The sequence below is a fragment of the Oncorhynchus tshawytscha genome, linkage group LG31 (assembly GCF_018296145.1).
Source record: "Oncorhynchus tshawytscha isolate Ot180627B linkage group LG31, Otsh_v2.0, whole genome shotgun sequence".
NCBI classification, from domain to species: Eukaryota; Metazoa; Chordata; class Actinopteri; order Salmoniformes; family Salmonidae; genus Oncorhynchus; species Oncorhynchus tshawytscha.
The window spans coordinates 5,977,533-6,121,028 of record NC_056459.1 but is presented as its reverse complement, the minus strand read 5'-3'; the positions used below and the strand labels follow the sequence as shown (position 1 = coordinate 6,121,028).

The following is a 143,496-nucleotide window of genomic DNA, read 5'->3' as shown; positions in this document are numbered from 1 at the left end:
CCTCGTTGCGCGGCAGCGTGACCTCCACACTCTCGCCTGCCGACACCACCAATTCCCGCACTGTCATGGAAACCACAGGATTTGCATGGATTGAAACGGAGGGCGGAAACACTGAAACAGAAGCTCATTCAAAGTGCAAACAGTAGACGTACATCTGCAGTGGGTGCCAGTTTATGAACGGGAGTAGATGTTAAGAGCTACAGGTTTCTTCCTTCCATGAAGACACGCCTCAGCACGTCCATTTTGTTATTAGTACGTTATTAACCAAACAGTTGTCGAGGGTGGCTTTTGAGGGACACTAGGTCAGAGTTCAGCGTCCACTGCCTTACCAGCCTGCGTTGGTGATGTAGTGACTGTAGGAGCAGTAGTGGGGAGCACAGAGCTGCTGTTGGAAGGTGCGTCTCTGGTGTCCTCCGACGTGGAGTTCTGCTGTGAGGGTGATGGAGCTTCTCCACTCCCATTGGTTAACTGACTGGGATTCTTATCAGATGATGTTTGAGGGAGGGCCACACCACTGGCGATGTCGACCGTTGGAGCTGGACGCTCTGCATCCTTGGAAACCCGCTGTCAAGACATGGATGTACTTCATGAACTTCAGATGAGAATGGAGAAATGACTAGCGACATTGGCTACATTGTACCGTCTTCAACAGGCTTCGTGAAGTAAACACTGCAGTTACAGTCGGAAAGTATTTAGACTTTTTCCCACTTTGTTACGTTGCAGCTTTACTCTAAAAAAGGGAATAAATAAGAAAATGTTCCTCATCAATCTACACACAGCACCCCATAATGACAAAGCGAAAACAGTTTATTTTTATTTTTTTAATGTTTGAACGTTTATAAGAAATTTAAAACAGAAATACAATACCGGTCAAAAGTTTTAGAACACCTACACATTCAAGGTTTTTTCTTTATTTGTACTATTTCTACATTGTAGAATAATAGTGACGACATCAAAACTATTAATGAACACATATGGAATCTTGTAGTAATCAAAAATAGGGTTGAACAAATTCTTCAAATAGCCACCCTTTGCTTTGATGAAAGCTTTGCACACTATTGGTATTCTCTCAACCAGCTTCATGAGGTAGTCACCTGGAATGCTTTTCAATTAACAGGTGTGCCTTGTTAAAAGTTAATTTGTGGAATTTCTTTCCTTCTTAATGCATTTGAGCCAATCAGTTGTGTTGTGACAAGGTAGGGGTGGTATACAGAAGGTAGCCTTGGTCTTTTTTTTGGTGAAAGACCAAGTCCATACTATGGCAGAACAGCTCAAATAAGCAAAGAGAAACGACAGTCCATCATTACTTTAAGACATGGTCAGTCAATACGGAAAATGGCAAGAACTTTGAAAGTTTCTTCAAGTGTAGTCGCAAAAACCATCAAGAGCTATGATGAAACTGTCTCTCATGAGGACAACCACAGGAAAGGGCAACCCAGAGTTACCTCTGCTGCAGAGGATAAGGTCATTAGAGTTACCAGCCTCAGAAATTGCAGCCCAAATAAATGCTTCACAGAATTCAAGTAACAGACACATCAACATCAACTGTTCAGAGGAGACTGTGTGAATCAGGCCTTCATGGTCAAATTGCTGCAAAGAAACCACTACGAAAGGGCACCAATAATAAGAAGAGACTCGCTTGGGCCAAGAAACACGAGCAAATGGACATTAGACTGGTTGAAATGTCCGAATTTTAGATTTTTTTGGTACCAACCTCCTTGTTTTTGTGAGACGCAGTGTGGGTGAACGGATGATTTCCGCATGTGTGGTTCCCACCGTGAAGCATGGAGGAGGTGTGATGGAGTGGGGTTGCTTTGCTGGTGACACTATGATTTATCGAGAATTGAAGGCACACTTAACCAGCATGTCTACCACAGCATTCTGCAGCGATACGCCATCCCATCTGGTTTGGGCGTAGTCCCACTATCAGTTGTTTTTCAACAGGACAATGACCCAACACACCTCCAGGCTGTGAAAGGGCTATTTTACCAAGAAGGAGAGTAATGGAGTGCTGCATCAGATGACCTGGCCTCCACAATCCCCCGACCTCAAAACAATTGAGATGGTCCGACTCATCCCAAACCGCAGAGTGAAGGAAAAGCAGCCAGCAAGTGCTCAGCGTACGTGGAAACTCCTGTTGGAGTTTGGAAAAGCATTCCAGGTGAAGCTAGTTGAGAATGCCAAGAGTGTGCAAAGCCGTCATCACAGCAAATCAAATCAAATTTATTTATATAGCCCTTCGTACATCAGCTGATATCTCAAAGTGCTGTACAGAAACCCAGCCTAAAACCCCAAACAGCAAGCAATGCAGGTGTAGAAGCACGGTGGCTAGGAAAAACTCCCTAGAAAGGCCAAAACCTAGGAAGAAACCTAGAGAGGAACCAGGCTATGTGGGGTGGCCAGTCCTCTTCTGGCTGTGCCGGGTGGAGATTATAACAGAACATGGCCAAGGTGTTCAAATGGCCAAGATGGCAAAGGGTGGCTATTTGGCCAAGATGGCAAAGGGTGGCTATTTGAAGAATCTCAAATATAAAATATATTTAGATTTGTTCAACACTTTAATTACTACATGATTCCATATGCGTTATTTCATAGTTTTGATGCCTTCACTATTATTTTACAATGTAGACAATAGTAAAAAAATTAAGAAAAACACTTGAATGAGTAGGTGTCCTAAAACTTTTGACCGGTTGTGTACGTTATTTACACAAGTATTCAGTCTCTTTGCTATGGGACTCGAAATTGAGCTCAGGTGCATCCTGTTTCCATTGATCATCCTTCAGATGTTTTTACAACTTGGAGTCCAACTGTGATAAATTCAATTGATTGGACATGATTTGGAAAGGCAAACACCTGTCTATATAAGGGCCCACAGATCAAAAAACAAGCCATGATGTCGAAGGAATTGTCTGTAGAGCGCCGAGACTGGATTGTGTCGAGGCACAGATCTGGGGAAGGATACCAAAAAACGTATGCAGCATTGAAGGACCCCAAGAACACAGTGGCCTCCATCCTTCTTAAATAGAAGACGTTTGGAACCACCAAGAGACTCTTCCTAGAGCTGGCCGCCCAGCCAAACTGAGCAATCGGGGGAGAAGGGCCTTGGTCAGCAAGGTGACTAAGAACCCGATGTTCACTGACAAAGCTCCAGAGTTCCTCTGTGGAGATGGGAGAGCATTCTAGAACAGGGGTTCTTAAACTTTTTACGCCTGGGACCCAAATGAGAAATCCTGTGTTTTCCTGGGACCCAAGCATATGAAAACATGCAAATAATCATAAATATTGGTACATTTAATTGGCCTTATCCCTAAAACAAATGCAATATAGACAAGTAACAATGAGATACACATAAATAGCTATTCATGTTTCCTTTTCCTCATTATACACACTCTTACAGCCTCCTGAGTGGTGCAGCGGTCTAAGGCACTACATCGCAGTGCTAGCTACGTTACTAAGCATCCGGGTTCAATACCGGGCTGTGTCGCAGCCAGCCGCGCCCGGGAAACCCATGAGGTGACGCACAATTGGCCCAGCGTCGCCCGGGTTAGGGGAGGGTCTGCCTGGCCGGGATGTCCATGTCCCATCGCGCCCTAGCGACTCCTGTTGCGGGCCGGGCGCATGCACGCTGACACGGTCGCCAGGTGTACGGTGTTTCCTCCGACACATTTGTGCGGCTGGCTTCCGGGTTAAGCGAGCATTGTGTCAAGAAGCAGGTTGGGTTTCGGCTAGGTTGGGTTGTGTTTTGGAGGACGCACGGCTCTCGACCTTCGCCTCTTCCGAGTCCGTACAGGAGTTGCAGCGATGGGACAAGACTGTAACTACCAATTGGACCTCCCAAAATTAGGGCGAAAGGGGTAAATTTTTTTATATAGTAACAATAATAAAATGTATTAAATAAAAAACATATCTGTCTAGGTTGGAAATTTCATTCTGAACTGGAACAAACTGATTGGCACAAGATGTTTGAGGCATCACACAAAAACAGTCCTAATGAGAGGTATGTGACTGGTTGAAGTTTTCAACAAGCAGGTCTATTCTGGGCTCAGTTTTGTTCAGTGCAACCCTGAGGTCACGCTCAGCATTGCGACCGTTACTTGCTTTTGAAGTAATCCAGAGTTGAGAACCCTGACTGACAGTTATGTGGTGTCAAACCGGATCAGACTGCTTTCTCAGTCAGTCTGGAAACGGCTTCCTGCAGTAGATGAGCAAACCAGAACTGTGTAAGTGTGTTTGCCTCAAAAAGCATCTGGCATCAATCACTTTTTTGGTTACTACATGATTCCATGTGCTATTTCATAGTTTTAATGAATTCACTATTATTCTCCAATGTAGAAAATAGTAAAAAATTAAGAAAAACCCTTGAATCAGTTGGTGTGTCCAAACTTGACTGGTACTGTATGTAAATGTGATTTTTAATTTGTATAAAATGTGCAAACATTTAAAAAAAACAAAAAAAAAAAACTTTTTTCTTTGTCATTATGGGATATTGTGTGTAGATTGATGAGGGAATTTTTATTTATTTAATCCATTTTAGAATAAGGCTGAAACGTAACAAAATGTGGAAAAAGTCAAGGGTCAAGTCAAGTCAATACTTTCCGAATGCACTGTAAGAGAATGCATAGCTTACATTAACACATCAGTTAGAGAAATGTAGATGTCATCCCTGTATAACTTTATAGGAGGGTATTTAGTCTTTGTTTTTATCTACTCTGTCCCAGTGATCCCAGAAGGAAGGGTAAACAGGAATCTATGACTTAACTACAATACTAGAACTTTCCGTTGACTTACAGTGCTAGAAAGTTGGTCCGACCCACTTCCCTTTCCTGTTGGTGCTCGCCTCTGCCTTCTCCTTCGAGCTGTGGTGGTGCCCTTTGAAAGCTGCTGCAGGAGCCCCAGGGACTCGATGTGGGGCTGGGGTAGAGACGTGACTTGACAGAGCCCGCTGTTGGAGCAGCTCAGTAGGACACAGCGCCCCCCCAGGCTCCACACGGCACTGCAGGCGGGCTCCAGGCAGCATGACTCCCAGCAGCTGGCGCTGTTCCTGCCCACGGCCAGGGGGCGCCAGCCTAAACCGACCACACTGCTCCAGTGGATCCCCAACACTCCCCCGGTCACCCGGCAGATCTCGGCAGATACACCTGGAGAGGGAAAGAGGATGAAAGAGTTGTTATAGAGAGTGTGTATATTTATTTTTTATTTAACTAGGCAAGTCAGTTAAAAACAAATAATTTTTTACAGTCACGGCCTACCATGGCCAAACCCGGACGCCGCTGGGCCAATTGTGCGCCGGTCTATGGGATATAAAGAGGACGTGATCAGTGAATTTGCCATCTGGGACAAGGATTGGCATTTTCTGTGGGTACTTGGGGCCAATGTTCCCTCTAAGCTGGGTGCTTGCAAGCAGTAGCCCAGAGACTGCCGTGTAGAAATATCAGCCCACAGAGAGAAGCACGAGATTGAACTTCACTCAACTTTCTAGAGCAGTGGTCACCAACCGGTCAATCTCCAAGGCATTCCTAGTCAAACATTCTGTAAAAACCAATTATAAAGCCTTGTGTTCCTATTTTGTTTTATTTTTCACAGGCTGTTGGCGGTAGGTGCACCTGATTCACCGGCCCTGCATGCCGGGTAGGTGAACTGTTGCCATTTTGAACCAGTTCATGTGTCTGAAGGTAAAAACTCTGCCTTCCCGGCTGGCCCAGAGAGCAAATCAAGTGCACTGTAGGCCTACCTCTGGCCAATCGTATGGCTCAGATGACCATGTCTGCAGTAACGTAGCAGACATAATAGAAAGCTACAGCAAAGTTGATACTGTGAGATTTCAAAACGTTTAAAACCATGACTAGAGAGAGACTGTCAACGAATACAGCAAAGAGCTGCTGTTATTATGAGTGAGTTCATGTTTAAGTTTAACATAAATTTGTGCGTGAGGCAGTAATAATGCGGTGAGACGCGAGTCGCCCCATCAGTTGGAAGACTGTGTCCCTTTAGGTCAGCGGAGGAAAGGGAGAGCGGAGGGATGTTGAGAGGCGGACCCTCAGTCTGCTGCTCTCTCCCTCCGCCGAGACTGACCCTCAGATGCAGGCACCATCAGCTCAGTAAAATACAAATAAAAAGCTAATTATTTAAACGTGTGCTCACTCAACTGTGCCTCACAAGTAATACAACAGCGGATCTATTACCAGTATGATCATATAGCCTACCCAAATTTTGAAATACAATAAAACAAAAATGGAAAACAATGCATTGACAGGGCAATTCAAGCAAAGCCAATATGCAGAAATACTGTATTGGGCCTATAGCTTACGTCACAAAACTCATTGCTACAGTACTGTTTTTAATTGGTTAATGTTGCATAGGCTTAGGTTTTGTAAGTCACGAAAAAAAATCTAAATCTAAAAAATCTAAAAATCTAATCTAAACTCAGTTTTCCCTGTTAACACTCAACGATTCCCTTTACTGTGGAAAATGTGATCAAATCAACGGAATATTAGTCACTTTCAATGTAACATACTGAAACAAAACCAACTACGCAAGATATTTTGTTGTGGGCATAACACATCTGAGTAGGAGTCTATTGCATTGACACGCACTACTCAGTCCGTACTGTACACAGAGGTGAGGCGTAAACAATCAGAGCTGCAGTAGGCCTATATGCAAATAGACCATTGCCATATATGGATCTGCCATTTACTTTCACCTGGACTGTGTTTACAGCATGAGCGGTTGTGAGTAGATGCACTTGTTTTGAGATCAAAGGGAGAGCTGCATGTAGCCACGTGTGCACATTTTGTTCATATCCTTTACTAGTTGAGTTATTAGCCCAGTTAGATTATCTGTAATCAGAAATAGGGGAGTGATTGCTTCCTACAAGGGCACAAAACATGTACATTTCTAGACATCTTTGAAAAGCGAGTCAGGTAAAGAGCATTTGTTTGTCTTAAAGGGGCAGTGTTGTATTTTGAGACAGGCTTAAATAAGCAAAGTAGCCAATAGGCAGAGACTAGCATAATTTGTATGATTCTCTATAATAACGGTATGGGAATAATAATACATTGTATTTTGTAAAGTGATTCCTTGCATCAAACACATTTTCAGTCACCACCTTGTTTGAAGGACAAGTGGATAAACAGGTTAATGTCAAACCCTGGATGTTATTTTCAAAAAAGTCTCATGGAATGTAGGCCTACACTGAACACAATATATTAGCTGCTGGCTGCTACTGTAGACTTGAATGATTGCTATTTCCATGTTAAAATATTACAGGATGCATTTTCTTCATTGTTTTTGATGGCAGACCACACCGGTAGGTCTCTTTTATGATCAAATAGCCACAGTAACCTACTTGGCCAATGTTAAAACTAACTTAAAGTGGGTACAGCCTCAGGTGTTCACAGTAAACGCATGCTGGAAGTTGCACAGCATTTTCAATGTTAAAGTTTGCGCTCAGCAGACATGAAATTTGCTCAGTGCCAAAAGAAATTAGAGGGAACATTGATTAGGGCCCTGAATGTTTAGATTTTAGATCCTTCTTTCTTAGCTCTGGGAAGCCAGGTGTGTGCAGTCTGAGAGCAATCAGACATTAATGTGCTAGGCAGATGAGAAAAGCAGCCGACACTGGTTTTGCCGCCCCACTGATTTAGGGCACAGATGTTGTGTCATTGACATTAATTACCCTTACTTGTAACAAGCTTTAGCCTTCTATGTCATCTCTCTATAGCCATGTGTACCTCGCAAATGCAATCTCTTAACATACAGTAACGCTCCAGACATGCATGAAGCTCAACTACTCAATCAAGTCACAGCGGTAAAGGGAAACGAGGCCTTTCCCTGACAAGACAGTGATTAGGCCTTATTATCACAAAGGTCAAAGGGCTTAAAGAACATAAACAAAAAGGCAGGCTGAGTGTGTCTCTAGACAAGACACCAACCATCACAGACTCAGACACTCACTGACAGCGCAGCTATTCCCATGGCTATTGTTGCCATAGCTCGGGAGCTGAATATTATGGGATGTGGGTGTAACCTAAACTCTGTGTAACACTGCTTGCAGCGATTGGGCCCCTTTGCTTTCTTTTAGAGAATGGAGCCTTTCGCCTCTGTTTAGTCATTCCCCTCCTACCCGAGCGACACGGACTCACAGAGGACCGATTGTCCGGCCTACATTGTAACTCACCATGCCTTGTGGCTTCCACACTGTAAAAACAGCCATTCGGAGTGAGCCACCACCGAAATATGCATAAACGCATCAGAACCAACAGACAGTATAAATAATTACCAACAACCCAATAAACACAGAAAGGAAAGACAAACACAAAGTAAAGATATGCCAGCATCTATTGTTAAGACAACGGTATTCATGTTTTAATGTCTTAGATTCAATCAAGTGTATGGTGAGTACAACAAAACAATCAAATCAAGGAATACATCTCATTCATTCTTACATCTTTGGACAACCATGAAACCGTGAATATTTCCAGAGAAATGTATCGTTGCATTTTACCTGTGGGAGGAACTAAGTAGCACAAGAAGCCCAGTAAAAGGAAGAGGAGATGCCGCGGTCGTGTCAATCGAGGTCGACTCCAGCTGAACAGGTTCTGATATGCATAGGACATTTTCCACGAGGACCAAAGACCTGGACAGAACAGAAACAGTTGTCGGGGTTGTGTCACATTACTAGCCTGGAAATCCAGACTGAAATCCCGCTCAACAGTGAAACAATAGTAAACGCGTAGCATATGCTTCAGTCTTGATTTCCAGGCTATAACATCACACTACCTTGGTGTAATTCAACACCAGCACAAAGGCGGCGCTATGAAGGGATTGACGTTTAAAGTCTGAACGGCACTTTGCCCATCGGGCAAGTCAGAAGTATTTTTGGGCTGCCCCGAAGATTACGATAATATGCACGAAAATGTAAATTGGCTATTTACACGCAGAAGTGCAATACATTGCTTGCCTTTCACCTAAACATGGCGGAGGAATCGGAAAGATCAGTACTGAAATTCTTTATTTTTGATTGTTTTCAGTTAACAGAATCTCAGAGGAGGCTCCGCTGGCATAAATTGTCTGTCTTTTACTTAAACAATGGGGAGGAACCAGAAAGATGAGTTTAAGCTACTGGAATTCTTGGTTGGTGGTTTTCACATGTATTTTTTCCCCACCTGCTCAAAGGGGCAACCTTAGAGCAGGCTCAACTTGTGACTGCTCAGTTCACTTATCCCAAGCAATACGACAACCCTTAATGTCAATCCTAGCTAAGACTATTGTACACATTGTATCATTTCCGGACATTAAAATGAGTCAGACAGTACAGCAGGTGATCAAATACAATTGGGTGCGTTAAGCTCACAGACATTTTTATAGTACAGTAGATTTACCTTTCTCCGGGCCAAGTGGTGGAAGAGGGTGGCGACAGAGCAGCTGGAGTTAGCTTACGTTGGAAGGGAGGTACAGTGAGGTGAATGGTGAAGACAGGTCAACACCAGCACTTTGTGGAAGAGCAGCTTCAACATGACACTCCCCCTGGCCCCTGGCAGACTAGAGAGCAACCTGGCGGAGGAAGGAGGGGGGGGGTTCACCTGAGATGTTCTAGAATGTCGTAACGAGCGGCTGTTCTATTAAGCACTTGTAACAGGCTTTGGTTTAACAGAAATGATGTTTAAGAGAATAATGAGCATTGTTAAATATTTGAGTGACAGGTGTTGTCTGTTATTTCTATAGGTCAACTATTCACCCACTGGCATAAGCTTTCACTTTCATGCACTCTTCTTCCAAACACTGTTTATTGTAAATGGTGAGGTGGACTGCATTTTACAATGGTAATTAGTACTCAAGCTGAAAACAAAAAATTAACATCCCTTTTCAGGATTCTGTCTTTCAAAGATAATTTGTAAAAATCCAAATAACTTCACAGAGCTTCATTGTAAAGGGTTTTAACGCCGTCTCCCATGCTCGTTAAATGAACCAAAAAATAAAATGAACATGCACCTGTGGAACGGTCGTTAAAACACTAACAGTTTACAGACGGTAGGCAATTAAGGTCACAGTTATGAAAACTTAGGACACTAAAGAGGCCTTTCTGCCGACTCTGAAAAACTCCAAAAGAAAGATGCCCAGGGTCCCTGTTCATCTGCGTGAATGTGCCTTGGGCATGCTGCAAGGAGGCACGAGGACTGCAGATGTGGCCAGGGCAATAAATTGCAATGTCCGTACTGTGAGACGCCTAAGACAGCACTACAGGGAGACCGGACGGACAGCCGATCGTCCTCGCAGTGGCAGACAACGTGTAACAACAAGTTTTTTACAAATTAAATATGTTTGTCACATGCAGTGAATAGAACAGGTGTAGACTTTCCCGTTAAGTGCTAGCTTATGAGCATACGAGCCCTTCCCAACGACGCAGACTTAACATTATTATCTAACACAAGAGGAATAAAATACACAAGAATTAAGCTATATACAGGGAGTACCAGATCAATGTGCAGGGGTACGAACTGTTTGTAAACAAAGTAAATGTATGCAAACACTGACTCAAAACAAGGTTAAAACTATAATTTTGATAACATGGATGGTCAGTCTTTACCTCGGCACCCATACCTCTGTCTATGCATTTGAGAGTGGTTACTGTTGTCCAGCCCCACCCCTCAACTTTTTACAGAAGCAGGGGCGTGGAAAATGCTTTGTTATTGTTTCAACTGCTGATTGCCGCTTTAAAAAAGGTATTAGAAATACATCGAAACACATTAATGTTGAAGTAAAGACCACTATAAAAACATATTTAAAAAACATTTCTCTGTGCCTTGAAATTCCGTTACCAAAAACTGTACTCTACTGCAGGGGTATTCAACCGGGGGTCCATGGCACCCTAGGGGTTTCGCAGAGGTACTGCAGTGGGTCCACAAAAATATATTTCTTGCAATGTTTTTATGAATATCACCAGCAACAGAATAAACAGATATTTAATGACATTGTCGTTGTTAATTCAGTACTGAGAGAGATTGTCATTTCTTCAAACAATCGTCTTTATTTCATTTTGATTCATTATTGCAATAATGAGGCTGGTCGACCCCCCCCCACCCTTGAGTGTTGGACCGAGTAACCTAACCTTTACACAAATGCAGAGTACTATATATAGCTGACACTAACAATGCTCAGTCATGGTTGGTTCAACCCCCGTCGTGCAGACCAAGGAGCATAATAAGCCACTCTGGGTTCATCCTGTCGTTACCTGCACATGGGTATTGTCTTAACTCCTCCCTGGCTTAGTTTCCCAGGTGCAAGGATTATTTAGAGGCAATGAGGAATTGTTCTAAACTCCTCCTGGCTATCTCGGTTACACCCACCACATCTTGCCTATGTAATGCAGTCTAACTCATTTGTCAGCTCAAGCCATCTCTAGTGACCATACGCTCAGATTAGCTGCAGTTAACTTGAGCGGAGACCATAAAAAACAGCATTAGCAGGACAGAAATATGCTACTGTTGGTTAAGTAAATAATCGTTTACTACTAATAGAAAAATGACATGCCTGATTTGTTTGATATCACAACATACCTACAGTAGAAGAGTAAAATCTTATCTACAATGATGTCAACTTGATTTCTCAACTCCTAATGTTGAGGAAATTACACTCACTGGAGTATCTGACACAGGTTTTGAAAAAGCACCCAGTGTGGCAAGTTCTACTGGCTGCCGATACGTGTCCTTGACTTAAACATTCATTTTTGACAACACATGGCTAACCAAAACAGCTGTTCTTGAATGTGAAAATGTGTTTGCAGTAACCTTCTAGCTAATAGGGTCTCTTCCAATCCTAATGTGGGGAGGTCAAAATAATGAAAAATGATCTACCAAAAAGGATTGTTTTTAATTGTTGATTACTTCTCATTGCCATTATCATTCACCTGCTAAACATTTATTTTCTAACATATGATGGGGGTCCCTGGGTTGCCTGGGAAAAAAGGTTTAAGACCCCTGCTCTATACTCTACCGAGCTGTACTTTGATGTCCAAACTTGAAAAACACAGTCATCTATGATCATTCAAATAATAGCCAGTGATAGAATAATACACTAAAATGCAAAGGAGGATATTTCATATTTATACCTTTGTGTACCTATTCAGGATACATCACCATGAAGAGAATGATATTCACACCCATAATTATGCATTTCTGTGTAGCCCAGATCTGGGACCCATGATGAAATGCCATTGTAGTAGTCACATAAAAAACAGAGGAAGATTTGATTGAAATTCGGTTCCCAAACTTTGCATCTGCACAGTTCTTCCAGAATGTGTTTTGGTAAAATGTTCAGTGTAAATTGATAAGTTGTCCTTGTGCATAGAGTTGTAAGGTTTGTTAAAACTTCAAAATCAATGGTTTTGATTTGGCATACATTTTAAGTGAAAAATCTTAGTCTCAGTGAAATTCCATTAACGTGGAATTGCCCAACGACAGTAGGAAGTCTTTCTGGAGTCCACAGAATTTCAATTGAGCCGACAGGAAATTGCATTTCAGATAAGTTAAGATAGACAGCGACTTACCGGTAGTGGACACAAAAGTACGAGCATCCTCAAAACGTTCAGCGGCAGATTTAAGACGGCGCTGACTTTTCTTACCAAAATAACACCGCATTTTCATACCCATCTTTTGCTTTGGAAGTGATTTCCAGCACTTATTGTGGCCTTCTCCTAGTAAGTACAAAGCTTAGCTTGAGACACAATAACAAGTGTGTCAGAATAACATGGCAGCAACAGTTGGTCCCACAGGTTTGCCTGGTGGGACTGAAAACGTTTGCCTTATGAGAATGGATTCATTCCAGCAACTCAAAGCGGTGTCGAATTCTATCTAATACTCGAATTACAGAAGGCGGAATGCTTGCCACATGCTGAAAATCTACCCCAAGGAGAATAGCAGTAGACTACTATTTTTTACTTCACAATTCCTCAGAAAGTTCTTGCAGGAGGTCCAGGGGGAAAAAAACTAAACAGATCAGCATGAGAACATTTAGTTCTGGTTGGAGTAGAGTGCATTGCCATGGCATTGGACATAGGCTCTCTCACATTCACAGCATTTTCTGACTAATTATCTAAGTGAGACTATGCGCAACTGCTGAGCTATTAAGTCATTTAATATTAAGCGTCCACTTACTAAGCATGACTAACAAACCTGCATGATAGAGGTCAATTCCTAGTCGGATCCGCATTCCAGCACGCAGATCATGCCACACTTCCATCCGCCTCAGTCTTATCAACTGCTGTAACGTTATCCTGATAAAGAAGCCGACTGCAATGACGGATGTCACAAAAGCCTGGCTTTTAGAAGTTGTTTACGGCGTTTAGAAACCCAATTGGCTTTGTTTCCAGTTAATTTAAGTTCCTTTCATATAAGACAAACAGGGGAAAGTTTTTTTTTTAAACAAACACTTGGCTGTCAGTTATTCTAAATTATAACCGCAATTTGCATTTTGGCAGCGCAGTGGCTTGAGACCAGTCGTGTGACGTGGTGCCCGCACAACTGCGCTCGCTCTGCCATGTGACTCCGTCACTGGGATGCCACCACCGTCACCGTTTTTTAGAAGCAAGTTCCAATGAGAAAAAACGCATACAAGGATCTCTGCGATGGTAAACTTCAGATCCGAGAAAAGTTTACCCGGATTTTTCTTCCACCTCCCCTTCTCTCAGCAAGGCTAATCAAAAACACACCAGTAAATCCTCTGTTGGCTGCTGTCGACAGACAGTTCAAAGGAGCACTTTCTCGGATTACTGAATGCCCCCCATGTCTTTGGCACTGCCTCGTTTCAAATGAAGACACATTCAGATATTTAATCGACATTTCCATTTCAAACCCTGCAAACGAAAAACAAATAATAAATCATGAAAATGCATGAGTAGTCTAGAATTATGACCTATAAGAAAAGGTAGCCAAGTTTGTTTTTTTAACAAGCTGAACATAGCCATTGGCTAAACAAGCAAATCATCTCTAAAAACCGTCCTCAGTCGACATCAGTAGGCAAGATTGCGCAGTGGAAACACCGATAATGATTTATGCCATTCTTCCATTATAATCATGCTTAAATACATATGTTATTGATATTAAACATGACAGGTGTAAAATGTCATATATCTCGTTATAATCCTGGAATGACCACCCCGTCCAGGCACCAGCTGTTTATACTGGTGTGGCTTTGGAACCTGGTATCATTAGCCCACTCACTGATCGAATGCATGCAGTTTATGTATGACAGCTGAAAATTATACACTCACCAGTCGTCGTATTAAATGTTTCGCTTTCTGTGTTTGAGCTAGGATACGTCGTCGTTGCTCGCTGTTCACTGTTTGGGTCAGCGCTTCCTTACACCACTGTCACAACAGGCAAGAATAACTAAGTACTTCCGGGTCACGGATTTTTGAAATCCTTCAGAATAAGATATCATTCCTTAGTAAATTAATAGTTAGGGCGAAAATAATAGAACATTGGTTATTGTGGAAAATCCTCTTAAGTCCAATATTTTTTTCATATTGGACATACATATCGCACTTTAGGCTACAATTGTGTAGCCTATGTTGTGTCGCAATAAAAGGGGGGTCCATTCTACTCAAGAGCACTTCTAGTTTCCAAATCTACAGTTACACCCAGAGGAGCATCTCTGCTCATTTTGCAGCCAGGTCACCCGTGATACAAGTCAGTATTAGACATCCATCATCCATGTCTGAGGATATCAGAGATGACGTGAAATCTGGCCAATAGGAGCAACATTGAGCGCTAGCCATAGAACGTTGTTTTGATATTTTTGTATTTTAAGCCTATTACAAACTTGAACCTTTACCGTATTCTTTTCACACATGAATTCCAAACATATCGAACGGTTGCCCCAGCATTAGTTTTTTAATGCATGTGATGTGAGAATGCAATTACTGTTCCAAAATGTGATTGTTATGCAACAGGACAGTTAACCTGTGCTGCCCTCAAACCAAACTTGTCAAGTTTTATTTTCTAACAGTTTATTTTAACAGTTTGAATTGAGCTGTGTCCAGCCTCATTAATTCACATAAGGAGCCAATTTCACTGTTGTGGTCAATTTATTTTTGAGGCTTAACTGAACCAGACCAACTTCCCTATTTGACAAGAGCCCAAGCACTTCCCCAGTGTTTCCCAGTTTCTAATATGCAGACATTTGCACATCTCTTGGCAGAACAGGCCTTGTACTTACTTTTTCCCCGTGGCATATTTTCTGGCTGGTGACTGCATTGCCTTCATTGTTGTTTTCCTTATGTAACAGCATAGCTTCTGTCCCTCTCCTCGCCCCTACCTGGGCTCGAACCAGGGACCCTCTGCACACATCTACAAATGCCTCCCACGAAGCATCGTTACCCATCGGCCCAAATGCCACAGCCCTTGCAGAGCAAGGGAAACAACTACTTCAAGGTCTGAGCGAGTGACGTCACCGATTGAAACGCTATTTGCGCGCACCACTCGAACTAGCTAGCCATTTCACATCGGTTACACTTACAAATAATAAGTGCCTTATTTCCTGTATATCGTGTTGTCGTTTCTACTGTAGCATACTGTATATATGTTTGTATATATGTATGTACAGTACAAGTCAAAAGTCTGGACACACCTACTCATTCAACGGTTTTTCTTTATTTTTTCTATTTTCTACATTGTAAAAACTATGAAACCAACAAAGCACCGCCACACCATCACACCTCCTTCTCCATGCTTCACGATGGGAACCACACATGCGGAGATCATCCATTCACCTACTCTGCGTCTCACAAAGACCCAGCGGTTGCAACCAAAAATCTCAAATTTGGATCAAATGACTGATTTCCACCGGTCTATTGTCCATTGCTCGTGTTTCTTGGCCCAAGCAAGTCTCTTCTTTTTGGTGTCCTTTAGTAGTGGTTTCTTTGCAGCAATTCGACCATGAAGGCATGATTCACGGAGTCTCTTCTGAACAGTTGATGTTGAGATGTGTCTCTTACTTGAACTCTGTGAAGCATTTATTTGGGCTGCAATCTGAGGTGCAGTTAACTCTATTGAACTTATCCTCTCACTCGACTGACTTACGGTGTGACATTAATGCTAGTATGAACTCTGACCCAGGCGAAGAGAAACACAGCAGACAGAGGTAAGGGTAAATCCAGAATATTTACTTAAGCTCTTCATAGCAAAACAACAAAGCAAGGGAACACTGAACAAAACATGAGACCTGAGCAACTGGCACACTCCACAGAGGAACCTAAATAGTCATCCAGCAGGTGAACCCAATAAGCCCAATCAGGGTCACCTGGATACTGGAAGTACACTCAAGGGAGAAAACCTGACCTGTGACATGGTACTTAAGACAACTAGGAACTCAGAAAAATAGGTAAAATCAAGAAGTCAGCTATCTTGTTGGAATTCCGAGTTGGATGACCGTTCAAAACCATTTTTCCCAGTCAGACCTCGTTTTTTTCAGAGTTCCCAGTTGTTTTGAACGCAGCATCAGATTGTAACTATGGTACCTCAGGGTTGCTAGCTCAGACCCCTCCTTTCAGGGGTTTTATTTTTAATTAACTTGTAAACTTCTCCTGTGTTTGCCCCCCATTTATTAATAAATCCCCCATCATAGTAATATTTCCTGCATCATATCCCCCATGATACCTTCCCCCATTTTTACTCAACCATGGACTTGAAAACCCCCCAAAATTAAATGAACCCCCTCACAAACTCCCCTAAAATGGCTTCATCCAATCCTGGCAACGTTGTTTAGCTTTCGCGCGGTTAGGCTAGGCAGTAGGATTGTATTTGGGGTGATGATATGTGAGGTGATAACATTTTATTTGCTTTGTGATTGGTCAAAAACTGTAAACGACTTGTCAATTCATGTGCTCCGGTTCTTGTAAAAAGTAAAGTGCTTTCAGAAAGTATTCAGACCTCTTTTTCCACATGTTGTTACATTACAGACAACGCAGGAGTGGCTTCGGGACAAGTCTCTGAATGTCCTTGAGTGACCCAGCCAGAGCCTGGACTTGAACCTGATCTACCATCTCTGGAGAGACCTGAAAATAGCTGTGCAGGGGCCTCCCAGGTGGCACAGTGGTCTAGGGCACTGCATCACAGTGCTAGCTGTGCCACCAGAGACTCTGGGTTCACGCCCAGGCTCTGTCGCAGCTGGCCGTGACCGGGAGGTCCATGGGGCGATGCACAATTGGCCTAGCGTAGTCCGGGTTAGGGAGGGTTTGGCCAGTTGGGATATCCTTGCCTCATTGCGTACTAGCGACTCCTGTGGCGGGCCGGGCGCAGTGCGCGCTAACCAGGTCGCCAGGTGCACGGTGTTTCCTCCGACACATTGGTGCGGCTGGCTTCTGGGTTGGATGCGTGCTGTGTTAAGAAGCATTGCGGCTTGGTTGGGTTGTGTATCGGAGGACGCATGGCTTTCGACCTTCGTCTCTCCCGAGCCCGTATGGGAGTTGTAGCGATGAGACAAGATAGTAACTACTAACAATTGGATACCGCGAAATTGGGGGAAAAAAACACCCCCCCCAAAAAAAGAAAGAAAAGAAAAGAGCTGTGCTGTGACGCTCCCCATCCAACTTGACAGAGCTTGAGAGGATCTGCAGAGAAGAATGGGAGAAACTCCCCAAATACAAGTGTGCCAAGCTTGTAGTGTCATACTGTGCTTCACCTTTGGCAGCGATTACAGCCTCGAGTCTTCTTGGGTATGACGCTACAAGCTTGGCACACTTGTATTGCACTGAGTAAAGGGTCTGAATAATGTTATATAATATATATAATGTTAATGTGATATTTCAGTCTTTTATTGTTTATAAATTGTCCCCCAAAAATGGTTAAACTGTTTTTCCACTGGATACGCAACAAATATGGTACATATATAGCACTGTATAGGAAAAACTATAGATTCTGTCCATAAAACCAGGGTCCAGTCTACACTTTTGTACTGTCATTTAGCGCTATTCATCATTCTTTCAATTCTTACCAGTTTCCCAGATCCTGCCGATGAAAAACATCCCCACAGCATGATGCTGCCAACACCATGCTTCACTGTGGGGATGGTGTTCTCGGGGTGATGAGAGGTGTTGGGTTTGAGCCAGACATAGGGTTTTCCTTGATGGCCAAAAAGCTACATTTTAGTCACATCTGACCAGGGTACATTCTTCCATATGTTTGGGGAGTCTCCCACATGCCTTTTGGCAAACACCAAATGTGTTTGCTCATTTTTTTTCTTTTAGCAATGGCATTTTTCTGGCCACTCTTCCATAAAGCCCAGCTCTGTGGAGTGTACGTCTTAAAGTGGTCCTATGGACAGATACTCCAATCTCCGCTGTGGAGCTTTGCAGCTCCTTCAGGGTTCTCTTTGATCTCTTTGTTGCCTCTGATTAATGCCCTCCTTTCCTGGTCTGTGTGTTTTGGTGGGCAGCCCTCTCTTGGCAGGTTTGTTGAGGTACCATATTCTTTCCATTTTTTAATAATGGATTTAATGGTGCTCTGTGGGATGTTCAAAGTTTTGGATATTTTTTTATAACTCAACCCTGATCTGTACTTCTCCACAACTTTGTCCCTGAACTGTTTGGAGAGCTCCTTGGTCTTCATGGTCCCGCTTGCTAGTGGAGCCCCTTGCTTGGTGGTGTTGCAGACTCTGGGGCCTTTCAGAACAGGTGCATATATACTGTGATCATGTGACAGACCATGTGACACTTAGATGGTACACAGGTGGACTTTATTTTAACTAATCATGTGACTTCTGAATGTATTTGGCTGCACCAGATCTTATTTAGGGGCTTCATAGCAAAGGGGTGAATACATATGCACACACCACTTTTCTGTTTTTTATTTTGTCGATTTTTTTTAACAAGTTCATTTTTAAATTTCACTTCACCAATTTGGACTATTTTGTGTATGTCCATTACATGAAATCCAAATAAAACTCTAATTAAATTACAGGTTGTAATGCAACAAAATAGGAAAAAACGCCAAGGGGGATGAGTACTTGTGCAAGGCACTGTATACTGGACCCTGGTTTTATGGGCACACAATCAATAGTTTTTCCTGTACGTTACTTTATCAAATCAAATTGTATTGGTCACATTATCAATGCACAAGGCGAGACCAAAATGCAGACACAGGAGGCAGATGGTTGGAATCTTACAATGTTTATTAATCCAAAGGGGTAGGCAAGAGAATGGTCGTGGACAGACAAAAAGATCAAAACCAGATCAGAGTCCAGGAGTTACAGAGTGACAGACAGGCTCGTGGTCAAGGCAGGCAGAATGTTCAGGCAGGCGGGTACAAAGTCCAGAAACAGGCCAGGCTCAAAACTGGGAGGACTAGATAAATGAGAATGCAAAAAGCAGGAGAACGGGAAAAACCCTGGTTGACTTGGAAACATCCAAGACGAACTGGCACAGAGAGACAGGAAACACAGGGATAAATACACTGGGGAAAACAAGCAACACCTGGGGGGGGTGGAGACAATATCGAGGACAGGTGAAACTGATCAGGGTGTGACAAGCATACTCATTTTGCAGATGTTATCGTGGGTGTAGAGAAATGTTTATGTTCCTAGCTATAATAGTGCAGTAATACCAGCAATGTCAGAGTCTGAAATATAAATATACAGTGCATTCAGAAAGTATTCACATTTTGTTGTGTTACAGCCTGATTTCAAAATGGATTAAATGGATTTTGTTCCTCACCCATCAACATACAGAGGGGCAAAAAAGTATTTAGTCAGCCACCAACTGTGCAAATTCTCCCACTTAAAAAGATGAGAGAGGCCTGTAATTTTCATCATAGGTACACTTCAACTATGACAGACAAAATGAGAAGAAAATCATATTGTAGGATTTTTAATGAATTTATTTGCAAATTATGGTGGAAAATAAGTATTTGGTCAATAACAAAAGTTTATCTCAATACTTTGTCATTGCCAACAAAGGGTATATAACAGAGGTCAAACGTTTTCTGTAAGTCTTCACAAGGTTTTCACACACTGTTGCTGGTATTTTGGCCCATTCCTCCATGCAGATCTCCTCTAGAGCAGTGATATTTTGGGGCTGTTGCTGGGCAACACGGACTTTCAACTCCCTCCAAAGATTTTCTATGAGGTTGAGATCTGGAGACTGGCTAGGCCACTCCAGGACCTTGAAATGCTTCTTACGAAGCCACTCCTTTGTTGCCTGGGCAGTGTGTTTGGGATCATTGTCATACTGAAAGACCCAGCCACGTTTCATCTTCAATGCCCTTGCTGATGGAAGGAGGTTTTCACTCAAAATCTCACGATACATGGCCCCATTCATTCTTTCCTTTACACGGATCAGTCGTCCTGGTCCCTTTGCAGAAAAACAGCCCCAAAGCATGATGTTTCCATCCCCATGCTTCACAGTAGGTATGGCGTTCTTTGGATGCAACTCAGCATTCTTTGTCCTCCAAACACGACGAGTTGAGTTTTTATCAAAAAGTTATATTTTGGTAGGCCGGCAACGCCGGGGAGCCACCTTCGTGTCAAATATGTAGACCTATGTCCAATATGAAAACTATAAGTGCTGCTCACTGCAACACAATGTACAGGCAATTATGTAAGGTGCAATATGCATGTCCAATATGAAAAAACATACTGAACCATCGTCCAATTGAATGGGTTAAATAGCAACGTAACAAATACAAGTAACAAATAATTAAAGAGCAGGTGTAAAATAACAATAGCGAGGCTATATACAGGGTTACCGCTTAGTTGAGGTAATTGAGGTAATATGTACATGTAGGTAGAGTTACTAAAGTCCCTATGCATTGATAATAACAGAGAGTAGCAGCATGGAAGGGGGGGCAATGAAAATAGTCTGGGTAGGGTACTACGTGTCGGTAGTCATTTAGGCAGGTTACCTTAGTGTTCTTGGGCACAGGGACTATGGTGGTCTGCTTGAAACATATTGGTATTACAGACTCAGACAGGGAGAGGTTGAAAATATCAGTGAAGACACTTGCCAGTTGGTCAACACATGCTTGGAGTACACGTCCTGGTAATCCGTCTGGCCCTTCGGCCTTGTGAATGTTGACCTGTTTAAAGGTCTTACTCACATCGGCTGGGGAGAACGTGATCACACAGTCGTCCGGAACAGCTAATGCTCGTCTGGTAGGCTCGAGTCACTGGGCAGCTCTCGACTGTGCTTCCCTTTGTAGTCTGTAATAGTTTGCAAGCCCTGCCACATCCGACACATGTCAGAGCCGGTGGAGTACGATTTGATCTTAGTCCTGTATTGATGCTTTGCCTGTTTGATTCTTCATCAGAGGGCATAGAGGGATTTCTTATAAGCTTCCAGGTTAGAGTCCCGCTCCTTGAAATTGGCACCTCTACCCTTTCGCTCAGGGCGGATGTTGCCAGTAATCCATGGCATCTGGTTGGGGTATGTACGTACAGTCACTGTTGGGCCGACGTCTTCGTTGCACTTATTGATGAAGCCAGTGACTTTTTATCTTACATTTCTTTTCACCTTTATTTAACCAGTTAGGCAAGTTGAGAACAAGTTCTCATTTACAATTGCGACCTAGCCAAGATAAAGCAAAGCAGTTCGACACATACAACAACACAGAGTTACACATGGAGTAAAACAAACATACAGTCAATAATACAGTCGAAACAAGTCTGTATACAATGTGAGCAAATGAGGGGAGATAAGGGAGGTAAAGGCAAAAAAAGGCCATGGTGGCAAAGTAAATACAATATAGCAAGTAAAACACTGGAATGGTAGATTTGCAGTGGAAGAATGTGCAAAGTAGAAATAAAAATAATGGGGTGCAAAGGAGCAAAATAAATAAATAAAATAAATACAGTAGGGAAAGAGGTAGTTGTTTGGGCTAAATTATAGATGGGCTATGTACAGGTGCAGTAATCTGTGAGCTGCTCTGACAGCTGGTGCTTAAAGCTAGTGAGGGAGGGACTTGATGAGGGACTGATGTGTACTCCTCAATGCCATCGGAAGAATCCTGGAAGGTATTTCAGTCTGTGTTAGCAAAACAGTCCTGTAGTTTAGCATCTGCTTCATCTGACCACTTTTTATTGACCGAGTCACTGTTGCTTCCTGCTTAAATTTTAGCTTGTAAATAGGAATCAGGAGGATAGAATAATGGACAGATTTGCCAAATGGAGGGCGAAGGAGACCTTTGTACGTGTCTCTGTGTGTGGAGTAAAGGTGGTCTAGAGTTTTTTTTCCTCTGGTTGCACATTAAATATGCTGGTAGAAATGAGGTAAAACTGATTTTATGGCTGTATGTTTATTTATGGCCGTATACAGCTCATTGAGTGCGGTCTTAGTGTCAGCATCGGTCTGTGTTGGTATGTAGACAGCTACGAAAAATACAGATGAAAACTCTCTAGATAGATAGTGTGGTCTACAGCTTATCAAGAGATACTCTACCTCAGGAGAGCAAAACCTTGAGACTTCCTTAGATATCGTGCACCAGCTGTTTTTTTACAAATATACATAGACCGCCACCCCTTGTCTTACCAGAGGCTGCTGTTCTATCCTGCCGAAAGAGTGTATAACCAGCCAGCTGTATGTTATTAATGTCATCGTTCAGCCACGATTCGGTGAAACATAAGACATTCCAGTTTTTAATGTCCCATTGGTAGGATGTACGTGCTTTTAGTTTGTCCCATTTATTTTCCTGCAATTATACGTTGGCCAACAGTACAGATGGCAAAGGCAGATTAGCCACTTGTCGCCTGATCCTCACAAGGCACCCCGATCTCCTTCTGCAAAATCTCTGTCTCTTTCTCCTGCAAATGATGGGGATGAGGGACTGTTCGGGTGTCTGGAGTAAATTCCTCTCCTCCGACTCATTAAAGAAAAATGATTTATCCAATTCAAGGTGAGTAATCGCTCTTCTGTTGTTCAGAAGCTCTTTTCGGTCATAAGAGACATTTTTACTGAAGTGTATTATTATGATAATATTAATATTATTATTAACATTGTTTTTACATTAAAATGATTTTAATGACCTTAAGCCTACTATATTATTATTAACAGTAGTATTATAAATAATGTTTTATTTGTATTACTTTTGTTACCGTAGAAACCTTAATCATTACTTTTAATGCTAGTTACAATATTGTCAATGCTATAATATAATTTGTTCCTTTTTTGATATTGGTTAAAATCTAACTCTGCTAACATTTGCCAATTTTAGGAATTTCGACAATGTCTGTAATTTTTTACCGTCTTTCATTGCGGGAGTTTTATTGTGAAGGGTAATCGCCGAGGTCACATCCTTATTTTTACTGCTTGGTATTGCTTATTCTTGCTGGCTTCTCAGAGGTAATTTATTTATAAATGTTTATTGTTTATTTATTCAACAATAGTAACATACAAAACACAAAAGACAGAACAGCCAGAGGGATTACATAAAGAAGAAATTACAGAGGAAAAATAAATCAAAACAAATATATAAAATATATACAAATAAATAAAAACAAAACATTAAATCCAATACAGACATGTTGCGAATACATTTCAGACATTTTGTTTTGCATTCGTTTTAATGACTCTAAATAATTTTCCAAATCAGTTGAAAATATTAAATGGGGCATTTTCTTCATAAATTTTGATTTGTGTATGAAAAAATGTTCCAAATAAAATAAAGAGATTAATGAAATACTGACATTCAATTGTAGAATCAGTGTAGTAAAATAATGTCAAACTTTCTATTTCTATGGTTGTATAAATTTTCTTGCCAATTTATAACTTCACATCAGTCCAGAACACCTCACTATGCAAACAATTAAAGAATAAGTGTTCAATAGATAGTTTTGATACTAAAATATAAATGCAACATGTAAAGTGTCGGTCCCCTGTTTCATGAGCTGAAATAAAAGATCCCAGAAATGTTCCATACACACAAAAAGCTTATTTCTCTCAAATTTTGTGCACACATTTGTTTACATCCCTGTTAATGGGCATTTCTTCTTTGCCCAGATAATCCATCCACCTGACAGGATTTAGGTGGTGACAGTGTTTCCTAGCTTCAGCGCAGTGTGCAGCTGGGAGGAGGTGCTCTTATTCTCCATGGAGTTTACAGTGTCCCATAACTTTTTGGAGTTTGTGCTACAGGATGCACATTTCTGCTTCAAAAAGCTAGCCTTTGCTTTCCTAACTGCCTGTGTATATTGGCTCCTAACTTGCCTGAAAAGTTGCATATCGCGGGGGCTATTCGATGCTAATGCAGAACGCCACAGGATGTTTTTGTGCTGGTCAAGGGCAGTCAGGTCTGGAGTGAACCAAGGGGTATATCTGTTCCTGGTTCTACATTTTTGGAATGGGGCATGCTTATTTAAGATTGTGAGGAAAGCCCTTTTAAAGAATAACCAGGCATCCTCTACAGACTGAATGAGGTCAATATCCTTCCAGGATACCCGGCCAGGTCGATTAGAAAGGCCTGCTCACTGAAGTGTTTTAAAGGGAGCGTTTGACAGCAATGAGGGGTGGTCGTTTAACCGCGGACCCATTACGGACGCAGATAATGAGGCAGTGATCGCTGAGATCCTGGTTGAAGACAGCAGAGGTGTATTTAGAGGGCAGGTTGGTCAGGATGATATCTATGAGGGTGCCCCCGTGTTTACGGATTTGGCGTTGTACCTGGTAGGTTCCATGATAATTTGGGTGAGATTGAGGGCATCTAGTTTAGATTGTAGGACGGCTGGGGTGTTAAGCATATTCCAGTTTAGGTCACCTAACAGTACAAACTCTGAAGATAAATGGGGGGCAATTAATTAACATATGGTGTCCAGGGCACAGCTGGGGGCTGAGGGGGGTCTGTAGCAAGTGGCAACAATGAGAAACTTATTTCTGGAAAGATGGATTTTTAAAAGTAGAAGCTCAAACTGTTTGGGCACAGACCTGGATAGCATGACAAAACTCTGCAGGCTGTCTCTGCAGTAGATTGCAACTCCACCCCCTTGGGCAGTTATATCTTGACGGAAAATGTTGTCATCGGGGATGGAAATTTCAGAATTTTTGGTGGCCTTCCGAAGCCAGGATTCAGGCCCCGCTAGGACATCAGGGTTGGTGGAGTGTGCTAAAGCAGTGGAAAAACAAACTTAGGGAGGAGGCTTCTGATGTTAACATGCATGAAACCAAGGCTTTTATGCTAACAGAAGTCAACAAATGATAGCGCCTGGGGAATAGGAGTGGAACTGGGGGCTACAGGGGTTAACCTCTACATCACCAGAGGAATAGAGAAGGAGTAGGATAAGGGTACGGCTAAAGGCTATAATAACTGGTCATCTAGTGCATTGGGACAGAGAATATAAGGAACAGATTTCTGCACGTGGTAGAATAGATTCAAGGCATAAGGTACAGACAAGGGTATGGTAGGATGGGAGTACAGTGGAGGTAAACCTATGCGTTGCGTGACGATAAGAGAGGTTTTGTCTCTGGAGGCATCAATTAACCTAAGTGAGATTTTGGCATGTGTGTGGGGTGGTGACGAAAGAGCTAAGGCATTTTGAGCGGGACTGAGGGCTCTACAGTGAAATAAAACAAAAACTATCCAAGGGATGTAAACAAGGCATATGTAGACAAGGCATATTTCCATAAGAGAGAGGCATAAAGCAATCACAGGTGTTGATCAGGAGAGCTAAGACAATGGGTAAATGGCGATGAATGGGCAGAGTTGGTAAGTTAGGTACATACAGGACCTGAGTTCGAGGCTGGGGCCAACAGGTAAACAAAATGAGATACCTTGTTATTGAAACAGTCCAGGGGGCATCCGCTGTTTAGCCAAGTGATCATAGGGTCAAAAGAGCAGCAGTAGGTGAGTCAGAGTGCTGTTCGGTAGTCACTACTACGCTGGGCAATCAGGGGACATAGCGTTCAGAAAAGCTAGCAGGCCGGGGCTAGTAGATGGTTCTGCGGCGATATCGTAATAGAGACCACATCGGGCGATCACGTCGGCAGTCCAGTCGCGATAGATCGCGGGGCTCCGTGTCGACAATAAAGGATCCAGGCCAATTGGCAAAGGAGGTATTGTAGCCCTAGAATTAGCATGGGCCTAGCTTGAGGCTAGCTGGTGCTAGCTTCGGGACAGAGGCGTTAGCTAACAGTAGCCACTGTTTGCAGCTAGCTAGCTGCCATGACCTGGATTACTGATCCGGTGTAATGATCCAGATCGGCAGAAATCCTCCGATATGCTCTGAGTTGCTTCGATATGCTCTGGGTTGCTCCGATATGCTGATGGTCAGTCTCAGCAAGGGAGAGAGCAGCAGACTGAGGATCCGCCTCTTAACATCACTCAGCTCTCCCTTCCCTCCACTGACACTGACCAAAATGGGACACAGTGTTCCAACTGATGGCGAAACTCGAGTCACACCGCATTATTTCTGCCTCATGCACAAATTCATGTTGTTACTCCTATGAACAGCGAAAGTGAAATATTCTTTGATATTAAATAAAAACTTGCCACTAATAATAACAGAAGCCTATAGATACACTTTAATACTCATTCAATACTACTGCAATACTTGTTGTAATGCTGTATAAATAGGAATAATGCGTGTTTTATGGATTGTAAAAGCGATGAATACAAAGTGTTGACAGTGCTGAGTAAGAACTTAAAAACAACGTATCTTTGCGGTATTCATTGACAGTCTCTCTCTAGTCATGGTTTTAAAAGTTTTGAAATCTCACAGTATCAACTTTGCTGTAGCTTTCTATTATGTCTGCTACGTTACTGCAGACATGGTCATCTGAGCCATACGATTGGCCTGCGGTAGGCCTACAGTGAACTTGATTTGCTCACTGCGCCAGCCGGGAAGGCAGAGTTTCGCCTACCAGGTGCACAGGGCAGCTGAATTGGGTGCACCTACCGCCAACAGCCTGTGACATAAAAAAGGAGTACAAGGCTTTATCGTTGAGGTTTTTACTAGGAATATTGACTAGGAATACCTTGGAGATCGACCGGTTGGTGACCACTGCTCTAGAAAGTTGAGTGAAGTTCAATCTCGTGCTTCTCTCTGTGGCAGTCCTGGGGAGCTGCATGGCTGTCTTGGGCGTGCAGCTTAGAGGAAACACTGCTTGTAACCATGGCAGCCCAGGACCTCCACATTTGGCCTCTTCACCTTCTAAGGAGTATTTGTAGGGAAAAACTCATTCTGATTGGCTGGGCCTGGCTCCCCAGTGGGTGGGCCTATGCCCTCCCAGCCACACTCATGGCTGCACCCCTGCCCAGTCATGTGAAATCCATAGATTAGAGCCTAATTTATTTATTTCAATTGACAGATTTTCATATATGAACTGTAACAATGTAAAATATTTGAAATTGTTGCATTGTATTTTTGTTCAATATAGTTCACAAAAACTGGCTTCTGAGAGGTCTTGCTTAAGTTTGCGACTTAATATTGTAATGACCTGACTAGATCATAAAGGAACAATTGTCCAGACAGAGGGTTGAGTTTAAGAATTGACGGTTTATTAACCCAACTTTACACAGGCTACTGTTTGGCCGTAGCCCACGCCAAAGAGAGAACAAAGGCTAAACCTGGTCTTAACTTCCAATGCTCCATCCCCCTGCACAACCCCCCTCCACACCACTCCGCCAACCGCCAGAATGCCCGGCATCAGAACATTCCAGGCATTCCCGTGATTGGCAGATAGCAGGTTGATTGGCATGTCGGACTCCGCGAACACTGGGTACTGGTAAGTACAACACAACCACCTACTAGCCTAACACATAACACAAAACTGTCTGTGCGGGTCGCTACAATATAAACCTAAACACGATTAATCCAATCACGTCCGTCTCACGCAGCCAAGTAATTGCAATCTTTTGGAGTAACTTTTATTGCTATGACTAAACACAACATTATCAAAGGGCATTGAAATAATGTGCCAAAATTTTGCTTTGCCAACCAAAAATATAAACGTTCCCAGAACGGGCCACCAACCAAAATGGCGTCCTTACATGTCAAAGAACCTCCTCATGATTGGCCGATTATAATTTGTTGATCACGTTGATTGGTTGTTCTAACCATCTCTTGTTTTGACAGCTTGCTTTCGTGGATCTCATTCTCTTGTGCAGCGCTGAAAGTTGAATGAACAAATAAAGAACGCAGCTAGCCTAAATGTGAGTATGTTTGTAGCTACTTCCACTAATTATTTTATCACAGTAGTTTTCAATGTATGCCAAAGAAAATGCAAAAATATATGTACGCGGGAACGTGAACGATATGAGTTCATTAGCCACAACACTTTGGAAAGCTTACTAATTTGAGTTAGCCTAGCCCTTGAGCATGACTCTCAGTTCCACAAGAGCCCCGACGCTCGGTCTGAACATTAACATTAATCGCATACATTACGGTTTAGGAAGTAATAAGGACCTTATCTTTCATAGCAGCGATACATATTTTCCTAAAAATACAAGGTTAAATTGGCGCTCACCTTTTTTATAGGATTAGGCCAGGTTCGTGTTCCCACATGGCCATATTTCTATGTTACAGCGGCACCGAACACCTGTGTAGAAGGTCGCCAGAAACGTGTTGTCACTGAAAAATACTGTCAGCTGCAACTGATAACTGGTGAAAAGTGTGTATTTTGCTTTTGTGAAATTGTATTTGTGTGATATGAAAAGGGCTTTGTTTTTGGAAGCGTATCGTAATTGAGAATCGATTCATGTTTAGATGGAGTATTTGGCTGTTAGAGCCAGTTTACCTCGGCAAATAACAAGGCTCCTTAAAAGAGTAGGGCTGTCAAACTTCCAGGCTGCTGCACAGACACTGGAGGCTTTAGTCTAGAGCAGTGTTTCCCAAACTTGGTCCTGGGGCACCCCCTGGGCGCATGTTTTGGTTTTCGCCCTAGCACTACACAGCTGATTCCACGACCAAGTTTGGGAAACACTGGTCTAGAGCGCGGAGCTAAGTTGTTTGAGAGCTTTAAAAAATTCTTAATTGGTTCATTGAGTTTAATGTCATTGTTGCAATAGTTTGATTGGGCAACACACTTAAAGTGACATGTAGAATTATTTTTGCCATATTCTATATTGCGCTAATTTTCCTAATGTGGACAGTTTGTGTTACTACTTTACACAAGCTTGCATTTTTCACCCTGTAAAATTTGAGTGGAATTACACATCCTTTATACCTCATATTGGTGATATTAGTATAAAAGTGTATAGCCATCGTGATGACATGAGATTGATTGTTTAAAACCGATACATATCTTTGGTTTTGTACTGTTGATTTTTGTCACGCGCTGGGATGCGCAGGACTTTGAACGTTAAGGAAATGGCACAGACAATTTGGGGCAGTTTTTATAAAAGTCGCATGCCGCACACCAATACATGAATTCGACTGTCAAGCTATCACTTAAATAGTAGCCAACCGTTGTCACTTCTATCCTATGTTGCGTCGTTATGTTTAATTTAACTAACAGAAAAAGTGGTCTGTTCCTTTTCTGTGATGGCAGCCTCCCGAAATCAATATCCGACATTCCAAAATATAGATAAGCCTTCTACAAGTTCTCATCTAACCAAACGTGTATAGGTTGTTCCAAGTTTCCATGTGGCCTTTGAATAGTGTTAGTGTAAACAGTGCTACATCCGAAGTGTTTTCCCTCTGTTCTATTGATTTCAGCGTGATATCGAAGTGATTAGCAAAAAAAGTGTTGCATTATACTTACCGCGTTGGCAACCGACTTGATTCAAAATGGCGGTGTTCTACAAATTGTCCTCTAACCAAAGATGTACACATTATTCCCAGATTCTGTGGGTTTTGAACTGTTAGTTTTATCAGGACGTGCGACCTCGTTTCCCCCCTCTCAAGCAATCGATATCAACGTGAAATCGATATGAGTACTTGACAAAAAAAAAGTGTTGCGTTTCTGTTTTGGCGACCTCATCAAAAATCTAAATTCAATAATCCAAAATGTTGCTGACTGTCTTCTGCAGGTTGTTCTCTAACCAGTAATGTAAAAAAAAAAATCACGTTTCCATGGGTTTTTGACTCAACAAAGAATGTACTGCATCCTCTAGTTTTATCTGGTCTTGATTATTGTCCAGTCACATGGTCAAGTGCTGCAAAGAAGTACCTAGTTAAGCTGCAGCTGTCCCAGAACAGAGCAGCACGTTTTGCTCTTCACTGTAATCAGAGTATTAATATTAATCATGTGCATGCCAGGCTCTCTTGGCTAAGAGTTGAGGAAAGACTGACTGGGTTCTTGTTTGATAAGAAAAATGGTGTTGGAAATTCCAAGTTGTTTGCATAGTCAACTTACACACAACACTAACACATACTTACTCCACCAGACATGCCACCAGGGGTCTTTTCACAGTCCCAGGCACAGAACAAATTCAAGGTAACGCACAGATGATTGCATGGAACTCTCTTCCATCTCATATAGTGCAAGTGAACAGCAAGCCTGGTTTATTAAAAAAATAAACTAATAAAGCAACACCTCTCCTCCGTTTGAGCTACTTTTTGTGTGTATGTACTGACATGTATGTGTAGCTGATCAATGCAAACACACTACATGTGTAAGACTAGTTGTAGGCTAACGGGGATCCTAATAAAGAATAATGTGGCAGGTTTTTTAGGTGTTAGTTTCATCAGCGCGTACAACCTGATTTCCCCCTAATCGCTAAGTGGTTTATTGCCACAGTGTTTTTTGGTGCATGTGCAGTTCATAAAAACTACAAGTAGTATGATTACTATTGTTGCACATGAATGTGCAGATAGTACATTTTATGTTTAGGTCTTCAATATTTCACAAACTGTTGGTTATTGATTTGGACACTGGGCTATTTCTCAAAATGTCTTGTCAACAGGAAGCAGTGACAGCATCCTTTTCAACTTACGTTTTAGGAATATAAATTGAACTTTTTAAACATGATTTTCCATTGGTATTGTACTTAATCAGGTAAAAACTTTTGAATGAGTCCAAAAATGTATTGATTTATTTTGATGAAATACCAGAAATCACCAAAACTGGTTTGGTCTACCTATTAAGAGTACATCTTGGGATAGTTAGTCTAGCTAGCTACACAGCTAACATGAACATAATACAATGCACAACAAGACTTATTTCATAATATAAGAGTCCAGGTGGGCCTTTGCACTTCAGAAAACAAAGTGAAGGAGTGGTGCTCCACAACAATGACACAAATTATGAGAATGGCTTATCAAGAAAAACTTCCAAAAGGACTAATTTGAGGTAAGCTCTTGACAAAAAAAGGCAGTGGTTTATTTTTGCTCACTAATCCAATGTACAGGATGCAGTTGAGGTTGATGTCTTACTACCTCAATTTTGAAGATGGGGCATTGTCTGGATCTGTCTCATTCATTTTCACCACTGATATGTATATTGTGTTTACAGGATGGCATTAGCAATGGCTGAGGGTACATTTATTGTGAGTTCTGAGAGTGATTCCAGTGGCGAACACACAGGCAGTGAGGAAGGAGAGGGAGCGCCACTGGCGATAGATGGCTTGTCTGCTGCCCAGCGCGAGGTTCTGGAGCGCTGTCTACACACACTCACCCACGCCAAAAACGACAGCCACACACTCGCTGCACTCCTCCTGGTAAGAGTGTCACCAGTCTACCTTATCTCTGACCCTTAGTAATTCTATTTAATCTGGTATGGTGGGTAACAAAAAAATATTTCACCCTTATATTCTCCATTCCTCACTTTCTGTTCTGTAGATTACACGATTGTGTCCAGCAGGCCAGCTTGACAGTGCGACACTGCGGCGCATCTTTGAGGCGGTGGGGCTGAGTCTTCCTGCTCGCCTGCTGGTGACTGCGGTCCGGGGGAGTGATGCCTCCGGCTTGCCCCCAGAGGAGCTTCTGTCTCTGGGCACAGCTCTGCTGGCTGCCCTCAGCACAGACCCAGACATGGCCGCCCACCCACAGCTCCTTACCACCATCCCTCTACTGCTAGGGCTGCTGGCCGATGGGCCCAAATGGAGCCCGCAGAAACAAGCCCAGCACCAGGCTAGACAAGGGATGGAACCAGACCAGCCAAGCCAGGCTGAAGATGAACAGTCATCACAGAGCACGAACACTACCAAGGAGCCTGTCCAGGACACTGCAGGATTCAAAGCACCGTCTCAAGATGCGACGAGCCCTACAGGCTCTGAGGAAGGTACTGCAGAAAATGGAGCTCCAAATTCCCATTCAACAGTCAAACTGGATGAGGCCTTGGCTACAGACTGTTACCAGGTTTTGAATACAGTGTGTGCTTTACCCCGGGGCCCAGATCAGCTCCTGGCCAGGGGTGCCGTCCCAGCTCTTTGTCGGGCCTTGGGGCAGAAACAGACACTGAGCCATGAAAAAGGACTACCCCTTCTTGGTGCCCTGCTCTCAGGCAAAACTAAAGAGAGAGCCTGGAGTAAGCACCCAGCCGAACTCCTCTCTCTCCTGGCCAGAGTCTCCCAAGACTTCTGCCAAGCCACTGGCCTCACCCAGCTCGATATGTGTGCCCTGGTGCCGCAGTTCCTCCCCTCGCCAGGTGGAACACCAAAGGACACTGACCTAACGCCAACTATGGTCAGTCTGTGGGCAGCCCTGAGGCCCATGCTGCAGGCTAAGCTGACCCCAGGTCAAATAGGCCCTGTGTTAGTCCTCTCCGCCTGCCTGTTGGACCTGTGCGGCTGGGAGCCTGTGGGGCCACCTAAGTTCTGTTGCCTGCTGGTGAACCGGGCCTGTGTGGAGGTGAGGATGGGCCTGGAGGAGCCCCCCGATACAGAGCTGAGTCCCCAGCTGCAACAGACACTCACCGCCTGCTACCGCGTCATGGAAGCGGCCATGGAGCAGGCCTGCAGCAGCCAGGGAGTCGCCCAGCAGAGCGATGCCCAGCCACAGACTGCCATCACTGGACTCAGTCTGCAGCAGAGCAGGCAGGTTCTCCGGGTTCTGGAGGAGGCCTTCTCGGCAGTCATCTATCACCTGCAGCAGGTAAGAGAACGAGGCAAAGAAGCTGCATTCATACTCATTTTTCACATCAGCCAGAGTGTCTGTAAGAAAGTGTAGGTGGAGTAAAATTCAAATCATGTTTCCCACAAGATAACTGTCGTGGACAGTACAAAGCACAGACACACAAAATTCACAATGGGGTATATCCATTTGATTTCAAGTGCTTTTTGATAACATCCCTTTTGATTTAAACAACTTTCAATACATTTTTGCCTATGGAAGAAGTGGTTAGGAAGTGACTTTTTTGGACCTGAATGCCGAAACTTTCAGAAGATAGATGTGCTCGAAGTTGAGCCATTTTGCATACCCACCCTACCATTACACATCTTTATTACTGGAAAAGCTGGTTTGGTATCATTTAAAAGCTCACAAAAAAGGTTGTCAAACTATTCTAAAATATCTTGAAAAATGTTTTTTTAAATTAATGTTTTTATTTAAAATAAAATAAATGTTAACCTTTTTTTAATGTTAATTATCAAAATATGGGTGAACTCTAATATTGGTGAACTCTGATTTAATTGAAAAAAAAAAAATGTAATACTCACGTAGCTTAGACCCTGCTTTACAGAATTGTAGGATTTGTGCCTCAACTGATGGCGGGCACAAAACAAGAACCTCAGATAATGTAAAATAGGGTCTATGCGAATATATATTTAGGGATAATTTACGTTTTTAAGGTAACTTTAAAAAAAAAATTGTATTTGATTTTAATTTGTATTTAAATGTTTTTTTACCTGTTCCACTATATGGATAGGGCTAAATTGAAATGTTTCTTACAGAAGAAATATGGAAAGCATATTCATACCCATGGTAGCAATTAAAAGGAAACAGTTTGGAGATTATGGGAAAATTATTAGATAAAAGGTGAGGACACAACAGTTCACCTGACACGAGTGAATCCAAACATTACACTGTTGATTTTATGTGCATGTTACTGTCCTTTACCTAATTTCTTTAACGAAATCTGGAAATGCATTCAGTAACATGATAAGAATATTCTTGGAAAATTTGGGATAGGTGCAACCTAAGACATGACAAAGGTTTTGAGTGAGCGGTCTAACTGGTGTTTCCAAGTGGCCACACACCTAAGTGTGCACAGTTCCTAAGTAATTTCATTGCGTTTATATGACTCGAAGAGTCTTCAGCTATAAAGTGTTTCTTTTTAGCTCTCCTAGCTGTGCCGTTGAGGAACTAGAGCAAGTACACTTGTAGTTGTTTTTAACACAGCATTGCATCCCCCCGCCTTTACACAAATACTGTTTGCGCAATCCAAAAAGCGGTCCATAATAAATCTCATTCTGGGTCAGGTGGGCATAATTTGAAAGCTTGTTCAATTTCCAACGTGACTAGCTAAATTGGATTTTATAATCTTACAGTATTAGGCTTTCGTGAGTTTGTTCAGATGTGTGGTCCGCGGGAAATTGTCTTCACAATACAACAAACAGGCTCATTCTGTACAGGACAACCCATGTCATCTTGTAACTGTACATCAAACTTAGTGATCATAAACATTGACACTGTATATTACATGAGTTTTATGAGATGGAGATGTGAAGTGCACATTTGGACTCGCAGGCGTTTGGCTTGCTTGTATGACATCAAAGAAATATTTGTTTGAATCCTCAATGTCTCGCTTTTCACAATACATCGACTCCTCGTAATTTGCAGCATTTCCTTCACTCGGACAACAAAAAATGTGCAAAAGTTGCCAAATTAGCGGGAGGGATGTGGCCAACTTCTTGTTGCACGCAGTGGTCAAGTTCAGAACGAGTGTCAGTCAAAACCCATACAGAGCTGTGGAGCAGAGACCCTGAGCTCTGATACTCATGTATAGCATTTAACTGTACAGCCACTACGTTCCAATTTAGGTGCTTATCAGTCTCAAGATTTTCAAACTGTTTACGGGTAGAAGTGCAAAGGGCTATATTTTCCAGTGATGAAGACATGGATGTCTCATGGTATGGTGGGGTGTGCAAAATGGGTTCACTTTGAACACGTTTACATTTTGACATTCAGGGCCAAAAAGTCACTTTCTGAGCCTTCCTACAATGGGGAAAATATATTGAAGGCTTCGTTCAAATCAAAAGGGGTGCTGTCAAAAAGGGATTGAATTCAAATGGATTTACCCAATACGGTAGTGTTTACCTTACATCACACTTTCAGCTTTGCTCAAAGAGTACTCCTGTAAGACAAGGCTAACTCTGATTCTGAAACTGACTTAAGTATTTTTCTCCAGGTTGATCCGAGTCGTTACGGCGACCCCTTCATTTTCGCCACGTTCCGTTCCCTCTGCGCCTGGCTCGCCGAAGAGACTTCATGTCTCAAGGAGGAAGTTATTGCCCTCTTGCCCTTTCTGATGGGCTACGCCAGAAGCCATCTACAGGGAGAGAGTCACGACCAGGGTCTTTCCAATTGGATGTCGGAGATGTCTGTAGGCGACTGCTCACAGGGAGGGGCTTGGACAGGCAAAGATGCTGTAAGGTAGGTTGACTCTGATTCCAGTCCCAATTGATTTCTTTAAAAAACTGCTCCTGGTAACTGCATACTGGGTTTAGTGCAGGTAGTGCTGACAGTCCCAAGCTGTGTGCATTTCTCAGGAGTTGACCGCATTTGAGAAACAGGATTTTAAGCCACAGCCTCTCCTGCTCCCCCCCCTCTAGGTATCTCCTCCCAGCTCTGTGCCACCTCTCTGCAGAGGACGCCCCAAGAAAGGTGTTGCTCACCCTGGACACCCCAGGTCTCCTGGTGACCTTCCTAACCCAGGGATGGGGTGACCTGCGGGGGAAGGGAGGGGCAGCGTTAGCCCGGGACCCCAGTATGGAGACAGCCTGCTCGGCCCTGCTCAACTTCACTGTCACGGAGCCGGAGCGAGTCAGGTACAAAATAAACACTACACACAGCTGCACTTGCAAAGACCCAAATACACATGTATGTGTTGTATAACTAATGTTTTGTAGAGACTGAAATGCACACACGTACGCTATAAAACACACATAGCATAGTTTAATTTACAGATACTGGTGACTAGTTGGGATGGATTTTTATACAGCAAAATGGGGACGTTTTGTGTTGTTGATTATAAAATAAATTAAATTGAATCTCCCCCTCAACGGTAAATATTTCACTAACTGCAAGTTCACATTGGGGATACATAACATTACAATATAACCTGTGTGACAAAATCTGTTATTTATGCACAATCTTGTCTCTCAGAAAGGACCCTTGTTTCAGAAGCCTTGAGTCACTGTTGAGTGAAGCACTTCCTGTTCTCCTGCACAAACCCCGCCTCTTGGTCCTGGCTGCCAATCTTTGTACTCTGGGGCTCATGATTGGCAGGCTTAAACCAGCTCCTAAAGGTGAGTTAACATGGCTTTGTTTTTCGATGAGTGAACGGGCCAATTTCTGTCTTAATAGAATAGTTTATTTTTGCAATTGTATGAATGTATGCCTAATACATTCCCTCTAAATTCATTGAAGCCTGTCTTTGTATTTGTTCTACCATGTTCCAGCTCCGGTTGAAGCAAGCCAGAGGCGGTTCTTCTCCGCAGCCCTGCGGTTCCTCCGTGGTGCCCTGGACTCCAGCTCGGGCCCGGGCCCAGTTAGGGTGAGCCCTGCCTGGGAGGAGTGGTGGGAGGAGGCTGGGGAGCTGTGGAGGCTGGGTCTGCAGGCCCTGGGAGGTTGTGTGAAGGCCCAGCCTTGGATCATCACCCTGGTCAGGGAGGAGGGTTGGCTCAACCACACCCTCGCCATGCTGGGCTCCTGTAGCACCCTGCCTGACCCCCACACCCAGGGGGCACTAGAGGAGGCCCTCTGCGCAGTGGCACTCCAGTGCCCGTTCTGTCGACAGGAGATCAGTGTCCTCCTGAAGAGCAGTGCCAAGGGAGCCTTGGGTAGCATGGACAGTCTGAGGAAATCCCTTACCACAAACTGAAGCACTTGTGTATTGATCATGAAGATGAGGGCCAGGAGTTTTTCCTGAGCAGACACGTAACATGATTAGGAAAAACTTCAGCCTCGAGACTAAGACAAAATGGCTGAATATATCATTGTTTAGTAACAGGCTATACTTGCTTTGTCATACGCTTCCTGATAAATATTTCACTTGTTTGTAAGATGGTATGACTGTATATAAGCAGTCTGTTACATGTATGAAAGTTAAGAATAAAATAAATAATTATTTTGTTAAAGATTTCATCTTAAGTGTTTTCATTTTGAAGCAGAATGTTCCTTCAACAGAGAAGAGATGGTATCCACACTCAAAGCTGTCCTGCTTACTACTGAAATCCAAAACACTTACAGGACATATGCATTAAAACCAATGTTCCTGTTTTCTGAAAGGAGTGATGCAGTTTATGAACATACACTTTAGACTAATATAATTGGTATAGTAACTATGTGGTATTGTAGTTAAAGTGAACCAATATCTTTCCATGTCTATGCATGTTGCTTTTTCTACCGCTAGATGGCATTCTGACAGCAGTGTGGCATTTTGGGTCATGGTACATCCCAGAATGATGCATTGATTACGCGTTGGAAGTTATTTTGAAAACCCTAATATATCAGGGAAACTAATAACTAATTATTTGTTTGGCAGATATTCTCAATCCATAAAACTGAAATGTTTTAACTTTACATTTCAGAGAAAATAAGTCTTTAGATTTCAACGCTGCATTTTACTTAATTTCTTTCTTACAAAAAGAGAGTGACGATGTTAATTGACGATGTTAATTTTCCGATACATTTTTGATAAAACCTGCAGGGTCTCAAGTCTGGACATAGTTTTCAAATGATACAGTAGCAAGTAGAGACACCAGTAGCCTGAAGTATGGTGTACGGTTATAATTCCGTTTAAAATGATATATCTATGGAAACGCTTAAATATAATTATTTGCCTGTAATTGATAAAAATCTAGTCTATACAGTTTGCTTAAAATGTCTTGGTCATGCGTAATAATATAATTGCACATTACAGTCCAACTTAACGCATTCGATTTAATAAACGGGATTGTGTTATCTATTCAAATGTTTCCTTTTGGCATAAAACTCTAACCCTCTTTTTGCCCTTATTTAGCAGCCCTCTTGATTCCGCTCACCTCCCGCCCTCACACCCCTCCTCAAACTTCCGTCCATGTCTCTGTGTGACTCATACAAAACTCCTGCGTCGCTACTCCAACTAACTCACTCATCAGTCTACCTTCAGCTCGTCTTTATCCATCCTCCTGTTGCCCGCTATAACCCCCGGTCCAAACGTAACTCCAATCTCTGCAACCCGGACACCCTTTACAGCAAGGTCATCATGCTTTGGAAATCTCGAACGAAGACTGAGCCCTACTGTCAGGTAACAAATAATTAGGCTATGCTTGAATTGATAAAAGTTTATAAAATGGCTAATGAATTTTGAAAACTGTTTTCTCTCATGCTATTACTGATCGGGCTAGATAGAGCTTACAATGAATATATATATATTTTTAAATCGTTTTTGTAAAGTGGCAAGAACTAGTGACAGAACTTGTTTGACGGTTATAATGGTTTTACGGATCGATATTGCAAATGTTAACAGTTTTCCAATTTGGGTGAATGAAATGGTGTAGATAACATTCACTCATTGTCATGGTGAGCACAATCAAATTATTCAAAATTACGTAAATATATTTCAAAAACACTTTAAAAGTTGTTTTGAGTTATCTGTATCTCACAAAGTTGAGCGAGGTGGATAGCGTGCGTAATGCTTTGATTACGCGGAAGTTTAAACAGAAGGCTGGATATTGATTCATATAGACTAATTTGATATTTGATGCATACTCTGTGCCAAAATCATTTTGACTTGTCTGGGGACGAGACCTCTCATTTGGCGTTTAAAACAGGAGGCAAATAATATGGGATGTCTGGTTAGTTTAATAACTTCGAATCTAAAAAGAAAGTAAAGGTAGGAAAATGATCAAACATACATGTGGGGAAATGTATGATTGTCTGAATGAATATCTCTTTAAGAAAACTGGACCCCCAACCCCCACCCCCACCCCTCCCCTCTTCTGTGGAGCGCGTTCGGAAAACCTATAAGTAGCGCATGCATGGAGAAAATTTAGGACACTTTCTGACAGAAGCATCCGTAACAGCACGTGGTTGAGGATTGAGTCATTTCTAAAAGCAAGAAGAAGAAAAGCTTTAGCTATTTCCTGTATGGATCTTGTTGACACATGAAAGTATCTTGGATTCTAACTATTTGGTGACACGGACAAGACATCCATATCCTAGACCGTGAATTTGGGTAACCAGAAGAGATGCTAGTCCACACATATTCGGCTATGGTGAGTCCTTGTAAATTCAATACTACGCGCTAGTCTGCAGACCAGATTAGGTCCGATATGGTCTTGTCATTTTCCATTTCTACAACTTTGTCTTGACTCGAGTGGGCACAGATATGTGACGTTAACTTCGCACTAGCGGCGCAGCTTTTGTCATTGCCAGCTGTCCGGATAGATCGGCTGTATGCGGAATGTCGGACCGCATCAAAGTGTCCGTCGAAATATGAATTTAAAGAGAGCCGAGTAAAACCAGAATGGCACTTTGAGATGGTAGTAATACTTTTGTAAAAGTACCATTGCGTGTTGCTGTGGTGAGCATAGTGAAAATTGAAACTACTAAAGGGGTGTGACATGTATAAGGCATACATATTCAGATGGTAACCTATATATTAGTCTAGTGGTTATTGGTTTTATGTTGGCATGTATTATTTTGTACATATTTTAAATGAACTTTTTAATTTGCTTTTAAATCCCCCATTGTTAGTTTCTAATAATGGACATTGTTCCAACAAAACAAAATCGATCGGAGGGACCCAGCTTTAGAAAAATCGATTTTAACCAGGAAGTGCACGCATATGTGAAGACTACAGGACAGTTGGAGAATATTGTAAAATGATTGCATTGATGATAGTATGTTATTACAATATTACATGATGACTCCCAAATTAATTCAGACAAAATGGCTAAAGTTATGTTTAGACTATATTGCTTTACCTTTAACTTGAACATATTTGCAATATTTTATAAGTTCCTGTAGTCATAAATGTGTTCACATATTTTATAATATTGAGTATTGTATTTCCTGGGGCAACATGATGCTATTGCGCATTAGATACCTGTCCTTTGTTCTGTTGGGGTTCTCAGTGGCCATGACCTTTGACACTGTCATGCAGCGATGCCAGAGGCACCTGCTGCCTGTGTGGCATGCAAATCAAACACCTTGAGTTATTTTGACATTTTATAATTAAATAGTTGAATTTTAAGCTACATTTGTATTTTATTTGTTTGGTCAAGACAGACTAAGTTTTGTACAGATCTATATGCTCTATCGAACTGATTTAAAATAATTGTATTTGTATGATTTCAATTTCATTGCAGTTCAGTTAATCACAATCAATAACGAATTGTAATGTGCTTATGATAACGCTTAGGCTACTATTTATAGTTTTGCAAAGATTATTTGAATAAAAAAAATACATTTAATTATAGGTCTGACATTTGGTGCAGTAAATCGATGCATTTGCATGTAATCAAAAAATAGTTTGATTTAGAAGCCTAAGTTACTTTTTTTGTATTTAATGCACAGGACCGCGCGGACGGACTGACCGGTTCCTCGCCCAGCGGGCGACTGTCCCAACTCTCCTCGCTGAACCAGGCAGCTTACTCCTCGGCTCCACCGCTCTGCCACACACCGGCCTCTGACTTCCAACCTCCGTACTTCCCCCCTCCATACCCACAGTCTTCGCTCTCATACTCACAGAGCCAGGACTCTGCATACTCTCACTTATCGGACCCCTACACCTCCATCAACTCCATCCATCAGCATCAGCAAGCGGCATGGCACTCGCAGAGGTCGCGAGCGGACGAGGGGGGGCTATTGTCACAGTCACACCGGGCTTTAAGCCTCGACCACCGTCGGGAGTACCCCGGTGTACCCCGGCTTCTCCACGGACTTGGGGAGGGTGCCGCAGCGCTAGGGGACGGGCCTCTTGGAATGCATATTGGACATCACGGACTGGAGGACATGCAGGTGGGTTTATTTGTGCGTGGACCTTTTTATTATTCCTTCTCCCGTTCACAAACACTATATTGGTCGTGCGTAAAAGTCACCTTCCAGCGCATAGCCTAACCCATGCACCCATTATGTAGATATTGCTGCATTAGTTTACAATTTATTTTGTGGAAGAATCTATAAGAACTAGTGAATAATTGTGTGTATGGCAAGGATTCTCTTTTCTTTTGTTACTGTGACAGTCTTCTTTTGATGCGTATTTTGCACACTCGCTTTTTTCTCCCAAAAGCTCCTCCACCTTCGAAAAATACCTAATTGTAAATGCAGTTCATATAAGATTTGGTGAAAAATTGCATATTTACCAACTGTTACACTAATACTTGTCTCGAAGTGGCCACCTGTCAAATGAAATGAACTTGCTCTTCGCCCTGATCTTATTGTGAGTGTATACGCACAGTTTAAACACATTATTTAGAGACCAATGGCATCTTTTTCCCCGTGGCAGTGTAAATAGGCTAGAGACTTGTCTAAGTGGTGATGATTGCGTTGATGGATACATGTAGGCCTAATCATGTTAAATGGAATTGGTCCACTAATTGCAGAGGCTCGCTTGTCTCGTTAGCTTAAAAATTATATTAGTTCAACCTAATCCCCAAAGTGTTGTTATGTTAAATATAGCGGGCAGAGATCAAACAAATATATCTGAAAGCAACTATCATTTACATTCTTAGACCTTGAAAATATTTTAGTGATATGTTTAACTATATTAGCCTATTTTGTGGACGCAGTTCTTAAATAGATTATTTGGAAAATCAATTTCTTTCAGGTAAATTGAAATAGACATGGATATTGGAAATATCAACAAAATAGTACGATATCAATAAATTAATAGGCACATTTATACTATTACCTCATATATAACGAATTTGTTTCTGATTTCAATGACATTGACAATGTATTAATTGCAGCGGGAAAATTAACAAAATTGATGCTAAATCTCCTGAAAAATGTACATAATAATATGAAATATTATAAGTTGTAATTATTTCCTTCCTGAATAGTTTTGTTGTTCTTTGTGTGTCTAAATTCAAGCCTGACTTATTAGGCCTATAGGCTATCCTCTAACACACGAAGCAAGTCAACATTTCGTTGGTGCCTTTAGCCGGTATCCATTGAAGTCATGGGGAGAAGTGTTGAACATAGTATGGTATGCATGCAATTTTAGCAAGAAGAATAGTTTAAACGTTGCTATGGATTTATTGAGTAGTCAACCACACACAAGCAGGTGCAGATTCAGACGCATTTGTTCAAAGCATCCTGCATCTCTGACACAATTCGGCGCAACCAATTTGATTCCCGTGGTCATTAATACAAAGAAACACTTACTCAAGCGGAAGGCATGGAGTCATCCAGAGCATGTTTGTGTTAAACGCTCTCTCTTGACGGAACCTTCTATTTGATTAATGGATTAAATTCGCAAGTTTGAGCCCCATATAAATCCGAGACGAAGAGCATCTCTCTCTGCAGATGTTTTTTCTAACACTCCTCATTGACGCATGTAGATTAACATAGAAATACCCCACAAATGGCAAACACTTCAACGTTTAAAATGTTGAAATGTTTGTTGAATTTGTTATAGCGAATTAAATTGGTCACTTTATTTTTGCAGTTCAATGATTACCCCCCAAAAAAAATGTTTCAATAAAGTGTATTTGCTGAAAAGACAAGTAGGCCTGATCCATCCATATGAAAATATGTAGGCTTAAGATAGATAATTACATGAAGATTTAGTAACTTGAAAATTGGGCACAATGATTACATTTTTGAAAATGTCCGACGTCCATGAATTCACATCGGAAAAGGAGTGCGGTCGCAGGGTTCATCTCATGAAGGCTAATCGATTAGCCCCTTTTGTCATTTAAGTGAAAAACATACCCTACTTAGGCTATAGTTTTTTATTTGCAACATTTAATGTAAAAAAAAAATACACACAACATAAAATGTGTAAAAGAGACATGGAATTGACAAAGTGATGATCATGCCAATAGCCCGCTCTCAACTCACAAAACACAAAATGTCAGTTCTTTGTCTAGGTTTTCATAGAGTGAAGACCATGTTAAGCAGGGCCAACTTTTGTCTTCTTCTTTGTTCTCTGACCACACAACATTGTGTATTTGCACAGCCAATTTCAAGAAATAGTGAATTCTGTTTACTGCTTTTTCTTCCACCCCGTTCATAGAGATCACAGACACTGTAAGTGTATTAACTTGGCCTTGAATAAAAGCGTCTGCTAAGTCTCATACACTGCATTATGATAAGGGCCCCACAATAACCACCTCAACATAGAATTAACCCCGGCTTCTCGGCCCTCTTCTGAGTCTAGTTTCCAACACGGATGCCCTAACAAACCACAATACTCTAGCAAATCTGCCAATCAACTGTTATAATTTTCTTACACTGTGACAAGAGCTAAATTATAGATTGCACTTGGCCCAGACTGGTTTTGAATTGGCTGGTGGGGGTAGTGAATAAATGATCCTGACTGGCCACTGTATCTACCCAACACAGGGAATGGAGGAGGGATCAGCCTTGGGCATCCTGGACCACTCCGTCATTAAGAAAGGTAAGGGAGGCAGAGCTCTGTGTGTGCGCACCCTTCCCTATAAACACCAACCACCCCTCCAGCATATACACACACACACACACACACACACACACACACACACACACACACACACACACACACACACACACACACACACACACACACACACACACACACACACACACTATAAATAATTCTGTTTTGCTATTTCATTTGAAGTCAAAAAGTTCTCTAATACTCGGCTGCAGACTTCACCCTAAAGGCAGTCATTCTTAATGAACTGTTCATGGTCATATGAGAGGAAGAGGGAGAGAGAGAGAGGGGGATTAGAGCAAGGAGGAGAGAAGAGAAGTGGGGCAAGGAAAAGGGAGGGGAAAGAAGTGATAAAAGAGGAGTTCTGCCGTGTGATCACTCTAATATTACCAATAGTAAGAACTAGGATTTTTCACAAGACACAGGGGCACGATTAACCAATTCAAGTTGAATTCCAAACAGCTTGAAATACTTAAATTCCAAATCCGCTTTAGTGACTACACCGGAGACATGACATCTATGCATGAGCGATGCTTAACATTTTGCAAACAACACTCATTTTCAAGAGGAATGACTATCATTCCAGTGATTTGCCAAGGTTGAGAGTGTATCAATTACAGTGCGTACTCATGGCCACGGATTTAAGAGCATAGAACAAACTCAAAGCCTACATGAATAAGCGGATCTGAGAGAGCGAGCGAAACAGAACACAGAGAGAGACACACACACACACAGAGACCTTAAAGACCTCTACACTGCTCCGCGGCCGGGCCTGGCTGGCTCTGAATGGGGGATAGAGAGAGCTCCCTTCTGTCCGGGAATCTGTGCCGCACAGTGGGGCGTCGCAAAGAGACGCACGCCGCCCACGGAGAGAGAGTGGAGAGAAAACATCACAGCGGCAGCTCTAGCACAGCTGACAGTAGGCACAGAGATAACTCCGCAACAGTATAGCTAGTCACTGGGAGGATGCACTGAGCCAAAGGGATAAGGGGGGAAGAGATGCAGAAACACACACACACACACACACACACACACACGGGGGCAGGAGAGGATACTAAGATACCATAGACACACAGTAATGCACACTCATACATAATAACACACACACACACGCTCACCTAGGGAAAGGGTTAATTCAATCCTCTCAGTTCAGCCTATAGGAGCCACACACTCTTTAGATCCCAGCCCACAGTCCTGGCATGAAAAGACGTGTGATTAGTGGGCTACATCAGCTAATTTCAAGAAAACAAATTAACGGTTTAAAAGATGATGTAACTTTATTTATTTTTTTACGTCGAGATAAATCATTATTAGGAACTGAATGGCCGTTTAAATTGTAATAATTTTTCTGAATAATCCTCTCAAGTAACTGCAAATATTACCACGATGCCTAGATTTTAACGGTTCAAATGCGTTCTCAGCCACAATTCTATGATCGGTATTCATATGGTAGTACTGCTTTGTCCCCAGTTACTCCCAGTTTTTAAACCTGCAAAGAGGCAACTTAAATTCTAGCAACATTCAATACTTGAGAATGAAGGTCTTTAAGCTTAGCAGTCAGAGAAAAGTGACTGTGAAAGTAGTGAGGCGTGAATAAGATCTAAATGAGATGTGTTACTTAAAGAAACAGGGAACCCACCTGCTGTGACCAAAACAACAACAGCAATAGTGGTGCCAGAATTAGAGCTGGCAACACATGGGAAAACGTGCCACTGGATGTATTATCCATGTAATAAACACGTTAGTTACATTACTTGTATATTAGAAAGGATTGTGGAAATATGATTTTTATTCACCTAAACTCTTTTTCTCCCTTCCTCAATACCCATCTTTCTCTATCATCTCTCTTCCTATCTTGCCACCCCACCCTCTTTTCCACCCTCTCTCTCACCTTTACACACTTTCTCTCTCTCTCTCTCTGTATCTCTCTCGCTTCTCTCTCTCTGTCTCTCTTTCGCTCCTCTCTCTCTCTCTCTCTCTCTCTCTCTGTCTCCCTCTCGCTCCTCTCTCTCTCTCTCCACAGTTCCCATCCCCTCCAAGCTGAACGGCTCGTCCCTGTCGGCTCTCCACCTCAGTAAGGATGGTCTAGGGATGGGTTCCGTGTCCAACCCGGGGGAGGTGTTCTGCTCCGTCCCCGGCCGCCTCTCCCTCCTCAGCTCCACCTCCAAGTACAAGGTCACCGTGGGGGAGGTGCAGCGACGGCTGGCCCCGCCCGAGTGCCTCAACGCTTCCCTGTTGGGCGGAGTCCTGCGCAGGTGAGAGGGTCGGAGTTTGGAGTAAGGGGTGGGGAGAGAGAAACAGTGGAGAGAGACACGGCTTCAAGGCTTCACACATGATTGTAAATCAAATAAGACAATTCTGAACAACAGCTGTATTCATGTATTCTGGACAATAGAACACAATATTTGTCACCCCTTGATTGCTTAATGTATCCAGTGGCAAATGTTCCGCTCCTCCACAGAGAATGTAATAATGCATATATTTTAAGACATTTTCAATTCCTCCCCAAAAAATATGCAATGAACCACATTTCCTGCTCAGTGTTCATACATTAGATTACAATAGTGCATATTTCAAATCATTGTCCTTCTATGAAGTGCTTTGGCACCCATATCTAACAAAAAATGGAACGCAAAAGCAAAGGACCAAATGAAACCATCAAGTGGCAGCAGTACTAGACTATGGCCATGGGGAGTTCTGTGTGAAAGCAGCCCAGACAGACAAACAGACCTAGGAGTGGGCAGCCACAGCCAAGGACAAGGCTCAGCAGTTTGTTACGTGGCCACACAGACAGGTCTTAAGCTGGTCTCTCTGGCTCCTCTCTCCTCCCTCAGGGCAAAGTCAAAGAATGGTGGGCGCTGTCTGAGAGAGCGTCTGGAGAAGATTGGGCTCAATCTCCCCGCTGGGCGGCGCAAGGCAGCCAACGTCACCCTCCTGACGGCTCTAGTGGAGGGTAAGAGGTCCACAGTAACTTGTACACATACTGACAGACACTCCTGGGTGAACACAACTCTCTAGGTAGAGGGCATATTCCCCAGTTATCGCTTAGTCAAATCTCGATTCAAATCTACTGCCACTGTAATTAACTGTTCAACCAAAATGTACTTGCACAATTCAATTGAATGAAAATTGGTAATAAATAATAACATAAAAGACCATGCAGTACCATAAACCAACGGTAAATCCAAACAAGAGCACCACGTAAAAAAACAGAGCTTTGCCTTATTTCCTGCCGAACCTCCACATTGACATCCGGCCATTCACTAGTCTTCTCTATCTCTTCCAGGTGAGGCAGTCCACCTGGCCCGTGACTTTGGGTATGTGTGCGAGACGGAGTTCCCTGCCAGAGCGACAGCAGAGTATCTGTGTCGGCAGAGTGACCCCGAGCAGCTTCCCACACGACGCAGTATGCTGCTGGCCACCAAGTGAGTGTCTCGTGATCCATGTCTGGGCCTAATACAATCTTACAGTAGATACAGTCTCACTAATACTGAACCATCTCAAGTGTTGCATATACATACAGATATACAGTGGGGCAAAAAAGTATTTAGTCAGCCACCAATTGTGCAAGTTCTCCCACTTAAAAAGATGAGAGAGGCCTGTAATTTTCATCATAGGTACACTTCAACTATGACAGACAAAATGAGAGAAAAAATATCCAGAAAATCACATTGTAGGATTTTTAATGAATTTATTTGCAAACTATGGTGGAAAATAAGTATTTGGTCACCTACAACCAAGCAAGATTTCTGGCTCTCACAGACCTGTAACTTATTCTTTAAGAGGCTCCTCTGTCCTCCACTCATTACCTGTATTAATGGCACCTGCTTGAACTTGTTATCAGTATAAAAGACACCTGTCCACAACCTCAAACAGTCACACTCCAAACTCCACTATGGCCAAGACCAAAGAGCTGTCAAAGGACACCAGAAACAAAATTGTAGACCTGCACCAGGCTGGGAAGACTGAATCTGCAATAGGCAAACAGCTTGGTTTGAAGAAATCAACTGTGGGAGCAATTATTAGGAAATGGAAGACATACAAGACCACTGATAATCTCCCTCGATCTGGGGCTCCACACAAGATCTCACCCCGTGGGGTCAAAATGATCACAAGACATCACAACCACACGGGGGGACCTAGTGAATGACCTGCAGAGAGCTGGGACCAAAGTAACAAAGCCTACCATCAGTAACATACTACGCCGCCAGGGACTCAAATCCTGCAGTGCCAGACGTGTCCCCCTGCTTAAGCCAGTACATGTCCAGGCCCGTCTGAAGTTTGCTAGAGAGCATTTGGATGATCCAGAAGAAGATTGGGAGAATGTCAGATGAAACCAAAATAGAACGTTTTGGTAAAAACTCAACTCGTCTTGTTTGGAGGACAAAGAATGCTGAGTTGCTTCCAAAGAACACCATACCTACTGTGAAGCATGGGGATGGAAACATCATGCTTTGGGGCTGTTTTTCTGCAAAGGGACCAGGACGACTGATCCGTGTAAAGGAAAGAATGAATGGGGCCATGTATCGTGAGATTTTGAGTGAAAACCTCCTTCCATCAGCAAGGGCATTGAAGATGAAACGTGGCTGGGTCTTTCAGCATGACAATGATCCCTAACACACTGCCCGGGCAACGAAGGAGTGGCTTCGTAAGAAGCATTTCAAGGTCCTGGAGTGGCCTAGCCAGTCTCCAGATCTCAACCCCATAGAAAATCTTTGGAGGGAGTTGAAAGTCCGTGTTGCCCAGCAACAGCCCCAAAACATCACTGCTCTAGAGGAGATCTGCATGGAGGAATGGGCCAAAATACCAGCAACATTGTATGAAAACTTGTGAAGACTTACAGAAAACATTTGACCTCTGTCATTGGCAACAAAGGGTATATAACAAAGTATTGAGATAAACTTTTGTTATTGACCAAATACTTATTTTCCACCATAATTTGTAAATTAATTAATAAAAAATCCTACAATGTGATTTTCTGGATTTTTTTTCTCATTTTGTCTGTCATAGTTGAAGTGTACCTATGATGAAAAGTACAGGCCTCTCATCTTTTTAAGTGGGAGAACTTGCACAATTGGTGGCTGACTAAATACTTTTTTGCCCCACTGTACATAGTGTGCGTGAAGGGCAGACGCCAACTAAAAAATATTTTTGGCTTAAGTGAAGCAGACGAAGCTATTTCGGAAATATGTGTATAGTTTTAATGAGTGTGATGATCGTCCCATTACATTGTTAAACGTTGACCTGAAAATGTTGACGTTGGCATTGAAAAATTCTAACCCTTCTCTAACTTTTTCTCCTCAGGGAGATCTGCAAGGAGTTTGTGGACCTGATGTCCCAGGACCGCTCTCCTCTGGGGGCGAGCCGTCCCAACCCCTGTCTGGAGCACGGGGTCCAGAGCAACCTCACCCACTTCAGCCTACTCACCCACGGCTTCGGCACCCCTGCTATCTGCGCCGCCCTCTCCGCCTTCCAGAGCTACCTGGTGGAGGCCATCAAAATGCTGGACAAGGACCAGGGGGGTGGCAAGGGGCACCACGAGAAGGAGATGAAGCACCGCAAATAGGTGGGACGCCTTCTGACGAGATCGGAGATTTGACGGACTGACTGATTTCCATATTCCATCCTTTCTTAGCCTCCTTTAAGAGGACAAAGACATATTTCTTCCCCAAATTCTTACTGCGGCCCAATCCCTCACAGGGAAGGGCATGGTGATGTTTGTGCTGTATATGTGTCGGCCACTTCACTCAAAGACGCATGGACTTCTTCTGGGCTGCTGGTTTTCTAGGCAGTGTCCATTCCTAACTGCCAATGACATTTTCTGAATGAGTTCTGACTTCATGTCCCTGTATGTCTGTCTGACTGTCAAGATGATACCCCAACCGGCATTCATTGGAATGCCCTCTACTTCCCGTAGAGATACGACTATTTATCTCTATGCTTACTTCCCTTCAAAGTCTGTTTGACTCTCTGGACTTGGACCCACTTTGAAAACATCTCGTCACAAGAGATGAGCCATATCCAGGACAGCCAACTTTCTTAGTTTTGCTCATTCCTCATCTGGACATTGGATACCGTCCAACTCCACCCCATAGGATGGGCAGTTTGTGTACTACGATTCTATGTGGGTGCTGCTGGGTAATTGAGTTCTTTGGGGGTGGGGGCATGGTGTCACAGGCAGCTATGGGATTTTTTTTGGGTGAAAGGGAGGGTAGGTGTGGGTAAATTAAGAAAAAAAACACATCATTTTGTACTTACTGTGTATGTTTAATATTAATGTTATTACTGTTATTATTGTATTACGGCATAAATGTAATATATTATTAAAGAATAACTGATGCGGACTGTCTGGGTATCATGTTTTATCATTCACTGTCGATAATGGTGGAAGGATGCTTTTCAAGGTTAATTGTAATACCTACAAACCACTGGCCATGAATTAGATCCTTCAAAATATGAATGGTTTAAGTACAATTTCAGGTGAATTTTTAAAATGTTTTTATCTCAAAAATAATTTCTTAAGATGTACAATTAAAAATATTTACTAAAACGTTTTTGATAGAGAAAATATGTTGCTAATTTTAAAAAAATAAGCAATTCACCACTTATGATTAACCATAGACACACTACCCACCTCCCTTTCTCACATACACAAATTAATAATTACTGATGCGAACGTGCACCCCAGGGGCCACAAAAAATTCAGAGAGCCCATTTACGGCAGAGCGATGAAGTGAAAACGATCCCTCACCATCACAGCGGTAACTGTCACCGTGCCAGGCAGTCGCCAGCCCCACCGTTACCTGGGAGACCACCGCGACACCAGTGCACAACACCGCACCTCAGCTTCCGTCCCTCTCCCCCATCTGTTAAACTACCTCTTATCTGCTTGTTCTCTACACCTCCTTACCTGCCCCCTCCCTCCACATTACCCCAAGTATCAATTCCCCCATCCTATCTCCCTGTGACCTACCCCTCCCCCTCCTTTCCTATATCTGACACTCAGCAGGGTTGTTCTCCATCTCTCTGTGCCTCCAGGCAAACATATGCTGCTCTTCCCATCAGATTCCGGTGTGTTTGGGAGAGGGATTGTTTAATGTTTATTAATCACCTGTCTGCGGTATAGGAAGAGAGAGGAGTTGGAGACACACTGGCTTGGTATTCACTATTCCAGCTGTAGAGAGGTTACATTTTTCCTGAATGTAGAGGTAAATTAGGATTGTAAGTGTTGTGACAGCCAGGTAAATGAGTTTATATGCTATGTATTTAACACAACGCTTAAATATACTGTGCGCGCAATACAAGCATAATATTTGGTACTTAACTGGTGTTCCAAGTCTTTTGAAATGACCCACATGCTACTGAGGTACAACACTTAAAATAGTAATAAACAAAAACCCATATTATATGGCTTTTCACTTTCACTCATGGTTGACTATATGCAGGTACACAACACACACAGAGGCACACAGAAGACAAGACAGACTGCAGAGTACACAGCCAGAAGGCTGTTCTCTTTATAGGGGACACAGAGGAACGCACCACGAGGACAAAGATATCTCAACGGTGTGTCACGTTTTATTGGAACAAAAAGAGCAAAGGTCTAGGGTACAGAAGGAAAAATATGTGGGCATTAGGGGTAAGCAAGTGAGCTCAGGAACTTGGCGCCGGAGCAAGGAGCTTGGCGCCCACGGGCATAAGCTTCTCCAAGTCATGGATGCCTTCCGTGTCAATCAAACGGACGGTGAAGGAGGGCAGGTTGAGGATGAAGCGCTTGTTCAGCTGGAGGAGACAGAGAGAGGAGAGTTAGATCACGAGTCTTTTCATGCCAATGCACAGAGCAGCACTAGAATATAGGAGAAAACAAAGCTATGTTCCTGTTATAGGTGATATCAGTTCATTGAACAGTTCTCGCTAAATGTAGTTTTCCTAAATTAGAGACGTCTCAATTTGATCAATTCAAGTAACTTGCACCCAACTGCTGTGTGGGAAATGATTCAACTACAAAGTGCATCACAACAATATCTCCAAACGTGATGAACTTTAAACCAACTAATGAGGTGGTGATGAAGCACACCGCGTGTCATTCAGTTCGCTCTAAAAGAACTCACCTCCTCAACGCACTTCTTCAGTAGGTCCACGGCTTCATCGCGAGTCAGATCTGAAGCACGAGAGAGATTCGAGAGCGGGAGACAGGAATAAAAAAGAGAGCAATATGACTCACTGCACATCCCGATCAAGTTTAACTTCAATACAAGAACTCTTCAATCATTTGCTATTTCAATTCTGTTAAGTGTTGAGAGAGTGAGAAGAACACAGCCAAAGGAACAGGGGAAACAGACAACAGGTTAAGAACAGGAGGAGGCAGAAAGAGGAGATGGAGGGCAATAAAATAGAGGAATAGTAAAAAGACGGGATGGAGAACGAGGGATCCCACCTGGTCTGTAGTAGCGGTCGAGGATAGACAGGGTGAGGTAGGCTCCGTAGCCGTGGGCAGCGAAGGGGGCCTTGGCCAGAGCAGACAGGTGATCCATGTAGTAGAGCCCTGGGCCGTCCGTCTCATCAAACCCAGCCAGCAATAGGTTCACATGGTACGGAGTCTGGCGAGAGAGGCATTGGTCAGCGAAGGTGTGGAAAGCAATTGTGATTATTATCGCGACATTATGGTATTATCGCGATATGAAGACATTATTGTGTGATGACAATGTTCTCATGATGGAGATGTAAGGAAGGACGATGAACTAAATGATCACACACGATACAGCTCTTCGCCCACATCCGAACAACAAGGTCCAGTTTTCCATTCCTTCGTTATGACCGTCCAAGGCTGATGCTCCGACAGCGACCAATAGTCAGTACCATAGAGACTAATCGATTTAATATCGCACGCCAACGATTTCTCTCTATGGTCAGCACATTAAACTATCATTGCAATAAGCTGGGTGAAAGACACTGAAGCGGCAGCTTATGATTAAGACCGCAACAGAAGGCAAATAAAATGTAGTTTCTTTTCAGCTCGCTCAAACGTCGCCGCTCCCAAGTTAACAAAATAGGAGATTAAACAACAACAGCGGCGCAAAAGTGTGGGGAGGGGTGTGAAACTGCCGTGACATGGAGGGGGGTTAGGTGGTTTGGGTGTTGGAGAGGACGGGGGGGTCATGGTGTCACCAGCAGTATGACATCTGCTGGGAGGTGGCACCCCCGCTGCTCCCTCCATCACCCCCCCCCCACACACACCCCCCCCCCCTCCACTCCCGCCTTCACCCTGGAGTAACGCCAAGGCTCATTAAAAACTTCTGTAGTCTCTCTCTCCTTCCCTCTCCCTTAAATTACTTATTTTATCCTTCTAGCCACTCTGTTTCAATGAGCTCTTTTACACGCTCGCGATACTCCTCTTTCGCCATCCTCCCTCCTTGCTATAATCCCTCTAAATCAGGACAAATTGAAGTTTCAGAAACCAGTCATGGTGTGAAACTAGTCATTCGACAATTGTAGAGTTTCCGTTTAAAAGGAGTCAAACCTACCGATGCTATGAAGTGAATGCTAAAAATCAGCAGCTAAGCGTTGCACATGAACCCAGTCCTAGAATAGAGAGAGAGACAGTGGATGTCTAATGTGACATCTCCTGAGCTGCAGTAACCTGCTGTAATCTGAACACCTGCCCCAAGTATCAATGTGTGTTAGACACTTCTACCAGGGGAAAGAAAGGCCGACTTGCCATGCTCCCTGTGGAGAGGGGTTGTGTGTGTGTGTGTGTCTCGCCAGGCCATGCCTGAACCCATTGGTGTACCACGGAACACCCCAGTGGCATCACCCCCACCCACCCGAGCGACACCGGTCTCACAGGTTACAATGTAACAATACAGCGCAGGAGATGGCATCAAAATAACCCTTCCTCCCCGTGTCACCTCAGAGGGCACCAACAACCAGGCAGCAGGCTCCTTAAATCCTGCACCAGACCTCACGCCAAGTCACAAACACACACATACATGTTCAAAAGAACCTCATAAAACACACAGAGAGATGGTCTGTCTAATATTCATTCAACTAAAAGGATGTACGGTTAGTTCTGGTGATGAAAGAAGTGAACCGTAGTAAATCAACCCAACCCCGCTCACTCTCACTCTCCCTCTCCTCTTCCACGTGCCAGCCCTCCCCCTCTCCGTGCACCGCACCGCATTTTGCCCTCCCTGTGCACTCCCTCTCTGTGCACCACGCCCTCCCTCCCTGTGCACCCCCTCCCTGTGCTCCCCCCTCCTCTCCGTGCAACGCGCCCCCTCCCTCCCTGTGCACTCCCTCCCTCTCCGTGCACCTTGCCTGCCCTCCCTCTCCGTGCACCTTGCCTGCCCTCCCTCCCTCTCCGTGCACCTTGCCCTCCCTCCCTCCCTGTGCCCCTCCCTCCCTCTCCGTGCCCTCCCTCTCCGTGCACCACCCCCCCCTCCCTCCCTCCCTCTCCGTGCACCACGCCCTCCCCACCCCCCTCCTCTCTGTGCAACGCGCCCTCCGTCCCTGTGCACTGCGCCCTCCCTGCCTCTCCGTGCACCTTGCCTGCCCTCCCTCCCTGTGCACCTTGCCCTCCCTCCCTCCCTCTCCGTGCCCTCCCTCCCTCTCCTCCGTGCCCTCCCTCCCTCCCTCTCCGTGCCCTCCCTCCCTCTCCGTGCACCACCCCCCCCTGCCCCTCCCTCCCTCTCCGTGCACCACCCCCCTCCCCACCTCCCTCCCTCCCTCTCCGTGCCCTCCCTCCCTGTGCCCTCTCCGTGCACCACCCCCCTCCGCCCCCTCCCTCCCTCCCTCCCTCCTCCGTGCACCACCCCCCCCTCTCTGCCCGCCCTCCCTCTCCGTGCACCACCCCCCCCTCCCTCCCTCCCTCCCCTCCCTCCCTGTGCACCACGCCCTCCCTCCCTCTCTCTCCCCTGTGCAACGCGCCCCTCCGTCCCTGTGCACCGCGCCCTCCCTCTCCGTGCACCGCGCCCCCTCCCTCTCCGTGCACCGCGCCCTCCCTCTCCGTGCACCGCGCCCACCCCCCCTCCTCCCGTGCCTCTCCGTGCACCGCGCCCACCCACTCTCCGTGCACTCGCGCCCCCCCCTCTCCCCCCCTGTGCCTCTCCGTGCACCGCGCCCACCCCTCTCCGTGCACCGCGCCCACCCTCCGCTCCCCTCCGTGCACCGCGCCCCCCCTCCCGTGCACCGCGCCCACCCGCTCCCGTGCCTCTCCGTGCACCGCGCCCACCCCTCTCCGTGCACCGCGCCTCTCCCCCTCTCCGTGCACCGCGCCCTCCGTGCCCTCCGTCTCCGCGCACTGCTCCCTCCCTCTCCGTGCCCACCCCTCTCCACGCACCATGCCCACCCCTCTCCGTGCTCTCCGCGCCCACCCCTCTCCGCGCCCACCCCTCTCCCCGCACTACGCCCACCCCTCTCCGTGCCCACCACTCTCCGCGCCCACCACTCTCCCCGCACCTCCCTCCATCTCTGTGCACCGTGCCCTCCCTCCCCCTCCCTCCCCCTCTCTGTGCACCGTGCCCTCCCTCCCCCCCCCCCCCTCTCTGTGCACCGTGCCCTCCCTCCCCCCTCTCTTCCTCCCCGTGCTCCAGGACATGTTCTCTTTATTGGCATTTCTCCTCAATGTGCTGTATTAATTGTTCATCTGTGCTGGAACAGGGGAGTCGTGTGCAATATGGCACTAGTAATTATTTGTGCCCGTGCTGTACTAAAAAAAAGAAAACCCCATATGTGACGCTAGCACCACAAACTGTTGCTGTGGACTTCTTGCTAAATCTTTAAATAAGCAAGAAAACTTACTTGATCTTTTGGATACAACCCAAGAGGCCACATCTGACTGAGGTAATGACTTACAAACCCTGTAAAAGACCACTGCCACTGAAATTTGCAGTCCATTTTTACAAATACAGTTTTGAAATACATAATGCAGCTAGTTGATTTCAGGTTTCTTCACAGTTGCTTGCCAGTGTTCTCCATCTTCCCTTCTCTCACACCATCTCTCTGAAGCTTGGCGCTTACTCCTGGGGTTATCAAGAGGCCCAGTTGTTGTTCTGGATCCCTGGTAGGTACCCAGTGCAAGATCACCCCCCACCCCAAGCTCCAACGCTACCACTTATCCCCCGAGGTTTCGAACCACAAGAGACATCCTCTTCGTTTAACAGTGTAGCTCACCTCAATTCAGGTAGACAAGAGAGAAAAAACATGAAATGCTCAGGAAGGAGTGGAAAACATGTTTATGTAACATATTTGCATGTCCATATATTCTGGGGTGGGTGTGAATTGGGGAGCATAGCTAAAGGAAGGTGTGGGATGTCGACGAGAAATTGCTTTAACCAAAATAAAATCTCAATACTTTTGGGAACCCTGCGAGAACTGCGTACGAAAATATAATATACATAAACAAGGATATTTTCACCACAGGATAAAAATATATATATATAGTATTACTGCCTTTGGGCAAGCATGTATTTCTGAATATTTTGTAATGTTATCCAATATCTAAAGCACATATTGAACCAGCAGCAGCCTAACTAACACAGACGCTCGCACTCTCTTCTGTGCCGTGCTGACTTCTGGGTCTAGCTCAAAGCCCTCGGGACTGGCCCCCTCTCCCCCCTCCATATCCCACTCCCTCGGCACCCACCTCCTTGTGTCCCACATTCCCTTCTCAGCCTCACTAATTGTTTTTTGTAATTATTTTCATCCTTCTGCTATTGTGACAGGCAGCGGCTGCACTCTTCTTAACATATTAACCTCGTCACAACCAGATGAGATTTAGAGGGACGGATACGAGGAGACTTGACTCCTGTGTTCCACACACACACACACTTCACTCCAAGGAGTGGTAGGACAGGGACCCAGTGGGTTGCATTACGTTTCTGCCGCAGGTGTTGCGTACCGTTGAGACAAGAGCGACACTTATGCCAATTCACAACATATTGACAAATGTCTCTGGATCAGTCAAAATAGACTCGCTGCCCACATCTCAAACTGAAATAGTAGAGGAACACAGAGACAAAACAGGTGGAACATGTGTGCTACACTAGCACGTCACGAAAGCAGTAGTTTTTTTTATTTTTAAAGTTGCTACACTGGAAGCGGGCCGACATGCCTGTGCCCAATGTTCATCTAAAAACAATGGGAATGACTCATGCTCTGCAAAGGTTAAGTGTCCAGTGTAGGAGGCTCAGACAGAATTCCCACCTGAATGTGTGACAAAGGCTAAGCGGCAAAAGCACAGAGCAACTTAGTGGTAACATAGTAGGCTACACTGGAGAAAATACAAGCATGGGTCCACATTAAATAATGACATTGTCCCACGGTGTCCCTGCTGTAGCTTTACAGCCATGCACAATTACATAGGGGGAAATAGGGTAAGAGTACTTATTAAACCCGCTCCCATCTTTGGACTTATTTTTTTTTTTTTAAACATTTTTTCTCTCACATTTAATGCTTCAACCAGTTCATCTGGTTATATCCATAACACTTTTTGCTCTAAACCAATCAGAGGTTTTATTATTAAGTTATTGACAGTTGTGCAAGTTCCCGATTTCAAAGCTCCAAAGCAAACTTTGGTGTTGAGGGGACCCTCAGATAACATCTTCAGATATTTTTTTGTACTTTCTCAGATAAGTGATCATACTTTATGGACAATTCATATGCAGATGATGCACATGGTAGCCTATTTCATGGGCATTAATACATTTCTTGCCAATTTAAAACATGGGTTTTTCATGCTAGCAGTCGTGACTGTGTGTCACAGTAGCAACATAACTTGAGCTAAAAAATGAAACATTTCAGCGTACATTATTAAAATGCATTGTCTTATGTGTCTGTTAAACGAACCTTGCATTGTTATTCCCAGATGCCATTTTTGTAAATTTGAGATTGATCTTAGCTGGACTTAAAGAGTAAAGGACATAAAATGCATTCCCTCTATAATGGAAATAAAGAAATATTGTAGGGTGTCTAATCAAAAAGGCATATTTTGATCAATGGGGAAATAATATGTTAATTGTGTAGATACTCCTCTAAGAACACCAATGGTGCAAACTAGGGATGCACGATATATCGGTGAACATATCGGAATCGGACGATATTAGCTAAAAATGCAAACGTCGGTATCGGCCCGATGTCTAGTTTAACGGCGATGTTAAAAACCGATGTCAAAACTACCGTGCATATCTATATAATGTACGTAATGACGCCACGTCAAATTTTGCGCTACAGGTGCAACATAGCATTCCTAACCTAGCCCACGATGTCTGCTGTGTGGATCAAGCAGTCAACAAGTTGAGCAGTCATTTGAAAGATTAAAACAATTTCAGAGAGACAACTCAAAGGGGAAATCCCTTGACAGTCAACCGTTCTCTGTCGTCGGTGATGTTGGCTTTCGCTGACTGGTCGAGCACCAGTACACACTTCCAAGTGTGCTATTTTTCAGATGTAGCCCTACTGGGGTTACACAGAAATAGCGTCACTGCTATTAGCTTCACGACATACATACATATTATGGAAAGCCGTTTGGGTCTTTGCATGTCAAAAAAAGATACAGTAACACTGTCAAAGCTGTACAAAAAAAGTCAGCAAACAAGCAAACACTGGCCACGAACGAAGTGTTAACAATACCGCGTTGGTAATAAATCATCATTTGTTCGACCGCAACTTCTGGGGCAGCTAGCTTTAGCTTGGTACTTAGCTAGCACCAATACAACCAGCCTGAAAACAATGACCAGTAGAACCTGCAGTCATTTTCATTAGTCTTAGCAATGATTTAGGAATCCTTGTGAATAAGTATTAGCTAGGTTGCCACTTGTTGTTCGCCTATTGAAATTGAACTTCATATTTCAAGAAAATAAATAGCTAGCCAGCTACTTAACACTGTTGCCCAAAGCTACCGTTATAAGCAACCAGCAAGCTTCATTTGGCTAGTGAAGCGCGACCTGACGGGGGTATGTGTTGTGAAGCTTGCCACACTAAGGATTAGGCACAATAGTGGAATTTGCGGTTTTCCTTCAGAATAAAAGTATGTCATTGACAATTATGCAAAGGAATACAAGTAGTAGAATTGAACCATACTGTTATTTTGAAGGCTAACCGCAAAGTCCACTGTTGTGGTTAATCCTTACTGTGACTAGCTTCACATAGATGGGTCCGACCACCATTAATCAAATAAGAACTGTCTTATAAATCAGGGTTATTTTAGATGACACCTGAGTTTGAAGGTACGCCTTGAAATACATCCACAGGTACACCTCTAATGGACTCAAATGATGTCAATTAGCCTATCAGAAGCTTCTAAAGCCAGGACACCATTTTCTGGACTTTTCCAAGCTGTTTAAAGGCACAGTCAACTTAGTGTATGTAAACTTCTGACCCACTGGAATTGTGATAGTGAATTATAAGTGAAATAATCTGTCTGCAAATAATTGTTGGGAAAATTACTTGTGTCATGCAAAGTAGATGTCCTAACAGACTTTGTTGGTTAACAAAGACATTTGTGGAGTGGTTGAAAAGCAAGTTTTAATGACTCCAACCTAAGTGTATGTAAACTTCTAACTTCAACTGTTTGTTGTGTGGACCTCCCACTTTGACTCGGGATAGCATGCAGTCTATTAGGGTGAAATTCACAGCGTGGTGAAAGTGCATGATAATGAGCTTGATGCTCCTTACTAATAAATATCAAGGGTCTTATTCTGGTGACATGATGATCAATGCTTGGCTGTTTGACAAATTAAAATAATCTTGCTTTTATCTTAAATAACCTTATGTAGGCTATCCTACACGCACTGTATCTGCGAGCTGTTGACTACAGCACACATGTCAAAACCAGAGTGGGCACATTTGCTATATAGCACAACAGTTTGTGACAAAACCATCGGAAGAATTGAAAATGCGATGGCAACACATTTAAAAAGTTGGAAAGTAAATCCCAAAAGTATTTTTTTTGTGCACCAAGTCATCACGCACAGCCTGTTATCCACAACAAGTCTGTTTTATGGAAACATCTCTGGTGGGAAAACGTGCATATCGATTTATGCAGACTTTAGAATATTTGCATAGAAACCTGTTGCCAATTGGATGGAATCTTCGCTAGTGTCTGATTTGTTAGGCAAATAATTACCCTGCTTCGAAGGTAGTCTGCAAGGTTCTTGCGTGTGAAGTTGGCTGCCGCTTTTGGACTGAGTTCATAACCTGAAAGACAAGAGAGTCAAAAGAAAGGAATGTCCATTACAAGTCACACGTAACCATGGAAACACCGTAATTCAAATCTAACATCTATATTTTAAATCAAGATTAGAAGCGTAGAGGTGCCATGAATAATAGGGCTACTAGGTCATCTTTAATTTGACACCAGAGAAACACAAAAGAACTTACCGTTTCTCATTTTGTAGAGCTGAATATTCTTCTGGATGTACTCTGCAAACTGCACTGTGTCACCTGCCTCTCCCACACAAAGCAATAGAATCTTGTCACTCAGCTTGAACATCTTGTCTTGGTCTGAGGGCATAGACAAGGTGTTAGTTATTCAAATCACACACACCAGTGATATGTTCAACATGATGCATGGAAATACTAAAGAAAAATAATACACAATTTCCCTAAAAATGTGTTTGATTACAAATAGCTTTCAGATTTTTTGACAGAGGAAAATATTGCAAGTCATTTTGATAGTAATCTGGGCCTACTTGTGTGTGCACTCCTTGCCGAATTCCACTTTCACAATTCGAATAATCAAACTACCTAGTTGGCTGGCTAACACACTAGCTAGCCTTTTTACCTATCTAACAAGTCTGTAACCCACCGTTTTGAGTTTGTGAACATGCAAGTTAACAAGCTAGGTACAGTCCAACGCGATTGTTCCCAACACATTTAGTCGCGTGAACAGTTAAAATCGTGCAAGATAGACAGATAGCTAGCGTTAGGTGAGAACTGAAAGCAGAGATACTGTTCTAACATTTATGCTGGAAGCCACATCAGTTAGCTAAGAGCGTGTACTTTTCCGATCTCGACTCATTAGCCAATGAGAAAGGAAGCTCGCTAGTTAGCTAACTAACTATTTCGCTCAAACAGCAGATGTTAGCTAGTTAGGCTAGAATGCTTAATTAACACAACCATTCTAAATAGTAAGTTAACATATGACTCAAAACGGAAATGTATGAGACAAATATGTTGGACCTTTTACTAACTTTAAACATTTTATGAATTAGCTCATGGCCAACAAAAGCCGGTTAAATAGCTAGTTGGCTAACTGCAAACGAGCGATGTCATAGTCATAACGTTACCCTGTTTCATCTGAATGATGCTGTTGGCGGCAATATTATCAGCAGCAACCAGGACAAAGTCTTGTCCCTGAATCCCGATCAAATATTCCATACTGTAATTTATGGGTAACAATTTTAAAGAAGTTTGGCCTGAGCAACAACTCAAACTCGTTCGTACACTCAGATTACGCAGCAAAACTGTAATAATTGGCGCAAGATGTTGACGTCATGATATATGAAGCTTTTCCCCTTCTCATGTGACCCAGGTCTGGTGCCACTGAAAGCCAACTGCAAATCAGAGCCCTCTGCTGAAAATTATTAATGTACCACGGTCTATCTCTGGAATATACAGACTCCTTTATGTTAATTGAAGTGGGGTGTTTAATAGCCTAAAGCAACATAAAAAAAACAAAGACATATAAAAAAAAAATTGAACACATTTTAGTCATTTATTAGAGGCTTTTATCCAGAGTGATTTACAGGAGCCTTTATGGTTAAGTGCCTTTACTCAAGGGCACACCGACAAATGTTCCACCTAGTCAGCCAGGGATTTGAACCAGAGACCTTTCGATTACTGGCCCAACGCTCTTAACCTGTAGGATGCTGCTAGGCTTAACACACACACACACACACACACACACACACACACACACACACACACACACACACACACACACACACACACACACACACACACACACACACACACACACACACACACACACACACACACACTAAAAGCATTTTTGGATAATGCAACTCATCTTTTTTTATCACATGCTTTATCTTTTTATTGAGTTTGAAATCAGTTTGCTCTGTTTTTCTGTTCTCTGTTGATTGCTCTTTCAGTTTGTTCTTTCCAACCCTCCAAACCTCCCAACTCTGTAGCTTGTTGAAGGCAGGTTCGAAAATTATCAACAGTCAGGTTAGAAAGCCATAAACACACAATTTGCAAATGGATTTAAACTGTGTGCAGAAATCTCAGCATTACTCATCATTAGTTTTCTGTCTCTCTGGGCTCTGTCAACCTCCAGTTTGAGCTCTCTGAAATGCACCTTTTGTAACATTAGAAATTGCTATGCAGTTGCTCGAGCTCCGACTGTCAGGCACCCTTTGTAGGCTTGTGTATTTTTAACAAGTTATTCATATCTACTTGTCACAATGAGTGAGAGTTATAGATGTAGAGATGTGAGGAGTTTTTTTGTGCACAAGCTACACTCAAACTGGGTGCTAGAGTTATTGATTTACAATTCTGATGTGTTTTGGCAGGCTGACTTTGGAAGCTGGATACTTTATACTCATTTTCATATTTCTCTCTCTCCTCTCCTATTTCACTCTCGGCAGTTGTCGCTGGTTCAGCTTGACTGCTTCGTTAGGGCTCATCATTTGCATTCAGATTAATTATCTAATTACCGACAAATGTCCGGCGGCCACCCCACACTCCGGCTCGTCAGCTCTGAGCCTGTAATTATTTTAATCATTTACTTTCATCTGGAGCGTTCCTGCTATACTCCTGTGTTTAGAGGCCATTCTTAATTACCCTGCCCAGACACTCTTCTCCTCTTTTCGTGAAAAAGAGGGGGAAGGAGGGAGAGAAGGAGAGAGAGAGAGAGAGAGAGAGAGAGAGAGAGAGAGCCCAGTGGGGACATGATCCAGGAGCACTGACAGCACAGAGGAAGCTCTCTCAGCTCTTCTGGTTGTTCATCCCCTTCTTCATACTCTCTCTTTCTTTATATCTCTACCCCCCTTTCTCTCTGCACATCTCCCCTTCCCAACTTCCTCCTCTCTTTCTTTCCTCTCCACATCCCCCCGCCCCCCACCACACACACACACACACACACACACACACACACACACACACACACACACACACTATTGCACCCCTTCCCCCTATACTTCCTCCCTTTTCCCTTTATCGCAAGCACACACAGGAATCGCCCCTGGGCTTCAGTGCTCTGACTGCTAATACACTGACACACTCACAGAAAGCGAGAGGAGAGAGAGAGAGAGAGAGAGAGAGAGAGAGAGAGAGAGAGAGAGAGCGAGCGAGAGCGACTAGATCAGAGTGGGGCGCACACGCACACTGTTTATGGCACACATCACAATGCACACATCTTTCCACTATCTGCCCGGAAAATCTATACACCTCTCTGTCTCTCTATACTTTATTTAGACAGCCATCAGCCAGCCTGTTCCATCTCTCAGTCTGGTTCCTGCCCAACACATGAGAGATGGGTCAACTCCCCCGTGGCCACTCAGTAATGATGCTCTCACTGAACCCTTAAGCGAGATACACTCACCCTGACTGCTCTTGTTAAAGAAAAAAAGATACAAGCTGTGTAATTGGGCTCTTGAATATTTAAGTTAGCCCGGGATGAAAGTTTAATGAAAAGATGATTATCTACCAGTTTATCACACTATTTCATCTTTCATTTTATTCACTGGCTGTTGCAGCACTCACTGTCCGTTTTTGGCAGCGGTGGATACAGCAGAGGCTCACGGGTTGAAGCCGCACGAGCCAGCAAGTAGAATATTAAGAATTATATTAGTGAACAGAGCAGATGTATTAAAAAAAAAATATGTATCTTCACAAACCACTAAATCGAACCTTCTAACACACAGACACAAACACACACACTTGTGTTTGATCATACATGTTGCTGTCATTTAGTCTTATTGTTTGTATCTATAGGGGGAATTAATCATTTTTTGTTGCCAGAAATGGTGTGAAAAGCAGACAATGTTGTGCTTTGACAGACATAGCATTTTAGCCAAACCCCAGTGGGATACGCGACGGAGTTAGGGAGGATTATGTATGGACCCAACTTGCCCTAAGGGGAGAGCTGCTGGAATGGGACATGGTTTGAACGACAGAGATTAGCAATCAATGTGTATGGTGCAAACAATTTGAGGGAATATCCTACACGGGCTAAAGCCCCCCGTTTCAATTTACCAAAAAAATATGCTTGTCTTTTTCTTAACACTAAAAATATTAAAAAACAGCCTGGAAAATGAGGTTGTGGCTGTGCAGGCTGTGAGGCTCAAGCATTTTGACATGGTTCAATGTACAGAGATAAGATTCTTGACCTTCACACACAGACTTTCCTTTGTGAATGTAGACAACATCAGCATAGATTTGTGCGCTATCCTAATTGACTGAGTAGGCAAGACTGTAACCTGTTTTATTTGATAAGTTACTGCAAAATTGCATGACCAATTTCACACTAACCAACAGACTGGCCTATGGTGTGGTGGATCATGATTTAGAAATATGGGGCTTGAATAGAAGTGTCGAGGGAATAGAGAGTTATTGTGTTAAGACTTTGTTTAACCTTGCCTTCTTAGATTTTGGCATTCAATTATACGTCCTGAAGAAATGCGAGGTCGATATCAGTGGCACCGTTTATCGGTTTAATCCACAATTTCACGGTGCTGAGGCGGGATGGGATGTCACCGTTTAGCGGTCCCTTTCGTCTGCAAACCGGGAGAGGGACGTCGAGGGAAACTGGGCACGAGAGACCACTTCATCTCAAGGGGGTGAAAAAGAGCAAGTTAAATGGAAGTGACAATCTCTGAAAAAATTCCTGCTGGCAGCTGCGCGCATTCGACATAGTCAGCTCCCCTATATGGTCGCCGACCGCACGACCCCCGTGTCTGGCACACGCACCTGCCGCTCCCAGAAGCGCTTTCACCAACAGCCACATAATCCATGGGCGTGTCACGGAGGGGCTTCTCTCAATGTGCTCTTGTGAAACCCCCTTATGCGTGAAAAAGCTCCCTTTCTCTCTCTATTGTCCGACACAGTTTTATGGGACAACATTGGGCATTATGAGGTTTCAGGATTTACATGGGACTCTATAGAAGGGTATAATCCTTTCAAGCAGAGAACGAATACAAGTTTTAACCCGCTGTTTTCATATTTATTAGCTGGTTAAAGCAACCGAGGCAGCTGAACCTTATACCCCAGACCCCACCAACAGGCTCTCAAGACCCCCACATTCAGAAAGTCCCGGCGAACCCCCAGAGGACCCCTCAGACTTGGACAAGCAGGCAGGCAAATGATCAGTGATACAGGTCTTCAGAAGGCCTACTATTCCCACAACCATGATAGCAAATTGAAATATAGGCCTATAGACGCACTGTATCGGCATAGGCTAACTTGGTGTGGTCATATTCAGGGATCATCATTTTATGTCAGCCAACAGGTTTCTTAAATCTCATCAATTAAGATGACCTGCATTAACAAGATGATGACGCATTAGTCAGGATAAATGATGACTTCATTGAATTAGTCCATTTTATGTCCAAAATAAAACAAAAACAAATACAGGCCTCTATGAATCCATGAGGATATATCTCAATAAGCCCTCTGGATTGTGGTTTACTTTATGGAGAATAGTATCATTATTAGGCCTAACCTACATTTCAATAATAACTTTATATTGCGTATGATACGTTGGACCTCGAAACATTTTCAACATCATATTAAAATGACATGAAAAAAAATATGTGGATGAATGAATTGTCATGTGACGCAAAGAGCACTTCCCATTTTTTATATAAGGACATATCTTGCCCATCCCTGACTCTCCTTGGCATTTATAAAGCACTCCATCAACACTTTTGTTAAGGCTCTGTGCACAATTTCTATCCTCACAGCACTGTAAAGGTTATGATGATATAGCCTACTTGTGCTTTCTGTTGTAACGCTACAGCCCTCCAGTTGTACCGAAGGTAGTTTGAGCATTTGCTAACCATTTCCAATTCAGGCAATTCAGGAAGTGGTTTGAAATTCCGTTCATGAATTAAAATGTGCCTGGTATTTCTATGAGGATATTTTCCATTCATTCATTTAATTCTAATTCACTGCTGTGCATACTGATATAAAAAATTAAATGATTCAAAGCCTGGCTGGAAATGATCCAATAAAATAAATACTTTTTTTTATTTTCAAAAAAAGTACATAACTCACAAAAAACCCACACAATTTCATACTCAAGAAGGACATATATACTGTCTGAGTGGCTCATGGCAAATATTAGTTCATTTTCAATTTGTTATGTAGATCATTGGTAAAAAGTGAAGAGATACTTAACTACATCTATCTATCTATCCTGCTGTATGTTTGCTCTTTCTCTTTTGGCGACAGGTCTTTCTATCCAGTTCATCATACACAGGCCGCAGGCCGCAGGCCGCAGCCCCCCTGCCCTCCTTTCCCCCCCAGTCCCCCACCACCCCCTTTCTGTCAAAGCTGATTGTTTCCACGCCAACAGAGTGCTGGGGGCAAGCACACTGTCACACTACATCAGGCAGAGGGAAGACAGTGAGAGAAAGAAGAGAGGGGAGAGAGAGAGTCTGCTCTATGGACTCATCAGACAACACTGGGTAGTACGGGCCTATATGTCCAACTCATAAAACACGGGCTGAACTGAAGCTACTTCATTGGATCATGCAGAAGATAGCCCCCTTGTGTTCTTAACACGCAATTGGATTTAAAAAAATGTAAGTGACAAAAGGAGCTATGTGATGAAGAGTCGCCCTCTGCTGGACTAAAATATAGTTCTTATTTCACTCCGCTTTATAGGCCAACTGCAGGATACTGTGTCATGGTGGGTTCAGCTTGTTGTCATTGTCATGTGAAAAAGACATGACCGAGTGATGGGAAAGAAAACACGTCAACAATAGGCAAATCATTGAAAATGACCATCATTTGTTATGGCACCATTACGCATGGGATGGACCAGCCTGACCTGGACTATGATGATCAATTCACGATTTTCAGAAATACAGGGGTTAGGCTAAATGAAGACAATATCATTGATATAAAATATAGCCTAATACATGAGAATAGTTGGCGTTTTAGGCAGAACACCACTGCTATCGAAATCAAAATTTATGCCCGAATGCGCGCAAAGTTGCCAGATAGAATGTCTCTACACAATGGACACAACAGTCTGAAACGTCAATTCCATACAATTCAATTGTTGGAGTGTATGTAATGAGTAGGTGGATCGTTATTTCGCGAATATCGCAGGGTCACACATACTTGGAAACACTTGACACCGACTTGGATGATACCAGGCACAGCTGTGTGCACCTCTCTCTCCTCCGCAATAATTTGGGAGAAAACGTTAGCAACGCAGTTTGAGGCGTTATCTTCGCTCGTTTTTAGCAGTTCTGCTCAAGGAGAGAGACGGTGGCGCTTCCCGCAGCTCTCCCGTGCGTGTGCTTCTCCCCGGGCGGGGTGCTCTTTCGCCTGTGCCGCTGTTCGCGCACAGCAGGACCTCCATCACACATGCCTCGTGTCCCGCCGTGTGGCGAACCTATTATACAGTGTCGCTGAGACGAAGAGATGTGTTCAGGGTGAGGTCACAGTGTTTAACGTTAGACACAGCGCAGAATCCTAAATTGAGATACAATGTGCATCCAAGAACACTTTTTTTTCCTGACAGAAACAAAGGAGACATTTGCTTGAATTAGCCCTTTGTGGAGTTGAGGCCAATAGCTAACAAGACATAGTAACAACTCCATCCCATCTAATTGTATAGGCTACAGGCCTATAGGTAAAATGTCCCTTTGCATTTTAACTTCACTGCCTGCCTAACTACATCATGGGGATTTTATGTTCTCAATATGTTTTGTTTCTCTGCGATTTTTGGAAACGGTATTTGTTCACAAGCAGGTCAATGACAGAACAAACGTGTTATCCCAGCCGCTTCCCTTTTTGCTGCCCTAAATACACACATCTTAAAAACCAATAAACAACAGATAAATATGTTAATTCTCTCACATGTTCACTGTCATGCCTGCGTCCAGAAGAGGCGATAAGCTTTAGAACATAAGCCTGAGCGCCCGGAGTTCGGAGGTATAACCGAGGATTATCCCAAACTTGCCCCGGGGTTTGGCTCATATTGCGGGACTGGACCGGCGGCTGCTCACCCGGCCGGATAGGACCGCCTGGCCCCGGGGCGCAAACTGACAGATTCCCCGGGGGACCGTAACCTGCAGAACCAGCTCAACTCAGACCGCAGATTAGTTGGCGAAGGCTGGTATCTCTGGAAGCACTCACACAGACACACACATCACTGCTAGACGTCCCCTGCCCGCAGCGACGAGAGACGAAGTAACCATGCCTATAAAGAGTGATGCTTGGTCTTCACAGGGCTATCACACCACCAACAGAACACAGTCATGATGAGGCGATACAAACGAACTTTGTGCTGCTGATAAATAGAAGATTGTACTGAAAGGTCATGGACCAGTCAGTGGCTGCAATGTATATATTTCAACAATGAATACAAAGAGGCTTTAACTGTTCTATTAGTGCTTTATGTATAAAATAGAGCACACAGCCATGCACTCTCCATAGACAAACATTAGCAGTAGAATGGTTTTACTGAAGAGCTCAGTGACTTTCAACGTGGCACCGTCATAGGATGCCAACTTTCCAACCTTTCCTCAAATTTCTGCCCTGCTAGAGCTACCCCAGTCAACTTCAAGTGATGTTATTGTGAATTGGAAATGTGTAGGAGCAACAACGGCTCAGCCGTGAAGTGGTAGGCCACACAAGCTCACTGAACGGGATTAACGAATGCTGGAGCATGTAGCCTAAAAATCGTCTGTCCTCGGTTGCAACACACACTACCGAGTTCTAAACTGCCTCTGGAAGCCACACCAGCACAATAACTGTTCGTCGGGAGCTTAATGAAATAGGTTTCCATGGCCGAGCAGCTGCACACAAGCCTAAGATCGACTTGTGCAATGCCAAGCGTCGGCTGGAGTGGTGTAAAGTGCACCGCCATTGGACTCTGGAGCAGAGGAAATGTGTTCTCTAGAGTGATAAATCACACTTTACCACCTGGCAGTCCGATGGAAAAATCATAGTTTGGCAGATGCCAGGAGAATGCTACCTGCCCCAATGCATAGTGCCAACTGTAAAGTTTGGTGGATGAGGAATAATGGTCTGTGGCTGTTTATCATGGTTCAGACTAGGCCCCTTAGTTCCGGTGAAGGGAAATCTTAACACTACAGCATATGACATTTTAGAAAATCCTCTGTTTCCAACTTTGTGGCAACAGTTTGGGGAAGGCCTGTTTCTGCATGACAATGCCCCCATGCACAAAGCGAGGTCCATACAGAAATGGTTTGTCGAGATCGGTGTGGAAGAACTTGACTGGCCTTGCAACAGAGCCCTGACCTCAACCCAATCGAACACCTTTGGGATGAAATAGAACGGCGACTGCGAGCCAGGCCCAACATCAGTGCACGATCTCACTGATGCTCTTGTGGCTGAATGGACACCCTGCAACATCTTCCCAGAAGAATGGAGGCTGTTATAGCAGCAAAGGGGGGACCAGTCCAGATCCTTTTGTGATGTAGTGCATGTTAAATAAACAGCCTATAGCTTAGGTTTAGCATGTGTTCAATATAAGCTCTCTGACATAGCCTACTTGTTCTCATATGCTGCTAATCCACACATTTCTTTGTATGCTGACCTAACATTGATGTGGGGTTTATACTGTGCAAAGAGTGCAAATAGACTAGTAAAATCCCAACAACATCCTAAACTTATAAATGATCAACTATCGATACACAAATAACTCTAAAACAATTGTATTATGCCACTGGAGAAGAAACATTTCACCTCCATATGTTGTACTTTGAATTTTTTTTGGCATGGATTATATCACAGTTATAGAAACAAATAAAATAGCACAGTCTACAACGTATATAGAACATTTTAAGATACAACCATTTATTAAACTCTTAAACTCTCATATAATATTTTATATAGTTCAATAGATTGGCGGAATTAGGGTGAAAAAAGATATCCTGGCTCTCAAGAAGAAAGGTGACATGGATATGTTTGGAAAGTGACACAGGGTAGGACGCCAATAAATAAAAAACAAACTGCATTATCCACTTATTAAAACACCACAACAGAGTAAAATATCAGAGGAGGCTTGGAGATTGTCTAGTTCAGGGAAAGTTAAGCATGGGACAAAATAAGCTAAATTAACCATCGCCAATGGCAACAATGCCTTTGTATTCCCCTTCAAAGATTGTCCTGTCTCTGCTAGTGACCACTTCCTGTTATGGCCTCCGCTCTTCCTTCTTGCTCTACGATTGGCTGGCGGTGGCAGTTGCAGTGGTGCCAGCACCCATGCGCAGCAGCTCCTTCCTGTGGTCGAGGATGACGTCAAAGCTGGACTGGAGGCGGTTCTGCTGCTCCTGGACGCGGCCCTGCAGGGTGCGAACCCAGCGGATCAGAGCCAGCCTGCGGTACATGGTGAGCTGGACCTGGTGCTTCTCCATCTCCTGGGCCTTGAAGCGCTCCCGGTCCCTCAGGGTCCACACGGCGTCCTCCAGCTCAGGAAGCTCACCGCAGTCCGTGTCAGATTCGGACAATGTTCCCCCGTCAAGCAGGCTGTTCCCCAGTCTGCCCCACCCCCCCATCCCAGCCCCCTCGCCTCCACTCTCCATATTGAGAGAGGACAGGCTGCCGCTGGACCTGAACTCAAACTCTGAGTCGCTGTTGCCCCATTCCTCTGAATCCTCCACTTCCACCTCCTCCTCTTCCACCACCACTCCCTGTTTCATGCTGCCTCCCCTCAGCTCTTGTTTCTCCTTCTCGTCATTGCTCATCCTCCCCATCTCCTCCTGCATCTTGCCCTCCTCTGCGCCGTCGGGGGGGACTCTTCTGTACCCATTGTCTCCACTCTCAATCTCAGGCAGGGGATCCAGGGGGATCCAGCAGGGAAGGCGGGAGAGTGGAGACAGGGGCCCCGGACCGTAGTGGTTGGAAGAGGATGAGGAGGAGGGAGGGTGGGGCTGGTCGCGGCCCAACAAGCCCAAGTTACAAGGACGTACCTGGTTGCGGTTCTCGTCCCCTCCCATCATGATGTCATCGTCTTGACCCAGGAAGTTGAAGTTGCCGTCCTTCTTGCCTTGCTTCCTGTTGCCCTCCTGAGGCTGGCTGTTGTTGCTGAGTATCCGCAGTGAAGAGGAGCCGCCTCCCTGGCCTCCGTACTGGGGATTCACGGGTCGGTTCTGGTGAAGCATTTTCCTTTGCTGAAACTCACTTCTTCTTGACCGAGAATCAATTCTTCTTGACCTTGACTGAGATTCACTGTTGAGAAAAGGAGAGACAGAAAATATAATATTTTATTGGTCACATGTTACAAGCCATTAACCAACAAAGAATAGTTAATAAAATGTAAATAAAATGTAAAAAATGTAATAAAATAACGATGGGGTACCGGTACCGAGTCAATGTGCGGGGTACGGATTAGTTGAGATAATTCGTACATGTAGGTAGGGGTAATGTGACTATGCATAGATAATAAACAGCGAGTAGCAGCAGTGTAAAAACAAAGGGTGGTGGTGGTGGGGAGGGGGGTCAATAAAAATAGTCCGGGTGGCCATTTGATTAATTGTTCAGCAGACTTATGGCTTGGGGGTAGAAGCTGTTAAGGAGCTCTTTGGACCTAGACTTGGCGCTCCGGTACCGCTTGCCGTGTGGTTGCAGAGAGAACATTCTATGACTTGGGTGACTGGAGTCTTTGACAATTTTTTGGGCCTTCCTCTCACACCGCCTAGTATATAGGTCCTGGATGGCAGGAAACTTGGCCCAGTGATGTACACACTACCCTCTGCAGCGCCTTGCGGTCAGATGCCGAGCAGTTGCCATACCAGGCGGTGATGCAACAGGTCAGAGTGCTCTCGATGGTGCGGCTGTAGAACTTTTTGATGATCTGGGGACCCATGCCAAATCTTTTTATTCTCCTGAGGCGGAAAAGGTGTTGTCATGCACTCTTCCAGACTGTCTTGATATGTTTGGACCATGATAGTTTGTTGATGATGTGGACACAAAGGAACTTCAAACTCCCGACCCGCTCCACTACACCCCCGTCAATGTTAATTGGGGCCTGTTCGGCCCTCCTTTTCCTGTAGTCCACAATCATCTCCTTTGTCTTGCTCACATTGAGGGAGAGGTTGTTGTCCTGTCACCACACTGCCAGTTCTCTGACCTCCTCCCTATAGGCTGTCTCATCAGTGTCGGTGATCAGGCCTACCAAATCAAATCAAATCAAATTTTATTTGTCACATACACATGGTTAGCAGATGTTAATGCGAGTGTAGCGAAATGCTTGTGCTTCTAGTTCCGACAATGCAGTAATAACGAACAAGTAATCTAACTAACAATTCCAAAAAAACTACTGTCTTATACACAGTGTAAGGGGATAAAGAATATGTACATAAGGATATATGAATGAGTGATGGTACAGAGCAGCATAGGCAAGATACAGTAGATGATATCGAGTACAGTATATACATATGAGATAAGTATGTAAACCAAGTGGCATAGTTAAAGTGGCTAGTGATACATGTATTACATAAGGATGCAGTCGATGATATAGAGTACAGTATCAACGTATGCATATGAGATGAATAATGTAGGGTAAGTAACATTATATAAGGTAGCATTGTTTAAAGTGGCTAGTGATATATTTACATCATTTCCCATCAATTCCCATGATTAAAGTGGCTGGAGTAGAGTCAGTGTCATTGACAGTGTGTTGGCAGTAGCCACTCAATGTTAGTGGTGGCTGTTTAACAGTCTGATGGCCTTGAGATAGAAGCTGTTTTTCAGTCTCTCGGTCCCAGCTTTGATGCACCTGTACTGACCTCGCCTTCTGGATGACAGCGGGGTGAACAGGCAGTGGCTCGGGTGGTTGATGTCCTTGATGATCTTTATGGCCTTCCTGTAGCATCGGGTGGTGTAGGTGTCCTGGAGGGCAGGTAGTTTGCCCCCGGTGATGCGTTGTGCAGACCTCACTACCCTCTGGAGAGCCTTACGGTTGAGGGCGGTGCAGTTGCCATACCAGGCGGTGATACAGCCCGCCAGGATGCTCTCGATTGTGCATCTGTAGAAGTTTGTGAGTGCTTTTGGTGACAAGCCGAATTTCTTCAGCCTCCTGAGGTTGAAGAGGCGCTGCTGCGCCTTCCCCACGATGCTGTCTGTGTGAGTGGACCAATTCAGTTTGTCTGTGATGTGTATGCCGAGGAACTTAAAACTTGCTACCCTCTCCACTACTGTTCCATCGATGTGGATGGGGGTGTTCCCTCTGCTGTTTCCTGAAGTCCACAATCATCTCCTTAGTTTTGTTGACGTTGAGTGTGAGGTTATTTTCCTGACACCACACTCCGAGGGCCCTCACCTCCTCCCTGTAGGCCGTCTCGTCGTTGTTGGTAATCAAGCCTACCACTGTTGTGTCGTCCGCAAACTTGATGATTGAGTTGGAGGCGTGCATGGCCACGCAGTCGTGGGTGAACAGGGAGTACAGGAGAGGGCTCAGAACGCACCCTTGTGGGGCCCCAGTGTTGAGGATCAGCGGGGAGGAGATGTTGTTGCCTACCCTCACCACCTGGGGGCGGCCCGTCAGGAAGTCCAGTATCCAGTAGTAGCACAGGGCGGGGTCGAGACCCAGGGTCTCGAGCTTGATGACGAGCTTGGAGGGTACTATGGTGTTGAATGCCGAGCTGTAGTCGATGAACAGCATTCTCACATAGGTATTCCTCTTGTCCAGATGGGTTAGGGCAGTGTGCAGTGTGGTTGAGATTGCATCGTCTGTGGACCTATTTGGGCGGTAAGCAAATTGGAGTGGGTCAAGGGTGTCAGGTAGGGTGGAGGTGATATGGTCCTTGACTAGTCTCTCAAAGCACTTCATGATGACGGATGTGAGTGCTACGGGCGGTAGTCGTTTAGCTCAGTTACCTTAGCTTTCTTGGGAACAGGAACAATGGTGGCCCTCTTGAAGCATGTGGGAACAGCAGACTGGTATAGGGATTGATTGAATATGTCCGTAAACACACCGGCCAGCTGGTCTGCGCATGCTCTGAGGGCGCGGCTGGGGATGCCGTCTGGGCCTGCAGCCTTGCGAGGGTTAACACGTTTAAATGTCTTACTCACCTCGGCTGCAGTGAAGGAGAGACCGCATGTTTCCGTTGCAGGCCGTGTCAGTGGCACTGTATTGTCCTCAAAGCGGGCAAAAAAGTTATTTAGTCTGCCTGGGAGCAAGACATCCTGGTCCGTGACTGGGCTGGGTTTATTCCTGTAGTCCGTGATTGACTGTAGACCCTGCGCAATGCCTCTTGTGTCTGAGCCGTTGAATTGAGATTCTACTTTGTCTCTGTACTGGCGCTTAGCTTGTTTGATAGCCTTGCGGAGGGAATAGCTGCACTGTTTGTATTCAGTCATGTTACCAGACACCTTGCCCTGATTAAAAGCAGTGGTTCGTGCCTTCAGTTTCACACGAATGCTGCCATCAATCCACGGTTTCTGGTTAGGGAATGTTTTAATCGTTGCTATGGGAACGACATCTTCAACGCACGTTCTAATGAACTCGCACACCGTATCAGCGTATTCGTCAATGTTGTTGTCTGACGCAATACGAAACATCTCCCAGTCCACGTGATGGAAGCAGTCTTGGAGTGTGGAGTCAGCTTGGTCGGACCAGCGTTGGACAGACCTCAGCGTGGGAGCTTCTTGTTTTAGTTTCTGTCTGTAGGCAGGGATCAACAAAATGGAGTCGTGGTCAGCTTTTCCGAAAGGGGGCGGGGCAGGGCCTTATATGCGTCGCGGAAGTTAGAGTAACAATGATCCAGGGTCTTTCCACCCCTGGTTGCGCAATCGATATGCTGATAAAATTTAGGGAGTCTTGTTTTCAGATTAGCCTTGTTAAAATCCCCAGCTACAATGAATGCAGCCTCCGGATAAATCGTTTCCAGTTTGCAGAGAGTTAAATAAAGTTTGTTCAGAGCCATCGATGTGTCTGCTTGGGGGGGATATATACGGCTGTGATTATAATCGAAGAGAATTCTCTTGGTAGATAATGCGGTCTACATTTGATTGTGAGGAATTCTAAATCAGGTGAACAGAAGGATTTGAGTTCCTGTATGTTTCTTTCATCACACCATGTCACGTTGGCCATAAGGCATACGCCCCCGCCCGTCTTCTTACCAGAAAGATGTTTGTTTCTGTCGGCGCGATGCGTGGAGAAACCCGCTGGCTGCACCGCTTCGGATTGCGTCTCTCCAGTTAGCCATGTTTCCGTGAAGCAGAGAACGTTACAGTCTCTGATGTCCCTCTGGAATGCTACCCTTGCTCGGATTTCATCAACCTTGTTGTCAAGAGACTGGACATTAGCAAGAAGAATGCTAGGGAGTGGTGCACGATGTGCCCGTCTCCGGAGTCTGACCAGAAGACCGCTTCGTTTCCCTCTTTTTCTGAGTCGTTTTTTATTTTGGTCGCTGCATGTGATCCACTCCGTTACACTGGTTGTAAGGCAGAACACAGGATCCGCATCGCGAAAAACATATTCTTGGTCGTACTGATGGTGAGTTGACGCTGATCTTATATTCAGTAGTTCTTCTCGGCTGTATGTAATGAAACCTAAGATGACCTGGGGTACTAGTGTAAGAAATAACACGTAAAAAAACAAAAAACTGCATAGTTTCCTAGGAACGCGAAGCGAGGCGGCCATCTCTGTCGGCGCCGGAAGACACTGTTGTGTCGTCAGCAAACTTAATGATGGTGTTGGAGTCATGCTTGGCAACAGTCGTGGGTGAACAGGGAGTACAGGAGGGGACTGAGCACGCACCCCTGAGAGGCCCCAGCGTTGAGGATCAGCGTGGCAGATGTGTGTTGCCTACCCTTACAACCTGAGTGCTGCCCGTCAGGAAGTCCAGGTTCCAGTTGCAGAGTGAGGTGTTTAGTCCCAGGGTCCTTAGCTTAGTGATGAGCTTTGTGGGCACTATGGTGTTGAACGCTGAGCTGTAGTCAATGAATAGCATTCTCATATAGTTGTTCCTTCAATCCAGGTGTGAAAGGGCCGTGTGGTGTGCGATTAAGATTGCGTGATGTCTAGGGTTTCCAGGATGATGGTGTTGACGTGAGTCATAACCAGCCTTTCAAAGCATTTTATAACTACAGACGTGAGTGCTACAGGGCGATAGTCATTTAGGCAGGTTAACTTCAGTTTATTGGGCACAGGGACTATGGTGGTCTGCTTGAAACATGTAGGTATTACAGACTCGGTCAGGGAGAGATTGAAAATGTCAGTGAAGACACTTGCCGGTTGATCTGAGCATGCTGAGTACACATTCTAATAATCCGTCTAGCCCCGTGGCCTTGTGAATGTTGACCTGTTTAAAGGTCTTGCTCACATTGGCTACGGAGAGCGGAACAGCTGGTGCTCTCATGCATGCTTCAGTGTTGCTTGCCTCGAAGCGAGCATAAAAGGCATTTAGCTCCTCTGGTGAAAGTTAGTTAAAGCAATTGTTTCAAGGCTAATCCCTGAGTTAGCCTACAAATTAGATAAATCTGCATGCTATAATTTGATAACTCCCGCCTCGTTTCCTGATTCAGTCCTGTATGCTGCTGAATAACTCACAATATGTTTTAGATTAGCCTAATACTAGTTAATCTTCTAGGCATCACTCCTATTCCTTATTTTTCTAATATGGTAAAAAGGAGCTGCTCAGTGCGTCCAATTGCACTCCACTTATATTACCATCAAATATTTACATGTCTCCTCTGAATGGAAATTTCTCTAATCCTGACTTCGGGGTACTGTCACTCATTCTCCGCTCTGTCCCATGATGCACAGGCACGTTGTGCTGAAGGACAGCAACTAACGTTCCGCTGAAGGACAGCAACTAACGTTTCAGGGTCGTGCGCGCCAATGGCATCTATGTAAATATTGACGCTCGATTAGTGAGCATTAAGTTATCAAGTAAAATCGACATTTAGGTGATGAGATATATGTTAATTTATGTTTTCTACTGGTTTGTGGTTCCTGCAATAGCCCAACAATAAAACGCATTTCCATCCTTTTTTAGCTTATGTTAAACTACACAGCATAAACGCTGTCAACTACGGGATGCACCATTACTCTAATGCGTTTGTTTGTTCTCAATACACCACCTGCTTTGCAGCTACACAGCATAATGCTTGAACATTCATTTTTATTAATTCGTTCTGAAATAGATTTGAAATGTTATGAACGAACGCCGATGCTCGATGAAAGCATATAGACTATTATAGGCTATAGATCTCACGACAATAAAGCGTCGAGATGTAATATTATCCTACATAGACCACATAATATGGTTTGAGAAAAACAGATGTGGTAAAAAACGCGGTTTTATGAAGTTAATATAAAGATGAATGAATCTCCACTGTGCGTTACGTAATAGCATAGCCCTATAGCAGCAGCGCTATCAGCTCACCCCATATCCGAGTTCTCCTCTCTCGGTCGTAGCGATGACCTCTCTCCCACTCATACAAAACAACCTTACCATTCCTTATTTCATTCACCGGTTACATAATAATTCTGATTGACAAATGTGTGAATTGATTCATAGGAGGGCCTTGTCTTACCGTTTGGTAGACAAGTGCTTCGTAGAGGAACTAGATTCGGCGCCCTCCGTATTTCACCATCGGTCCACCTTCCTATGTAACGTTGATGTTTATCAGTGACTAACCTCCGCTCTATCCAGAATCTCTATCCATCCCATCCGCTCTCTCTAGCGCTCTGATAGAATGGACTGCTAGCCTACCCAATGACTCACTTCTTAAACTGGGCAGGGAAGGTAGAAGGGAAACTTCAGAAAGATGTGAGCAGAAATAGTGCTGCAGAAATTACATTGGAATGTCTCATCTTATCCTTGTTTTTTTAAAGGGAGGGTACGACCAGAAAAGTATATGCCACAAACGAACAATTGTTTATAGGCTACTCAAATGTTACTTACAATAAATGCTCACACTGTTGTCAAGTGAGACAAACTGCTATTTGTTGCATTGTGTCGCTTTAAACTGACGACTGTATATGTCGGTATTAGATCATAGAGAACGCCTGTGTTGAGTGTGAGTGTGTTTTCGGGTGGGAGGTATGGTACATCAGACAGACTTTGCAAGTATACTCCCTCCCCATTCCCTGACATGCAGTCGCTGGCGGCAGAAGAGCGAAAGTCCCCCTCGCCCCCCCTTCACCCCATCTCCCCCTCAAACCCTTTCCACTTCAACAACATCCCATTCAAGTGTCGCACCTCCAGGCTGTCCCCCTCCTCCCCATCGTTCAATAGTAGCCTAAGCACATGAAAAATACATCAAACACATCGGCCGCCCGCGGCCTCGTCACATGCAAAATCATCTCTATCTTCCAAAACTGAACACAGAACCGTGGAGCAGGACACCGATATAGAGAAACAGATAGCTACAAGGCCGGAAAATAGAAACATTGCGAGGCATACAAAAAGAAACAATGAGAGCGCGTGCTGCGGTGCATGTGAACCAAATGTTCAGACGCATGGTCATCCGCGAGGTCCCTTGGGGCGGTAAATAAATATTGTGCTTCGGTTACAGAGCAACCGAGGAAACTCATAACCACCCATCTCACACGCCAGCATTTAATAAAAAGAGCATGACTTACCTAGCGAATAAGACCTTGTTAGATTTTTACACAGCCCCAAGTAATGACCCACTTCCCTCAGTTCAGCTTCATCTTCAGTAACACCAGTCCTTACTGTGACAGTGGCCGAGGGGAGCGACCAATGGCTATACTGTCAGCTCACAACACCACAATGCATAACGGCAGATACTGTACAGAGAACTAGAGTTGAGAGGACCTCCAGCTTTCTCTTCTCTAACAGAGATAGTCAAATCGACCAAGACACGCCACATAAAACGAACCCCCTTACATTTAGTTAGATGTTCCACCCCTTGGAATGCATCACGGAGAGTGAAAGAGTGCATATTTCTGGTCAATTATTCTAGCCTCTTCTCGGTTGGAAGTCAAATAAAACGGCTTTGTCCTCTAGATATTGTGGTCGGTCAGGCCCGATTAATATAATTCACATAACCTTCCCCGTCTTTCAAATGTTATGATTGAATAAACAAAACCAGGATTAAGTCTCAGCCTAAAGCTAAGAGGGTATCCATGGGGTTCACTCCAGCCCCTGTGCCTGCTCCTAATGGTGTGTAATGAGCTTTCCTGCAGCCCCTAACCCCGAGACCTGCTGCTAAATCACCATGGACTAATGAGATGGAGAGATAAAAGCGGTCATTAAAAGTACTCCTAATGGGGCCTTATTATTAGCCACTTATCATAATCATTAGGTTATAAACTGCAATTATCTTAACTCTGGACCAAAAGTGGTCCTCTCTGAGCCTAGAGAGGTCAACAGAGGATGGGTGTAACTTCTAAGGGACTGAGGTCTATAGGTAACAGTCTTGATTCAGTCAGGTTGAGGTCAGTCAACTGATATTCTATTGTTTGTATTCTGAAGCTAAGGTAAGACTGCAAAATCTGCACAAAAACTTAGTGCTGAGTGGACATTTTCCCAACTAGGATTCAGTCCTTCAAAGTCAGATATTTGATTTGGATCTCTTTTAGTCCCCATTTGGACTAATCTTCCAAGAGTCCTTAAACATTAAAATACAAACACATTTTCACATTTAATACACTATTACAAACATACATAATATACTAGCATAATGACCCAATAAATACTCTATCTAAAAAATATTGATTCTTCATCTACTATAGTCCCACAACATTTCTAGGTATTATATTTAAATTGTTTAAAAAATAATCTTTACATTTATATATTGAAAGGTTTCTAGTTTGCTCAGTTAATTTTTCCATTTCTTTATTGCTCTAAATTGAAATGTTCTTTTGCCTATTTCTATTTTCTGTCTGGATAATGCATAGATAGTGGACAATCTATTCCTAGTATTTACAGAATGTCTGTCTCTTACCAACTGAATACCGTTGTAAAGAGAACTTGGCCGTTTTAAATTATGTATATTATGAAATAAAATAAGCATGTTTTTTCCCCAATTATCTTGTCGATTGATGACCAACCAAGAACACCGCACATGACTGCAACAGAAGAACCATATCTCCACCTTAAAACAATCCTTGCTGCTTTATTCTGTGCATTCTGCAGCCTCCTAACTTCACTTGATGATGCATTTCCCCAGACCACCGAACAGTAGTTCACCTGACTCTCAATTAATGCTTGTGTTATTTGCCGAATAATTTTTCCCGGTAAATATTTATCTATCCTTCTGATTATGCATGCCGTTTTAATATTTTTTTTTGTACATAGATTAGTTATTTGAGACGACCATGATAACCAGTTATCTAGCTGCACTCCCAATAGTTTGGTTTCTGCCACTTCTTCAATTTGTACTCCTCCCATACTTAATTGTATCCCATGATGTTTTGGCCTTTTCCTAGTTGAACAGATCAACATAACTTTGGTTTTCTTGGTGTTTAAAACAAGTTTGTTTTGGCAAACCCACTTCCTGATATTCTCCAAATCTCCTTGTAAAGCCTGCTGTACCTGTTGAACCGATTGTCTTGCTGCATAAATTGTAGTATCATCTGCAAATATAGTAGCTTGAGTTTCAACTAAGGCATAGTGAAGGTCGTTGGTCTATATTAAAGAAGTGGCCCAAGGCAGCTGCCCTGCGGTATTCCACAGATAAACCCTTGAGGGGAAGAAAATTAACCATTGATATAGGTGGACTGTTTCCTGTCAGTTAGATATGACTGTACCCAATTCAATGCTACCTCCTTAAAAACATAATGCATTAATTTTGTCAAAATTATTTCATGATCCACTAAATCAAATGCTGCACTGAAATCTAAAAATAGTACACCTACAAATTTGCCATTATCCATAGCATTGAGCCACTGGTCAGTCATGTCAACCAATGCAGTGGTAGTGGAATGGTTTTTGTGATAAGCATGCTGATTGGCTGTAATCAGATCATTCTTTTCCATGCACTCCCACATTTGTCTACTCACAATACCCTCCAATATCTTACTGAGTGTAGGGAGTAGACTAATTGGTCGACTTTTGGCAGGAGTAATGGGTTCTTTGCTGTCTTTTGGAATAGGACACTGTTTCGCATGCTTCCAAACATTTGCAAACATCCCCTTTTCCAGTGACCAATTAAATATGTATTTCAGAGGAACTGCAATCTAGGGAGCAGCACAGCGAAGCAAAAAATTGTCCATAAGACCATAACCTGTAGATTTACCATCAGGTAATGACTTCAATAGGTTTAACACCTCCACTGACACCGTTTGCAGACTAAAAGAGCAGATCTTGTTGCTCATAATATGATCATCAATCCATTGGACAATAGCTTGTTTGGAAGAATGTTGGTCTACATTGTTACTCAGTAATTTAATTTTCTGTATACAAAAATCTGAAAAATGATTGGCAATATCAACTGGTTTTGTTATTATTCTCCCGTCAACCTCCACACTAGATGGGCATGATGAGATAGATGTACCAAGTAAGCCCTTAAATGTATTCCATACCTTTTTAGAATCATTTTTACAATCAATAAAAGCATCGTTGTAAATTAACTTTTTTTTCTTTCGATTCAATTTAACTGCACAGTTACGTGATGTTCTATAGTTCTGTTCATCAATTTCTAATTTTGACTTGGCTGCTATGACTTGTGCCATATTTCTTATAGTGCCTTCACTTTTGCCATATTAGATATAGTGCCTTCAGAATGTGTTCACACCCCTTGACTTTTTCCAGATTTTGTTGTGTTACAGCCTGAATTTAAAATGGATTAAATTGAGTTATTATTTTGTCACTGGCCTAAACACAATACCCCATGGTATTCTACTGTCAACACTGCTCCACATAGTTCAAGGCGGGGTATGGCAGACTCAGATTGAAGGGTTAACTTGGCTTTTTGCAAAACAAAGCCCACTCCACTTTGTTCATCTTCATCAGTGGCTCCGATGTATGTCGATGCACCAATGGCTTTGTTGGAAGCATCTGAAAACCCACATACACTCAGCAAAAAAAGAAACATCCCGCTTTCAGGACCCTGTCTTTCAAAAAATAAAGGTAAAATAAAAAGACAAATCATAAAAATTCAAATAACTTCACAGATCTCCATTGTAAAGGGTTTAAACACTGTTTCCCATGCTTGTTCAATGAACCATAAACAATTAATGAACACACACCTGTGGAACGGTCGTTAAAACACTAACAGTTTACAGACGGTAGGCAATTAAGGTCACAGTTATGAAAACTTAGGACACTAAAGAGGCCTTTCTACTGACTCTGAAAAACACAAAAAGAAAGATGCCCTGGGTCCCTGTTCATCTGTGTGAACATGCCTTAGGCATGTTGCAAGGAGGCATGAGGACTGCAGATGTGGCCAGGGCAATAAACTGCAATGTCCGTACTGTGAGACGCCTAAGACAGCGCTACAAGGAGACAGGACGGACAGCTGATCGTCCTCACAGTGGCAGACCACGTGTAACAACACATGCACAGGATCGGTACATCCGAACATCACACCTGCGGGACAGGTATAGGATGGCAACAACTGCCCGAGTTACACCAGGAACGCACAATCCCTCCATCAGTGCTCAGACTGTCCGCAATAGGCTGAGAGAGGCTGGACTGAGGGCTTGTAGGCCTGTTGTAAGGCAGGTCCTCACCAGACATCACCGGCAACAACGTCACCTATGGGCATAAACCCACCGTCGCTGGACCAGACAGGACTGGCAAAAAGTGCTCTTCACTGAGGAGTCGGGGTTTTGTCTCACCAGGGGTGATGGTCGGATTCGTGTTTATCGTAGAAGGAATGAGCGTTACACCGAGGCCTGTACTCTGGAGCGGGAATGAATTGGAGGTGGAGGGTCTGTCATTGTCTGGGGCTGTGTGTCACAGCATCATCGGACTGAGCTTGTTGTCATTGCAGGCAATCTCAACGCTGTGCGTTACAGGGAAGACATCCTCCGCCCTCATGTGGTACCCTTCCTGCAGGCTCATCCTGACATGACCCTCCAGCATGACAATGCTACCAGCCATACTGTTCGTTCTGTGCGTGATTTCCTGCAAGACAGGAATGTCAGTGCTCTGCCATGGCCAGCAACGAGCCCGGATCTCAATCACATTGAGCATGTCTGGGACCTGTTGGATCAGAGGGAGGGGGCCGTTCCTCCCAGAAATGTCCGAGAACTTGCAGGTGCCTTGGTGGAAGAGTGGGGTAACATCTCACAGCAAGAACTGGCAAATCTGGTGCAGTCCATGAGGAGGAGATGCACTGCAGTCCTTAATGTAGCCGATGGCCACACCAGATACTGACTGTTACTTTAAATTTCGACCCCCCCCCCTTTGTTCAGGGACACATTATTCAATGTCTGTGGAACTTGTTCAGTTTATGTCTCAGTTGTTGAATCTTGTTATGTTCATACAAATATTACACATGTTAAGTTTGCTGAAAATAAACGCAGCTGACAGTGAGAGGACATTTTTATTTTTTTTGCTGAGTTTAGCTCTGTGCATTTTGCCTTTGAGAGGGTGTTCTTAGTGTTAGTGCATGGGATACGGAGCTGCTTCAGATCCTGTAGTTTCCTTGAATGTATGGGAGAAACCATCCTGTTGCTCCTCGCCTTAGCTCACCTTTTCTTTTAGATGAATACAGCTCTGGCACGGAGTGTCACATTAGTTTTGAAGCTGTTCCTGATTGGCTTGTGTGCGTTTCCCAGGTATACTTTACACACCAGGACCGAATCTAAGTCGAGTCTCTGAGCAAAATGGGCATTGTGTGATCCATTGATATTTTGCCTCACTTTATGCACTCTGACAATGTCTTTCCCAAGCAACAGAAGGATCTGGGCACTTTGATAGAGCTCTGGAATGTAGGTGGCCACAGACTTGAGGTGGGCGGTGTGATGGGCCACCTCTAGGGTTGGTATTTCTCATCTGTTATTGAGGGTCTCACTGCACTCGATGATTGAAGGAAGGGCTAGGCTTTCCCCTCCATTCACTGCCTCGATCTGGAAGCTGTCCGCCTTTCTTCCTGCCGTTTCCATGACTCCAGCGCAGGTCCTCAGAGAGTATGGAGATGGGTTGCCCAGAATACTGAACCGATTGAAGAAGTCCGATCTTGCCAATGAGCGGTTGCTCTGGTCGTCTAGTATAGCATACAGCTTGACAGGGCTTTCACGCTGCCCCTTGGGGTATACTCTCACGAGGCAAATTTTTGAGCATGAACGGGAGCTTTGGGAGCTGATTGCGGGTGCAGTGGTCGGGTTTCCTTCATCCTCCCCGCTGTTCTCTGACATAGAGCCAGAGGGCTGTAGGGTCCAGGGCTTGGATGCATTGCCATTCACCTCACACTCTTTACATTTCAATGGTATGGTGCAGTCTTTTGCCAGGTGGGAGGATGAAGTACAGCACTTGAAGCCTATTCCCTTTTCTTTGAGAAAGGCCTTTCGCTCATCAATAATTTTGGCTCTGAAGCCTTTCTGAGCGGATGTGGTTTATTGTGGATGGGGCAATCTTCTTTCTTTTCTGTGGTTACTGTTTTGGGGTCAGCAGTGGTGGCAACTTCCATTTTGTTTTCAAATATAGGGGTTCTCGTGTTCCTCATGGCTGGGTACTCGCTTCTCGCAGGTCCACTATTAGAAAGGGCAAAGCTCGGGTCGTGTCTAGTTCTTGCTTCATCGCATATGAACTTTGTGAAGAAGGAGAATGAAGGAAAGCAATGGTTGTTTTCATTTTTGTACCTTGAACCATGGGAAATCCATCTTTCCTGAAGGCTGTGGGAGAGTTGTTCCACTATGGGGCTGATACCACATGCAGTGTCCAGGTAAGTTAGAGCAGGTAAGTCTCCATCTTTTACAGGCTTAACTTCCATCAGGAGACCTCCAAGTTCCATTATCTTGGAATAGTCTTCGATAGAGATTCTGGGGAAGTTGTTCAACTTCTTGAAGAGTGTTGTTTCTATGACTACTGATGAGCCGTAACACTGCTTCAGTCTATCCCAGGGCTTTTTCAGGGCTACACTTGGGTTGTTGACGTTCACTGAGCCGACCCACTTTACATTGTGACGACTCCTTACCCAGCCATTTTGTTAGCAGATCCAGCTCCTCATTAGCGGGAGAGGTCCAGGCCCTTGGTAGCATTGTTGAATGAGGACTGCCATGCCCTAAAGCTCTCAGGCTGGTTGACGAACTGTGTGAGTCCTGTGTTTACCATCTCCCAACGTGCTAGATATTTGGCAAAGTCAATCATTTTAGGAGCTTGAGTCTGGTCTGCTAGAGCTGTGTGTTGCTGAGCGGTATAGGGCTGAGCTAGGGTGTTCCATGGCTGGCTATGTTTTCTTTTGGGTTGTGATGCCTTAGCAGCAGGTGATCCTGTATTGTTGATGGGTGGTGAATGTCTCTCTGTTAGCATTGAGTTATGACGCTCTTCAGGGTGAGTGGGTTGCCATAACCTGGGGTCTTCCAAGTGGCTAGCATGTCGTCAGGATTGGGTGGCGACCTACTGTCATCATATGCTTGTTCTAGGCTTGGCAAGAAAAGATAGCTAGTATGTAGCCTGGCCTGCTCCCTGACGGCTTAGCCTGCTCCCTGACGGCTTAGCCTGCTCCCTGACGTAATTCGCCTGCTCCCTGCTCCCTGACGTAATTAGCCTGCTCCCTGACGTAATTAGCCTGCTCCCTGACGTAATTAGCCTGCTCCCTGACGTAATTCTCCTGCTCCCTGACATATTCTCCTGCTCCCTGACATATTTGCCTGCTCCCTGACGTAATTCGCCTGCTCCCTGACGGCTTAGCCTGCTCCCTGACGTAATTCGCCTGCTCCCTGACATATTCTCCTGCTCCCTGACGTAATTCGCCTGCTCCCTGACGTAATTCGCCTGCTCCCTGACGTAATTCGCCTGCTCCCTGACGTAATTCGCCTGCTCCCTGACGTAATTCGCCTGCTCCCTGACGTATTTCGCCTGCTCCCTGACGTAATCGCCTGCTCCCTGACGTAATTCGCCTGCTCCCTGACGTAATATGCTCCCTGACGTTATTGGCCTGCTCCCTGACGTATTCGCCTGCTCCCTGACGTAATTCGCCTGCTCCCTGACGTATTCGCCTGCTCCCTGACGTACGCCTGCTCCCTGATGTAATTCGCCTGCTCCCTGACGTAATTCGCCTGCTCCCTGACGTAATTCGCCTGCTCCCTGACATAATTCGCCTGCTCCCTGACGTATTTGCCTGCTCCCTGACGTATTCGCCTGCTCCCTGACGTACCGCCTGCTCCCTGACGTATTTGCCTGCTCCCTGACGTATTCGCCTGCTCCCTGACGTATTTGCCTGCTCCCTGACGTAATTCGCCTTCGCCTGCTCCCTGACGTAATTCGCCTGCTCCCTGACGTAATTCGCCTGCTCCCTGACGTAATTCGCCTGTGCGTTCAGCAATGTCCTTTGACATGGCGGGTCGCCAATTTTATCGCGGAGCCCCTCATCCTGTAGCTCTATCGCTGCCTCCCAGATCTCGGCCTGAGCCAGTGCTGCGGCTGCCTCTCTATGAAGGTTTAATGCGTCTAACTCCGCTTCAAATGTAGCTTTTTCTATCTTGATCTAAGCTTCTCTGTCAGCGAATGATGCACGGGTGCGTGCTTCCTCTGCCCTGGCTCTACTAGCTGCAGCAACTGATGATCTTGACGATCCCGTTCTGGAACTGACCTGGGAACATTGGTCGTCTTGTTTTCCTTTAGCTTCCATGTTGCAGGTTCTGTTGTACTGTGTATCGATCCACTGCCATAGTAGCTGTGCCTTTTGACTGTACTGTCCTCCTTAAGGTGTTTGCGACCATAATTTGACAGCAAGCCAAACTCCAATCAAGAACTGAACCAGAGTCAGGGACAGGCTTTCCATAAACCTCCTGTTTTACAGTTGAAATGGTATAAAGCTGTAACTACAAAGAAAAACAAAATTATTGGAGCAGCTCAGACTTAAAGGCAATATAAATACATAACAGAGTGAATAGAGTTGCATTGTGAACAATACAATACTTGACCAACACTGTACATAGAAAATGTACGTATCCTGCTTGAATATTGTTCTAAACAGGATTAGTATCTACATTTTCACGTAAGATAACTTAAGTGTGAAGAGAACTCACATGTAGAGAGAAGCTAGCTGCAGAACAGCACTTAACAAGCATGTGAGTGAAGGAATTTGTGTTTTGTCCTATATTTCGATGTTATTATTATTATTTTTTTAATCCCAACCCCTGTCCCCGCAGGTCATTTGCCTTTTGGTAGGCCTCATTGTAAATAAGAATTTGTTCTTAACTGACTTGCCTATTTAAATAAAGGTTAAATAAAATTAAAATAAGAAATACATGTAATCGATTTACTTAAAAACTACTTACAATACTAAAATATGAACATCTTAGAAATGATTTGTACTTACAGGCAATGCTTTATGAAGGCATAACAAGGATGGCAGAAGATAAACAGCAGTATTACGTTGCTCTTTTCCAACAATGAGGCTGAACAGGCGATGAAGGCACTGGAGGCTGCCGTTTTATGGGCTCTTAACCAACCTTGCTATTTTGGTAGTTTTTTCCGCATTGCTTGTAACTTATTTTGTACATAATGTTGCTGCTACCGTCTCTTATGATTTACTCTAGACACCCGACCAGGCCCTCATCCCCTTCATTCGCAGGAGGAAAAGACGGAGATATCGCGGAAGGAGATCGTGGGGTGCCTTGTAAAGATCCGGAGACGAGTGGCTAATCTGCCTTTGCCATCGGTACTATTGGCCAACGTACAATCGCTGAATAATAAAGTGGACAAACTACAGGCACGTATATCCTACCAACAGGACATTAAAAACGGAAATATCTTATGTTTCACCGAGTCGCAGCTGAACGACTACATGAATAACATACAGCTGGCGGGTTATTCATTGTATCGGCAGGATAGAACAGCAGCCTCTGGTAAGACAAAGGGTGTATATTTGTAAACAACAGCTGGTGCACGATATCTAAGGAAGTCTCAAGGTTTTGCTCGCCTGAGGTAGAGCATCTCATGATAAGCTGTAGACCACAATATCTACCAAGAGAGTTTTCATATATATTCGTCGTAGATGTCTATTTACCACCACAAACCAATGCTGGCACTAAGACCGCACTCAATGAGCTGTATATGGCCATAAGCAAACAGGAAAACGCTCATCCAGAGGCAGCGCTACTAGTAGCTGGGGAATTTAATGCAGGGAAACTTAAATCAGTTTTACCTCATTTCTACCAGCATGTTAAATGTGCAACTGAAGGAAAAAAATATATAAAAAAAATAAACTCTAGGCCACCTTTACTCCACACACACAGAGACGTGTACAAAGCTCTTCCTCAACCTCCATTTGGAAAATCTAACCAGAATTCTAGCCTCTTGATTCCTGCTTACAAGCAAAAACTAAAACAGGAAGCAACAGTGACTCAGTCAATAAAAAAGTGGTCAGATGCTAAGCTTCAGGACTGTTTTGCTAACACAGGCTGGAATATGTTCTGGCATTCTTCCGATGGCATTGAGGAGTACACCACATCAGTCATTGGCTTCATCAATAAGTGCATCGATGACGTAGTCCCCACAGTGACCGTTTGTATATACCCCAACCAGTTGCCATGGATTACAGGGAACAACCGCACTGAGCTAAAGGGTATAAAGCTGCCGCTTTCAAGGAGCAGGGCTCTAACCCGGAAGCTTATAAGAAATCCTGCTATGCCCTCAGACGAACCAACCAATCCTGTATTGACGCTTTGCCTAAGCGTCAATACAGGATTAAGATCAAATCGCACAACACCGGCTCTGATGCTCGTCAGATGTGGCAGGGCTTGTAAAACTATTATAGACTACAAAGGGAAACACAGCTGAGAGCTGCCCAGTAACACAAGCCTAAGCTCGCTTCTAGGCAAGTAACACTGAAACATGCATGAGAGCATCAGCTGTTCCGGATGACTGTGTGATCACGCTCTACGTAGCCGATGTGAGTAAGACATTAAAACAGGTCAACATTCACAAGGCCGCAGGGCCAGACGGATTACCAGGACATGTACTCAGAGCATGCACTGACCAACTGGAAAGTGTCTTCACTGATACTTTCAACCTCTCCCTATCTGAGTCTGTAATACCAACATATTTCAAGCACACCACCATAGTCCCTGTGACCAAGAACACTAAGGAATCCTGCCTAAATGACTACCGACCCGTAGCACTCACATCTGTAGCAGTGAAGTGCTTTGAAAGGCTGGTCACGGCTCACATCAACCCCATTTCCCAGAAACTCTAGACCCACTCAAATTTGCATACAGCCCCAACAGATCCACATATGATGCAATCTCTATTGCACGCCACACTGCGTGTGCTCTCAAAGCTCATCAATAAGCTAAGGACCCTGGGACTAAACACCTCCCTCTGCAACTGGATCCTGGACTTCCTGATGGGCAATCCCCAGGTTGTAAGGAAAGGCAACAACACATCCGCCACGCTGATCCTCAACACGGGGGCCCCTCGGGGGTGCGTGCTCAGTCTCCTCCTGTACTCTCTGTTCACTCATGACTGCATGGCCAGGCACGGCTCCAACACCATCATTACAGTGGTAGGCCTGATCACCGAAAACGACGAGACAGCCTATTGGGGGAGGTCAGAGACCTGGCCGTGAGGTGCCAGGACAACAACCTCTCTCTCAACATGATCAAGACAAAGGAGATGATTGTGGACCACAGGAAAAGGAGGACCCAGCACACCCCATTCTCATCGACAGGGGTGTAGTGGAGCAGGTTGAGAGCTTCAAGTTCCTTGGTGTCCACATCACCAACAAACTAACATCGTCCAAGCACATCAATACAGTCGTGAAGAGGGCACGCAAAACCTATTCCCCCTCAGGAGATTTCGCATGGATCCTAAGATCCTCAAAAGGTTCTGCAGCTGCACCATCGAGAGCATCCTGATGGGTTGCATCACTGCCTGGTATGGCAACTGCTCGGCATCCGACCGTAAGGCGCTACAGAGGGTAGTGCGTATGGCCCAGTACATCACTGGGGCCAAGCTTCCTGCCATCCAGGACCTCTATACCAGGCAGTGTCAGAGGAAGGCCTGAAAAGTTGTCAACAACTCCAGCCACCCTAGTTATAGACTGTTGTGTTTGGCACATGTGACAAATTTGATTTGAACTGCATAATTTTGTTTTTAAGCAATAAGGCCCGAGGGGGTGTGGTCCATGACCAATATACCATGGCTAGAATATGTTGTTATGCACGAAGCAACGCGAAGTGCCTGGACACAGCACTTCGCCATGGCATATTGACCATATACCATGAACCCCCGAGGTGCCTTATTGCTATTATAAACTGGTAACCAACGTAATTAGAGCAGTAAAAATACATGTTTTGCCATACCTGTTGTCGTACACAAATTTGTTAACATCCCTGTTAGTGAACATTTCTCCTTTGCCAAGATAATCCATCCACCTGACAAGTGTGGAATATCAAGAAGCTTAGGAGCGGCGGGTAGAGTAGTGGTTAGAGCGTTGGTTAAAAATAAAAGTTCAATAAAATAAAAATACATTTAACAGCATAATAATTACACAGGTGCACCTTGTGCCGGGGACAATAAAATGTTCCGTTTTGTTACACACCACCACAAATGTCTCAAGTTTTGAGGGATCGGGCAATTAGCATGCTGACTGCAGGATTGTGCAACAGAGCTGTCGCCAGATAATTTAATGTTGTTTTTCTTTACCATAAACCGCCTCCAACGTTGTTATAATTTGGCAGTACGTCCAACCAGCCACCCGGACAGCTGATGAAACTGTGGGTTTGCACAACCGAAGAATTTCTGCACAAACTGTCAGAAATCATCTCAGGGAAGCTCATCTTAGTACTCGTCGCACTTACCATGGTTGCGACCTGACTGCAGTTTGGCGTCGTAACCAACTTCAGTGAGCAAATGCTCACCTTCGATGGCTACTGGCACGCTGGAGGAGTGTGCTCTTCATGGATGAATCCCAGTTTCAACTGTACCGGGCAGATAGAGTGTATGGTGTTGTGTGGACGAGCGGTTGCATGATGTCAAAGTTGTGAACAGAGTGCCCCATGGTGACAGTGGGGTTATGGTATGGGCAGGCAGAAGCTACGGACAACACAATAGCATTTTATCATTTATTTTTCATATATTTAGCAATTTGAATGCGCATAGAACCCGTGACTAGATCCTGAGGCCCGTTATCGTGCCATTCATCTGCCGCCATCACCTCATGTTTCAGCATTATAAAGCACAGCCCCATGTCACAAGGATCTGTAAACAATTCCTGGAAGCTGAAAATGTCCCAGTTCTTCCATAGCCTGCATACACACCAGACGTCCCATTGAGCCGGTTTGGGGTGCTCTGGCTCGGTGTACCACAGCGTGTTCCAGTTCCTGCCAATATCCAGGAACTTCGCACGGCCATTGAAGATTGGGACAACATTCCACAATCAACAGCCTGATTGATAAACTCTATGCGAAGGAGATGTCACGCTGCATGAGGCAGATGTGGATCAAGTTAATTTCACATGCACAAGTACAGTAAAATGCAAAACTGCAAACTCAACCCAAGAACACAAATATCAATAACAATGTAATACCAGAAAAAAAGCACAAGAAATACAACATGAGCATACTATATACAGGAAATATTTATAAAGTCAGGTCCAATACCATATTTACATGTGCAAAGATACATGTGTAGGGGAAAGGTGACTCGGCAACAGGATATAAGAGTAGCAGCAGCTTGTGTGCAAGTGGTATTTTATTAGGGTCCCCATTAGCTGTTGCAAAAGCAGCAGCTCCTCTTCCTGGGGTACACACAATACAGAATGACAATACGGAACATCAATAGACAAGAACAGCTCAAGGACAGAACTACATACATTTATACAGACTACACACCTGCACAAAATGTGCATATTTTGTTTGAGTGAGCAAATGATTGTGGTTGTGTGTGCATAGAAACAAAAGGTCAATAACGATACAAGGTAAACTCAGTCCGTGTAGCTATTAATAAGTCGTGTTGCTTGGGGATAGAAGCTGTTCAAGAGCCCGTTGGTGTCACACTTGATGCAGCGGTATCTCTTCCCGTGCGGCAGCAGAGAAAATAGTCTATGGCTTGGGTGGGTGGGGGTCTTGGACGATTTCCCCGGGCCTTCTTTTCGCACCGCCTGATATAGGTTCTGGATGGCAGGGAGCTCGGCCCAGTGATGTACTGGGCTGTCCTCACATCCCTCTGTAGTGCCATGCGACGAGGGCGGTGCCATCGTCATACCAGACACTTAATGGTTCGGATCCACACCCCTTTAAAAAAAATATATACACACACACATTTAAAAAAAGGTATCTGTGACCAACATATGCATATTTGTATTCCCAGTCATGTAAAAATCTATAGATTAGGGCCTGAAATTTATTTCAATTGACTGATTTCCTTATATGAATTGTAACTCAGTCAAATCATCAAAATGGTTGCGTTTATATTTTTGTTCAGTGTATTAAAAAGGTATCTTTACTTTTCCACCACTGTACCCCAATGTCAGCAAAGAATTGTGAATGAAAAAAGCTGGAATGTCTTGAGCCAATAAGTATTCAACCCCTTTGTCACGGAAGCCTGGCATTCAGAAGTAAACATTCTTTAGTCACATACGTTCTATGGACTTATTGTGTGTAGGCAGTGTTGAACATGGTTGTTGAATGACCTCATCCCTGTACCCCAGTGGGGCAGTGGATTTCAAAAAGATTCAACCACAAAGACCAGGGTGGTTTTCCAATGACTTGCAAAAAAAGGGAACCTATTGATAAAAACTTTTTAAAAAACAGACACTGAATAGCCGTTTGAGCATGGTGACGTTATTAATTACACTTTGGATGGTGTATCAATACACCCAGTCACTAGAAAGATACGTGTCCTAACTCAGTTGTCAGAGAGGAAGGATAACGTTTAAGGATTTCAACATGAGTCCAATAGTGACTAAAACAATTAATGGCTGCGATGAGAAAACTAAGGATGGATCAACATTGTGGTTCAGCCACAACATTAACTTAAATGACAGAGTGAAAAGGAAACCTGTACGGAATTTAAAAAATACAAAAACATGCATCCTGATTGCAACAATGCAAAACAGCAAGATTTGGGCAAAACAACAAGCATTTTTTCCTGAAAACCAAGTGTTTTGGATTTGCGCCAAACATTACGAAGTACCACTGTCCATATTTTCAAGCATAGTGGTGGCTGCATCATGTTATGGTTATGCTTGTAATCGTTAAGGGCTGGGGTGTTTTTCAGGAATAATAGAGCTAAGCAAAGGAAAAATCCTAGTGCAAAACCCGGTTCAGTCAGCTTACACCAGACACTGGGAGATGAATTCACCTTTCAGTAGGACAATACCCTAAAACACAAGGCCAAATCTACACTGGAATAGTTTACCATGAAGGCCGTGAATGTTCAATGGGCCGATCTTCAGTTTTGACTTAAAATCGGCTTGAAAATCTTGGGCAAGACATGAAAACAGTTGCCTAGTTATGATCAACAACCAATCTGACAGAGCTTGAAGAATTATGAAAATTGGAAAATATTGTATAATCCAGGTGTAGAAAGCTCTTGAAAACTTACCCAGAAAGACAGTTACAGTATAATTGCTGCCACAGTGATTCTAACATGTATTGACTCAGGGGTGTGAAAACATATGTAAATGAGAACCGCATTTCATTTTCTAATAAATTAGCAAACACTGTTTTCACCTTGTCATTATGGTGTAGTGGGTGTAGATGGGTGAGATTCCCCCCCGTCATTTCAGACTAAAAACAAAATGTGGAATAAGTCAAGAGGTATGAAAACGTTCTGAAGGCATTGTACTTCTATTCACCTACAAGAAACCTGCCTGTCTGAGTAAAAGAGGGGAAAAAAACAAAGAAACTATGGCATGTGTTAAAATATGATTTAATTTCACAAACTTAAAACACATTACCCCCCCCCCCCAAAAAATAAAATAAAACATCTAACCCATTCTATTTACATGATATAAAAATAATAATAATTCAGGACAAAGTCAGTCAAGTGCTGTCCAAAAGAGCCAATGTGACCCTGGGAGAAAGTGTGAATGTTGTGGTAGCACACACTCCGGGTGTTAGGAGTGTGATTGGCACAACAGGCACAGTGTTGGGCACCTCAGTTCTCCAGGTAACAGAAGATACTTCTTTGGGGTCCTTTCGCTGCGGGTGTCTCTTTTCCCCGACATGGCCGCTTAGCAGTCGGAGCCAAAACCTCTATTTGTCCCCGCTTCTTCATCTGCAAAATAAAGATATTCGGAGTGAAATATGAGAAATTACTCCTGCTGCTAAAATAATAGACCAGAACCGAGCAGAGATGCACCAAGCTTGTCAACAAACTCTCCACCACGTTAGCAGCAAATGTCCCATTACGATAACATTTCCATTTAGGGACTCTTCATTTCTTATTAGAATGTAATTATTTTGGTCTCGGCATGGAGTCCCATTACAATTCTACACGCCCAGCTGTGTTTGTTGAGGTCTGTAGATCTACTGTACGGCTCTGAGAAGTACTACAGCTATTTAAAGATCAATTAGGCCTCAGTTTAAAACAGAACTCCCCAACAGAGTCTTAACACGGTTAGCAGGATCTGTCACATTTTACTGTAATTATCATTAAATGTCATTATGACTAATAAAAATTAGAGCCAATTTAAAAAAAGACAATGTCCTGAGACAAATTGGAATTTCATGTTTCATGCTGCTTCCCTGATCGGTTCAGAGATGATATACATAGAATGTACAAAACATTAGGAACACAATTCCTAATATTAAGTTTCACTCAGAACAGCCTCAATGCATCAGGGTATGGACTTTACAAGGTGTTGAAAGTGTTCCACAGTGATGCTGGCCCATGTTGACTCCAATGCTTTTCACAGTTGTGTCAAGTTGGCAGGATGTCCTTTGGATGGTGGACCATTCTTGGTATAGACAAACTGTTGAGCAAGAAAAACCCAGCAGCGGTGCAGTTCTTGACACACTCAAACCGGTGCACCTGGCACCTATACTACCATACCCTGTCCAACGGCACTTAAATCTTTTGTCTTGCCCAGTCACCCTCTGAATGGCACACATACACAATCCATGTCTCAATTGTTTTTTAAATGTTTATTTTTTACTTGTGACTGAAGTAGATTTAACAAATAAGGGATCATAGCCTTCACCTGGACTCACCTGGTCAGTCTCATGGACACTCACTGTATACAATCATATAGAAATACATATTCCATACAGATCTAGTTTGAATTATGTAACGTTGTACACATTCAGCTTAAAGCTGAGTAAGTACGGATAAGAGCGAGCAGTGAAACATCGACAGCTATGGCCTTTGTCGCCACCCTATGGTCTAATATCAGTACAACACTACAGGCTCCAACATGACAACTAGCAAAACGAGCACAGCAATGACTAAACTGGCACAAGTTCTACAGAAGAAACCATGTGTTCTTAAAAATGTGGAATGGATGGGAGTGGATAGGGAGGCTTTCTAAAAGATAAATGATCATTTGTTTACAACACTGACCAACAAGCACCCTCATCCTCCTATGTGTGTTGGGCACACAGGATTACATATAAAACACCATTCTATCTCTATGGTTGGACCTGCCTGTTTTTTAGGGGCCTCCGCAGCAGAGGTCTCTTTCTCTGGCGACAGGCTTTGGAAGACGAACCCTCGGGTGTTGCGGGGGGCTAGAGGGTTCCCCTCAGAGATGCAGGCCAGCTTCTGCAGCACGGAGGGGGGCTGGCTGAGCAACGAGCCCCTCTTCACCTAAGGTCGGGGTTCAAAGGTTGAAGAGAGGTCAAACGGTCAGAGTCATCTAGTCATTTAGTAAAGATTCTTAGGAGGAGCAGATTACACAACAGTGAAAATCACAAGTGTCACACTAGAGAGGGTGATTACTAGTATGGGGAAGGTAGTGACCATGGTGGGTTGAGAGGGTCTCTGGAAGGGGTTCTGAACTGGGGTTCTCTCCACCTGGGGTGCAAGAGGCAGCTCTGGAAAACAAGAGATGGAGGGATTGTGATGGAGAAGGGTTAAAAAGAGGAACACTTCAAAAATGAGAAATTTGCAGTCATTCCTTATATCTCTCATTCCATATCAGCTCACCTTTCTTCTGTAGTTTCTTGGCAGTCAGTTTCTTGGCGAGCTTCATGAACTGGCTGTCCTCCTCTCCAATTTGGTCCCCCTCTTCCTCGTCCTCCTCTTTCTTGGCCTTAGCGTCGGCCTAGACGGACAGAGGGGAGTTGGATACATGATACACCACACATAAACACACACTACATAGAAGACAGACCAGGAGTGTAATCATCAGTACAAACCTTAGCAAACTGAAAAAGTTTTGCAACGAATACGAGAGTTTCTATTGGACAAATTCAGCTAGGTCCCTCCTCGTTTGGTTCCTAGTGAATACACCCGTTTCCCCTGACAGAGTAGAATGACACACACCAAGTGTTCGATACACTCCCATATGCTATACAAACCTGTTCTCGTAGCCAGTGCTCCCTTTCCAGCCTCTCTTTCCTCCTCTGCAGCTCTGCCTGGTCCAGCTCTTCCTCCTCCTCCTCTTCCTCCACCCCCATGCCATCCATGTCAAAGCCATCATCTATGGAAGAAAAGCACCACACACAATCTAAAAAAATAAGGTATTTAACCTTTATTTGCCAGAGTCAATGTTGTTACCAAGGTCTCTTTTCCAGATGAGCAGTGTTTAGTGCAATATGAAAATACACATTATATACACAAATCATAAAAACACATTTTTCAGTAAAAAGATACCCTAAACAGCAGTCTGAAATGCCCTAGAGGCACCAATTACGAAGTGTATTGAGATCATATCCTTCCAACACGGAAGGAGGAGAAATAAAAACTAAAAGCAGATCTCGAATGGATCTCCAGAGATAGCCATCTCTGAGACCGGGTTTAGTGTCTCATACGTCTGTCTATAAGTTAACAATGAAGTAAGGTACTGAGGAAATTTATGCAGGAGGGCTATATAAAATGTTCTTAAAAAAGCAGTGCAATGCATCGATCTACAAGACTTTAAAAGAGATCCAGCCTACTTTCTCATCAGATTAAATACATTTGATTAATTTCTGACAGAATGCAGTTAAGAGTACGGAACCTATCGCTTGTAATAATAATGATGAACTGCATCCAACTGACTTTGTTGACTAAGTCTGCACTGGGCTATCCCCGACCGTTGATTAAAGCTTGTGGGATAGAAAAGTATTGTAATCAGTCTTAGAAGAACACCTATTGGCACACACACACACTCACCGATGTTCTTCCAGCGGAAGCGGCGAGCTCGGCCCGGGCCGTCTGAGTGCAGGTCCCCGTCGGCGAGGTAACGCTCCTGGTACAGCCTCAGTCTCCGCTTGTCGTCGTCAAGGACCTGTTTCCTGTAGACGAGCGGATTCAAGCAAGCTTTAGGGTAAACATTTCACACAGATATCCTATGATTGCCTGCCCCCCCAAAAATAAAATAAATGAAACCCCTCTACTAAACACTACCTAAAGGTAACGCACATTGTGCATTGCTTTTCTTAACCAAATAGCAGTAATAGTAAATGACTACAGAAGTTATTCTGATGGTTTTGTTGAGGTATTTAGAATGTTCTGTCTGCACTTACATGTGGATCTTGTTGACCTGGTCCTGCAGCTCTTCATCAGAAGGCAGTTCGTCCAGCAGCTCCTCTTCCTCATATTCATTCTCACCATCATCCTCATCCTCACTGCCCACGTCACTACCCGAGAGCTCAGCCTCAGAGTCCACAAACTCTGTTATGCGCCTGGAGGGGAACACACACACACAACCGGACATGAATCCAAAGTGGGCTTAAACTATCCTCCTGGAAATGACATTTTAAACTGATGGAGAGTGGACGGACAGTAGGCTAACTTATGCCTAAAGCCAATGGCTGGTTAGGGGATGCGGGCTAGCTGATCAAAGTTCACACGTGATATTGGATGGAGCAGTCATTCTGATATGAGCTCTGAACTCTGATATTCTCATTGTAGGACGCCGAGGGATGCATTCTGGGATCAGTCAATCATTTCGATATTAGAAACATACCTCCCGAACCGAAACCTTTTTCCCTTGAGATCTACACGACTCACCTGGATGCCCCATTTTGAAATCAAAACGGTTAATAGTGACGAGTGTGCATACCTTATAAGGTATGGGCACCTACTCAAAGACCTAAAAACTATAGACAAAGACAGTACTGAAACTTTTTCAGTTGGCAGAATTTCTCGCAACACCCACCCCGAATCAAATAGCCACTTAAATTTTTTTTCCAACTTTTACATCAACAAATACTCATATTTTCATCTCTTATCAAAATGAAAAGAAACCAATACATTTAATAAAATACAATTTGTCAGTTTGTATATATTGCCCCATCTTTACTCTCAATTTCTGTTAAAAAAGAAATCATTAAAAAAATCAAAAACAAAGAAAGTGTTCTGTTCTAAAATAAAAAAAAAATCATTAAAAAAAATCTAATCAAAATGGGGTGACCCCAATGCAGTTCGCCATTTGGGGTTTTAGGTTGGGTTTCTGTACAGCACTTAGATATCAGCTGATGTACAAAGGGCTATATAAATTTGATTTGATGATTCAGGAAGTTCTGCCTCTACTTACATTTTCTTCTTTCCTTGATGGGGTGCAAACACAGCCTCTCTCTCCTCTTCTACCTCGTTCTCTCCATCCTCCTCATCGTCCTGCTGGAAGGAAGGAGTTAGTTCACCTGTTCAGGCTATACATCGTTGATGCAAGCGAACGCACACGCTCAAGTGTCTTACTTGCTCACTCTGGCTCTCGTCTGACAGAAGCCGAAACTCGCAATCCTCTTCCTCCTCCTCCACCCGCTTCTTACTACTGAAACACCACATAAATTGCATTTAGCCTTTACAGGGATCAATATTTGAATCTACAGCCTGAGAATATCATAGTTGGTTAGTAGAAGTGTAAGGTGGTACTCTGTTATGGAATTGAATAAACTGACACGCAGAGGGGAAATTATTTATCAGATGTTAGGCTTGCGCTTTTTACCCGTCTTCAGCGGTTGAAGAGTGTGGGGTGGGGCTTGAGTTGGATCGCAAGGGGGAGACACCTATATGGAGAGAAAGATTAAGAAATGGAACCAAAACATCACACCTGTATACTGCCCCCTTATATACCCCATCACACAGACAAACACTCTTACCTTGAGTAGTAAACTTCCCAGAGCAGAGGCCGAGCAGCTGATCCATGTCATTGTCTCGGTCCATTTCCAACTCCATCTTCTCCTCCTCCCTCTTCCTCCCTTCCGCTCCTTCCTTCTCCCTTTCAGCCTGTGCGCTAGCGAACACTCCCGAACAGAGCCCCAGCAGCTCATCCTCTTGCGTTGCCCCTAGCACTCCCTCTCGCTTCCTCTCTTTCACTCCCCCCTTCTGTGTGGTAGGGAACACTCCCGAACACAGCCCTAACAATTCCTGTGAGGCCCCAAGACCCCCCACGCTGCCCTGTCTGGCCGTCCCGAACCCCCCAGAGCACATTCCTAACAGCTCCCCCATGTTAGCATCCATAGCGTTCTCATCCAGGCTGTCGAGTAGGAGCTGTCTCTTGTGGGAGCGCGGGGGGCCGGTGCGGGGCCCCACATTGAGGAAGCCGTCGGCATCCAGGAGCTGGGAGTCGTCCTCCACAGAGAAGCATCCCTGAGACGGGGCCCCCAGGGGTCCAGAAGACTTGCCGGGGGAGTGGGGAGTGTACAGGTCCTGGGAGTCCTCCACGGGCAGCGAGAGGGAGGGCTCGGAGAGTTTGCCTGAACTCTGTGGGACGGAGAAGAGAGGGATGAGACGCCGGGGATGAATCTCAGCAAAGGAGTCATCCTTTCTTCCGCTTCATCAAGGGTTTAACTCTAACTGGAGATAAGCATGTCTGTGCAACTTGAATTCAGAGACCTGCGGAAGTAGGATGCGGAAGTCTGAACCAAAAATTTATGTTTTGACACAGAAGTTTTAGCTTAATGTAGAAACTGAAATACGGACAATGACTGTTGGTCTATAACTCACAGGTAGCCTAACAATAGTATTTCTTGCAGTAAAATGATACACCATATGTTCATTTTGTCTCTGGGAATAGGAGTGGAAAAATCTGATTGATTCATTTCAGCATCTTGAGAGAATGTGTATGCATGGTTAGGGACTGTGCAAACGTGCAGTCTGTCAGCTGACAATAGGCTATTTCAACCACATAAAATATGCATCCAAGACGAACTGAAATCTTAGATTCATGATGGATTCATGATGGATTTTCACTTCCTTGAAACTAATGATATCATTTGAAAATTTTGCAGGGGGCAAAAAAAACCTGCTGCTTTAGAATATTGCATTTTCGCTCCGGTCCCTACACGTCCACTTTGAATAGTGTTGCTTGACATGACAACGAATGTAAATGCCAGGGAAGAATTATTGTGATTGGTTCCTACCTTAAGTGTTGATAAGGGATTCCAAGGCTACATTGAATGTTCTCTTAGTAGCTAACATTCATGCGCCGTGTATTCCTCTATGATTTAAAAAGACAGTTGCACAAACATGCCGATTTAAGTCTACACCGTCACTGGTATTATCAGGCTGTACAGCTATTCACGTTTGCTCTGACTCATCCAGCTAACTAACAATTAGCATTAGCGCCTAACACGTTTTGCACCCAACTTACTAAGGAAAGACAAACTAGTTTGTAGACGTCAGAAACAAACTAATAATGTAATTATAGAACGCTAGTGGATTTATATTAAGCAGCAAACTGGAAACAGCATCAATGTCATGACATGTGCTGCATTGACCATGCAGACTGAACGCAAGTGTCTCGTGGTCGAAGACCAACAAACGAGCTCCTTGCGTGATGGGGCAGGGCTAGGTCTGTGTGGAAAGCGGAGTGGAGCAAGTGATGACTCAAGTAGCCAAGTAAACTATAAAAATTGACATCACACACAGCATATCACATTCAACAAACCAAACATTCAAATACCGTTATAAAAGGTAAAGTAAAAACCCAACCCAGTCCATGCATCAATACCAGTATATTGTAAAATACGTTATACAGCCCAGCCCTACATTACAGTTGGGTGTTTTAATAGCCGTCGCTTTCCACTCATCAAATGGCGGCGACGGCTATTTAAACACCCAACTGTTAGATGCTGGAATCATTGTAGAGTGGATCAAAAGTGCGCAGGTAGGCTACTTTTTGAAGTGGCTTGTTTGGCAGTAGCTAACATTTGATTCCAATTGGTGACAGATTTTCAATGCAAATATTCTACAATTTGTATAATATAAAGAAAATGCTAATTTTCTCACCAGCGGTGTTTCAACCAAATGGACTTGTTGCAGATAAAAACCTGTGGGGTCATGTAGCGCACACAAACATTTTTTTTTTTGCTTAAAGGTGCTATATGCAGAAATGGCTCTGCCATTTCCTGGTTGCTAAAATTCAAAATAGTTTGCCTAATTTCAGTTTGTGAGACAAAACAAGCAAGTATAGTGTAGAGAATCACTGTACCATCTAAACCACTGTGAAATATCTTCCTAATAACAAAAATTATTATATTTTCAACTGTACATAAGATACAAAAACTAAACCTGAGAATGGGAAACATAGGACAGATCTACCACTTAGACTTGCTTTCAATGAGAATTACATATCTGTCACTCAAATCCATGTGAATTTGATCAGGTCACCCCCCCCAAAAAGTGACATATAGCAGCTTTAAGTACTCATGTACCGAATAAAAATCTATAGTTCAATGTGTTTCCTGCGCATTTTCAACTCGACTGATAGTTGTCAAAAAAAAACCTGTTGCGTTAAAAAGCTAGATGTGTTTACTCTGGTCTTGGCACGTGTGCTCTAGCCATCCTCTCGCAGATACCGTGCAGGTAGGCTTGTCTACATGATGAGATTAGCCTATAATGGATAATGATTTCGATTGGTCAAAACAGCAGTCAAGCAACGATCATTTCACCAGAATAAGACCCTCGATATTTATTGGAAAGCAGTATCAAGCTCATAGTGCATTTCCCCCACCCTGCCAAGTTCTTCATAACATTTAATCTGTAGCTTAATAAACTGCATAGTTTCCTGAGTTGTTGTGTGAGGACCACACGCCATATCATCGTGTGATTCCCAAGTTTACATTGATATGGTTATTGTATTAATATTGGCGCATAAAGGCGTTTCCACTAAAGGTCAAGCGATTATGACTTTTCAACACCGATACCGATTATTGGAGGACCCAAAAAAGGCCGATACCGATTAAGTCGGAGATTTTACATTTTTAATTTTATTTGTAATAATGACAATTACAATACTGAATGAACACTTATTTTAACTTCATACAATACATCAATAAAATCAATTTAGCCTCAAATAAATAATGAAGCATGTTCAATTTGGTTTAAATAATGCAAAAACAAAGTGTGGGAGAAGAATGCAAAAGGGCAATAGTATTGCCAGTGTAACAGTAAAGCTTCCGTCCCTCTCCTCGCTAACTAGCTAGCCATTTCACATCGGTTACACCAGCATAATCTCGGGAGTTGATAGGCTTGAAGTCATAAACAGCTCAATGCTTGAAGCATTGCGAAGAGCTGCTGGCATAACGCAAGAAAGTGCTGTTTCAATGAATGCGTATGAGCCTGCTGCTGCCTACCGTCGCTCAGTCAGACTGCTCTATCAAATCATAGACTTAATTATAACATAATAACACACAGAAATACGAGCCTTTGGTCATTAATATTCATTTAGAAAACAAAACATTTATTCTTTCAGTGAAATACGTAACCGTTCCGTATTTTATCTAACGGGTGGCATCCCTAAGTCTAAATATTGCTGTTACATTGTACAACCTTCAATGTTATGTCATAATTATGTACAATTTTGGCAAATTAATTCGTCTTTGTTAGGAATAAATGGACTTCACACAGTTCGCAACGAGCCAGGCGGCCCAAACTGCTGCATATACCGACTGCTTGCACGGAACGCAAGAGAAGTGACACAATTTCCCTAAGTATAAGAAATTCATGTTCGCAGGAAACATTAACTAAATATACAGGTTTAAAAATATATACTTGTGTATTGATTTTAAAGAAAGGCATTGATATTTATGGTTAGGTTTGGTGCAACGACAGTGCTAAATTATCACCCGTTTGGCAAAGTAGGCTGTGATTCGATGAGAAATTAACAGGCACCGCATTGATTATAGGCAACGCAGGACACGCTAGATAAACTAGTAATATCAACCATGTGTAGTTAACTAGTGATTATGTGAAGGTTATTTTTTTTAATAGAATTTCACCTTCTTTTCTCCCCAATTTCGTGGTATTCAATTGTTAGTAGCTACTATCTTGTCTCATCACTACAACTCCCGTACGGGCTCGGGAGAGACGATAGGTTGAAAGTCATGCGTCCTCCGATACACAACCCAACCAAGCCGCACTGCTTCTTAACACAGCGCGCATCCAACCCGGAAGCCAGCCGCACCAATGTGTCAGAGGAAACACCGTGCACCTGGCAACCTTGGTTAGCATGCACTGCGGCCGGCCCGCCACAGGAGTCGCTGGTGCGCGATGAGTCAAGGATATCCCTACCGGCCAAGCCCTCCCTAACCCGGACGACACTAGGCCAATTGTGCATCGCCCCACGGACCTCCCGGTTGCGGCAGAGCCTGGGCGCGAACCCAGAGTCTCTGGTGGCACAGCTGGCGCTGCAGTACACAGGGTCAGTACACATTTTTTGACAAATGGAATTGAATTACTTTTTCATGCCTTTTAACCAAATTTCCATGACCAACGGTTGGTGGCATGACCACAACAATTGACACTTACTTTTTATACGTACATAAAAGTATATGTATTGTGGTATGGACACTGGGATGCTGCTTTCTGATCCCAAGTACCAACTCCTGTCGTTGTGCAAGGCACTTAACCCACCCAAAGTAGAATACCTGTTAGGCAAGAGTTTAAAACAGATGTGGTCAACCCTTAGTCTGGAGAGCTACTGGGTGTGCAGGCTTTTGATCAAGCCCTGCTCAAAACAGAGTTCATCAAGGTCCAGTTGAGCAGCTAATTTCTTACGTGGTTTGTTAGAGGGACTGGAATAAAAGCATGCACAAACATTAGCTCTCCTGGAGGATGGTAGACCAACCTTGATGTATAACATTGCAACCAAACACATTTAATGCCTGTTGAAATAATTTGCTCATTCAATATATATCAAAGATCAAATGGCTCTGGTAGGCTAGAAATGTTTTTATTCTGCTGAAGCAAGCACACAATTTTCTCAGGAAATGTACCTTTGAGTTTAGTCATATTTATCTTAGTTACCTCAGAAGTGTTTACTTTGCAGGCTGACTAGCATCTATTGAGTTACAAAGTATCTACAAAACCAGTTGAAGCCACATATTTCAAAAGGCTACATCAAATATGTTTTCCTAAAATAAACTGTTTGTGATTCACAAATTACTACATGATTCGATTCACAACTAATACAATGGCGAAGTGAACCGCTAGTTTTGTAAAAAATTAATTGTTTAAATTATGAAAAAAGCTAATTGTTCCAAAAAAAGCTAATCAACTTTGTGCGACCTTAATCACAAGTGTTGGTGGAAAGTTTATGGGGACATGACTCATGACATTAACACATGCGAAAAATAGCTAAGCAGCTAACTAGAGGGTACAAGATATTCTTGAATTGGCTACCTAGTTATTAATCTGTCCTCCATCATATTTTATAGGCTAGGCCTACCTGCTGCTGTAGCAATGTCCGACTGTCGCTCTCTCCTTGAGCAACGTCCCAATTGTCTTGCACACGTGCAGGTGACAGCCGCAAACAGACGCGCTTAAGTGTCATGCTTATCCTGGCTGATATGTAGATTTTTATTTAATTGACAAAATATTTAAACTGTGCCAAAAAAAAAAATCTACATTAACAGAAATTAAATTCATTCTACAAAACCTTTTGGATTTGATCATTATCCAAAACTTTTCCAGGCCTGGAAAACGGCATTTAAAAATTCCATGACTTCTCCAGGATTTTCATGACCTTACAAACTCTATGCGTATGACTTTACTCACATAAAAACATGGTTCATCAGCACTCCTGGTTGTGTTCATGCCACATTAAAAGGGTAATACAATTCTACAGCCAAATGACACAACAAATATTATTATGCTCATAATTTAAAAAAAGAGTAAATAAATAAATAAATAAATAAATAAATAAATATTGCACACCCACAGGAGGTCCCGCAACCACTGTCAAAAATAGCTCCATTGCCCCTGCTTAAACTGTCACGTAACGCATGCATTACCGGGAGACACACATACTGGGGTCTGTTTGGTTATGACTGGCTCTCTCCTGACACTTTTATACTGTCATACAGTGGTACGGAAAACACCGGGTCCTAGTCATACATGTCATCAACCCTTCTAAACTGTCAGTGTCTTACCTTGGAGGCAGATCCCAGGAAGCTGGGTCGAAAGAAGCAGGGTGAGGGGGAGCGGAAGGTGCTGGCTGACAGACCCCTGCCTCCTGTGGTGCTGCGGTTGACAGGCTGGTAGGACGGCAGCATGGAGCCCTGCAGCTCAAAACTACTGTTGTGACTGTTGTCCTTGGCCAGGGACAGAGAATCTTCCTCCTCTGTAGCGGGAAAGAGACATAGAATGTCAATTAAAATTGAACTATGGTCGTTTAAAAAAAGTTGTTTACACTGGAAAAAAAGATAACAGATTCCATCAAGGATGAGAGTATTTTCTGAAGTAGCACAGTTGTTGACAATTGACTTTAAAGATGTTCGGTCTCTGCTCACCCATCTTTGTGTAACTGTCTTGACCACCAGGCTCTGTCCTCTTTACACCATCTCTGTGATAGACTAAAATGTCAACAACACCGATACGAACTCACTGAGCACATACATTTACACCAGTGTTCATTTTCTGAATTATTTTTCTACATGTAGTCTCGTCAGTCATTTTGACTACATTATAAGTCTTATTCACATTTGTAATTGTAATAATGATTGTAGTTAGTCTAGTATTGCTTCGTTAACCTACAGTAAACATTAATCAGAATTCCATGTGCGTAAACACACACAGCCCTGTCCTACCAAAATATTTTTCTGCATAACATCCTACTCTCTGCCAACAGCAGACATATGACACACATAAGAATACATCATATTTATCTGGCCGTGTAATAATTATCAGGCGCAGACAGCGAAAGAGCAGCACTCGGTCGCTTCATTAGCAGTTTTATTAACGTTTAACAGCCACACATCGTTTCGCCAAGTGAAACAAAACCTCGACTCCGAATCGAGTCACAAGTCCCTATTGCTGAAGTTCGAGTCTCAGTGCTGAAGTCGGAGTCACTGGGTCCACATCAACTAAAAGTTATTTACTCAGTCAGTGTAATCAATAAATTGTTTGCTATACCTTTTTCTGTGCCACCAAATGCTTGCATATAGGCTATTGGTAATGTTATTCCAACTAATATAATTCAGAAGTAAGTAGTTAATTTCATCCAAAAGAATTGTTTAAATTAATCATATGAATCAGTCCAGATGTTAAATCAACTTTGTATGGCCTTATTCGCAAGTGTGTGACTGTTTTTTTATGAGGGGGGGGGACGTGACGAAAACATGAACACATACTAATAATAGCTAAACAGTTAACTAGAGAGTACAATATATGTTTTGAACTGGCTATCGAGTTATTAGCCTGTTCCCTATCGTATTATAGGCTAGGCCTCTGACCCTCTCCTTGAACGACACGCTCGTCGTGCACACATACAGGTGATGCACAGACAGACAGCCCCTAAAGTAGGGGTGTCAAACTCATTCCATGGAGGGCCTAAGTGTCTGCAGGTTTTTCTTTTCAATGGAGTCCTAGACTACCAGGTGAGGAGAGTTCCTTTCTAACTTGTGACATCATTTCATCAATCAAGTACAAGGGAGGAGCGAAAACCCGCAGACATTGAGCCGTCCGATCGGGGATGATACGTTGATTTTTATTTGACTGATAAAATATTTTTAAAAAACTGTGCCTTAATAAATTACATTAACAGAAAAGTAATTACATTTCCACGACTTCTCTAAAACGTTTTGGATTGTATCTTTTTCTATTCTATCCCCCCCAGGCCTGGAAAATACCATTTTGAAATTCCAGGACCTTCATGATAATATGAACCCAGACACTCCTCGGAGAGAAAAGCATAGCTAGAATGTTGTTTTACTGTTAAACTTAACGCTGCAAATTGTTAATAATTTCATAAAGCAGCTTGTGTTTCTTAACCAGAGGGTAGATAACTAGAAGAAAGTTGGCTGCACGATGTGTATAATCAGAGGTGGAGCTGGAGCCTGTGTGCCCATGCGCATCGCTTGGAGCCCTGCAGCTAACCAGCTGATGTACGCTGTTTGTGCCAGGTGTGGCACGTCCTTCCCATTGCTGAACAGAACTGCGCATCTGTGCAGCTAATATTATGTTCATCACTGAAAAGCTCTCAAACTCTAAAAGACTCTTATCCAGTCCATTTACTACGCAGATTTGTCACAGAGATAATTTCATCTCGTTTTTGTGAAAATAAATAAATAATCTAGTCAATTGCCACAGAAAAATAGGTGTTTCACGAAAATTTGTCACATTTTTGCTGACGGAATTAACACTGGCGTACACACATTTACATTATTTGAATCCACCAATCACGTTTGAGAAGGATTCAGATATGTGGTACCTTGCTCTCTGCACAGCAAAGCTCCCCATGACCACTGAAACAGAGCAGTACCTCGCTAGCTACGTTGCCTTTGTCTTATGCAGGCCTGCAATCTGAAGGCCACGTACTGTCAGCTCCTGTACATGACTGAGACTCCCGGATATCAGCACCACACACACGTACCCGGTGCGCGAGCAGGAGCTGTTGGCAAACAGCATGAGGGTTCCTTCTGTGTTGGGCAGATCTGGTGGGGGAGAGGGACACTTTAACCTTGACGGGGAGGGGCTCCTTACACTCCTCTGGGCCACACTGCCCTCATCTTCATCCTGATCCTCTTCCTCGCCACCCCCCAGTAGCTCATCTACACCCTATGGAGTGACAAAAACAGGTTTTGACAAACTCTTAACCACACCTACTTCATGTTTCCTTTACAAGTCATTGGACATGCCCGGCTCCCCTCTCCTGGTCCATTAACCCTCGCTAAGTGAAACATTTAAAGGTTTTGGTCTTGAATGTTTCGATTCCCATCTTCGAGCACCACCTTGAGAAGTCTACGGAAAGCACACTGGCTGTGGAACGTCAACGCGGACGATCCACTCTTACCTCTTCCCCCTCGGAATCCGTAATTTCCTCTTCCTCCTCCTCGCCACAGTCCTCGTTGTCTAGGCGATAGAGGGCAGCCTTCCGTTCTCTATCCTCCTGTCTCTTTACGGCCATGGCTTGCTGCAAACGGGTCTTCAGGTTGGTCAGCTTCTCACCTGAGGACAGAGGGAACACAGGACTGGTTAGGAAAGACTCATGTAGCTAGAGGACAGAAGCGAAGACTGTTGGAAATATTTCAGGAACCTGGCTAACTATGAATCATATGGGATGCAGTGCAGTTACCTCTTTAGAGTGTGTGGAGGTTTAGAGAGACGGTGTGTGAGAGATGGTGTGATGAACGGTACCATGTCCATACCAGGCGCGGTGTGTGCAGCCTCCTCCTCCCCTTCCTTGATGGTGGTGGTTACAAAGTCTTGGTGGAGCTCCTCGCTGCAGTCTTTACGGATGACGCTGAGCTGCACAGTGCGTTCCCCTCTGGGCCGGGCCACGGGCTGGACGTGGCGTAGGTACCGCTCCTTCAGCGCCTCCACGCCTAAGGGGGAAACAAAAAGTTTAACTACAGATACATAACCGACTTGACTGGGTTACTTCTCACCTCAATTCATTCAAGCTCACCCTATTTTGCCACAATAAAGTGTGCTAAAGCAGTGGCTTAAGTTGTCCCACCAAGATCCTTTTGTCCAGCACATACAATTGACAACAGCATGTATCTAAACACAAGGTTTAGACCCCAACCCACCATATGGGAAATATTGTGGTTTAGAGTTGACATTGCAGAGGTGAATATTATTTGTTGTGCTCTCACCTGGGTTAACCTGAGGGGGCTCCAGATCGAAGGACCCATCGTCAGCACACAGTTTGGAGACCGGCGGAGGCTCTACCCCCAACTCCCTCAGTCTGGCAAGCCTGTCCTTCTTGAGTTTGGGGACTGGTGGAGCTTTGGGCTCCACACTGGCCGGAGCAGGTAGGGGCTGAGTTACATCCACATCCCCTGCTTTCGCCTCCATCTCTTGGGCTTGGGAGACAGAGGCCTCTGCCTGGTTCTGCTCTAGTGGTTCAGCCTCCATAAATTCTGGTGATGTCATTTCAGCACTATCCAAACTTAAAAAAATATTGGCCCCCTGCATAATGGCAGCCAGTTCAGGTAGTGGGGATTCATCGTCGTCGGAATCCGGGGTTGAAGAGGTCTCACCTGCCCTGCTCTGGTTCTCCTGGTGTGTGGAGGTGGTGGCCGGTAGCTGGGTCGAGTGTGGGTCCAGGGAGTCTGAGGGCTGTTGGGGCTCCTTGGGTGGGTCAGGGGGTGGGGTTGCCTCCTTTATCAAGTCCTGATACTTGGCAGACCTTTACAGGGGGGAGGATTATATCCTTAAAGGAACAATCTGCTGTTCAAACAATAAAACGGAAACCCCATCACAGTTTAGGTAAAAGATTGAGGGATTGGGCTTAACGTAATGCAACGGATGCAAGGACTGACCACCTATTAGGACGGGGAATTGCCAGGGACCTCACAATACTTACTGTTTGTGCCGAAAATATATGTATTGTGATTTGATACTGGGCATATGAGAAAATGAGTTTTAATCAGTCACGGAAAGGGTTGAAAACATGTTGGCTAACAATTTAAAAAGTAGATAGAGAAAAAGCCACATGGGGAAAAATACAGGCGTTTAAACGCAACTACAGCCGACTAGCGCTAGCAAACGTTACTCAGCAAAACAAAATACAAATATAAATATATTTTTGCAAATCGACACTTGGAGTCAAAGTATCGATACAATATCCAAAATAATACTGATATATATATATATATATAAATAAATAATGGTATCGATCCCCCCCACCATCACAACCACCTATATAAAATGGCTAAAACTATGTTTTGAGGTTATTCAGAGATTTTGGGTTCTGATAGGGTATGACAGTTAAACTAAGCACATGAGATAAGTAATATTCTTAAAGACTCAATAGGTATAAAGCACCTTCAGAAAGTATTCAGACCTCTTGACCTTCCACATTTTGTTACATTACAGTGTTATTCTACAAATGTATCTACACACAATCCCCGTAATGACAAAGCAAAAACAAGTTAATTATTTTTAAAAGCCTGAAATATCACATTTACATAAGTATTCAGACACTTTACTCAGTTTTTTTGTGGAAGCACCTTTGGCAGCAATTACAGCCTCGAGTCTTCTTGGGTATGACGCTACAAGCTTTGCACATCTGTATTTGGGGAGTTTCTCCCATTCTTCGCTGCAGATCCTCTCAAGCTTTGTCACACTGGATGAGGAGTGTTGCTGCACAGCTATTGTCCTCCCTCCAGACATGTTCGATCGGGCTTGTCCCGAAGCCACTCCTGCGTTGTCTTGGTCTGAGAGTCTTTAGGCAAACTCCAAGCAGGCTGAGTGGCTTCCGTCTGGCCAATCTACCATGAAGGCCTGATTGGTGGAGTGCTATAGTAATGGTTGTCCCATCTCCACAGAGGAACTCTTGAGCTCTGTCAGAGTGACCATCAGGTTCTTGGCCATCTCCCTGATCAAGGCCTTTCTCCTCCGATTACTCAGTTTGGCCAGGCAGCCAGCTCTAGGAAGAGTCTTAGTGGTTCCAAACTTCTTTCAATTAAGAAGGCCACTGTGTTCTTGGGGACATTCAATGATGCAGAAATGTTTTGGTACCCTTCCCCAGATCTGTGCCTCGACAATCCTGTCTCGGATTGTGGAAATAAACTGGACGATCTACAATTAAGACTATTCTACCAATGGGACATAAAAAAACAAATATCTTATGTTACTTTGAGACTTGGCTGAACGATGTCACGAATAATATAGAGCTGACTAACTTCAGTTTTTCGGCAGGACAGAGCAGCGACATCTGGTAAGACGAGGGGCGGGGTGTGATTCATTTGTCAATAACTGCTGGTGCGCGATGTCTAATATTAAACAAGACTCATGGTATTTCACACCTGAGGTATAATAGCTCATGATAAGCTGTAGACCACACTATGTACCAAGAGACTTCACATCAAAATTATTTGTAGCAGTCTATTTACCACCACAAACTGATGCTGGCACTAAGACCACACTCAATCAACTCTATACGGCCATAAGCAAACAAGAAAATGCTCACACAGAAGCGGCGTGCCTAGTGGCCAGGGACTTTAATGCAGGGTGATCTAGAAGAAAAAGAAAGATATTCCTTGGGGTGGTAAACAACCTCTATTTGCGCCCCTACTGGATGGAAATTACAAATGTCATGGCTGTGCTCAATGCAATGGCACTTATAAATGTAGATCCTTCAAACACCCACAAACAGGGAAATCGATCCCAATAAAAGGTGTATTTACGTGCTCCACTAAGGCAGTTATTTATCTTATAACTCGTCCTTGTGGTAAAAATTATGTAGGTAAAATGAGCAAATTAAAAGTACGTATCTCAGAGCATCGTAGCACCATTAGGTGTAAAAACGTTACTTATTAACCAGTTGCGGCCCACTTCTTGGAGGCAGGCCACTCGATTTTGTCTCTGCGTTATATTGGCATCGACTAGGAGAGGGGGTGACCTTGATAATTTATTGTTAAAATGAGAGGCTGCCTGGATCTTTAATTTAAAGACCCTTGTGCCCTTCGGTCTCAACGTAGACTTTGATCTGAAGCCATTCTTGTGAGTTTGCCATTGTAATCGTTTGTGTAGTCAAATTAATCTATGATCGTATGCTATCCATTTGTTGTTTGTATGCTGTTCTTTGTATGACATTTTAATATTTGATTATTAACCAATGATATTAGGCCACTCTTGGCCATGATTACAGACACCTGTGTCTTGACACTATATAAACGAGTCATCCCGCAGTGTTTGTGATTATACCCTGATGAAGACAGCTTGGCTGTCGAAACGTTGGTAATTACATTTTTGCATCTGAGCTCCTAGAGTGTGCGGCTCTCTTTTATGTTCAACTTTAATGCAGGGTAACACGTGTAACCGGAGGGAGAAACAAAACCTCTAGACCACCTTTACTCCACACACAATGCACTCCCTCGCCTTCCATTTGGCAAAACTGACCATAATTCTATCCTCCTGATTCCTGCTTACAAGCAAAAACTAAAGCAGAAAGTACCAGTGACTCCCTCAATACAGAAGTGGTCAGACAACGCAGGACTGTTTTGCTAGCAGACTGGAGTATGTTCCTGGATTCATCCAATTGCATTGAGGAGTATATTACCTCCCCACAGTGAATGTACATACATTTCCCAACCAGAAACCATGGACAACAGGAAACATCCGAACCGAGCTAAAGGCTAGAGCTTCCTCTTTCAAAGAGCGGGACTCAAACGCGGAAGCTTATAAGAAATCCCGTTATGGCCTCTGACGAACCATCAAACAGGCAAAGCATCAATACAGAACTAAGATCGAATCCTACTACACCGGCTGAGACGCTCGCTGGATGTGGCAAGGCTTAAACTATTACGGACTACAAAGGGAAACCCCAGTCGCAAGCTGTCCAGTGACACGAGCCTTCCAGACAACTTAATGCCTTTTACGCACGCTTTGAGGCAAGCAACACTGAAGCATGCATGAGAGCACCAGCTGTTCTGGACGACTGTGATCACGCTCTCCGTGGCCGATATGAGCAAGACCTTTAATAAACAGATAAACATTCACAAAGCCGCAGGGCCAGACGGATTACCAGGACATGTACTCAAAGCATGCGCAGAGTGCTAGTGTCTTCACTGACATTTTCAACATGTCCCTGATTAAGTCTAATACCAACATATTTCAAACAGACCACCAGTCCCTGTGCACAAGATAGCGAAGGCAACTTGCCTAAATGACTACCACCCCGTAGCACTCACGTCAGTAACTATGAAGTGCTTTGAAAGGCTGGTCGTGGCTCACAGCATCATCATCCCAGAAACCCTATACCCACTCCAATTTGCATACCGCCCCAACAGATGATGGTGTTGATGCAATCTCAATCGCACTCCACACTGCCATTTCCCACCTGGACACAAGGAATACCTATGAGAGAATGCTGTTCATTGACAACAGCTCAGCATTCAACAACAGTGCCCACAAAGCTCATCACTAAGTTAAGGACCATGGAACTAAACACATCCCTCTGCAACTGGATCCTGGACTTCCTGACAGACCACCCCCAGGTGGTGAGGGAAAGCAACACATCTGCTATGTTGATCCTGAACACTGGGGCGCCTCAGGGGTGTGTGCTTAAGCCACACCTGTACTCCCTGTTCACCCACGACAGCGTGGCAAAAAATGACTCCAACACCATCATTAAGTTTGCTGACGACACAACAGTGGTTGGCCTGATCACCAACAAAGATGAGACAGCCTATAGGGAGGTCAGAGATCCTGGCAGTGATGTGCCAGGAAAACAACCTCGCTCTTTCTCAATGTGAGCAAGACAAATAAGCTGATTGTGGACTATAGGAAAAGGAGGTACGAGAGAATACCAAGAGTTTGCAAAGCTGTCATCAAGGCAAGGGGTGGCTACTTGGAAGAACCAAATATACACTGCTCAAAAAAATAAAGGGAACACTTAAACAACACAATGTTGTGTCAATCACACTTCTGTGAAATCAAACTGTCCACTTAGGAAGCAACAATGATTGACAAATTTCACATGCTGTTGTGCAAATGGAATAGACAACAGGTGGAAATTATAGAAAATTAGCAAGACACACCCAATAAAGGAGTGGTTCTGCAGGTGGTGAACACAGACCACTTCTCAGTTCCTATGCTTCCTGGCTGATGTTTTGGTCACTTTTGAATGCTGGCGGTGCTTTCACTCTAGTGGTAGCATGAGACGGAGTCTACAACCCACACAAGTGGCTCAGGTAGTGCAGCTCACCCAGGATGGCACATCAATGCGAGCTGTGGCAATAAGGTTTGCTGTGTCTGTCAGCGTAGTGTCCAGAGCATGGAGGTGCTACCAGGAGACAGGCCAGTACATCAGGAGACGTGGAGGAGGCCGTAGGAGGGCAACAACCCAGCAGCAGGACCGCTACCTCCGCCTTTGTGCAAGGAGGAGCACTGCCAGAGCCCTGCAAAATGACCTCCAGCAGGCCACAAATGTGCAGGTGTCTGCTCAAACGGTCAGAAACAGACTCCATAAGGGTGGTATGAGGGCCCGACGTCCACAGGTGGGAGTTGTGCTTACAGCCCAACACCGTGCAGGACGTTTGGCATTTGCCAGAGAACACCAAGATTGGAAAATTCGCCACTGGTGCCCTGTGCTCTTCATAGATGAAAGCAGGTTTACACTGAGCACATGTGACAGACGTGACAGTCTGGAGACGCCGTGGAGAAAGTTCTGCTGCCTGCAACATCCTCCAGCATGACCGGTTTGGCGGTGGGTCAGTCATGGTGTGGGGTGGCATTTCTTTGGGGGGGCCGCACAGCCCCCCATGTGCTCGCCAGAGGTAGCCTGACTGCCATTAGGTACCGAGATGGAGATCCTCAGACCCCTTGTGAGACCATATGCTGGTGCGGTTGGCCCTGGGTTCCTCCTAATGCAAGACAATGCTAGACCTCATGTGGCTGGAGTGTGTCAGCAGTTCCTGCAAGAGGAAGGCATTGATGCTATGGACTGGCCCGCCCGTTCCCCAGACCTGAATGAAATTGAGCACATCTGGGACATCACGTCTCGCTCCATCCAACACCGCCACGTTGCACCACAGACTGTCTAGGAGTTGGCGGATGCTTTAGACCAGGTCTGGGAGGAGATCCTTCAGGAGACCATCCGCCACCTCATCAGGAGCATGCCCAGGTGTTGTAGGGAGGTCAAACAGGCACGTGGAGGCCACACACACTACTGAGTCTCATTTTGACTTGTTTAAGGACATTACATCAAAGTTAGATCAGCCTGTAGTGTGGTTTTCCACTTTAATTTTGAGTGTGACTCCAAATCCAGACCTCCATGGGTTGATAAATTTGATTTCCATTGATAATTTGTGTGATTTTGTTGTCAGCACATTCAACTATGTAAAGAAAAAAGTATTTAATAAGAATATTTCCTTCAGATCTAGGATGTGTTATTTTAGTGTTCCCTTTATTTTTTTGAGCAGTGTTTTTTTATTTGTTTAACATTTTGCATTACTAAATGATTCCATATGTTATTTCACAGTTTTGATATCTTCACTATTATTCTACAATGTAGAAAATAGTAAAAATAAAGAAAAATCCTGGAATTAGGTGTCCAAACCTTTGACTGGTACTGTCTGTATTAGAGGTCGACCGATTAATCGGAATGGCCGATTAATATTAGGACTGATTTCAAGTTTTCATAACAATCGGTAATCGTCATTTTTGGACACCGATCATGGCTGATTACAATGCACTCCACGAGGAGACTGCGTGGCAGGCTGACTACCTGTTATGCGAGTGCAGCAAGGAGCCAAGGTAATGTGCTAGCTAGCATTAAACGTATCTTATAAAAAACAATCAATCTTAACAAAACTACACATGGTTGATGATATTACTAGTTTATCTAGCTTGTCCTGCGTTGGGGCGGCAGGGTAGCCTAGTGGTTAGAGCGTTGGACTAGTAACCGAAAGGTTGCAAGTTCATATCCCCGAGCTGACAAGGTACAAATCTGTTGTTCTGCCCCTGAACAGGCAGTTAAATAAGAATTTGTTCTTAACTGACTTGCCTAGTTAAATAAAATTAAAATAAATATAATCGATGCGGTGCCTGTTAATTTATCATTGAAACATAGCCTACTTGTCACGCCCTGGTCTTAATATTTTGTGTTCTTTATTATTTTGGTCAGGCCAGGGTGTGACATGGGTTAATTATGTGGTGTGTTTTGTCTTGGGGTTTTTGTAGGTTATGGGATTGTGGTATAGTAGAGTTGTCTAGGTAAGTCTATGGTTGCCTAGAGTGGTTCTCAATCAGAGGCAGGTGTTTATCGTTGTCTCTGATTGGGAACCATATTTAGGCAGCCATATTCTTTGAGTGTTTCGTGGGTGATTGTTCCTGTCTCTGTTTGCACCAGATAGGGCTGTTAAGGTTTTTCACGTTACGCTTCTTGTTTTGTATTGTTTGTTATCATCTTTATTAAAGATGTCTCGAGATCACCACACTGCATTTTGGTCCTCCTCTCCTTCACCCGAAGAAAACCGTAACACTACTTCGCCAAACGGGGGATGATTTAACAAAAGCGCATTTGCGAAAAAAGCATAATCGTTGCACGAATGTACCTAACCATAAACATCAATGCCTTCCTTAAAATCAATACACAGAAGTATATATTTTTTAAACCTGCATATTTAGTTAAAATAAATTCATGATTGCAAATTGTGTCACTTCTCTTGCGTTCATTGCATGCAGAGTCAGGGTATATGCAACAGTTTGGGCCTCCTGGCTCGTTGCGAACTAATTTGCCAGATGTTTCAAGCATTGTGCTGTTTATGACTTCAAGCCTATCAACTCCAGAGATTAGGCTGGTGTAACCGATGTGAAATGGCTAGCTAGTTAGCGGGGTGCGCGCTAATACTGTTTCAAACGTCACTCGCTTTTAGATTTGGAGTAGTTATTTCCCTTGCGCTGCAAGGCTGCGGCTTTTGTGTAGTGATGGGTAACGATGCTTCGAGGGTGGCTGTTGTCGATGTGTTCTTGGTTCGAGGCCAGGTAGGGGCGAGGAGAGGGACGGAAGCTATACTGTTACACTGGAAATACTAAAGTACCAATAAGAACATCCAATAGTCAAAAGGTATATGAAATACAAATGGTATAGAGAGAAATAGTCCTATGATAACAACAACCTAAAACTTCTTACCTGGGAATATTGAAGACTCATGTTAAAAGGCTTCATACCAGCTTTCATATGTTCTCATGTTCTGAGCAAGGAACTTAAACGTTAGCTTTTTACATGGCACATATTGCACTTTTAATTTCTTTGTTTTTGCATTATTTAAACCAAATTTAACATGTTTCATTATTTATGAGGCTAAATTGATTTTATTGATGTATCATATTAAGTTAAAATAAGTGTTCATTCAGTATTGTTGTAATTGTCATTATTACAAACCCCCCCCAAAAAACTGTCCAATTTAATCGGTATCGCCTTTTTTGGGTCCTCCAATAATCGGTATCGGCGTTGAAAAATCATAAATCGGTTGACCTCTAGTATGCATGTATATATATCTATAATTAATGTAATCGCAGATTGCCAGACAAAACCAGATGAGCATTGTTCAGAAATGGTAGCGAAAACTATTACAAGTAAAAAATAAATCAAGGTAGAAAAATGTCTACTTACTTGAGTAGTGCCATAGCAGAACCTTCAGGTCGGGCTCTCCTCTTGAAGAACTGGTCGATGCTCTTGGGCTCAGGCATGTGATAGGGCAGCCCGCATGTGGATTCTGCAAAGGAATTAAGAACACGTTACAAGAGACACTGGGTTGGACAATAGAAGCCAAAGGACAAGTGTGTAGCAAGTCATGTAGAGACAAAGCATTGTGGAACACGGCAACACACTACATACAGACACACCATTGTAAAATGAACGTGAATACAAACTGACCACGGACAAGCCTCTGGGTCTCACTGTGCAGCTGCTTCATGGCCTCTTTGCCGGCTCGAGCTGCCTTCCTTTCCTGGGGACGCCGTTTCGGTCCAGCCTCTTCATCTCCCTCCTCATCGTCAAATAAAGGCTCCTTAGGGAAAGATAGAGCATAGTTCTGACACACAGAATACAGTGCATCTTCTACCTGCATAGCACACAAACCACTGACTTAATGTACAGAGAAATTAAGTAAGACTAGCCATAAACTCAAATGAACTCTCAAACCACTATTCTAGGGGATTTCTTTTGGGAGTATGTTTGCTTTTTAGTGACCTCACACCTACAGATACTGAGATGACTTAAATGTTGCTCTTACTTTGTGCATCTTGGCTTTTTGTTTTACTGCTGCTCTAATGGCATCCAGAGACTCTTCATCATCATCATCATCATCATCATCCAGACCAGCATCATACAGGTCATTGTTAACAAGGAGACAACCGCTGTCATTCAGAGTACAGGGCAAAGGGGTCTCCTTCAAAACAGAGTGATGGGGATAACAAGTCTTTAATTTGTCTCAAAACTCTTCATTTTACACGGTCACTTATTTTTCTGTCCCTCAATCTCTCTTACCTCCTCAAGTCTCCCTCTCTTCTTCTGCCGCTCCAGAGCTTTGCTGTTCTTTTCTTTCTTCTCTTGGTGTCGCTGGCTCTTCTCCCTTTTCTTCCCTTCCTTCTTCGGTTTCACAGCCTTTCTTACCAGCTCTTCCTCACCCTCTGTCATGCTTTCATCACTGTCGACAGGGGCTATCCGGGACATCTTCTTGCTCTCTAATTTAGCCCTTTTGACATCTTCCTCAGCAGTATCCATCTCATCTCCACTGGATGCTGATAGGACCAGAGCCTCTGCCATCTCATGCACCTCCTCCTCGCAGTCACTGTCTCTCAAGGTCTTACGACAACGGGACCGCCCGTTTACTGTCATGTCATCATCCGAATCTGGGAAAAATATTACAAGCCATCTTAACGACTAATGCGGTATAGGTGGTATTCCCGTTGCATCACAATGCAAACTATTTCCTATTAAAGTAAGTAGGTTAGTTTGCATTGGTGGATGAATTGTCAAGTACTGCAGTTTGCATTGACAGTCTAAAGTCAAAGACTATTCATCGTTTCTCATCACAGAGCAAATGGCCCAGCGCTGTACATTTACATTAACAGGGGGCTCTGGTCAGGTGGTCTGTTAAGGTACTGATCAATCTTCTTTGTTGTGTCACTGTACCTTGCAGGTCAACAGTATTGCTAATCATCTCAGAAGCCATCTGCATCTCCTCCACTGGTGAGCCCATCCCGCTGTCTGAATCACTCTCCGCTACTGAGACCTCAGCAGGGAGCTCCACTGCCTGGATAGGGGGGAAAAACAATGACAAATTCACCTCATGTTGATGTTAGATGGAACCATGCCAGTCTTTTCCCAACAAAATCATGGTTTTCTTCATGCCCAGTGACAAGACATACAGTTGACGGATTTAAACTTTGACAATTGAAATATGAAAAACACGATTGCAAATTTTAGGTAAATTAACTTGCATCTCTGTTCAATGTTGGGTCGCCGAAATGGCTGTGGTGCTTGCGGCGTCTTCTCTCTCAGCTGCCACAAAGTGCATACGGTTACGTTTGCCAGCCGGACATTCCGTGGTTAATGTCGCACCTAACCTAGGAAACTGTCTAGAAGAATCAACAGTTAACACCGGCCTGTTCATTACTCACAGTCAGTGACAGTGTTACCCTGTGAAAATGACGAACAAACAAATCTTTCAAAACGTAGACAAACTTAACTAGCCAAAGCCGGACGATGGTTGTTCGCCAGTTAGTTAACAGTAACGTTAGCTAGTTAATCCAACTCAAACAGCAACAATCCAGGTAGCTAGTTAACGTTAGCTTGTTAGCGAGATTACTGGCATATGGGTTATGGCGGACTCAATCCCCCAAATAAATGAACGTAACTAGCTAAACGTTTAACTAATTAAGCAATGTATTGGTATGCAGCTAGCGAAAGTAGTTGACTTAGCTGCTTGTCAATTCGAAAATATAAATTCTTACCTGTTGTTGATGGACCACCAGACACATCTTGACTTTATTCGCCAATTATGTGTATTCGCAATGAAGCTTCATTAAAATCGGGAAACCAAAACTTCTGTACCGTTTTAAATTATTTCCAAACATAAGGCACAAATATCAGTGTAAAATGTTGTATGGCTAATGTTATTAAATTGTTTATTGATTCGAATTTAGCTAGCTAGGTACCTTTCGCTCCCGCTTGTTCTTGTTCTGAATTAATATTTTTTTTTAATTTTTCGCGCGCTGACAACGAAAGTCTATCCTTACATCTGTCAGTCATTGTTGTTGTGCTTTTCTATTGGATGATACTCAAAATTGATGTCCACCATCACCCAATCATTGGGCAATGACCGAGGGAAAACTTTTGATTGGTAAATATTTGTGCCACAGCTGACCAGATATGTCCACCCACTCCACTACAAAAATCAAGGAAGGCCAGTTTATGCGAATATTCTATGATCCGAATAAAGAAAATATGCGAATTTTCCCACCAGTGGTGTGTTTCCACCAAATTGTCTTGTTGCAGATAAAAGTTAGTACCTGATGATGTAGTGCACACAAAATGTACTATTTCGTTTAAGTTTTCATGTACCGAATAAACATCTAAAATTCAGTATGTTTCATTGCATTTCTCACAAAAACTGTTCTGTTAAGTAGTAAATGTGCTTATTCTGGTCTTGATGAGATTATTATGTTTAAAAGCGACAATATTTGTAGTTGTCAAAAGGCAGGCAAGCATCGATCATCATTTCACCAGAATCAGACCCTATATATCTATTGGAAAGCAGCATCAAGCTCATCACCGTTCACTTTCACCATCCTCTGAAATTCATCATAATATATTTAATCTGTAGCCCAATAAACTGTATGGTTTCCGGAGTCGTAGTGGGAGGACCACACACCATATTATCGCGTGACTCCAAGTGCACTTCGACATGATGGTTATTATATAAAGGGAAATGTAGCAAGATTATCTGGAGATAGGGGATGACATGATCATTTATAGTCTAATGACAAACACGTGAAATACAGCTACTACGTAAGTACTGTACTATGATGTAGTAGCCTATTGTATGAATGAGTCACATTTACAGTAAAAGGTATGAGTAGTGTACTAACCATAAGTGCCCATGGGTGGTGTTCTTTTGCTACTGCTGTAATTCACTTTGCGCAAGCGCAGAGTTATTTTATATCACCTCCTCGCGCATGCTCATTTCCAAATCCACAGGATATGTGTTAAATCACTCAGAAGACAACGCATCCACAATACCTCTGGACATCTACGCATTATATTCCCTTTCTTAAATTAGCCCCCCCTCAGCGTCGCAATACCGCCCCCAATTTCAGTGTCGGTACGGAGCCGCCAGGCCGGGACAGAGACGGAGAGAGAGCCCTCGGCCATGGAAGCGCTCGGACCCGGTAAGAGGATGATATGAGAAGCCCATATCGGGGGTGTGTGCGCCTATTCATTGCGCAACTGGGAACCGTGGTTGTAGTTAGGCCTCGGCGACAGAGAAAAAACAAACAAGCATATCAGGCCCAACGTGAGTGGCATATTAATACAACGGAGATAAGGTTCTGTCCATGAGTTCTACAGCCTGATAAGCACATGTTATATAAGACAAATCGAGTGATTTGTTTTTGTTTCTCGGCTGCTGCTTTTATATCTGAAGACCGCAGCTCCAGACGATGGTTGGATGGCATTGTGTGTATGTGGGGGGGATTTAACCAAGACCTTCCTTCCGTGTCGTGTGTTTACGATTGTCTGTAGTTATCTAGCCCATCGTTTCATCATCAAACACGCTATTTATTCAGCATCATGATACGATTAAAATGATTCCAGTTGAAATAGGTATGCCCTCAAGCCAATATAGCATTAGAAAACGTTAAAATATGAAGCCTAGTAATAAGTAATTGTACAATCGACAGTAGGGAAGGGAACTCTGGCGTCTCGTTCGTACTGTCCTTTCTACCTATTGAACGCAACGAGGTACAGTAGCTAACATCACAATACTGTTATCATGTCTTTGTTCACGCTGAAATATTTCAATATTATCGACTGTTTGGTGGCAATAATACATTTAAATGTGTTTTATATGCTCGCTAGCATTTCTGTCAATACTCGGCGGTTTGCGCGCCACCGTCGCCTGCCCGTGCCTGGGAGGAAATCAACGTGCACTCGTGCATGCATGGAATGGAGCCTGCCTTGAGTAGAATGCGTACTACTATTTATCGATCGAACTTGCAAGCCATCGCCATACTCCCATGACCATAGTTGAGTTCAGGATATCACGCACGCTAGATGCCTTAATAATGCTGCATTGACAATTGATCTATTAATCTTTTTCACACCTGATATACAACTAACTTTCATGCAGCTGGTGAGAATTCCTGTCTTTATTATATGGGATTACCAAGTTATCACCTCTTTGTCGCCTGATATAGAAACAATTGTCACCAGCAATGCAACACTCATGCCATCAGTTTACTGCCACATGTCTATCAATTCTTCTAATTTTCTTGTGTTTTAACCATTTCCATGCTAAGGTAAAATGTCACTAGGCAGTATAAAGCAGTGTGTGGGTAAAGTCACAGGGGAAGCCAAGTCAATATTACAATTTTAAAAAAGCCATATTACAACCTATGTTGTGATAATTGGGTTTTTGCTCTATAACCCATTTGTTCATACGTCACCGTAATATACAATAAGGCCAATATAACAAAAATGCAGTCACAGTGGCAGAGTAAATTCAACTACACATATGTTTGTTTCATCACAAAACTGAAGAGCACCATCTGTCCAGTGAAATCCACAAAGACAATATTGCATGTCAAACAGCATGGTCATGACCTACAGCAAGGTCCAGCAAAATCATATTTTTGACAGTTTACTAAACAACTGCTGATTTTAGAATCACAATGATACCGTAAGCCTGCAGAAAGACAACAAGATCACTGCCTCAGCTATTGCAGCACCATTTTAACTTAATTTTATAACATCATCAAATCAACAAGACTATTTATGCTCATTGAAAACATAAAGCTGCCAAAAACAATTGAATCCAATCAATGTTCCTAAATATCATATGGCTGTGCACAGTGTGGCTGTGCATAGTACTGATTCTGTGTGCATGCGCACCCAATTAAAACATAATTTAAAAAAAACGTGGCCTACTTGTGGTCTTGTTGAACGCCAATGCCATCCTCCTCTCTTTCATGTTGGCAAAACTGTCTATGGCTCTGTCATAAAGTACATATTTCGTTTTTGTCATAATTCTACCTAGCTAAGATGCTTGCTAGCCTAACTTCATTACATGGGCAACAATGAACCAGATAAGTTGATTAAAGGATCAAACCCTTTTTTTCAATCCAAATCTAACTCCCTGTAGTTCAGGACCTGAATCAAGGATATGCATATTCTTGATACCATTTGAAAGGTAACACTTTGACGTTTGTGGAAATGTGAAATGAATGTAGGAGAATATAACATAAGATCTGGTAAAAGATGGTAATAGAAATAAAAAACATGCTTTTTTTGTATTTTTTTGTATTGTCTTTGAAATGCAAGAGAAAGACAAATGTATTCCAGCACAGGCACAATTTAGACTTAGGCCTCTAGCTAGCAGTAGTGTATGTGCAAAGTTATAGACTGATCCAATGAACCATTGCATTTCTGTTCAAAATGTTGTATCAAGTCTGCCCAAATGTGCCTAATTGGTTTATTAATCCATTTTCAAGTTCATAACTGTGCACTCTCCTCAAACAATAGCATGGTATTCCTTTGCTGTACTAGCCACTGTAAATTGGACAGTGCAGTTAGATTAACAATAATTTAAGCTTCCTGTCTATGTCCTGGGAAATGTTCTTGTTACTTACAACCTCATGCTAATCGCATTAGCATATGTTAGCTACCAATCCTGTAGCGGATAGCTTGTTAAAGTGAGCCTACAAGGCTACATATTGAACTTAAATCGTCTCAGGCCAGTGGCACAATAAATGCATTTATGGTAAGAACAGAATCACCATCATAATCATTAGCCTATACAGAGAATTATGTTAAAAAAAACAAGTCCAAATACTCATCTCATACATGTCTTAGGAAAGGGTTGATTTAGCAAGCTTTCTACTACAGGAAAACTACCCAAGCAGACCTGAAACAGATCTGACAATGACGTTTTGCTGTTGATTGGTGTGAAGCCAAATCCAAACCTGCGCCGTCGAGAGGTGTTTTGCTGCACCAGGACACAACCCACACTTGAACTCAGCTCAAAGCTGATTGGCTAATTAAAATTATTTCGATTTTTTTTTTAATAAAGGGAGGCCAGATGCTTGCTGGCATCAGTCAATCAAATGCTAAAGCTGCAACATGGGGTGGCAGGTAGCCTAGTGGTTAGAGCGTTGGGCCAGTAACCGAAAGGTTGCTGGATCGAATCCCCGAGCTGACAACGTAAAAATCTGTCGTTCTACCCCTGGACAAGGCAGTTAACTCACTGTTCCTTGGAGGGCTGTCATTGTAAAAAGCAATATATATATAATAATAATTCTTAACTGGCTTGCCTAGTTAAATAAAGGTTACGGCATGTCATACTCTTTTGGGCCAGACTGCATCAGATACATGGGCTACACAGACTGAGACAGAGATGTGCTGTTTTCCTTGCTCTGATGATTGGTATTATGGAAGGCTTCAATGGTTGTTTTAACCCCAGTTCTAGCCATGTAATCTTCCTCCCTGAGAGAGCCTACTAGTTTAGTATGCAACCCAGTGGCGGTCTGTGCCGTTTTAAGATGAGGGAGGACATTTTTTTTTTAATGAGCTTGACCTTATTTCTATTACACCATATTGGATGGCTGTCATTCATATTCCATTCACCCAGTTCAATGTTACAGCGATAGCTTGAAGCTACTACATGATACTCAAAATGTCCTTTTACCCATCATGACGTTTCTACAACCTAGCCTATGAATGAAAGTTTACAATGTAGGTGCACACAGGTTGAGACAAATTTGACGTTGCTCAGTGACACATTCAATACTGCCTTTCACATGGGTGAACATTCGTCCCAACAGTTGCAAACAAGAGTTTCTATTGGACAATTTCATGTATGTTTATCCCGTTTCGTTTGCTTCCATTTTAAGAAATGTTTTTCAACAGAATCGGTGGAATCAATATACACCTGGTCATGCATAAACACATTTCGCTTTCATAGCAGCCACGTTGTATTCCTTCTAGCATCTATGTGCTCTTCTCTTACCTTTTCCCTTCGCTTATGGACTTCAATGCACAACACATCAGCTGTATGTGACCAGGCGAAAAAACCTTTCTAAGGCCAAACCATATCATAACTGGTACACACAGTCTACATCATTGTCACCATATTAGCTAAAGTAATGAAATGGTCAACCCAGTTAATATAACTAACGTGTTAGTAAACATTTGTGTATAGTCAGTAAGCAGTTTAGCACTTACACCGGCTGGCCCCGGTGTCAATAAACAAATAAAAAGAAAAGCTTACTTTGACTTGGAAGCGTTCCAGTGTTGTATTGGATAGTCATAACCAGCTAGCTAACATAGTATTCCTCTGTTTGAGTAGGCTAAACTAGCTAGGTGCTTTTGCTAGCTAAGTGAAACTAAAAGTGATGTTATGCAGTTCTAGCTAGCTGTAGCTTATGCTTTCAGTACTATATTAATTATCTGATCCTTTGATTGGGTGGACAACATGTCAGTTCATGCTGCAAGAGCTCTGATAGGTTGGAGGACGTCCTCCGGAAGTTGTCATAATTACTGTGTAAGTCTTTGGAAGGGAGTGAGAACCATGAGCCTCTTCGCTTTTGTATTGAAGTCAGTGTACCCAGAGGAGGATGGAAGCTAGTTGTCCTCCGGCTACACCACGGTGCTACCTCAGAGTGCTGTTGAGGCTACTGTAGACCTTCTTTAAAAATAATTTATTTTAATAAATCATTTGGTGCCGTGAATATATTTAGTATAGTTTTCTCTAGAAAGGATAACTTTTTAAATGTTTTGCATTTGAATTTATGAAATTTTGTTAAAAGGATGGTCCTCCCCTTCCTCCACTAATGCAAATCCATGGCTTTTTGTTCACAGCTGGCATTCTGCTTACTGTTGTCTATGACAAAATATCAAAAAGAGCAAGTGATGGTCTTTCAAGAAATCATTGCAACACAGTCCACCCAAATAACCTCCTTATCAGCTGTAGCTCCCTGAGCAGCAACATCACATACAGTACATGAACGCTTGTATAGGTAGAAAATGTAATTGTCTTCCTGGTGGAAATTAGTTTTAATGTCGCATGATCCATAAAAATGACCATAAACAAAGGAATGTAGGACATAAAATAACGACAGCAGATGGGTGTTTTCAGTAGACTAACCTTAGTTGACCCATAGTATGGGCCTAGGCAGTTTAATCTACAAGACACGGGCCTAGCTGGCCACTAGCTATCGCCTGTGTCTTGTGGTTATGAATGGCTGATGTTCCCCCAGCAGTCTCCAGGCCACTTACAACTGGCCCTTCTATTTTCCACTGTGTAGTCCAGGTGATTTACAGATGACTGCATGTCCCTCACAGTCAATGTCATTACTGACTCATCAGCACAATGCATCCTGTCTGCAGGTTAAGCCCCATTCTCACGTCACACGCTACACAAGCTAGAGGCCTAAGTGTAAACACAATGACCTCCCCTCAATATCACCCACACTGTATTTCCTGTCAAATACACCCCCATATCTCACTTGCACTAGAGTAAAACAAAAATGTATGCTTTATGGTAGTAGGCTTATCTGTTGACCGGTGGCCCGTAGCAGCTTTGCCTAGCCAGTAAATATAAATCATGACTGAAGAAGGTTTTGTATCTGTTACGACCATGAACCTAACCCTAGTGCCTTTTCCTTGGTCTCCCAACTGCAAGGTACTATTGGCCAGACTGTTAGACTCTAAGGAATTTTACGTACTACACCTTTTATTTACTACATAAATCACCTTAAAATGTGAATGATGATTCAGTTAATAGACCAACAACCAGTGCTCCTCATTTTTAAGTCTTATGCTCAGTCATTTAATCACATAAGTATCAAATAACCAGCGGAAAAATCATTATTTCCCCACAAATGTAATTGTGGTGGTCTGCTTTATCTGATAGCGTTCTCCTTTGGTGCAGTACAGCCATGGTAACCGCTTGGCTTTGAGATTGGCTTAAATCGCCTAAGAATCACAGTGAAGCCGCATGCTTACATCGTGGCCATGTACAATGCATTCATTTGCGTGGACAGTGGGCTTGATTGTCACATGCACTACATATATTACAATCAGCCAGGCCCTTCAGGTTGCTGCTGCAGGCTTGAACCCATAGTTGAGGTACCATTGAGACACCCTCATTAGTGGGGGTGGCAGGGAGGTACGTGGTGTAGGTTTGGGGAGGGGTCCAAGCATTCCACACACTGACAACCCCTCTCAACTGCCCTGAGGCAGCAGCTGAGGGGGCTATATATAGAGCCGGTGCTGTTTTTGGTGAAAGTGGGTGAGTCAGGGTGACCCAACCTGACTGCTACCGCTGGGATCCCTCTTTCTGAACCTCACCTACAGCACACACGTATGAACACACACCATGCCGCCCGGGGCTTTTGTTGCTCCCATGGCAGTAATTTACTGGGATATGGAGGATTAGGGAGGGGGGTGTTTAGGGGGGATGAGGGCATGCAGGGAGCGTGTTTTTTTTAGGAAGCACAGAGAGGGTCCTGATTGCTCCCCCTTGGGCTTCACTTGCTAACTGGAGCGTGGCGGTGCATCAGGTTCAGGACCCCCGCAGCCCCCTTGTTGTCAGTTGACAAAAGCAGTAAGCATCCCATTCCCTCTTACACCCAGCCTTCAATCATGAGAAGCTCAACTCTTCCCTTTCCCTCTCTACATGCACTGCATCTTGAATGTGTAGGCCTAATTATTTTTTTTACATTTTGTTTTTATACGTACCGAGTAGTTGAAATTCGATAGTTCCCCCTATTTTATCATCCATTATTTTAACACAAATTCAAATTTAAATGTAAGACACAAGTATACAATACAGTGGTGCATCCCACTTCCAAACATCCACTCAAATGATTGTTGTATTTTCATTGGCTGGATGAATTGCTCAGGACACATGCCTGTGAGTCAGTATTGGGGCTTGGTATATTAGGCCTACACATTTAACATTGGGAAATACACAAATTGTATGAGCACATCTTGTATCAGACAGGAGTGCGGAGGCAGTGTTTGTTGAGTGTGTAACTGTAATCCCGACGGTCTCTGCGGACCCCCATCTGGCCCTGCTTCCCTCCGTCTGTCTCCGACACGCTGCTCTTTGTCTGGGGCGGGCCCTGTGCGTCAGTCTATGGTCTGGCTGTAATGGGTAGCTGGGGCGGGCCAGTGTGTAATTGCGGGTCATTGTTTTGTCCTCCTGTTGACCTATCTGGGTTGGAGGCCAGAGTGATGGATGTTGTGGGTGGGTAGTCGTGACGTGTTGGAGTTCATGCGGGAAACTGTGGCAAGTAGGCGATTGAACAGATTTCAAAAATGGATTGTGCAAATTGACAAACAATTCTACAATAAGGGCAAAAAAGAAACTGCAAACGCATGCAGCAATTTTTGTTGGTCAGTTTGTATTAATTTCTGAGCGTCCTGTCGAAATAGCTTAGCTACCAACCAATAATTGCACCCACGGTGGTCAATATGCTGCTTAGCCACATTGCCAAAACAAATTAGTCTGAGACCAAAAAGCCTCTTAACTACTTACTTCTCCTTTCCTCTTAAAGTGTAACTTTAACAGGATCTTATTCATTAGAGCACATCGTAGAAAAAGATTTTGCACCACAAACAAAAACGAGCATTTCAGGTTCGGGTACCCCCTCACTGTTTCTGTTTTCTTCCGTTTGGTACCTAGTGAATACGAACCAGCTGAAATGAATGTATCAATTAACAAATGTGTGTGTTTCTGTGTTTGGACCCCCCTATAGGCCCGTCGGCCCCCACCTCCCTCTTCCAGCCCCCGCGGAGACCTGGCATGGGCACTGTGGGGAAGCCCATCCGCCTGCTGGCAAACCACTTCCAGGTGCAGATTCCCAAGATTGATGTCTATCATTACGATATCGACATCAAGCCTGAGAAACGGCCTCGGAGGGTCAACCGGTAAATACAACTGGACATAGAGGGGGAAGGAGAGACATTTCTCTCTTGAGGGGAGCTAGAAGGTGGAAATGAATTTTCATTGGAAGGAAGAGAGAGCAAGGTCTTAAGTTGATCATTTGAGGGTTTGTGTGTTTGGTGGAGGCTTTTTGGGGAGTTGAGGGAATGGAAGTGTGTACATGTTAGCTAAATAAGTCTAACTCAAGTGCGAGTTGTACTTGTGAAAATAAAAATGGGTATTTAACGTCAGGGCGGGTGGGAAGTTGTTTATTTGAATAATGTATTGGGAGGGACAGTGAAGACCAGAATATAGTACCGTAAAGCAGTACAGTCGATGTGATTGCATTATCTGACCAGCTCATGATTCCCCCTCTCTCACAGGGAGGTGGTGGACACCATGGTTCGCCACTTCAAGATGCAGATCTTTGGTGATCGACAACCGGGCTACGACGGGAAGAGAAACATGTACACGGCCCATCCACTACCCATCGGGAGAGACAGGGTAAGCAACCGTCTAAACTATACTATTGTACCTCTAGTTTTAGCGACAATGTAATGGGTTTTCTCTCCATCCCAGCACCGCTGTCAGTTCTTGAAAGGTTTTTGGGATTTTCCTGTCACATCCAGAACCACTGGATCCATTTGCCCAAAAAGCGATGTGCATCTGTTTATTCCAGGCCTTGACCAGTTTCTTTAGATATACTGTCAGGTCCACCATTATTAAAGAATGATTGATTAAAAAAGACTGTATAAAATAAATATATTGTATGCTCCAAAAAATATACATCTATTTTATACTAATACATTTACCCCATTTACCGGTTGGTGGTTGGAATTGAAGAGGTTTCTCCAATCTCACTCACTGATAACTCAGAGGGTTTCCTCAATTGGCTGCATGTAACTGGTTTAAAAATCACTTGACAGATGGAACTCAATGTATTTCTACTGACGGTGTTACATCTGGTTTCCTGGATATTACGAAATGTGTCCCGCAGGGGGTGATTCTGGGTCCTGTACTTTTTATTGTTGACATGAACAACATTGTAAAATGTTCACCTGCACTTGTATGCCGATAATACTGTTGTGTATGCTATTTCTCCCAGGGTTGACCATGCTTTGTCTGAACTAAAGTCTGCCTTCATTGTATTACAGAAACTTAATTGACTTGAAATTAATACAGAATGCAGATAAAGCACCTAAAAAATACATGTAAAAAAAGTCTGATTTAAGGATATGTACTTTGGATGGTGTCCATATTGATTGTGTCCCTGCTTACAAATATCTGGTTAGATGAAAGCTGTCTTTTTAAAAAGCATATTGATGGGTTGGTTAATAAGAAGCTGCGAATAAAAATGGGCTTCTTCTATAGAAATAGGTCCTGCCTCTCACTGAATGGTAGAAAGCAGATGAATCAGTAGACGTTCCTATCGGTCCTGGACTATGACATCATCTACAGTATATTAATGCAGCTGCCACGTCGTTAAAGCCGTCAGATGCAGTTTATTATAGTGCACTGCGCTTTATTATGGGTGCTAGTTTCAGTACTCGCCACTGCATTCTATACCAGAAGGTTGGTTGGCTCTCTTTTTATGTCACGTAGGTTGGTACGTTATGTTTTAATTTATAACTCTCGAAATTCCTTTGGCTTCTAAGGAGTTTTCTTGCACATTTCTTCTTTGTTTAAAAAAATAAAAATCTTCAAACTGTTCTTAAATTTGACATTCATGTGCCTCTAGGGTTATTCAGAAAGCTGAGGACCATATTATTGATGAATGCACTTACTTTTATATTTTTTATGACCGTGTTTTTCTTTCTGCTATTTATATTTTGATGTGTGTATTTTCTCTAACGTGTGTAATTCAGGGCTCATCTGTAAGAGACCTTGGTCTCAGTATGTAAAGGTTAAATAAAAATACAAATGAAAAAGGTGAGGTATTGAAAACAGGGGTGCCAATAGTTTTGACCCCTGTCTTTTTCAGAGGGGGAAAAAAAAGTACTTAAATAAAATCTGTTATCTGAGCAATTGTATTAGTATAAAATAAAACTTTTCAAAACAAAATGGTGAATAATAAAAAAGCATAGTATATGTATTTATTTGACAGTCCATTTTTGCTCCTCTTTATCAATAATTTTGGACCTCACGGTATAGCTCAGAGCATATCACAAATGTCTTTATTTGTGGCTTTCCTGACCTTGTAACCATTCCCCAACACCCTTCCCTCTGTCTCTCTCCTCTAGGTGGATCTGGAGGTGACTCTACCGGGGGAGGGGAAGGACCAGACCTTCAAGGTGTCGCTGCAGTGGGTGTCGGTGGTGAGCCTGCAGATGCTCCTGGAGGCCCTTTCAGGCCACAATGAGGTCCCCGAGGACTCTGTTCAGGCCTTGGACGTCATCACCCGCCACCTGCCTTCCATGAGGTAAATGTTCCCACTATATGGCTAACCTGCGATGTGGAAATGGGCTATTATGTGAACATTTATGTACACACATTTGCTTGTTGGTTTAAGTTTATGGTTAGACATATGAGGTACACGGCTTCTATAACTTGGCCCCATAACACCTCTCTCTTCCTGTGGCAAAATACCAGTTGTTCATGGATTCATTGCGTTGTTATATCTTGGCATCCTATATCAAATAGTCTTGCCCGTATAAACAGTGAATAACTTTATGGCCAGTTTCCACACACAGTTCCAAATAAATAACTCTGTGCCTATGACCTAATTTCATAAGAACATCAAGCAGATACTTTGAGGTGTAGAATAGTGTAACAGTATTTTTCCCAGAGGGAATTTCTGTTGTCATTCTGAGGGGTGAAGAGTGATCTCTTCCAGAATAATCTTGTCTGTCATTTTTTTGCTACATTGTGATCCCTCTAACTGAACCAGTTCTCTAACTGACTCTCCATGTGGATGTTTCCAGGTACACTCCAGTGGGACGCTCCTTCTTCTCCCCTCCAGAGGGCTACTACCACCCACTGGGCGGAGGGAGGGAGGTATGGTTCGGCTTCCATCAGTCGGTCCGTCCTGCCATGTGGAACATGATGCTCAACATCGATGGTAAGAGCCCTTTGTGTGTCTTTAGGTTAGCCTTACATGCTGACCAGACCGGACACGTCGCGTGCGCGGCAAAATAAATGTAGAAATCCATGTTGTTCAATTATTGCACCCACACTGCTCGCACGAGCCAATGAGCGTCTGCGACGGCAATGGCTAAAATAGACGTCATTCCTATTTCTGACGCAGATCGCACTGAAAGTCCTGCCTCTCCCATCTCCTCATTGGTTTATAGAAGTAGGTACCCACGTGCCGCCATCTCATTGGTTATACCCACGTGGGTGATTGAAAGACGAACTTTGTTGTGGTAATACAATGAAAGTTTAGATGCGATCACCATATAAATTCAAAGATTGAAAAAGCCTGGAAGGAGGAGAGTTGACTAGAAACGATTCGGTTGGCCGATTTATGTGTGGATTAATTGTCGGAGTAGGGGACCTTGTGCAGTTCAGGTAAAATAACAACTCAATGTTTATATCCCAGGACAAATTAGCTAGCAACAGCAAGCTAGCTAAAAAGGACAAATTAACATTAGCTAGCAAGTGCAAGCTAACTAGCTAAATTGCCACACATGTTTAATGCTTTTCGACCTGTCCCCAAATTAATGTCATTGGTTCAGAGTTTGTTTTGATATTTTAACCTGTGTGTCGCGTTTGATTTAGGGGGGAAAATACATTTATGCATGATGGCGCACGTGCGTAGCCGGTTTGGGTTCCGTGTTAGTTATCTTCTGACTGTAGTCAATACAATGACTCAATAATGTACAAATCCAAGGCTGTGTTTGTGTTGGAGTAATATAACGTGTATTGATGTTTGCTTTGGTCGTGAACCTTACATCTGTCTCGCTTTGTCCCCCCCCACAGTCTCTGCCACCGCTTTCTACCGTGCCCAGCCTGTGATCGAGTTCATGTGCGAGGTGCTGGACATCCAGAACATCAACGAGCAGACCAAGCCACTCACCGACTCCCAACGCGTCAAGTTCACCAAGGAGATCCGAGGTGGGTGGGGACCTGCAGGTCAGACCAATGTTTTTACCATGTTTCTACACACCAAGGCTGCATTTGAAATGGCACCCTATAAACGTGTTGGCTGACACTGTCACGAAACCAATGCGCACGCTTCAATGGGGCAGAAGTGTGTGTTGTGATTCTGGATTGCCAGATGGCTAGAAACAATGACAAGAAGCTGCAATAAGGGGGATTGTAGGTGGCTCGTTTCCACTAGTTTTATATTGTTCTTGGTACCATGTCTTGTTTGATACCAAGTCTATGCTAATATGGCAAAATTTCATTAGCCAGGTAACCAACAACTCTAACGATGTATTTGAGAGACAACAAGTGCTCATTGTGCAAATGTATTTGTTTTCAATTAATATTGGAGACAAAATATAGTTGACATGTTGTCAACAATCTAAGCCAACCCCTTCTGTTTTGCCCCATAGTTGCGCACGTGTCGGTTTTGTTGCTAAACAACCAACCATTCTCTTCACTGTATGATGCACTACTTTTGAGCCCTAGTCAAAAGTAGTACACTACATAGGAAATAGTGTGACATTTCGGAGCCTTATTAGACAGCATCCACCCACCCAGACAACTGAACTGTACTACACTGAGAATTGTGAGGGTCTCGTGTCAAGTCCATTCCAATGCATGAAGTGAATTGAGAAACCAGTTTGAGAATTGTGAAAAGTCTTTACTGACAATAAATGACCCTTTTAACTCGTATCTCTTGACTTGAATTTCAATGTATATAAATTGAAATGGAATTGACACCCATCTGTGCTGTACACCCATAATCTGAATCCTAACGTGAGATATGCGTGCTTGACTTTAACTTAGTGTAACTTTTGTGTAAATCAGGGATGGGCAACTTTGATGGGGGTGGGTGACACAAAGTAACAGAACTCATCTTGAGGGCCCGCAGTGGCTCGTCGGTCTGCGTATCCACCCCACACTCACAGCACACACCCTGCGAGCAAAACATTCTAGCGGCCCACTTCGTGACAGCGAAGAGAAAACAAAAATATGTTTTAAAGTTAATTTCCTGCAATTCTGCTAGGGCTGTGCGGTATACCATATTTTACGATATACTGATATTTGAATGTTTGGTTTGTTAAATGTGATATTCAGTGTGTAACGTCCATTTCTATAATTTACTTCGCTACTTGAGTCATCTTTCACGCCATGCCACTTTCGAGACACACCTAGCCCCGCCCACTCAAGGAGCGCATTTGTTGTTCCTTGACCATGAGACACTTGCGTTCAGTCTTCATGGTCAATGAAGCACATGCAATGATGTTGATGACAACGATGCTGTTTTCACTTTGCTTCCTAATATAAATCCACTAGCGTTCTATAATTACATTATTAGTTTGTTTCTTACATCTGCAAACTGCTAGTTTGTCTTTGCAAGTTGGGCCTAAAACGGGTTAGCCGCTAATCGCTAGTTAGCTGGCTGAGTCAGAGGAAACGTACTTAGACATTACAGCCTGATAATACCAGTGACGGTGTAGACTTGAATCAACATGTTTGTGCAACAGTATATTAGAGGAATACACAAAGCATTTCTGTTAGCTTCATGAAGTAGCGAAGAGTGAACATTCAATGCAGCCGAAGATTATAGCGTCCCCTAGGAAACACTTATCAGCACTTTGGTTCTTACCTTGTCACAATAACTCCTCCCTGGCATTTTAATTCAATGTCATGTCAAAAAACACTGTTCAAAGTTCCCACTATTATATTCTAACTAAGTAGAATTAGCATAATCATTATATTTCCATGATTTGAACAGTTCACCCAAGTGTTTTGCTCGAAATCGCAAGTCAATTCCTAATTGCAACAATTGGTTAAAAATAAGGCCAAGATTGTTTGCCTGTGTCCTGCAGGCCTATGTGGAAATGAGGCAATTTTTTTGTTGAAGTTGAATAAAACAATCAGAATGGATGAAGACCCACTAAAATCCCTTAAAATGTATGTGTTGCCACCCTAAGGTCACGCACTACTCATAAAGCAAATTTATAACTCGTATTATTTTCGTTTTACCTCTATGGGATCGGTCCCCCCCCACAGGACTGTTGAGCTAACGTGCGCTAATCTGATTAACATGAGGTTGTAAGTAACAAGAACATTTCCCAGGACATAGCCATATCTGAATGGGCAGAAAGCTTAAATTCTTGGTAATCTAACTGCAGTGTCCAATTTACAGTAGCTATTACAGTGAAAGAATACCATGCTATTGTTTGAGGAGAGTGCACAGTTATGAACTTGACAATGGATTAATAAACCAATTAGGCACATTTGGGCAGACTTGATACAACAACTTGAACTGAAATGCAATGGTTCATTGGATCAGTCTAAAACTTTGCACATACACTGCTGCCATCTAGTGGCCAAAGTCTGTATTATTCCAGTTTAGGAGGAATTTATTGTGGCCTTTCTCTTGCATTTCAAAGATGGAACCTCTCTTAAAAAAACACATTAATTTCACATTTCCACAAACTTCAAAGTGTTACCTTTCAAATGGTATCAAGAATATGCATATCCTTGCTACAGGCAGTTAGATGTGGGTATGTCATTTTAGGCAAAAATTGAAAAAAAGGGGCTGATCCTTATGCCGCGATATCATAATTTGCCCATATCGCTGACCTCTAAATTTTATACATTTTGCCATGGGACGATTAGGAGATTTTGCAATTTTATAACTAATTTCCTGCAATTCTACACATTTTGCCATAGGGTGGAGGCAAATGTTTGCATTTTAATATGATATTTCATAATCAATGGGCCCGACCTCGGTTGATAATTCGACCACGCTTACTACAAGTTTAGACTGTCTCACGGCCAGCTAACTTACAATACTTTTTTTTTTTTGCTGACATGGTCTAATTGAGACTGCTGATGCACAACCACATTTCTAAATTGCACTGTCAACAGTAAGTTGAGACCCTGACTGAGTCCCCGTCCCCCCCAAATAAATATACACTGCTCAAAAAAATAAAGGGAACACTTAAACAACACAATGTAACTCCAAGTCAATCACACTTCTGTGAAATCAAACTGTCCACTTAGGAAGCAACACTGATTGACAATAAATTTCACATGCTGTTGTGCAAATGGAATAGACAACAGGTGGAGATTATAGGCAATTAGCAAGACACCCCCAATAAAGGAGTGGTTCTGCAGGTGGTGACCACAGACCACTTCTCAGTTCCTATGCTTCCTGGCTGATGTTTTGGTCACTTTTGAATGCTGGCGGTGCTTTCACTCTAGTGGTAGCATGAGACTGAGTCTACAACCCACACAAGTGGCTCAGGTAGTGCAGCTCATCCAGGATGGCACATCAATGCGAGCTGTGGCAAGAAGGTTTGCTGTGTCTTTCGGTGTAGTGTCCAGAGCATGGAGGCGCTACCAGGAGACGTGGAGTAGGCCGTAGGAGGGCAACAACCCAGCAGCAGGACCGCTACCTCCGCCTTTGCAAGGAGGAGCAGGAGGAGCACTGCCAGAGCCCCGCAAAATGACCTCCAGAAGGCCTCAAATGTGCATGTGTCTGCTCAAAAGGTCAGAAACAGACTCCACGAGGGTGGTATGAGGGCCCGATGTCCACAGGGGGGGGTTGTGCTTACAGCCCAACACCGTGCAGGACGTTTGGCATTTGCCAGAGAACACCAAGATTGGCAAATTCCCCACTGGCGCCCTGTGCTCTTCACTGTTGAAAGCAGGTTCACACTGAGCACGTGACAGAGTCTGGAGATGCCGTGGAGAACGTTCTGCTGCCCGCAACATCCTCCAGCATGACCGGTTTGGCGGTGGGTCAGTCATGGTGTGGGGTGGCATTTCTTTGGGGGGCCGCACAGCCCTCCATGTGCTCGCCAGAGGTAGCCTGAGGGTAGAGAACCCTTGTGCTGGAGACCATCCGCAAGACAATGCTAGACCTCATCAGGAGCATGCCTGCAAGAGGAAGGCATTGATGCTAGGACTGAGCTTTAGTCCAGGTCTGGGAGGAGATCAGGCCATCCGTCATCAGGAGGCCCAAGCAGGGAGAACATACAGGCACGTGGAGGCCACACACACACACACTACTGAGCCTCATTTTGACTTGTTTTAAGGATATTACATCAAAGTTGGATCAGCCTGTAGTGTGGTTTTCCACTTTAATTTTGAGTGTGATTCCAAATCCAGACCTCCATGGGTTGATAAATTTGATTTCCATTGATAATTTTTGTGATTTTGTCAGCACATTCAACTATCTAAAGAAAAAAGTAATAAGAATATTTCATTCATTCAGATCTAGGATGTGTTATTTTAGTGTTACCTTTTTTTGAGCAGTGTATATTTGAGATTCTTCAAAGTAGCCACCCTTTGCCTTGATGACAGCTTTGCACACTCTTGGCATTCTCTCAACCAGCTTCATGAAAGGTCCCAAAGACCACAGTGGCCTCCATCATTCTTAAATGTAAGAAGTTTGGAACCACCAAGACTCTTCCTATTTGTATTTTTTTATTTAACTAGGCAAGTCAATTAAGAACAAATTCTTATTTACGATGTCCACTGTGGTCTTGGGGTACCCTTCCCCAGATCTGTGCCTCGACACAATCCTGTCTCGTAGTTCTTCCAGTTGCCGATTCCTGGTGTAAATCATGCATTGATGTGAATGGGTTTTCACTTATGCACAGCCATCTCAAGTGAGAGTTAGGCTACGTGAGAAGGAAACCCGTCACCTCATATAAGAGCAAACCATAGTCTTGTCCAACAGTCAAAGATGAAACTGTCTAAAATTATCTGCTAAAATGTTTTGAATTACAAAGATTTTCAATGATGCCCCGGAATGTCAGTTTCAAATTCCACTGGTTATATCTCCCTCCTCTTCTGTCTCTGGCCCTATTTGTGATGTGCTCTTCTGGGTGTTTCTATGCGTATGCTTTTCGCTCTTAGGTCTGAAAGTCGAGGTCACCCACTGTGGTCAGATGAAGAGGAAATATCGCGTGTGCAATGTCACACGCCGTCCTGCCAGCCACCAAACGTAAGTGCTGCGATAGTCGCTACACATTCCAGAAGTTTATCTTATGTATTTTTAATCAACCTATCCAAACATATAAACCGTATCTATCTCTTGATACAAGATCATGTTGATGCAAAGACGAGACGCAGTGCTCTTTCCTTTTGCTCTTTTGTTTTATTCATACGGTTGATGAATATGTATTATGTCTGCCCATTGCTCAGGTTCCCCTTACAGCTGGAGAATGGCCAGGCCATGGAGTGTACAGTGGCTCAGTACTTCAAGCAGAAGTACAGCCTACAGCTAAAATACCCCCACCTGCCCTGTCTACAAGTGGGGCAGGAACAGAAGCACACCTACCTACCCCTGGAGGTAAGAGGGTGGCTCTAAAACGCACAGACACACACACACACACTCCACAAATGAAACCCCACTGTATGTATAGAATGCACTCAAGATATTGTTGCAAGTGATGTTTCTCTCACTGTGGTTTTCCAAGCCTTTGACTTTAATGAAATTGCATGAAGGCAACACGCATTGCAACTGCATACCCGATGGGTAGGGGGAGGGGTTTGGACCTGGGCATGGTCAGATTTTAGTTTCCACCTTCAGGTCATTAGGCACCAAATGGAAGAAAAGGAACTGAAACGGTAACGAGTACCTGGACTTGTCTAATAGAAACAAACCTTTTCATGTTTCTCCATTACTTGACTACTGTGATCGTCAGTAACTAACTATTCTCTGTCCGTATACAGGTTTGCAACATTGTGGCCGGGCAGCGCTGCATCAAGAAGCTGACAGATAACCAGACCTCCACCATGATCAAAGCTACAGCACGTTCTGCACCCGACAGGCAGGAGGAGATCAGCCGACTGGTGAGTGATTACTTGCACCCTCCGTGGTGGGAGTGTGAACTGCAACTCAGGAAGTGGAGCGCCGTAGTCCGACAGTACAGTATGGAACCGCATCTCTAATAGAAATCCCCAATCAGTTGTAGTTGATGTCAAGGCGATGTTGGCTAGTTAAGCTCATGCCCAGAAACACGTCATAGGGGTAACGGTTATCTCGTGCCGAACTAAGCCTGTGCAGGCCGTCAAAACAAAGGCACTCCTTCGATATAAAGTTGATTTTTGACGAAAATGAAAACGTGTCAGTTTGCCACTTTCATGAGGTTGTAGTAATAACATGTTCAACTACTTGAGGTATTAGCTCAAATCTAGGTTGTGCCTTTTAAGTTTCAAGAATTTATTCCATAGTTGTTAATTTTCAGTTTTTTCATTGACTTCTCGAACACCAAACCCTGGTCTGGTCTGTTTCGCAAGCGTTCCCGGAAGTCTCGTGACGTTGTACCTCTGGGTTTAGAAACTTTGTGCCGTAGTCTGAGGCAGCCATTCGTGTTTTTTTTGCAAGGAAAATGCACTGTTGGATCTTTTGAGTAGTTGCAAATATCTGTGTTACTGTTTTCTAAAGAAGTGTGGTTGTCCAGAAAAGGTCTGCAGTCTTGAAACCCCAACTCACATATCTCTTGCCTCATATGGCTTCCTTACTGAGTATTCCATGTCCCCCCCAATATAATCTGGGCCGGGTTACTGTAAAGTAACTTTGTGCTGAAAGGGCTTTATGAATGAATTGATGATCTGGTATTGGTAACGGTCGATTGCAGTAGGAATCTAAATGATAGATTCAACAACAACAAGAAAAATACTTCAGACACTAGCAGGAAGCAATGTCTTCTCTGCCTGCCTAACCCCTTTCTTCCTTTCACACCACCTTTCCTCACGCCTCCCCCAGGTCAAAAGCAACAGCATGGTCGGCGGTCCCGACCCCTACCTGAAGGAGTTTGGCATTGTGGTGCACAACGACATGACCGAGGTGACAGGCCGAGTCCTCCCAGCGCCCATGCTGCAGTATGGGGGCCGGGTGAGTACCGACACTGGGCGGGACTGTGGCAGGGTGAGTACTGGGGCACTGGGCTGGGTCAATGTTTCATGGGAGGGATGGGCCATACGTGTGTGTGTGAATGAAAAGGGTGAGGGGACTACTCAAGGGGAGGAGGATGAGACTTCATGCCACACAGCACATTTCAATTCAATAACCCTTACTGAAAAAAACTGTCTTCTGGCAAACAGTTGTTATACCTTTGGCCAATTTGCCGCAAGTAGGCACCAAGCTTGTATTTTCACATGCAAACAGTTGCAACTTGTGAATTTTTTTGGCAAACAATTCTAGGAACTACAGAATTTACATGAGCCAAGTGATAACTGAGCAATATCTTTCACCCAATGCAAGTTTAAATTATAATTAACACAATTTAAATACATTTAAAGAACTAAATCAAAACCAGGTCAGAACTATTGCCTTTTTGAGTGAACTTTGGAGATTGCTGCTCTGTGGAAGTCCTTCATCCAAGCTTGCTGAATGCATGAACTGAAACAATCAAACACAAAAACAAAATTAGGACACACAAAAAAATGATTACTGAAAACATTTTCTATTTTGGCATCTTAAGGTAGACTCAGAGGCTAATGGTTTGGCTTTGGAAAAACTGGGTCGGCTGTGACAATTGGCTTGATGTTGCAATGCTTCTCAACAAAGTTTCTGCCTTGTATAAATGCTATAAGAAGAAACATTGTAACTAGCATAAACTGGGATTTATGCCTACTAAATCTACCATTAAATGTGTGGCCAACTGTTCCTCGATTTACATTTTTTTTTTTTATTATTATTATTTTTTTCTCCAGCCAAGCCTCAATACAACCAATTAAAACGAATCAATGAATTATGATATTCAATCTAGACCGGGGACTTCATCATTTAAGAGACAGTTGTCTCTTCTCCCTGACTCAGGTGTGTATAAGACTTGGGTGGAAGATAAGCAACAAAAGCAGTTCATATTATTTGTCCAAAATGAATTATTGCCTTGAAGAAGTCTTGACCTGGTGCACACATACATTGAGTCTACAAAACATGAAGAGCGTTCCAAATATTAATTGGGGCACGGACTCCACAAGGTGTTGAAAGTGTTGACTCCAACATGGGCCAGCAAGTTGGCTGGATGTCCTTTGGGTGGTGGACCATTCTTGATACACACGGTAAACTGTTGAGTGTGAAAAACCCAGCAGCGTTGCAGTTCCTGACACAAACCGGTGCTCCTGGCACCTGCTACCATACCCCGTTCAAAGGCACTTCAATATTTTGTCTTACCAATTCACCCACCGAATGGCACACATACACAATCCATTTCTCAATTGTCTTGAGGCTTAAAAATCCTTATTTAACCTGCCTCAACCCTTTCACTCTATCCCATAAAACATGACACTGCTAACTAGGCATCAATTAGCTAGCACTTTTCACGTTTATTAGGAAGGTTAATGAAGTTGGACTCATTCCAGACCACTTTGGTAGGTAGCTTGGTTTCCATTTTCCAGCAGATTTTCCTAATCCCCTTGATTGGTTGTCAACGGTTACTGGTCTTGGAACTCATGTGTTCCCCAGAAACGGCTTCTGGTGAACTGTTTGCAACTAGCAGCAACACATATTGTTGCCACAGGTTTGCCACTGATTCAAATAGAATCTTGAGAGAATTGTTGTCCAGAAAATAAAAACAACTCTGGCTAACTGTTTGCCAATAGTGGCAATAAATATTATTATTGCCAGAGGTTTGCTGCGGATTACCACTAGTGGCAAACATTTGCAAACTTCTGGCAACATTTTGTGGCACACTATTTAGTTTGCCTCAAATTTGCCACCAACTTCCATGAAGTTGCCGCAAGAAATTCCTTCCAACATCCCTCAAGGGCATTTATTATTGCATATTGTGTGTGTGGTACCAGTCATAAGTTTGGACATACAGGTGAAGTCGGAAGTTTACATATACCTTAGCCAAATACATTCAAACTCAGTTTTTCACAATTCCTGACATTCAATCCTAGTAAAAATTCCCTGTTTTTTTAGGTCCGTTAGGATCACCACTTTATTTTAATAATGTGAAATGTCAGAATAATAGTAGAGATTTATTTCCGCTTTTATTTATTTCATCACATTCCCAGTGGGTCAGAAGTTTACATGCACTCAATTCGCATTTGGTAGCATTGCCTTTAAATTGTTTAACCTGGGTCAAACGTTTCGGGTAGCCTTCCACAAGCTTCCCACAATAAGTTGGGTGAATTTTGGCTCATTCCTCCTGACAGAGCTGGTGTAACTGAGTCAGGTTTGTAGGCCTCCTTGCTCGCACACGCTTTTTCAGTTATGCCCACAAATTTTCTATAGGATTTAAGTCACTGCTTTGTGATGGCCACATATTTTGACTTTGTTGTCCTTAAGCCATTTTGCCACAACTTTGGAAGTATGCTTGGGGTCATTGTCCATTTGGAATACCCATTTGCGACCAAGCTTTAACTTCCTGACTGATGTCTTGAGATGTTGCTTCAATATATCCACACAATTTCCCTACCTCATGATGCCATCTATTTTGTGAAGTGCACCAGTCCCTCCTGCAGTAAAGCACCCCCACACCATGATGCTGCCACCCCCATGCTTCACGGTTGGGATGGTGTTCTTTGGCTTGCAAGCCTCCCCCTTTTTCCTCCAAAGACAACAATGGTCATTATGGCCAAACAGTTATATTTATAAAAGTATGATCTTTGTCCCCATGTGCAGTTACAAACTGTAGTCTGGATTTTATTATAGCGTTTTTGGAGCAGTGGCTTTTTCCTTGCTGAGCGGCATTTCAGGTTATGTCGATATAGGACTCGTTTTACTGTGGATATAAATACTTTTGTACCCGTTTCCTCCAGCATCTTCACAAGGTTCTTTGCTGTTGTTCTGGGATTGATTTGCACTTTTTGCACAAAAGTAAGTATCTCTAGGAGACAGAACGCATCACCTTCCTGAGTTGTGTGACAGCTGCGTGGTCCGATGGTGTTTATACTTGCGTACTATTGTTTGAACAGATGAACGTGGAACCTTCAGGCATTTGGAAATTGCTCCCAAGGATGAACCAGACTTGTGGAGGTCTACAATTTGTTTTCTAAGGTCTTGGCTGATTTCTTTTGATTTTCCCATGATGTCAAGCAAAGAGGCACTGAGTTTGAAGGTAGGCCTTGACATACAGTGGGGCAAAAAAGTATTTAGTCAGCCACCAATTGTGCAAGTTCTCCCACTTAAAAAGATGAGAAGCCTGTAATTTTCATCATAGGTACACTTCAACTATGACAGAAAAAATGAGAAAAAAAAAATCCATAAAATCACATTGTAGGATTTTTAATGAATTTATTTGCAAATTTATGGTGGAAAATAAGTATTTGGTCAAATAACAAAAGTTTATCTCAATACTTTGTTATATACCCTTTGTTGGCAATGACAGAGGTCAAATGTTTTCTGTAAGTCTTCACAAGGTTTTCACACACTGTT

General features: G+C 43.5%; 7 protein-coding genes across 26 annotated transcripts in view; 3 read left to right on the top strand and 4 right to left on the bottom strand.

Annotated features, from left to right (window-relative positions):
* The window catches only part of LOC112229909 (dyslexia-associated protein KIAA0319-like protein), a 27,629-nt gene extending 13,242 nt beyond the window's left edge, over window positions 1-14,387 (bottom strand). Inside the window, exons 1-6 of one of the 2 annotated variants that reach the window (XM_042310016.1) lie at window positions 14,267-14,387; window positions 9,381-9,552; window positions 8,504-8,635; window positions 4,789-5,138; window positions 330-564; window positions 1-60 (exon numbers count right to left, since the gene is read on the bottom strand). The exon at window positions 1-60 is cut by the window's left edge and continues 39 nt beyond it. In XM_042310016.1, the coding sequence (XP_042165950.1) occupies window positions 1-60; window positions 330-564; window positions 4,789-5,138; window positions 8,504-8,615 (757 nt within the window). In that variant the 5' untranslated portion in view covers window positions 8,616-8,635; window positions 9,381-9,552; window positions 14,267-14,387. Of the gene's footprint in view, window positions 61-329; window positions 565-4,788; window positions 5,139-8,503; window positions 8,636-9,380; window positions 9,553-13,169; window positions 13,651-14,266 lie in introns of those variants that run through there. The other variant, XM_042310017.1, reaches the window with a different exon arrangement.
* A 13,165-nt stretch (window positions 14,388-27,552) lies between these two features.
* On the top strand, window positions 27,553-37,153 carry ncdn (neurochondrin). 2 transcript variants are annotated; one of them, XM_024396047.2, is made up of 8 exons: window positions 27,553-27,697; window positions 28,048-28,124; window positions 31,367-31,571; window positions 31,693-32,946; window positions 35,201-35,445; window positions 35,625-35,840; window positions 36,178-36,320; window positions 36,474-37,153. In XM_024396047.2, coding segments are annotated over exons 2-8 (2,487 nt in total). In that variant the 5' UTR covers window positions 27,553-27,697; window positions 28,048-28,122; the 3' UTR covers window positions 36,896-37,153. The 2 variants fall into 2 exon arrangements, with proteins under 2 accessions (XP_024251815.1, XP_024251814.1); XM_024396046.2 differs by lacking the exon at window positions 27,553-27,697 and adding an exon at window positions 27,716-27,813.
* Window positions 37,154-38,075: 922 nt separating this feature from the next.
* On the top strand, window positions 38,076-49,977 carry LOC112229911 (transcription factor AP-2-epsilon). 4 transcript variants are annotated; one of them, XM_042310537.1, is made up of 7 exons: window positions 38,076-38,302; window positions 40,576-41,019; window positions 43,570-43,624; window positions 45,663-45,894; window positions 46,474-46,592; window positions 46,926-47,064; window positions 48,944-49,977. In XM_042310537.1, the coding sequence occupies exons 1-7, from the start codon at window positions 38,093-38,095 to the stop codon at window positions 49,203-49,205; spliced, it is 1,461 nt and encodes a 486-aa protein (XP_042166471.1). In that variant the 5' UTR covers window positions 38,076-38,092; the 3' UTR covers window positions 49,206-49,977. The 4 variants fall into 4 exon arrangements, with proteins under 4 accessions (XP_042166471.1, XP_042166470.1, XP_042166473.1 ...); XM_042310536.1 differs by having other exon boundaries at window positions 40,576-41,031; XM_042310539.1 differs by lacking the exon at window positions 38,076-38,302 and adding an exon at window positions 39,046-39,272.
* Window positions 49,978-51,197: 1,220 nt separating this feature from the next.
* On the bottom strand, window positions 51,198-61,120 carry LOC112229913 (proteasome subunit beta type-2). Its single transcript, XM_024396050.2, has 6 exons — window positions 60,925-61,120; window positions 60,017-60,139; window positions 59,763-59,833; window positions 52,077-52,239; window positions 51,751-51,800; window positions 51,198-51,421 (listed from the first exon to the last, which is right to left on the bottom strand). Exons 1-6 carry the CDS (start codon window positions 61,013-61,015, stop codon window positions 51,293-51,295), a joined length of 627 nt encoding a protein of 208 aa, XP_024251818.1. The 5' UTR covers window positions 61,016-61,120; the 3' UTR covers window positions 51,198-51,292.
* Window positions 61,121-69,634: 8,514 nt separating this feature from the next.
* Window positions 69,635-78,697, bottom strand: LOC112229291 (UPF0500 protein C1orf216 homolog). 2 transcript variants are annotated; one of them, XM_024395125.2, is made up of 2 exons: window positions 78,399-78,697; window positions 69,635-71,032 (listed from the first exon to the last, which is right to left on the bottom strand). In XM_024395125.2, the coding sequence occupies exon 2, from the start codon at window positions 70,963-70,965 to the stop codon at window positions 70,024-70,026; it is 942 nt and encodes a 313-aa protein (XP_024250893.1). In that variant the 5' UTR covers window positions 70,966-71,032; window positions 78,399-78,697; the 3' UTR covers window positions 69,635-70,023. The 2 variants fall into 2 exon arrangements, with proteins under 2 accessions (XP_024250893.1, XP_024250892.1); XM_024395124.2 differs by lacking the exon at window positions 78,399-78,697 and adding an exon at window positions 77,348-77,856.
* A 15,107-nt stretch (window positions 78,698-93,804) lies between these two features.
* LOC112229914 (claspin) lies at window positions 93,805-120,121 on the bottom strand. Of its 6 annotated transcripts, none has more exons than XM_024396055.2 (24): window positions 119,845-120,121; window positions 119,332-119,469; window positions 119,024-119,144; window positions 118,376-118,740; window positions 118,122-118,277; window positions 117,764-117,896; window positions 117,500-117,602; window positions 109,029-109,564; window positions 108,579-108,755; window positions 108,224-108,378; window positions 107,804-107,988; window positions 105,723-105,775; window positions 105,363-105,553; window positions 99,090-99,693; window positions 98,936-98,996; window positions 98,686-98,761; window positions 98,525-98,604; window positions 97,512-97,670; window positions 97,159-97,280; window positions 96,363-96,484; window positions 95,989-96,106; window positions 95,782-95,876; window positions 95,488-95,649; window positions 93,805-94,119 (listed from the first exon to the last, which is right to left on the bottom strand). In XM_024396055.2, exons 3-24 carry the CDS (start codon window positions 119,088-119,090, stop codon window positions 94,000-94,002), a joined length of 3,840 nt encoding a protein of 1,279 aa, XP_024251823.1. In that variant the 5' UTR covers window positions 119,091-119,144; window positions 119,332-119,469; window positions 119,845-120,121; the 3' UTR covers window positions 93,805-93,999. The 6 variants fall into 6 exon arrangements, with proteins under 6 accessions (XP_024251823.1, XP_024251824.1, XP_024251819.1 ...); XM_024396056.2 differs by having other exon boundaries at window positions 98,525-98,607; window positions 98,686-98,758; XM_024396051.2 differs by having other exon boundaries at window positions 98,525-98,607; window positions 119,845-120,119.
* Window positions 120,122-121,076: 955 nt separating this feature from the next.
* The window catches only part of ago4 (argonaute RISC component 4), a 34,837-nt gene continuing 12,417 nt past the window's right edge, over window positions 121,077-143,496 (top strand). For 2 of the 9 annotated variants that reach the window (XM_042310323.1, XM_042310322.1), the window contains exons 1-10: window positions 121,077-121,281; window positions 128,857-129,040; window positions 129,419-129,539; window positions 131,276-131,454; window positions 131,957-132,093; window positions 132,954-133,088; window positions 138,021-138,108; window positions 138,309-138,456; window positions 138,840-138,959; window positions 139,876-140,037. In XM_042310323.1, the coding sequence (XP_042166257.1) occupies window positions 121,263-121,281; window positions 128,857-129,040; window positions 129,419-129,539; window positions 131,276-131,454; window positions 131,957-132,093; window positions 132,954-133,088; window positions 138,021-138,108; window positions 138,309-138,456; window positions 138,840-138,959; window positions 139,876-140,037 (1,293 nt within the window). In that variant the 5' untranslated portion in view covers window positions 121,077-121,262. Of the gene's footprint in view, window positions 121,282-128,856; window positions 129,041-129,418; window positions 129,540-131,275; window positions 131,455-131,956; window positions 132,094-132,953; window positions 133,107-138,020; window positions 138,109-138,308; window positions 138,457-138,839; window positions 138,960-139,875; window positions 140,038-143,496 lie in introns of all 9 variants that reach the window. The other 7 variants (XM_042310326.1, XM_042310325.1, XM_042310321.1 and 4 more) reach the window with 5 other exon arrangements.

Excerpts from the sequence above, each read along its gene's own strand:
- ncdn (XM_024396047.2), top strand. Across the intron at positions 32,947-35,200 it reads TCATCTATCACCTGCAGCAG|GTTGATCCGAGTCGTTACGG; the intron begins GTAAGAGAACGA and ends ATTTTTCTCCAG. Across the intron at positions 36,321-36,473 it reads GCTTAAACCAGCTCCTAAAG|CTCCGGTTGAAGCAAGCCAG; the intron begins GTGAGTTAACAT and ends ACCATGTTCCAG.
- LOC112229911 (XM_042310536.1), top strand. The coding sequence starts at position 38,093 with ATGTCTCTGTGTGACTCATACAAAACTCCTGCGTCGCTACTCCAACTA. Across the intron at positions 43,625-45,662 it reads CCACTCCGTCATTAAGAAAG|TTCCCATCCCCTCCAAGCTG; the intron begins GTAAGGGAGGCA and ends CTCTCTCCACAG. Across the intron at positions 47,065-48,943 it reads AGTATGCTGCTGGCCACCAA|GGAGATCTGCAAGGAGTTTG; the intron begins GTGAGTGTCTCG and ends TTTTCTCCTCAG.
- LOC112229913 (XM_024396050.2), bottom strand. The coding sequence starts at position 61,015 with ATGGAATATTTGATCGGGATTCAGGGACAAGACTTTGTCCTGGTTGCT. Across the intron at positions 52,240-59,762 it reads CAGACTACCTTCGAAGCAGG|ACTCCGTACCATGTGAACCT; the intron begins GTAATTATTTGC and ends CTCTCTCGCCAG. Across the intron at positions 51,422-51,750 it reads TGAAGAAGTGCGTTGAGGAG|CTGAACAAGCGCTTCATCCT; the intron begins GTGAGTTCTTTT and ends TGTCTCCTCCAG.
- LOC112229291 (XM_024395125.2), bottom strand. The coding sequence starts at position 70,965 with ATGCTTCACCAGAACCGACCCGTGAATCCCCAGTACGGAGGCCAGGGA.
- LOC112229914 (XM_024396051.2), bottom strand. The coding sequence starts at position 119,090 with ATGGGCTCACCAGTGGAGGAGATGCAGATGGCTTCTGAGATGATTAGC. Across the intron at positions 98,608-98,685 it reads ACGAGAGCCAGAGTGAGCAA|CAGGACGATGAGGAGGATGG; the intron begins GTAAGACACTTG and ends CCTTCCTTCCAG. Across the intron at positions 95,650-95,781 it reads TCACTACCTTCCCCATACTA|GTGAAGAGGGGCTCGTTGCT; the intron begins GTAATCACCCTC and ends CCCCGACCTTAG.